This window comes from Lactuca virosa, chromosome 4 (assembly GCF_052849685.1).
Source record: "Lactuca virosa cultivar CGN04683 chromosome 4, Lactuca_virosa_CGN04683_v6, whole genome shotgun sequence".
NCBI lineage: Eukaryota > Viridiplantae > Streptophyta > Magnoliopsida > Asterales > Asteraceae > Lactuca > Lactuca virosa.
In genome coordinates this window covers 257,411,320-257,555,498 of record NC_136429.1, presented here as the reverse complement: position 1 = coordinate 257,555,498, position 144,179 = coordinate 257,411,320, and the positions used below count along the sequence as shown (strand labels likewise).

General features: G+C 37.9%; 1 long non-coding RNA gene across 1 annotated transcript; it reads left to right on the top strand.

The window, feature by feature from the left end:
• The first annotated feature begins 37,056 nt into the window (after nt 1–37,056).
• Nucleotides 37,057–38,639, top strand: LOC145168810 (uncharacterized). Its single transcript, XR_013742119.1, has 2 exons — nt 37,057–37,130; nt 38,484–38,639. It is a non-coding gene; the product is annotated as an uncharacterized LOC145168810 (long non-coding RNA).
• Nucleotides 38,640–144,179: the final 105,540 nt, after the last annotated feature.

The window sequence follows — 144,179 nt, the reverse complement described above, 5'->3', positions numbered from 1 at the left end:
CTTTACAAACTTTACAAGGTTTTTAATATAAACATTTTGAGGTTTAAATTACTAAATGACATTAAACACTTATGAACTCACCAGCATTTTATGCTGATACACTCTTTCAAAATAATTTGTATTCTCAGGGAACCAGTAGACAGGTACACCCAGGCAGCTTTTGAAGGACGTAGTGGATTCAAGACTCGTCATTATTTTGATTATACATTTTTGGTGTCATTTAAACTTTACTAAAGAACACACATGAATTTAACTATTCTATTAATGCAATGGATGTTGTTGCTTGTTTTACTATATTGCATTGTTATGATACTGTACATGACGTCCCCCACCCCCGAATGTTTCCGCCAATTCGGTTTGGGGGTGTGACAGATTGGTATCAGAGCATTGTTTACAGTGAACTGAGTATATCAACCCATAAAAGATATACAACTATAAATACAATGGGATTAAAACACTCTGACCAAGAATTATACTTTTAAAAATATATACAAGTATCTTACTAAAAGTATACATACATGCATTTATACCGGGGTCAGTATCATACTAGAACAGAACAAAAGTATTACGATTGTTGAACAACACAAGTAGGCTTGGGGATGTATGGTCAGTTCTGGGAATGACATAGCCTGATCAACTATGTTAGTCCGAGAAGTGATTAGCATATGCCCAAGAATGGTTGTGATGTTGCAACAAGTCTAAAAACTTACCAACTATCCACAAAGACTCTATGAGAACATAAAACAAACTTAAAATACTATAGGAGTATTTTGTGATACTATTAACTTCTGTGAAAACGAAAGACTCTTATTAGCAGGTCTATGAGTATAGAGTGTATACACTAAAGTTATATATAATTAAAGATTCTATAGACTTAGAATTTACGACTATCGCTTTACTTCCTGTTCCTTGTTTGGTTGTGGACTTAGAGTTGGGTCATTTTTAGAAGGTCTATCTTATCTTAGAAATTATATATAGCTGGTATGCACTATTTACTTATAGAAATAGCTAATAAGGATCACTCCCATATAAGTATCATTAGATTAGGACGCCTATTAACTATCTTTTATCCCTTTTCTCGCGTAGATTCCATGGCTGGTTTCCATCTTCCGGGAGACACGTACTTTCCCAATCAGGAGAATGCGGGATGGCTAGATGATGAACCAGAAGAAAACCATGAGATTCCCCTAGACGATGACTTCGCAGAACCATTCCCCGAAGAGGCCGACTCAGAGCCTAAAGTCGAGAACCTACCTCTAGTGGCCCCGATACCAAATCCTAACCCCCAGCTTGAATTCCAAGGCCCAACGCCTATGTGGGTCGGGAGTCTGGATAGGTGGAGCCACGAGCAAGGCCAACCCCGCCCGTACAATGGGGATCGCCACTTTAACAATATGAACGAGGGAGGCTCCACATACAGAGCTCTTCCAATTATAGTCCGCCGAGTGGCCAGCAATGTTGAGCTAGGCATGGCGGCCATTCAACGAACTGTAGATCTTGAGGCAAACTCAGATGCCAACACAAACCGCATTCGCAATCTCGAAGTTGCTTATGCGAAGGCTATGAGAGACAACGAGGCCCTGCAGCAAGAGCTAGATGCAACTCGAGCCGATGTCATCAAGAATCGAGCCCGTCTGTCTGTGTATGAATGACGCCTACTTGACATGGAGCGCCAGCTGGCTAACTTAAGGTTCCGTCCGAGGGGTACCCGCCGCCACTAAAAGATGAACTACCGTCCTTCTCTTTTGGGTTAAGGAATAGCCTTAGTAGATGCTCTATATAGAACTCTTTGATGTAAATATTCCTATATAGCAAGTACTGTTTCCACTAAAACTGTTATGTTGTAAAATTCTTTTTTTCCCTCTGTTGGTATGTTGTAAGACCTGCTCCAAGGTCGAATTTTCTGAACTCTATGTAACATCTATACCAACTAATATGACAAATATAGTTTCCGCTAAGTGATCATCTCTATTAAATTCTATTATGACACTGTATTTCTCTTGATAACCCTAATGAAGTCTTATTGCCAGTTCATCTTTTACAGCTAAAAGATGCCGCCTCGCAAGCGTCCAAACAGAAACCCACATGTAACTCAAACTCCACCACCACCACCTCCTCTGCAGTTTGATGCGGTGATGTTCCAGGAGGCTGTGACAGCGGCTATGACCGCAGCCATGATGCAATGAATTCTGGTGGCGCCAGTGGAGCTGGAACCAGTACAAACTCTAACCATGATGATAACCAAACGCATACACGGGAGTGTACCTATAAAGACTTCATCAACTGCAAACATGTATTCTTCAACGGAACCGGAGGAATCATTGCGCTGTCTCAGTGGTTCAAAAGAACGAAGTCAATCTTTGAGATCTGCTCCTGCCCTGAAGGAAGCAAAGTAAAGTCTGCTTCCTGCACCTTCACCAAAAGGGCCCTGACATGGTGGAATGGCTATGTCAAGTCACTTTCCCTGGTAGTGGCTAACGCGATGGGCTGGGAGACACTGAAGGACCTGATGACAAAGGAGTACTGCCCGAGGGGCGAAGTTCAAAAACTCGAGGAAGAACTTTGGAGCCTTAAGATGAAAGGTTCCGATATAGTGGCCTATACAACCAGATTCAACGATCTGGTGACTCTATGTCCAAATATGGTCCCCACTGAAAGCGGAAAGATCGAGAGATACATTTGGGGTTTGGTACCCCCATATTAGGGAAACGTCCTGGTATCGAACCCTGCAACCTTTGATAGTGCCAAGAAATTGGCCCAAAGGCTTATCGATCATGGGGTCCCTCCTCCAACAACAACTACAACGGTTGTCTCAGCACCAGCCAAAGCAACCGACAACAAGAGGAAGCGCTGGGAGAAAAAGAAAGGCAAATCATCTCAACCTTCTTCCAAGAACCAACAGGTTGTGGCTGTTCGTGCTGCAACGACCCCCGTTGCCCCTGTACCAGTGAAGCAATATGCAGGGAGTTTACCCAATTGCACCAAGTGCAATTACCACCACAACGGCCCCTGCCGGGAATTGCACTGCACCAACTGCGATAGGAAGGGCCATACTATCCGGTTTTGCAAAGCACCGCCAAGACCAATCACCCAGGTCCCTCGTACGGGAGTAAGCCATGCCTGCTATGGGTGCGGCAAGACGAGGCATATCAAAAGAAACTGCCCTATGGCTGGGAATGCAGGTGGAGCAGGGAGACTACTTGCTATTGGTCACAATGAAGCCGTGGCAGACCCTACGATGGTCACGGGGTACGTTTCTCCTCGATAACTCATATGCATGTGTTCTACTTGATAGTGGGGCCGAAAGGAGCTTCGTGAACAAAAATTTTAAACACTTACTTAATCAAGCACCGCAAGCACTAAAAGAAACCTTCGTCGTAGAAATGGCTAATAGAAAGACCGAGAGTTTTCGATCGACCTCGTGCCTGTGTCAATCAAAAGTTCCAACGTCATTGTGGGCATGGACTGGTTGAGTCTCCATCATGCCGATATCTTGTGTTTCGAAAAAAGCAGTCCGTCTAAATCTACCGAGTAGCGAAACCTTATTGATCTACGACGACAAACCAAGTGCGAACCTTCGTATCATCTCGAGCATGCAAGCCCAGAAGTATCTACGAAAAGAATATCGTGCATTCCTTGCCCATATAGTCGATGTGAGCCAAGAAATAAAAGACCTAAAGGACATTCCAGTAGGGCTCGACTTTCCCGACATCTTTCCAGAAGAACTACCAGGATTACCACCTCAATGCCAAATAGAGTTCAGAATCGACTTAGTTCCAGGGGCTACCCCAGTAGCCAAATCGCCCTATCGTTTAGCACCTGCTGAGATGCAGGAACTATCCGCCCAACTTATCGAACTGCTCAGCAAGGGCTTTATTAGACCAAGCTTCTCACCTTGGGGAGCACCGGTCTTGTTCGTAAAGAAGAAGGACGGATCGTTCCGAATGTGTATCAATTATAGAGAACTGAACAAGCTTACTGTGAAGAATCGCTACCCTCTACCTCGCATAGACGACCTGTTCGATCAGCTCCAAGGAGCGAGTTACTTTTCAAAAATTGATTTAAGATCCGGGTACCACCAGTTACGAGTACTGGAGCAGGATGTTCCCAAGACAGCCTTCCGAACTCGTTATGGACACTACGAGTTTGTAGTGATGCCATTCGGATTGACTAATGAGCCCCGAGTATTCATGGACTTAATGAATAGGGTATGTCGTCCTTAGTTGGATCGGTTCGTTTTTGTGTTCATTGATGACATACTTATCTACTCTCGTAGTAAGGAAGAGCATAGTAAGAATCTACGTCAGATCTTAGAAACTTTACGATCAGAGAAGCTCTACGCGAAGTTCTCAAAGTGTGAGTTTTGGATCTGAAGAGTCGAATTCTTGGATCACGTTGTTAGTGAAGAGGGAATTCATGTGGACCCTTCCAAAATAAAGGCCATTGAGAACTGGTCAGCACCGAAGACGCCTACCGAAATTCGTCAATTTCTAGACCTCGCTGGCTACTATCGTTGGTTTATTTAAAATTTCTCTAGGATCGCAAAACCGCTCATTACATTGACCCAAAAAGGCGTGGCCTTTAACTGGGAAGAAAAACAATAAAAAGCGTTCCAAACGCTAAAACAAGCCTTATGCAGCGCACCAATACTATCCCTTCCACAAGGGATAGAAGACTTCGTGGTTTATTGCGATGCATCCAACCAAGGGCTTGGTTGTGTTCTTATGCAGCGAGGTAAGGTGATCGCCTATTCCTCAAGAGAGCTAAAGACACACGAGGTCAACTACACCACGCATGATCTTGAGTTAGGAGCAGTCGTATTTGCTCTGAAGATCTGGAGGCACTACCTATACTGTACAAAAATCACTATCTTTACAGACCACAAAAGCCTACAACATATATTCAACCAGAATGAGCTCAATATGAGACAACGACGGTGGGTAGAGCTACTCAATGACTACGAATGCAAAATTCGTTACCATCCCGGTAAAGCCAACGTGGTAGCTGACGCCCTAAGTCGGAAGGAATATTCTGGTCGTAAAGTCAAATCATTGACTATGACTATCCATTCGCACCTGTCCACACAAATCAAGGAGGCTCAACTAGAAGCCTTGAAACCGGAAAATGTGGTGGGTTAATCTCTGAGAGGGATGGATAAAAACTTGGAAGTCAAGGGTGACGGAGCCTTATATCTCATGAACCGGATCTGGACACCGAAGCATGGTGGTTTCAGAGACTTGGTCATGTCCGAAGCGCACAACACTCGGTATTCCGTCCACCCAGGTTCATATAAGATGTATCTGGATCTCAAAAAGGCGTGACATGAAAGCAGAGATTGCTACCTTCGTGAGTAAATGCCTTACTTGCGCCAAGGTTAAGGTCGAATACCAGAAACCCCCAGGTTTACTACAGCACCGGAGATACCGAATGGAAGTGGGAGCGAATCACGATGGACTTCATAACCAAGTTGCCCAAGACAACGGGTGGTCTCGACACCATTTGGGTGATCGTAGACAGGTTAACAAAGTCGGCACACTTCCTGCCTATGAAGGAGACTGACAAGATGGAGAAACTAACGAGAACATAGATTAGGGAGATTGTACGACTGCATGGTGTTCCAATATCCATTATCTCCGATAGAGATAGTAGATTCACTTCAAGATTCTTGTAGTCGCTACAAAGTTCCCTAGGAACTAGGTTGGACATGAGTACAACCCACCATCCACAGACCGACGGACAAAGTGAGAGGACTATTCAAACGTTGGAATATATGTTGCAAGCCTGTGTGATAGACTTTGGAAAGGCATGGGATACCCATTTACCCCTTGTTGAGTTCTCCTACAATAACAGTTATCACACAAGAATAAAGACTGCTCCATTTGAAGCCCTCTATAGCCGGAAGTGCAAATCCCCTCTATGCTAGGCTGAAGTGGGTGACACCCAGTTAGCTAAAGGACGAGTTCCTGACAACACTCTCATAGGTCCGGAAATCATACGGGAAACGACAGAGAAGATCGTTCAAATTCACGAACGATTGAAAGCCTCTAGAGACCAACAGAAAAGTTACGCAGACAATAGAAGGAAACCTTTGGAATTCCAGGTTGGTGACCACGTCCTATTGAAGGTCTCACCCTGGAAGGGCTTGATGCGCTTCGGAAAGCATGGAAAAGTACCTATCCGATGAGACTCTTGTAACGTACATCCTACTTTCCACGTCTCGAACTTGAAAAAGTACCTATCCGATGAGACTCTTGTAATCCCACTTGACGAGATCGAGATCGACGAGAGCCTCCACTTCATGGAAGAACCAGTAGAGATCATGGACCAAGAGGTCAAGCGAACGAAGCAAAGCCGCATCCCGATAGTGAAGGTTCGCTGGAATGCCAAGCGGGGGCCTGAATTCACTTGGGAGCGCGAGGATCAAATGAAACTGAAATATCCTCATCTTTTCGCTTAATTATTTGTAATTGCTTAAACTCTAATTTCGGGACAAAATTCCCTCTAACGGGGGATGATGTGACAACCCGAAATTTCTCTTTTGTATAAGCCATTCAATTCAATCAAAGTCAGACTTGTTTCTGCTATCTGTTAGCATTGTTTAGGGTCTGTTTGAGTGCCTTAAGCTTAGTAAAATCAAGGTTGAAGTTTAGGGATGTGTTACCAAAGTTATAAAGTTGCATTTCGGGCCAAACACTCATTCAGGAGGAGTGTACGGCTGTACAAATGGGTGTACGACCGTACACCCCCTCATGGCCGTACATTCCCACCTATATAAGTGGTACTTAGCCATTTTTCAACACTTTACACACTCCCAACCCAAAATTTCGGGTTTTCTCTCAACTATCATCACATTTCTCACGAAGATCTTCAAAGATGTAAGTGTTTCCCACCTTGATTTGTTGCTACATTACTTTATCTAGTGGTGAATCCATGTTTTCATCTCATTAATTTCATCATTGGCTAGATCTTCATCTTTCACCAAGAACACCAAGAACACACACTAGTTCTTGGTGGCTGTAAACGCCCTTCAAGCTTCCAAATCGTGAGTAACTTCTTCCTATGCTTGTTACCTACTAGAAACACTTGTTTTTCACCTTAAGATCGACCATCTTAGCAAGAACATGAAGGGTGTAAGTCCTTAAACCCAGGTGTACGGCCGTACACACCTCATAGGGCCGTAAACCCTCTTTGATGCTCATTATTGGCCTTAAACTTGCATTAAAACTAAAAATGGGACCAAGAACACTCCCTTGATGCTAGTTAGGACCTTAAAAACAACTCAAATACACACTTCTTCATGAGTGTATGGCCATACACTCATGGGCCGTACACCCATGGTCGTACACACCTCATGGGTCGTACATCCATGGCCGAACACACCTTTGTGTGGCCGTAAACCTCCCTCATTCAATCACATATGATTTTAACACTTAGTTTCAAGTGTTTCCAAGTCCCTAGAGTGGTTTCCTATCATATCTAGTTGTGATATACCCTAATTTGATACATATATGTGTTGTTACATGCTAAATAGGATCCGTATGTGTTCGAGACTTCACTTGACACTCAGCATCCCATATCGATCTTTCATTCAAACCACTCACTTCAGGTGAGTTCATACCCCTGCAATCAACCTTTATCTGTCTTAAAATGCTTTTAGGGGGGAATACAAGTTGAACACAATGAAATTTGTGTTAGTATAAACATTTGTATACTTGTCAAATATCTTACTTCAAACTCATTTCCAAACTACTTTTAAAACATTGTTAGATTTTATTGTAAAACTCTTTTTAAACTACCTTTAAACCCTTTTCAAGTTCTGTTCAAACTCTTTTACTTTCAAAACAATATTCGTTTATGTATTAGTGTATAAGCATGCTTTAATGGACTTAGGACTATTGCTGATAACCTTGACTCCTGTTCCTTGTTTGGTTGTGGGCTTAGGGTAGGATACACTAGTCCGACTGTTGATTAACTCATAGTTATACATACAAAATACGTGTATGAATATAAAACTTTACCTTTAAAAAGTATACTTAACTCGATTGTTCAAACTGAACAATTGACTCTTTGCTATAAGTCGAGGACAAACTAAATCTACTAGTAAACTATAATAGGTATAGTTTAGAGAACATATACATATACATCTACATATACAAAGAACGAAAGAGCACTTATACATATACATATATATACAAGTATAAAAAGAACATGATAACTAGAATGTGAAATACTACTTCATGATACAACAATACATTGTTGTATCACATTTGTAACTAGAGTCTCCTGGAGGGAGAGAGGGCATTGTGTGTATAGATCTATACGGGACAGACACTCCTACACCCCGACTGCTAGCTACAGTCCCAGCCGGTAAGGCCAAGGGGTGACAAAATGTCACCTCACTATTTTCGACGCCAAAAGGTCGTCGTGTATTCAGCCATCAATCAGCATGGTTACAACTACATCAAATCTCAAATCTTTAATTAACCAAACCGGTTTTAAAGAGAACAAGACTTCCCAATGCGTATAGTTCATTTAATACGACTAGGAGTTCTCATTTTTCCACTTCATTGTACAACAGTGGTACTATTGGGTTAAAACATACTATTTTTCTAATGAAAGATAGCAATGAATGGGAAAAACATACTTTTATACAAATATAAAGTACTACTATAATTTTCCATACTATCCAAGTACATATGCGAACATTACATTTTATACGAGATCAAACATGTAAACAGTCGGGCCTCGGGTTGAAGGCCACTTTTCATTATAAGCAAGAAATATAGGATTTTCTGGGAAAACTTTACAAACTTTACAAGGTTTTTAATACAAACATTTTGAGGTTTAAATTACTAAATGACATTAAACACTTATGAACTCACCAGCATTTTATGCTGATACTCTCTTTCAAAATAACTTGTATTCTCAGGGAACCAGTAGACAGGTACATCCAGACAGCTTTTGAAGGACGGAGTGGATTCAAGACTCGTCATTATTTTGATTATACATTTTTGGTGTCATTTAAACTTTACTAATGAACACACATGTATTTAACTATTCTATTAATGCAATGGATGTTGTTGCTTGTTTTACTATATTGCATTGTTATAATACTATACATGACGTCCTCCACCCCCGAATTTTTCAGCCAATTCGGTTTGGGCGTGTGACAACACATTATGGACTTGACCTAGTAGTATAAATTAGGTCCAACTCTCATAGGAACTTAAGTCAAAGTTGAAACTTTGACTAGTATACTTGGTTCTTCAATTTACTTGAATCTCGGAACCACTACATAGAAATGCCAATAAACCGATAAAAAGGAATTACAAACATTATTTATAACTATAAAAGAGTTATAAGTCTTTAAAAATAATTTATGTCTCCAAAATTCAATTTATCTTGATATCCAAAGATTAGCAAAATTTGAAAAACCCTAAAAGCCCTAACAACTCACATTTATAAACTTTAAGACCTAAAACTCCATAAAATTTGTAATGAACCTTATAATATCAATTTAAAATGACTAAATTCATGAAAATATAATTAAAAAAATAAGGCATTAACATTTACCCTTAATTTATAAGTCAAAAATCAAGGTTTTATAAATAAAAACTAGGTTGAGGTGCACATTTTATAAAAAAAATGATATTTTTATAAAAGAGTTGAATTTTATAAAAATGGAAGAGAAGGAAACCCTCTCCAATGTTAGATTAGATGTCTAAGCCCATAACTATTATTGGTATGTACTCGACCTGAGAGTAGCATGGTCCATTTGGTTGCATAGCACCAGGACAATTTGTTATGATGGACTCTTGAGAAAAGGTTATATATGATTTATTAATATATTATAAGTTCTAATATATTAATATGAAATCATATGTTTTAATTAGTATTGATCAAGAATTAATTTGGAATTAATTTAGTGATCAAAAGAGACTAATTAAATCTATGGGGACTAATTATGGTAATTAGTCATATTTATATGTGTTGGGCTTATGATCCATGTTGGACCAAGTTTATGTATGGAAACATAAAGAGTTGGGCCACATGAACCATGGATCATAAAACCCATGGGTATGGATTTGGGTTATACCCATGACCCTTGGAATCCAACATAAAAATATGTTACTTCATGACCAAAAAAACGTGTGCTTCTTTTCTTAGAGAAATATGGAGGTTTTTTGTGCATGTAGATTCTCTCTCACGAGCCACCTTTGTCCTGAGTGAGTTGTGAGCCATTTGAGGCATTCATACTTTTGGTTCTAAGCTCTTAAGGCCAAATACAATTCAAGCTACATAAGAGGTATGTTATCCTAACTAGTATTTCATATTATTTATGTTAATTGCATGCTAGTTATAGGCTTAATGCTTTGGAAATACCATTACATGTATAATTAGAGAAAACATAGATCCAAGGCATTTAGGGTTGTATATGCACCATATGATGTTGTAGTATACCAAAATCCTGCAGTTGTATCATAGCCATGGGTTGTTTTCTATTATATTTGATGTTATTATTGGTTTTCGGAGCAAAAAAATCGATTTTTTGCTGTTCTGGACAGTGGACTCGCCGAGTCCAAGAACAAATTCATCCAATTCGCCGAGTTTGTTCATGTACTTGACGAGTTGGAGCCCCTGACAGCAGCTTTTCGAGTTTTTTTTGGCCTGTTTTGGATTTGGATCATTACCACAAAATGCTTTTGTTCATAAATTTTGATTTTGATGCCATGGTAATGACTATCCTCATCCAAATAAATGATAATTGTCAAAGTTTCTAGATTTGTGTTAGTTTATGTAATTAGCTAAGTTCTTGAAAATTGTTGATATGAATTATCTCTAATTATGAGTTTGATCTAGATCATAGAAATATTACTTGATTATTGTGTTAATTGGTATATTTGATCTTAATGGTTTTATGAACTCCATAACTTGTCCTCAAGTTATGGAAAATGAAGAGTTTTTCATTTAAAAGGCACATTAAGTCTCTTAGGTTATGAAAAATGGAAGAGTCTCATTTTTTAAATGTTTTTAATGTCTTCCATAACTTGTCCTCAAGTTATGGAACTTGAAAAGTCTTCCATAAAAACCATATTAAACTCATAAGTTATGGAAACCAAAAGTTTTTGAATTGTTCAAAACTTTCCCTCAAGTTTTGGAATTTGTAAAGTTACTGCCTATAAAAACCATATTAAACTCATAAGTTATGGAAACCAAACGTCAGTCTTACCGTTAGTAGGCCTCATTCACGAAGCCGGTCTATAAGGGGGGGGGGGGGTATAAGGTTACTGCCTATAAAATGGTAGTTTAATGGGTGTCCACTCTCACCCACCGCTTCCTTAACTGGTGGAGGGTCGTTAGCCGAACGGGTAGGACAGAACATTAATTCTCCCTTCATTAAAAGTATAATGATAAATATAAAGTAACTAAACTTTATTAAATTCCCAATCTTAGTTACTTTAGGAAAATGTGAATTTGGTTCTAACACATGAAATTGCACTTTGCACCATGTTAAGTCGATAGTGGATCGTGTGTGGTTAACCGACACACTAATTTGGGAATGACAATGTGTGACAAATGGTAGCTTGATGTTAATCATAGATCAATGGAGCGTGTGTGGTTAATCGGAACATTAATTAGGTGGTTGTAACAATAAGTGTAACAAGTTAATTTGCATGGTTATTCACTCCTTGTTTGTGATCCTCGGCATCCCAGTCACAAACTTGAAGGGCACAATCGAGATTTAAACACGCCATTGAATAGTTCAATGAATCTCAAAAGATCTAGGAGTTTCAATTCATTTAAAACCTAATGTTAAATTTCGTTTTTCATGGTGGAATTGGTTAATCGTCATTTACCTACCTTCAAATATTTTGTAGCTTGGATTACGACATCCCTCTTCCAAGTTATAAAATATTGTGTTGGGTCCTAGCCTTAATATTTCATATTGGGTGTTATATTAAGGACTTAAATAAACTAAAATTGAATTTCTCCCTCATAGATGTCTATTTATGGCAACTATGGTCTTCCTTATCCTTTTGGATAAAGCTATCCTAATGAAGATGATATCCCAAATGGCGATCAAGGTGAAAGATTAATCCCTTTGTTGTGCATTAATGGGACTGGAAATCATACTTCACCTCCTCCACCTCCTCCAATTGTTCTCCCTAACCCAGAAGTTCTTGAATAGTTCAAGGTCACGCAATCCCTATTGGCAAGCAGTGTCTATATGTACTCACATCTTGGAGATAAATTCTCATATTGAGAAGCTGGGAGAGTTGGGTATCGAAGTCTCAAGGAAGTTGACTGTTGACTGGGTTCTTCAGTCGCTTTCCGAGTCATATAGTGAGTTCTTTAAAGGACTACCATGTGACAGACCACGGTATGACCGTTAATGATCTTACCTATTTGCTTGTTGTTGCTGAATCAGCAATGCTTTGGAGCACTGGTAAAGCAAATTTGATTGGAAGATCTACTTCCCAAACTTACATGGACATTGACATTGGAAACATTAGAAATCCAGAAAAGTCTTCTCTTCCCAATGGAAAGGGATCGGCCGTAGTCAACCCGGTTGACCAAATGGTAAAGAGAAAGGCTAAGTCTGAGATAGTCAGATGTACCATTACTAAAGAGTCCATATGTTTCTATTGCCAAAAGAATGGGCATTGGTTGCGAAGCTGCCTTACTTACATGAAAGTTCACTAGGATGGTAAAAGTCAAAAAATTTGACTATGCTTCAGGTAAAGTCCACTATCTAACTCTATTAAGTTCCTATTTAGAGATTCTTATTACATGATGTGACTAGGTCGCATTTTGATGTTTTGTAGAATCGGAAAAACAGAGGAAGCTTAGGAAAAGAGTATGGTGAATCTGATCGCGAATATGGATTTCGGTCGCATGATTCGAAGATCAGAATTTTGAGCTGCTGCTAAGAGTTATGATAGATTGCTCAGGAATGGATAACAACATAGTTTTCGTATGTATTTGCGTTGTAAGGATATGTTTTCCGCAATTTTAAAATAGAAGGAAAATTTTAATTTTATTTATTTTAAATACCCTTACAATGGGATTTGTGAAAATTGTTGTTTATATGATTCCATTGATAGTAATATTGGAAAATGGATTTGATTCTTTCGTTTGTGGTAGTGTCATAATTTACCAAATAAGGAAAGATTTTCATCACCCAAGTTTCAGTTGGATAGAAACTTGGAATCATGCAACTTGTATTGTATGATGAATGAAAATTTTCATCTTTGGGAAAATTAAGACTAATTCCTTGTGAAGGAGTAGGAGATCGGGTACACTTGGTTGTGCGCTGATCAGGTCCACCATAAAGAACAGTAAGGCTATTCATCAGTGTGAGTCAAGTGAAGGAGTAGGAGATCGGGTATACTTGGTTGTGCGCTGATCAGGTCCACCACAAAGAACAGTAAGGCTATTCATCATGATTTACTAAAGTTTATTAAATATGGTTGTGCTTACAGGTTTAAGTATAATTCTGAAACATTGGAAAAGTTTCAATGTATGGCAGGACGAATGAGAAAAATCAAATTAGGCAGAAAGATAAAAGTTTCTCCAATCTGAAAAGATGGGTTATTACTTCAGTATCATGTTTTATGATCATCTTAATGATTAGGAAAAACCATATCACAATTGATCCTCTAAGGACATCTTAGTGCAATTGTTTGACTAAGAAGAGGAATCGTGAATTGTTGAAATGGTTAAATCAAAAGATGAATCATACTTCGTTCCAAAATTGAGTCTTAGAGTAATACTCCAAGATCGAGCCTTGAGTAACATAATGTTAAGAAGGTTTAAAACACTTATCAAATGTAGAGTAAAATGTTTTCTACTCTTGTACATTTGAAATTGGTGAGTTGTGATGTTTTGGATAAAACAAAGACCAACTAAGGCCAATTGTGTGAAGTGTTTGTCATGATAAGAATCCAAACTAACTCTTGAATATTTGCTTTGTCAAGGAATGGTTCTTGACAATAGAATCTTATATGTCAAGAGGTCAGTGGGAGTCTTAAAGATCTTGAAAAGTTTCAAGAACTAATCAAGGGTATTGTTTATCACTAGCACACGATTTGAGGTTTATAACCTATTGTGTTTACATATTCTTGTTTATATGCCCATTCCAGTTACAGTTGACTATGCATGTGAGTTCTATGAGTTCTCAGTTGTTTGAATAACCACTTGGAAGCAATGGTAGGCCCTTGTGCTGCCAGGTGGCAAGAAGTTAAGATTGAACAAGTTCAGTCCATATGAGTTTGGATTTGTCACTAACTTCCTCTTGTAGTTATGTTTTTGACAAATTCACATGGATAAGAACACATAAACCATAAAATCTAAGTGTCATAAGGTTTCTCTTCGATTCATGAAAATGATGGTGAGGAAACGCTTTCACTAAGTAGATTTTAAGAAGATAGCAGTTGTGATATTTGCATTCTCAAATTTAATTATGATTACGACATCCCTTTTTCATAATTCGAATTATGAGAATTGCCAAAGGTCTAAACATTGTGATTACGACATCCCTCTTCATAATTGTTTTGGCACACATGTGAGCTATCTAAGGAAAGGTGTATGATTTTGGGAAGCATAAAGTCTTATCTAAGCATCTCGTATAAGAAATCTAAACTTTGGTAAGAAAGTCAACAAAGTGTTGGTTTCTAGAAGTCCGTTTGATTTCTTAGTACATGTCAAAGCTATTGGGAGCATAAGTGTTATGCTAATAAGGATGTAATTATTATGCTAGTGGGAGCATAATCAATTATTATGTTAAGTGTTGCAAGTTAGCAATGTTAATTATAGAAAACAAAAGTTTCAATTTGCAATGTTGCAGGGTTTGAAAAGTTGTTTTACTATAATTAAGGGAGAGGAAATTATACTTCATTCCAATTCTAAAAGCTTAGATTGAGATTTTAATCAAATTTAGTCAAGTATATATATGAATGTTATGTTGGAATGGTTCAACATAAGGAAATTCTATATATGGAAATATTAATTGTGTTCTCAATATTCGATTATGATTACGGCATCCCTCTTCATAGTCCGAATTTTGAGAACATGGCTAATAGAAAAAATTATAGCAAAAGACTGGTCTAGGATCATGTCTTTATGTGAGACATTATGAATCGTATCCCATATGCTTCAGGTATAGGATCGATTGCATATGATATAATATTTCTATGTGTTCTGAATTTTCCAAATGCCTAGGGCATTAAGAGGGAAAAAGGACCAGAACTGTATATGACTAAAATGATTAAGCAATTGTCGAGGACAATCTGAGGTTTACCAAAAATTGGTTTCTCATGGACAGTTGGAAGTATGGTGTAAATTTTGGAAGGACCATATTGACATATTCTGAAAAAATGCAACTCTTGTTCAGAAGTGGTAGTCAAAATGGGAATATGGAAATGTTTCCATAAGTGGAAGTTATTCTTTAAATCTGTGTAAGATTAGAAAACTTAATGCAAGAAGGATGTTCAAAGGAATGTACTTTGAATGTGAGACTTCATTTCCATAGAATTGCTCTCTATTAGAATACTTTGTAATGTCTGTTGCTAAGTCTTTGTGACTTTTTTTCATAGTCATTACAAGAGGATCATTGCATATAAGTTTAGAATCTAACAGATTTCAGTAAATGGCAAAGAATCTTATATTCTTACAATTATCATATTGATTTGGAATTGTGAAATGAGCATCATTGAAATGTTTTCAATTGATCTATTCCACAAAGAAAGGACCATATGTAAACATAGTGTGCATGCTTGTAGCATGGGGTAACTATTGTTTTAGTTCAAGTATTAAGTTGATTATTTGAAACATTATACGATGAATAATGAGTACTCAATATGGCTCAAACGTTTTGTGGCCATATAGGATTAATATTATTCTTGTGTTTCACTTTGCAAGTTTTGACTTCCCGAATAATTAGGTTATTCAAATCGTCCACAGTCGATCATACTTTGGAAGTAGGTATTGAGGCAAGACTGTCATGAATGGGTCTGTTGTATGTCTAGATGCTTTAGACATAGCTGCAGTGTTCATGAGTTCTCCTGGAATAAGATTCGAGTATTGGATTAAACCACGCTCATTTGAATCACTTCATGGATTTTATCACGAGTGATCATGAGACGATAATATCTTATATTCTTCAAACGGAGACGTGTGAGTTGTAGTTGCGAGTCGGTTGCACATTGACATATGTAAACGCACCAGTAACTTGGATGTTATAAAACATATCGTTGTGTGTAATTTGATGAGTGAGTACAAGCGAGCATTTAGGTCAAAGTTTATCCGTTCCTTTTACCCCATGTGGATAAAAGCGATATCTGTGGGCCCCTCGATGATTTAGTGATGACAAACCTAAGTGCTCAGTCGGGCCTGGACTGATTTGATTTGTTCAATTAGTCGGTCTTCATAAATCAGAAATCGGGAAACAACAGATGGACAGAGAGAATGATTATAATCCATGTCTTAGTCCATATGATATCTAGAATGGAGGAATATATGATCCCTTATCTAATGGATGCGTCATTTACTAGGTTAGACTTCGACAACGGCTTTTAAGAGCTACGATTGCTAGTCGGGATTTTGGAGTCATATTTGCAATAAGAGTTTTAGACTTATCCAAGTGGGAGACTGTTGGATTAGATATCTAAGCCCATAACTATTATTGGTATGTACTCGACCCGAGAGTAGCATGGTCCATTTGGGTTTCATAACACCAGGACAATTTGTTAGGATGGAGTCTTGAGAAAAGGTTATATATGATTTATTAATATATTATAAGTTCTAATATATCAATATGAAATAATATGTTTTAATTAGTATTGATCAAGAATTAATCTAGTGATCAAAAGTGTAACATCCCCAAACCGGAACGGCGGAAACGTTCGGGGGCGGAGGACGTCATGCTTAGTATCACAACACATGCATCATAGTAATCGAATTAACAAACAACCATTGCATTAATATTAAAGTGTTTACAATGTATTAGATTCACAAAAGATTGACTCCAAAGTAAATAACAAAACAAGACATGAAGCTACTATGCTCATCTTCTGAATCCCTGAGCGCTTACCTGTCTACTAGTTTCCTGAGAATACAAGTTATTTTGAAAGAGTAGATCAGCATTTAAGATGGTGAGTTCATAAGTATTTTAGTTATAAAAAAGTATACTATAAGTTCTTTTAGAAAAGTTCGCCTGTTCCTCCAGAAAATCCTATATTTTTTGATGTGCTGAATGATAAGTAAAAATGACTCTACAATTCCTTCTATGAGTACCAAATGGATACAAGTTATATACAATCCAGAGTAAACAGACAATCGATTGTATGAATCTTCCCTAAGCCCACAACCAAACAAGGAACACGAAATGAAGCAGAAGTCACACATCCGATTCTGTATTAGATCTTCATTGTATATAACCCTGACGTATTCATTTGGTACTTACGGAGTTAACTATAATAGTTCTATTATATTTGAAAAAAACTTTCCATTAAGAAAATCATATATTTCCTTTAGTAAAATGGTAACCACAATAGTTCCTTCTATAATCACTTAGTTTATACTAGCTATATATAATATAATATCGAACGAACAGTTAAATGTATGAATCTGCCCTAAGTCCACAACCAAATAAGGAACATGAAGTAAGGCGGAAAACACACATTCAACTGCCTATCAGATATTAATTATATATAACCCTGATGTATAAACTAAGACATTATAGGATTAACCATTTAAGGTCCTTTAAGTTATACTGGTTTAATAGAGTGTATCAAACCCTTTTTAGATAAGTTTCTAGTTTCATATACTTAATGTTCTATCCGAAAAGTATGTTTTTTACTAGAAAGCGGTATACTGAATTTGTATGATGTGACCTCACCCATACCTGTTACTGATGGGTTTTGAGCATTCTAATACTCCTATGGTGTACATGCAACCCTAGAAATCTTGGATCTATGTTTTCTCTAATATACATCCAAATAAGAATTTTCCAACGTTCTCATCCTAACTAGCATGGCATGGGGTACTTGTAATATAAAAACTAGTAGAATGAAATACCTTTGTAGTTGCTTGGATTCCTTAAGACCTTGTGAGCCTAGCACCCCAAATGTGATGCCTCAAATGTTTCACACAACACCACAACACTTGGAATAACTTGAGAATAGAACACTTTCACTCTGAGGTTCTTGTTATAGTCGCCCATTTTGCTCACTATGAGGTTCGTTATATAGTGTGTCACATGTAGGGTTACACCATGTAAACCCTAATGTGCATGGCTTTTCATTTCCCCCATGATCCATGGCTTTTAACCTCCATGGAGCATCCATGGAGCACCCAATGGGTCCTAGCCCAATCTAGTGAATCATGGACCATAAGCCCACTATATAAGAATGAGTGATTTACAAATCAAACCCCATATACTTAATTAGTCAATTTTTTATCACAAAATTAATTCCAAATTAATTATTGATCAATACTAATTAAATAATATGATTTCATATTAATATATTAGAACTTATAATATATTGACCAACCATAAGTGTCCTTTTCTCATTTTGTCTATCCAATTGTTGAGATGCCGAGGAACCCAAATGGACCATGCCAAATCGGGTCAATTATATACTAAATATAGTTACGGACTTAGACACCTTATCCAACAGTCTCCCACTTGGATAAGTCTAATAACTATAGGTATGACTTCAAGAACCAACCAACAATCGTAGCTCTTTCAAAGTCTCGTGGAACTGAGATGATGATGCGCCATTTAAGATAAGTGATCAAATAATCCTATGTTCTAGATATCAGTCGGACAAATACATGGAACAATGTCGTACTTATCGTCCAGCAGTTTGTTTCCCGATTTCCGATTTGTTTGACATATAACTAAACTGAACACATCAATTTGGTTCTGACCGGTCCCGATACATAGGTCAAAACAAAATCATCGAGGGGCCCAGATATCGCTTTTAATCCTCCAAGGACTAAAAGGAACAGATAAACTTCGACTCATATGCTTGTGCTAACTAGTTGTTGAATCATACACAACAACACATTTTATAACATCGAGTTACCGATGCGTTTTCGTACAATCAATGCACAACCAACTCATAATCAACAACTCATATCTCTAGGTTTGAAGACTTATATTATATTACCATCTCAAGATCACTCGAGATAAATTCCATGAAGTGATACAAGTGAGCGTAGGTTGAATCTAATACTCAGAACTTATGAGCACTCATGAATGTTGTAGCAACTTTTGCTATGTCTAACATCTTAGACATGTACAAGCCCACTTCATGACAGTCTTGATTCATACCTACTTCCAACATATGGCTGACCGTGGAGAGTTTGAATAATCTAGTTATTCGGGAAGTCAAAACATGCAAAGTGAAACACAAGAGTAATACTAATCCTATATGGCCCCAAGCACCTTTGAGAGTAAATAAAACACCTTTTATTTAAACACCATATTGATTACACATTATTCATTGTATAATGTTTCGATTTATCAACCTAATACTTGAATTAAAACAATAGTCATGCAATGCTCCAAGCATGCACACTATGTTTGTCCAAACAATAGATATGCTATACTCCAAGTATGCACAATATGTTTGTCTATGATCCTTACTTTGTGAAATAGACCAATTGAACATGATTCCAATGATGCTCATTTCACAATCCAAATCCTTATCGTAAATGTAAGAATTCCAAATTCCTACCATTTACCGAAATCTGTTTAGATTCTAAACTTATATGCATTGATCCTCTTGTAATGACTATGCACAAAGTCACAAAGACTTGTCAACATACATTACAGAGTATTCCAATGGAGATCCATTCCATGGAAATGAAGTCTCAAATTCAAAGTACATTCCATTGAACATCCTTCCTGCTTTAAGTTTTTTTCTAATCTTACACAGATTAATGAATAACTTCCACCTATGGAAACATTTCAATATTCCATTTTGATTATCACTTCTGAACTAGAGTTGCCTCCTTTCAGAATATGTCAATATGGTCCTTTTCAAAATTAACACTATACTTCCAACTGTCCATGAGCAACCAATCTTTGGTAAACCTCAGATTGTCCTTGACAATTGCTTAATTATTTTAGTCATATCCAGTTCTAGTACTTTTCCCTCTTAATGCCCTATATATTTGGAAAATTTAGAAAGGATAAATATTATATCACATGTAATCGATCCTATACCCGAAGCATATGGGACACGATTCATGATGTCTCAGATCAAGACATGATCCTAGACCAGCCTTTTGCTACAATATTTTTTTTATTTGCTATGTTTTCATAATTCGACTATGAAGAGGGATGCCGTAATCATAATCGAATTTTGAGAACGCAATATATATAGAATTTCCTTATGTTGAACCATTCCAACATAAAATTCATATATATATATATATATATATATATATAGATATATATATATATATATATATATATATATATATATATATATATATATATCCTTGACTAAAGATGATTAAAATCTTAATCTAAGCTTTTAGAATTGAAATGAAGTATAATTTCCTCTCCCTTAATTATAGCAAAACAACTTTTCCCAATTGAAACATTTTGTTTTCTATAATTAACATTGCTAACTTGCAACACTTATCATAATTGATTATGCTCCCACTAGCATAATAATTACTTTTAGAATAACATTTATGCTCCCACTAGCTTTGACATGTATCCAGAAATCAGCTGGACTTCTAGAAATCAATACTTTATTGACTTTCTTACCAAAGTTCAGATTTCTGACACGAGATTCTTTGATAAGACTTTATCAAAATCATACACCTTTCCTTAGATAGCTCACATGTGTGTCTAAACATTTTTTTAGAACTATGAAAAAGGATGCGGTAATCATAGTCTCAATTGTTTAGACCTTTGCCATTTCTCACAAGTCCATGTTAGTGTGTCGGTTAACCACACACGCTCCACTAACGCCTTTGAATATGCAAATATCACAATTGCTATCTACTTAAAATCTACTTAGTGAAAGCGTTTCCTCACCATCATTTTCATGAATCGGAGAGATACCTAATGACACTTAGATTTTATGGTGTATGTGTTCCTATCCATGTGAATTTGTCTAAACCATAATCACAAGACAAGGTTAGTGACATATTCAAACTCATATGGACTGAACTTGTTTAATATTAATTTCTTGCCACCTGGAAGCAGAAGGGCCTACCATCGCTTCCAGGTTGTTATGCAACCATTTGAGAACTCTGCAAATTCAACTTTAACTGGAATGGGCATAGAAACAAGAATATGTCAACACGATAGGCTATAAACCTCAAGCCGTATGCTACTGATAAACTACAAGTTTTATTCTTGATTAGTTCTTGAAACTCTTTCAGGATCTTTAAGACTCCCACTGTCCTCTTGACATATAAGACTCTCTTGCCAAGAACCATTCCTTGAAAAACAAATATTCAAGAGATAGTGCGAATTCTTATCAAGACAAGCACTTCACATAATTCGCCTTAATTGGTCTCTGTTTTATACAAAACATCACAACTTACCGATTTCAAATGTACAAGAGTAGGAAACATTTTACTCTACATTTGACAAGTGTTATAAACCTTCTTTAAGATATGTCACTCAAGTTATAATCTTGGAGTATGACTCTAAGAATTGTTTGGAAGTATGTCTCATCTTCTTGATTGAACCATTTCAATAATTCATGACTCCTCTTCTTAGCTATAAGCATGCACTAAGATGTCCTTAGAGGATCAATTGTGATATAGTTTCGTAATCATTAAGATGATCATAAAACATGATACTATAGTACTCTCCCATCTTTTCAGATTTGAGAAACTTTTATCTTTCTGCCTAATTTGATTCTTCTCATTCGTTCTGCCATACATTGAAACTTTTCCAATGTTTCAGAATTATATTTAAACTTGTAATTATAATCATATTTACTAAACTTTAGTAAATTATGACGAATAGTCTTATCGATCTTTGTGGTGGATTTGACCAGTGCACAAGAATGTGTACCCGATCACTTAGTCCTTCACTTGACTCACATATATGTGTGAACAAGGAATTAGTCTTAATTTTCCAAAGATGAAAATTCTCATTCATCATACAATACAACTTGCATGATTCCAAGTTTCTGTCCAATTGAAACTTGGGTGACGAGAATCTTTCCTTATTTGGTAAAATTAGACACTACCACAAAAGAAAGAATCAAATTCATATTTCCAATATTACTAGAAACATACAAACATTATTTTTTCATAAATGCCATTGCAAGGAGATATAATAAAATAAAACAAAATTTTATTTATTTATAAAATGCGGAAAAAACTTTTTCCTTACAATGCAACTTTAAATGAAAACGATGTTATTACATATTTCCTAGCAATCTATCATAACTCCTAAGCAGCAACTCAAAAATCCGATCTCCGAACCATGCAATTGAAATCCATATTCGCGATTAGATTCAGCATACTCTTACTTTAAGTTTCCTTCCCGTTGCTTGATCCTGCCAAACATCAAAATGCAACCTAGTCACATCATGTGTTAAGAATTAACAATTAGAAACTTAACAGAGTTAGATAGTGTACTTACCTGAAGCAAAGTCAAACTTTTTGATTCTTCCTTCTCTCAGATCTTTCAGGTAGTCAGGGCAGCTTCGCAACCAATGCCCCTTCTATTTACAATAAAAACATATAGACTCTTTGGGAATGGTACACGGGACTATCACAGACTTAGCCTTTCCCTTTACCTTTTGGTCAACCGGGTTGACTAAGGCCGATCGCTTTCCATTGGGAAGAGAAAGCTTTTCCGGACTTCCAATGTTACTATTGTCAATGTCCATGGAAGTTTGAGAAGTAGATCTTCCACCCAATTTTACTTTTCCAGTGCACCAAAACATTTCTGATTCAGCAGCAACAAGCAAATAAGTAAGATTAATAAGGGTCATGTCATGGTCTGTCACATAGTAGTTCTTAATGAACTTGCTATACGACTCAGGAAGTGATTGAAGAACCCAGTCAACAGCCAACTTCCTTGAGACTTCGACACCCAACACTCTCAGCCTGTCGATATGTGACTTCATCTCTAAGACGTGAGCACACACATGCCTTCCATGTACATGTTTCATTTCAAGTAGGGCTTGAGTGAACTTGAATTTTTCAAGTCTTTGAGCTTGTGAGTCAGGGAGAATAATCGGAGGAGGTGGAGGAAGAAAAGTATGATTTCGATGATCCAATCATGGAACATCATCTTCATTAGAAAAGCTTGTTCCAAGAGATTTGGGAAGACCATAGTTGTCCAATCTAGACATTTACAATGGGAGAAATTCAAGTTAGTTGATTTAAGTCCTTAATACAACACCCGATATGAAATATTAAGGCTAGGACCCAACAAAATATTTTATAACTTGGAAGAGGGATGCCGTAATCCAAGCTATAAAATATTTGAAGGTAGGCGAATAACGATTCACCAGTTTCCACCATGAAAAACGAAATGGGAATTAGGTTTTAATTGGATTGAAACTCCTAGATCTTTTGAGATTCATTGAAATTTTCAATGGCATGTTTAAATCTCGATTGTGCCCTCTCAAGTTTGTGACTGGGATGTCGTGGATCACAAACAAGGTGTGAATAACCATGCAAATTAACTTGGTACCCTTAATTTTATCACCTAATCGATGTGTCGGTTACCCACACGCGCTCCACCGATCTATGATAAACATTAAGTCATCCTTTGTCACTCTTACTAGTCCATGTTAGTGTGCCAGTTACCCACACACGCTCCACCAACGACTTGGTAAGGTACAAAGTGCAATTTCATGGGTTAGCACTGTAAGTACCAAATCTGCTTGTGTATCAATCAGATCCGTTTGATGGTGCGGAATCCCAATCAAACGGATGATGCCAGATCAAAATAGAAGAGAAGGAGAAGAAGAATAACTTGAATCTTGAATGTATTGAAGATATGAATGATGCTCCTTACATAAGATTCTCTCACACACACTATTCTTCTCTCTAGTTTCTCTCTCTAGAATATGCTCTCCTTCTCTAGCCTTACACACTCCCACACTTAAGCTCCTTAGCCATACACTCTCATGCACCCCTCACCCTATATATAGGATCACCAGTCGTACACCCGTGTAGGACCGTACACAGGAGTATGGCTGTACACAAATACACAAAAACTACATAAAAATATATTTTCCTAGAAAAGAAAAGTATAAACCAATATTTTGACCCAACAATCTCCCCCTTGGTTTATAGCTTTCTTTTCTAACTGACCCAACAAACTCCCCTAAAAAGTAGCTGGCTTTTCTTATCAATCTTCATCGGGAGCTTGGCTTCAGCATTAATCTTCAAATTTATTCACAACTTAGAGATGAACTTGATGAATCTTCAATGAATGACTTCATCTTGAGCGGTTGGGCTTTTCTTCAGGATTTGGCTTTGAACGCACGTTAGGTGAAGAGGCTTATTGAAAAGATTCTTGAAAAATAGCGCTTTCAGCTTGAGAATCTTCAGAGAGAAACAATCTTCTGGATCACTTCAGTAGGTTCATAGATAGCAGCAGACTGATTGAGGAGGCTTCAATACAATCTGTCACATAATCTTTAAGAACAGCTTGACCTTGCTTCTGGGGTTGAAGGATTGAATGTTGAAAGAATAATCTTCATTTCTTGCTCCTTCGAATGAGAATTCTTCGATAATCACGGATGAAGCCTTAGCTCGGAAATTTTCGATTCAGTCTCCATGAGTCTCATCTACGTCTGAATTCACTTTTCAAGACAAAACAAAACTAAAAGAAAACTTAGCACACAATATTTTTGGATTTTTCATATTTTCTGAAAAAATAAATGAGAAACAAAAATATTTTTGGATTTTTCATATTTTCTGAAAAAATAAAACAGAAACAAAAATATTTTTGGATTTTTGATTTTCTGAACAAAAAATAAAACAGAAATAACACTATTTTTGGATTTTTAATTTTTCTGATTTTTGTTTGATTTTTGAATTTTTTTAATTCTCCCCCTAAATTTGTGCATAGAGGAAAACTATGAACAAATTTAACAAAAACAAAAATATTTGGGATTAAAGTTGTTAAACAATTCAATATCGTTTATCAGCACACGCCTACATGTCTAGATCTGGTCAATCACCGACATTGTGGTCCCCTTAAACACAAAGGATGTTGACAATTTGGACAGATTATAAGTGACAAGTCATTGTGATATATATATTCCTAAATGGACATTTAGCTGACGACGACCAAGGATATTGTTGTCCACTTAAATTAAGCAGCAAGATCTACAGACAACCTATTAAATGGTTCAATTTTAGATGTACTAGAACATGTTTCCCACTTCTCGATATACCCCGGTAATCAAGAACATCCAAAGAACCCCTTACTTTAGGTGAGTAGACAATTATGAAGGAGGAAGTCAGATATAGAAGTGCATATGTTGTATCCCAGGTCGGATGTCTTTCAATCACACAGAAGGAACAACATATGACTAACATAGATAAGGGTTTAGAGAGATAGTAGAGTGCATATGCTGTGTCCCAAGTCGGATCTTTCGATCACGCAGAGGGAACAACATATGGCTAACAGATAGAAAGAATTTCATAGATATGAAAATGCATAGAGATAGAGTTGCATATGTTGCATTCCAGGTCGTATATGTTCCAATCACGCAGAGGGAACAACATATGGCAACATATGACTGACAAATAGAAAGCAAGAAAATAATTTCCTACAGACCTACTTTATATGAACCCCCCAGTTGCCCTATCAATACCGAAATTAAGGACATGAGTCCATACATCAAGAAAATGTTGAGCCACAGTTCTAGATAATTAACTTTTAGTGTATCTCGCAGGTTCCCATGTTTATCTCACTGCTCAATCTACCCGAGCGTCGTATGGTCATTCCAAATGAAACTATCTAAGTTCATATTAGTCAAGTCCTTTCAAGTTCAATCAATGTCTAGTCCTTTTGAATCCTTTGTGCCTACCAGCACATTGAATACAAAGTCTAGACAATTCAGCTTTAGTGCATTACACAAATTACATATTGCGCTTTAGCACTAGACTTCATATCACTTCCCAAAACAACCTACTAAAGAAAGATATATAAGGAAATTAAAGAAAAATGTCTTTGAAATGAAACAGTGTAAGATAAACTCAGGAGAATCGAGAAGAAAACTCAAACCGTAAGTCACCGATTGAATTTGCATCCAGAAGGTCTGAGAACAGCATGCATAATCTCAGAACAGATCCGAAAATTCTTAATGTCATTAAGCATAAACCCCATGAGTGATCCCTTCCTTTCTTCCTTTCCCGCAAAGGACACATACTCTCAAACAATGTTCTGAGTGTTGTATAGTTGAGAGATGCCTCCTATCATGTGCCTGCAACAGCCACTATCAACAAACCGAAGTCTGATGATATGCCTCCATAGCTGCTCCGACACAGAGCGGGATCAGTTGGTCTTTGGAACCCAGTCCATTTTGAAACTGGGTTGACCTTTGTCATCCTTGCACGGTACTCTCTCCCATGACATATCCTGCTTATCACAAACAGAAGATGTAGAAACGTTAGAAGCATTAGGTGATTTGGGAGTTTGAACCTTTGGTACCCATCTGTAGTTGGGTTTAACCCATTTCTTTTTCGATCCGATGGGTGCCTTATCGCTTGCTTTCGAACTTGAAGCCGATCTTCGAGATGACTTTGACCTAACCGGTCTTGATTTCACTGGAGCATCTCTTGGATTGGACTTGTGGGTCGGTATTCCCTTCTTGTCCTTTGGATTTTGATTCTTGGCCTTGTGGGTTTGATTCTTGGCCTTCTGAGCATTCCAGTCGCCAATGTCTGGCCGTGACCTTGAGGGATTTCTTTTGGAAAATCTCCCTCTTGGCGGGTTCTGCCAACCTTGTGCGTAGTAGGGAATGTATGCGCGATTTGGACAATTTTTTGGCAATGTGTCCAGGTGTTCCACAGTGAAAACAAGTCTTTTTCTTCACTGGGAAGTTGTTTCTTCCTGCCCCTGGTGGCATATCCTTGCCTTGTCTCTTGTTGTTCCCACAAGCACAATTGTAGCAGGCTGGCTGTTTCACTGGAGTTGATGGCCTGTACTTCTCAACAGCAGGTTGATCAGAAGCAACTGAGTTCGAAGCAACAGATTCAGAGTTAAAGGAAACAGTGGTTTGTTCAATAGTTTTCTCCTTGTTCTCATCTTCCGTTACTTTACCTGCACAAGAAGTGGAAGCATTAGAATCGTTCAACTCAACACTTTCTGGCATATCCACGGCAGAATTATTAAAGATATCATCAAATATATCGAAGAAATTTAAGTCATCAGACTTTGAAACAATCTTATTATCAGACACACTCTCTTCAGAAGCTTGCCTGCAATGACTTAGAGGTTGATCTGCATAAGAAGTAGAAACATTAGTATTTTCAACATGAATACTACCTCCTGACACAAATCCATATTTAAGATGTGGCTCTCTGTCCATTTCCCCTTTTGTCAAAGGGATATTTGTATAAGTATGATTAAAAGGAGGAGGCACTTTGTCATATCCTAAACCCTTTTGCTGATTCTCTTTGAATTTCAAATTAGTTTCTATCATGGATGCAACTACTTCGCTTGACACATCAAATTTTCTAAAAGTAAAATCTGCATTTTTAAATTTGTTTTTTAATATGTCAAGCTCAGCAGTTGCCTCAGCAAGTTGTTCAGTTACATATCTATAATGTGTACTCTTAATACTATACTCTTCCTAAAGTTTTCTAAAGTCCTTGGTTTTTGCTTCTAATTCAGCCTTCAGGGGTTTTGTGTCCTTTTCTAAGTTGATACCCTTCATATCTCAAGTCTTCGTTCTCTCTCCGTAATAATTCTATATGCTCAAGAAGATTGTTAACTTTATCAATGCAAGTTGAGAACATGAAATTTCATTGACTTTGGTGTTTGAAGAACTCATTGTTTTAAAAATATGCCCTTTGACTAAAAACTCAAAAGTCAAGCTTAAAAGTCAAATTGAAAAAGTCAAACTTAAAAGTCAAACTTAAAAAGTCAAACTTAAAAATCAAACCGAAAAGCTAAATTTGAAATTTTGAAGGTTAAACGAGAAAGGCAAAGTTTAAAGTCAAAGGTCAAACTTTAAAAGTCAAAGTCAAAAATTTAAGTAAAAAGTCAAAATTAAAAGTCAAAAATTAAAATATAAAATTTTGGGTTGAAAATGTAATTTAAAATTAAAGGAAATTGATTTTTGGGTTAAAAGTGACAAATTTGCAAAAAAGGAACCGAGAAAGTGAATCTTTAAGAATTAAGAACGGAAGGAGGATATCATCTCGCAATGTAGTTGAGCTGGTAACGCGCTTGGTTGAGTTGGCAGGAGACCCGGGTTCGATCCCCGGCACCCCCAACTATGCTTCCTTTTTACTGATGCGAGGATGCTGAGTGCAAAGCCTGTCCGAAGTTGGAACCGATGCTTAGCCGTGAACGAGGCGAGGACCGCAGACTCCGACCGTACACGTGCGATGCTGCTCCTGGCCGTGAACTCCGAGTCGCAATCCACCAAGCCGTCCAAGCCGAGCCGCACACGTTCCGAGCCGTAAACCGCCGAGCCGCAAACGTCCGAGCCGCAACCGCCGCCGTAAACTCCGGCCGTAAACACTGCTTCAGATCGCGAAAAAAATGACGTTTTTCACCATTTTTGCTCCAACACTCGATCCAGAACTCGTTTTTATGAAAAACGCAAAGAACAAACCCCCCCTAATTTTCAGAGATCTATCCAAAAATGCAGGAATCCTTCAAGAATAAGATAAAATAAGCTCCATATCTGACAAAAATGATTGATACAACCAAGCTCTGATACCACTTGTAAGTCCCAGATCTGCTTGTGTATCAATCAGATCCGTTTGATGGTGCGAAATCTCAATTAAACAAATGATGCCAGATCAAATGAAGAAGAAGGAGAAAAAGAATAACTTGAATCTATGATGTATTGAATAAATATGATTGATGCTCCTTACAATAGATTCACACACACTTGCACCATATCTCCTTTCTCTCTCTAGAACACCTGAGAATACACACACTTAAGCTCCTTGGCCCTACACTGTCACGCACCCCTCACCCTATATATAGGATCACCAGCCGTACACCCGTGTACGGCCGTACACAGGAGTACAGCTGTACACAAATACACAAAAACTACATAAAAATATATTTTCCTAGAAAAGCAAAGTATAAACCAATATTTTGACCCAACAACCACTAAATTCACATTTTCCTAAGTAACTAAGATTGGAAATTTATGAGTGTTTAGTTACTTAGTATTTATCATTATACTTTTAATGAAGGGAGAATTATAGTCCTGTCAAACTCGTTCGGCTAACGACCCTCCACCAGTCAAGGAAGCGGTGGGTGAGAGTGGACACCCATTAAACTGCCATTTTATAGGCAGTAACCTTATACCCCCCCTTTTAGACCGACTTCGTGAATGAGGCCTACTAACGGTAAGACTGACTTTTTTCTTATACATATATATATATTATTAACCTATAATACTATAAAGTATAACGGTTGAATTTTAACTTTTAAAACTATATGGTTTGGAACTAAAGTTTTCTAAAGTGACTTTACAAATTCCAAAACTTGAGGGCAAGTTTGAAACTATTCAAGACTTTTAAACTTCATAACTTATGAGTTTAATGGTCTATTAAAATAAAGACTCTTCATTTTATGTAACCTTTGGTTCTTTAATGACAATTTAAAGAAGTGACTTTTGGTAATCCATAACTTGAGGACAAATTATGGACTCCATCAATAACATTTAGATCAAGAATTATATCATCAAACAATTTGCAAATAATTCCTATGATCTTACTAAAACTCATAAGCATGAACATTCATATCAACAATTTCAAGAATCATATAAACACATATAAAACTAAATTTTTTGATAATAAACATTGTAAATGGATTAGCATAATCATTACACCATCAAAAACAGGTTTTATAAGTCCAAAACAGTTTAGGGTAATGATCCTAGTCCATTTCCAGCATCAAAACTCGAAATTCAGCACACAGGTGCATCACCACGTCGTGGTAAATACTGCCACGTCGTTGTGAATAGTTAGAAGCAAAAATTGCAGAATTTCAACTTTGGAAAAAACAAGTAGCATCATGTATAATTGAAAACAAGCCTATGTTCTGATACCACTGATGGGTTTTGAGCATTCTAAGACTCCTATGGTGTACATGCAACCCTAGAAACCTTGGATCTATGTTTACTCTAATATACATGGAAATAAGAATTTTCCAAGGTTCTCATCCTAACTAGCATGGCACGAGGTACTTGTAACATAAAAACTAGTAGAATGACATACCTTTGTAGTTACTTGGATTCCTTAAGACCTTGTGAGCCTAGCACCCCAAATGTGATGCCTCAAATGTTTCACATAACACCACAACACTTGGAATAACTTAAGAATAGAACACTTTCACTAAAAAAAACGGCTAGCCCTCTTGTTCTTGTCTTAGTCGCCCATTTTGCTCACTATGAGGTTCTTTATATAGTGTGTCACATGTAGGGTTACACCATGTAAACCCTAATGTGCATGGGTTTTAACCTCCATGGAGCATCCACAGAGCACCTACTGGGTCCTAGCCCAATCTAGTGAATCATGGACCATAAGCCCACTATATAAGAATGAGTAATTTACAAATCAAACCCCATATGCTTAATTAGTCTCTTTTTGATCACAAAATTAATTCCAAATTAATTCTTGATCAATACTAATTAAATAATATGATTTCATATTAATATATTAGAACTTATAATATATTAACAAACCATAGGTGTCCTTTTCTCATTTTGTCTATCCAATTGTTGAGAGGCCGAAAAACCCAAATGGACCATGCCAAATCGGGTCAAGTACATACTAAATATAATTATGGACTTAGACACCTTATCCAACAATTACTCCCTATGATTACTTGGTGTATACAGGATATATATATATATATATATATATATATATATATATATATATATATATATATATATATATATATATATATATATATCAAGATCGAATAGATAGTAGACTGTGTGAATCCGCTCTAAGACAACAACCAAAGAAGGAACAGGAAATGAAGCGGAAAGCACACATCCTACTGCCTGTCGGATCCGATTAATATATATCTGTAATGTATCAACCGGGGAATCATAAAGTTAGCATTATAGGCGCCCTTCAAACTGAATGTAATGAAAAAATGAAGATATACATTAGTGTTGTATAAAATAACTTATGAAGTACTACTACCTTAAAACCATTTAGTTAAATTAAGGTAAAATGTGATGAGGTTATAACCATGCTTGATTGACTAGTATAAAACACGGCGATCTAAAGATGTCGAAAATGGTATGACATTTGTCACTCGTACACCTGCAGGTCCCACTGTAGCTAGCAGCAAGGTGTAGGATGGTCAATCCCGTATAAATCTATGCACAAACTCACGCTCTCCCTCCAGGAGAATCTGGTTACAAAACGTGACACAAAAAGTATATTGCTATGCCATGAAGTAGTGGCTCACATTATTGTTATCTTGTTCTTGTTATAGTATATATATGTTCCTTCCTGTTCTAGTTATAGTATGTATGAACTGAATCATGTAAGTTTCACTGATCTAGAAGTATTAGTAGTAATCCTCTAAACTATATCGATAATAGTTTACTAGTATGTTTGTTTGAACTGTTACTGGCCTTTAGAAAGACTCAATTATCTACTGAGTTAAGCATGTACTTTAAGAACGAAGTTTTATAAACAACAATCTAACATCTTTTAAAAGAGTTTTTGAATTGATTTACTAATTTATAAAAGCATAAGAATTCCTTTAATGTGATGGTTATCACATTTAACTATTAACACAATATCATTGTGTTCAACTTGTATTCCCCCCCCCCTTTAAAAGCATTTAAAAACATTTAAAAGATAGATTATAGGGGTACGAACTCACCTTTTGTGGGTGATTCAATTGAAGATTCGAAAAAGGATGATAAGTCCCACGAATGAAGTCCCGAGGCACAAACGAGTCCTAAATGACATATAATGATACATATTGGCATGTAATTAGTGAATCTAACTACAAAGGTGATTGGGAAACAACCTAGGATGCAAGAATAACTCACCAAAAGAGTGCTAGAAGCAAGATAGGAGGCTGAAAGGGTGTTCACGGCTGGGCTTGAGGTGTTCACGGCCCTGTGGGGTGTTTACGACCCAAGCTTGATGGTTCACGGCCCTAATTATGAAGGGTTCACGGCCCACTTGAATGGTTCACGACCCAAAGGTGAAGAACACTTGAAGATCTTGGAGATTCTAGTGTTTTGGCAAGTGTTTGAAGATCCTAGTAAGCTTCTAAGTAATAGCAAAGGAAAATGGGTGTTTAAGAGTGAAAGATGGTGTTCTTGAAATATGATACTTGAGAGAGAATGAAGTGAAGGAAAAGTGCCTAAAACTCATCTATATAGCATGAGTTCACGACCTAAGAAGGGTTCACGGTCGTGAACATGGTTCTTGGCCGTGGACCTCACTTGTTGAGGTTTTATGGCTCGAATGTTGTTCTAGGCTATTGGTTCTTACGTGGTTCACTTCCTAACACGCAACTCTTACGTATACTGGGTCTAGAAACCTATAAGTTTGACCTTAAGTGGATGTGTTTGACCTTATAAGATAGAAATTTTCGGGTTGTCAAATCATCCCCCCGTTAGATGGATATTTCATCCCGAAATTGGCTTTCTTAGCAGGACCCTTGGGGTCGTGCTCCTCTGAATGGTAGAATATCCACTCGTATACCTGGGCGACTTTTCCCTGAAGTTCATGATACGATTCATACCTGGTCCATCTATCATCACCTCGTGTATACAAGTCGTATATAATAAAAATTAGTAAGACGATCGGATGTGCGACTCTGCCCTAGGTCCACAACCAGACAAGGAACAGGAGATAGGGCGGAAACACACATACTAAATCTGCATAATCATAATTATATACCACTCTCGCGTATATACTTAAATAATGATAGGTGGACTGTATTCGTCCTTAGCCTCTGTGCTTGAACTTGATTTGCTGGACGAGTGGTAGTTCGGAAAGGTCTGCTGAGTATACGTCGGCAAGGTTTCGGAGGTCATAGTTCTCCTCTCAAGAGTACTTCGGGGTTTAGAAGACAAGAGACAATTTATGAGGTCTGGGTCGGGTTGTCATTACGAGTGACCAGGATTTCGTTAATCGGTCGATTAAGGCGATGGATTTTCGAAACACATGAACTTGGTATGGTGAGGACCACGCCAATCCCTGACAAATGATGACGACAGACTCTTTATAGAAACAAATGTTACTCCGATTTGAAAGAAACGTTTGTTATACGATGGTGTATCCCGAGTGTGCTCGACAATGTATTATGTGTAGACTTTCTAGTGCTTTTAGTTTTATCCTTGATATTACCACTGCCACATATCGTACCGCGATAAGCGAGTACTAACATTGAAAGTGCTTTGATAACTAGTGTCGATACTCTATATTATGATCTTCCTCGGTACCTCTATGATCACTTGGCATATACAAGTTTGGTATAATTAAGATGAATAAGACGGTCGACTGAGTAACTCTGCCCTAAATCCACAACCAAACAAGGAACAGGAAATGAGGCGGAATCACTCACTCTAAGCCTGCAAAATCTTAGTTATACATAACCCTGATGTATAAACTAAGCCACCATAGCTCACTTGAACAGATCTTTAGTTCTCTTACGAATGTTGTGACTTGTTCAAACGAATTAATAATTTATAATTACTTTTAAATTTTCCCCAAGTTTTAATATTAATATAATTTAAATCTTTAAAGTAATTTTTATGTAGAAGACGTATCGCTGTTCGCCAGTGGTTTCGGGGCAGTCTCTCCTGCGGTGATCATCAGTATCTGCCCTTCCCCGCCTGAGTTCTTCGCTATTGGGCAGTCCCTCTTGTAGTGCCCAGTCTCACCACAACCATAGCAGGCCTGGTTTACTTCTACTCCGGGGACTTGGGAGATCGGTTGTGTCGGCGACCTGCAGAAACGAGAAGTGTGCCCCTTCCCACGGAAATTCATGCACTGCATCTCCCGGCAAGCTCCGGTGTTGTGGTAGTTACACTTACCACACTTAGGGATAGTTCCAACATATCGAATGACAGACGCTGGAGTGGCAGGTGTTGTGGCGGCGTGTACAGTAACTACTTGTTGCTCCTGCGGGGGTTCCTGTGTTGTTTGTTCCTTCCTCTTGTTCCCCGACTTTCGTTTATAGTCCACTCCCTTAGCTGGCTCGGGAACGGGGACTACCACACCATGGCGGACTCCATGGTCAATGAGTCTCTGGGCCAGGCGTTTGGCGCTATCAAAGGTAGTTGGATTAGAAGACAGTACATCCCCCTGAATCGGGGTAGATAAGACCCAAATGTACTTTTCTATCTTCTTACTCTCTAGGGTAACCATCCCGGGGCACGGTGCTGACAGGTCGCTAAACCTGTCAGTGTAGGCCAGTATGTCTGAGCCGACCATGGTATGCTCCCATTGCTCTTGCTCCAGCTTTTGAATTTCGCCTCTTGGGCAGTATTCTTCCAACATCATCTCTTTCAGGTTCTCCCAACCCATAGAGTTAGCCACAGATAGGGTCAGTGACTTAACATGGCCATTCCACCATGTTAGGGCTTTTTCGGAGAAGGTGCAGGTAGCAAACTTCACTTTTCTCCCTTCTGGGCACAAACAGATTTCGAAAACTGAATCTGTTTTCTCGAACCATCGCATTAGAGCAATGACTCCCCTATTTCCACTAAAGGATTTGGGTTTGCAGTTCATGAAGTCCATGTACGAAAACTCTTGTGGGTGTCCATGGGTAACTCTGGGGTTAGTTAAGTGGGTACCGCTACCAGATCCACTAGTAATACTTGCGTGGAATTGATTTATTGCAGCTGCAATTGCGGCTGTTACCGTTGCTTGGAGAGAAGCAGGATCGAATTGTGGTGGTGGAGGAGGTGGTGGATTCTCTGTTGTGTTATTGACTACGCGCCTTACAGCTCTTCCGCGAGGCATCTTTTGCTAGAATGAATACAAAGGTGAAACGAAGATAAGTCTATAGCAGTGGTTATAAGCCGAATACTGAATAACTAAGTTATCCTAGTTCTGAGTGCATCCGGTTCTGACTTTCGTATGGTTCTGAAAAACAATTCATAATGGGAGTCTATATAAAATAAACTTTATGAATCAGAAGTGGCTATCCTCGAATGAATTTATGTGAATTGAAAAACTGATATCAGCTGAATGAAAAAGAAATAACCCTACCACATAGTGTGAGTAGTGTATTCACTGTCTCATCAAGTCATTTCAGGTTTTTATTTATTAGTATGACACATAGGACGTTTTGTTTCTTCGGCTGATCCCTCCTTGGAAAACTCCTCATGAACCTCTTCTTGTTCCTCCTTGACTTCTCTGTTGACTGCTATGATGGAGTGGTTACATCTATCTTGGTTTGTCATGCGAGAATGGAAGTGTCTAAAGAATCTATGAGATTAAGTGAAACATTATGGGGTGATCCTTAACGGGTCCTCCTATAATTGCACGGTGTATACAAGTTGTATATAATTTAAGATTAAATAGAACTTCGAATAAGTGATCCTACTCTAAAACCACAACCAAACAAGGAACAGGAAGTAGAGCATAGATCACAAATTCTAAGTCTATAAAATCTCAATTATATAAAACCTTGGGAGTATACCCTCCGAAATTATAGACTGTGACAACCGTCAAATTTCGGTCAATTCAAAGTCAACAAGTCAAACCGGTCAACTCCAATAACCCTTGTATGCTAGGGTTTACGTTATGTAATCACTATACAATTCGCTATTTTAATGAGAAATCATCATTTGGAAAGTTCATGTGTTTGATTTTAGCCTTAACAATGCTAAACAACAAACCAAAGCGATAAAACACTATTGCACAATCATCGGGATTGTGTAAGACACTAAATCATGGCTTAACGGGGTTTATGGACCTTTCGTTGCGAAGCCGGACACTCAAAAAGATCACAAACGAAACCTCTCACAATCTCTTTCACTCAACCTCTCTCTATTAAAATCTCTCCCAAATCTCTCCCGAATCTCTCCCAAATCTCTCTCAAAAGTTCCTTTAATTTTTTGTAATCATTCGGGCCATCCCGACCCTTAACTGGGTCAAAAACCACTTGAAACGGGGTAAAATAGGCTTAAGGACCCAAAACTGAAGCTTCAGGACCGAAGTCCCTGTCATAAAGGAAGACGACACACATTTGTCTGTCGTAAACTTACGACTCGCGTGTTTAGGACACGCAATGAGTATCAAGGAAGCCCCTGTCATAAAAGAAGACGACATGCATGTTTGCGTGTCATAATTTTTCCGGTTTTTCGACTACGACTTCGTTTTAACTCCGTTTTTCATTATTTTAACGTGGGATTTTCACCCAAAACTTTATTTTATAAACTAAGGCCCCAAAATATATAAATCTCCAGGGTTTTTATAAAAATGTATTAAAAGAATTGGTGGTTGGACTAATTATTGAGGGAATATTTGCTTTTCCTTATTTTATGACAAAAGCAAGCCACCACCACCTCACTCTATGATCATCCACTCTTTCCCACTACTCCTTGTCTCCTTAGTGGACCTTTACAACCAATCTCCAGCTCTTCCCACGTTCTAAGAGCTGGAGGATTGATCCTCTCTCCTCATTCTCCATAAAAACTCTTTCATTCTACACTTAGCAACCAAGAACACTCTCCAAAATTCTCTCATCTTTTCTCTTAACTTCAAGAACTTCAAGGCTTTCTCCAGGGATTTCTTTCTTCAATTAGTAAGTATCTTCATCATTCACATAATTATTAAACTCCATTCTACTCAAATCATTGATATCTTACACAAATTCCATCTTATTCGGTGTTAGATTCTCGAATCATCAAGACATCTTCTTAGTGTCCTTGGGTTGAACACTTCCTCTATCTCACTTTCATCTACTGAAATCACATAAGGTGAGTTCATACCCATACTTTTACATGTTTTTCTTAAGTTTTAAGGGGGGAATACAAGTAAAATCATCAAGAACACAATTAAACTTTTTCTAACAGATTGCATCAGAAAAGATGGACGTTAATCACGGACTGTTTTGGTCAACTTAAAATTTTTAGTTTTCAAAACTGTTTCAGGTGCAAGTAGTTCAAACTCTTAGCTTTAAAATGACTACTTGCACATCTCCAAATGATTTTTCTACAATTAATGGTGATTTTTACAAAACTGCCTGTCATTTCAGAGGCAAACCCGGACCAGTCTGTGATTATGAACATTTTCACCTCTGTTAGAGATCACTAAAAATCATGATAAAATTCACGAACAAACTAGACTCATATTCCAAACTCTCAAAATTTGCAGATTTGGATTTAGAGCTGTGATGATTTTTCTATAAATTTTCTAAGAACGGTAACAGAAACTGTTTTTAACGAAAAGTTGCTGTTAATTTCATTTCACCTTGTAACATGTTGAGCAAGGTGTATATCTTTATGTGACTATATGTTACTGCAATATATGATATTTTATCTTAATATTTAGACACACATCAGTTTACAAATGGATTTGGTCATATAAAATATAAAGAATAACAAGTGATTATAATCAAAGTACAATCGATACATTCAAACATTAAATAAACTATTTTGAATATAGTTTGCATACATTACCACGTACTACCCTTGGTTGATAAACCATAATAGGTATAGTTTATGATACATTACATAACACATACATTTAAAAAGGGTACATTTATACAAAGGATATTTTCATTAAGCAAGGTACGGCCATACGGTACCAAGTTTTCATAACACGTAATTCCGTTAATGACTTTGTGAGACATTTACTTCAAATTACCATTAAGTCCTGTATTGTAACCAGAGTCTCCTTGAGGGAGAGCGTGATACTTGTGTATAGATCTATATTGGGTTTGACAAACCCACACCTAAACTGCATGCAACAGTTAGACCGATAGGTCTGGGGTGACAAATGTCATAACATTTCCGACGCCTGAAGAACGTCGTTTTAGGCAACCGTGGTCATAGTATGGTTATAATAAACTCACATAAAGTATTAACAAACATTGGAATTTACGGGGACTTCATTAAAATTTAACGAGTTTATGTCGATTTAAACTTGCATTGTTTTACTATAAATATGACAAATTACTTGTACATTTCGGTCTTTGGGTTTTAAGACTACATTTACACATTAAGGAAAATATTGGATTTTTCTAACACAAATACTACTTTTACAAATGAAAAGCTTATGAACTCACCAACCTTTGTGTTGACACTTTTTCAAACAACTTGTATTCTCAGGAAATCATTAAACAGGTAATCAAGTGCTTTTGAGGATGGGACGCTAAGGCGTCTACTATTTCATATTTTATCAACATATTGTAATTGATTCGTAAACATGTAATTCATACAATGATGTAATTTTTTTTTCAATTATATATATGTTGGTTGTGTTTGCTTGAATTACTATTACAATTGCTGTTATGATACTATACATGAAGTCCTCCACCCCCGGACGTTTCCGCCATCCTTGGTTTGGGGGTGTGACAGATTGGTATCAGAGCGCAGTTTATAGTGAATTAAGTATATCAAACCACATAAGATATACAAACTATAAACACAATTGGGACTAATAGTCTCTGATTTGTGCATTTTTCAAATAAATATACTTTTAGAAAATAAATGATTCTTTTTATTAAAAAGGTATAAATACATGCATACATGCTCACATAGTGTCATAACTACAACAACATAAAATAAAAGAAGAGGAGTTGTACATTATGGGTATGCCTTGGTATATGTAAATCAAGTCTGGGAAGGATATAGCCTGATCAACTATATCTGTCCGGGAATTGACTTGCATATACCGGGGGATGGTCAGGATGGACAACAAATCTAACAAACTCGTCTTACCGCTAGTACGCCTCATTCACGAAGCCGGTCTATAAGGGGGGTATAAGGTTGTTGCCTATAAAATGGCAACTTAATGGGTGTCCACTCTCACCCACCGCTTCCTTGATCGGTGGAGGGTCGTTAGCCGAACGGGTAAGACAAGGACTTATAAATTCTCATTAAAAGTATGATGAATATTATAAAGTAACTAAATGCTTTAAGAACTCAAAACTAAACATTTACAAATACTATAGGAGTATTTTGTGTTACTATAATAAAAATATTTTATACTTTCATTTTACCTCATAACCCAATGTATTGGGTCAATAAAAAGTATAAAATCGTATGTGTCGTAAACATACCGGAAAACAACGTAATAATATACTTTATGTATAAAAGATTTCTCTCCCTATAAATACACTTTTACTAAAAGTACATTGGTTTACGACTTATGACAGAACCATGCCGCCAAGAAGAAGACCAAGACCTTCCAGCAACACAGCAACACCTCCTCCGCCGCCGCCTCCACAGTTTGATCCCGCGATGTTCCAGGCTGCAGTAACAGCAGCCGTAGCGGCCGCAATGTCACATATAGGGACCAACGGAGCTGGTGGTTCGGGATCGGGAGCTACACACTCTAACCACGGAGACAGTACGTGGCGTGCAAAAGAGTGTTCATACAAGGACTTCACAAATGGCAAACCCGACAACTTCAATGGAAGCGGGGGAGTCATCACGTTGATGCAATGGTTTGAAAAGACCGAAGTAGTCTTTCAGGTGTGCTCCTGCCCCGAAGCGAGCAAAGTTAAGTTCGCAACCTTAACCTTCACCGGCCGGGCCCTTACTTGGTGGAACTGCCGGGTTAAGTCACTTACTCTCGAAGTGGCTAGCTCCATAACCTGGGCAGAACTAAAAACGTTGATGATGAAGGAGTACTGCCCGAGAGGTGAAATTCAAAAGCTGGAACAAGAACTCTGGAACCTCAGGATGACGGGCTCTGACCTTGAAACCTACACCACCCGATTCAATGAATTGGCTCTCCTCTGCCCAACAATGGTTACTCCGGAGGAGAAAAAGGTGGAGCGATACCTTTGGGGACTGTCTCTCCACGTGCAAAGTAGTGTCCTGGCTTCAAGGCCAACTACTTTTGACAGTGCCAGGGAGCTGGCACAACAACTTGTTGACCACCGAGCCGGTCATAATACTACAACCACCACCACTGATAAATCAAAAGGGGGAAACAACAAAAGGAAGTTCTGGAACGAAAAGAAGAGCCAACCAACACAGGACCCCGCTAAGAAGCAACAAATTGTTGCTGTCCATGCTGCCACTAATGCTGCCACTACTGCTACCACTCCAGCACCACCGAAGCCATATGCGGGAAAACTACCTAAGTGCAACAAGTGCAACTTTCACCACAATGGTGCTTGTAGGGAGATGCACTGTAACAACTGCGACAGGAAGGGGCACACTGCTCGTTTCTGTAAAGCGCCGGCTCAACCAATCAACCAAGTCGCCAGTACGGGGGCAACCCGGACCTGCTACAACTGTGGAGACGCAGGTCACTTCAAAAGAGACTGCCCCAAAGCACAAGCCCCTAATGCTGGTGGAGTAGGAAGAGTCCTGGCAATAGGACACGGGGAAGCAGTCGAGGATCCCACGGTGGTTACCGGTACGTTTCTCCTCAATAACTCTTATGCATGCGTACTATTCGATAGTGGAGCGGAGAGGAGTTTCGTGAGCCACCAATATAAACATTTACTTGAACAAAATCCCCAATCACTAAAGGATACTTATGTAGTAGAAATGGCAAATGGGAAAGTAGAAAGCACTAGCGATATATACTCAGAATGTACTCTCACTCTAGACAACCATACATTTAAAATTGACCTGATGCCAGTCACCATAAAAAGCTTCGACGTAATCATCGGGATGGATTGGTTAGTTCCTCACCGTGCCGACATTCTATGTTACGAAAGGGCCGTTCGCCTCAATCTACCAAATGACGAAACCCTTCTCATCTATGGTGACAAACCTAGTGCGAATTTACAAGTCATCTCATGCATCAAAGCCCAAAAGTATCTCCGGAAGGAGTACCACGCCTTCTTAGCCCATGTAGTAGACAAGAAACAAGACGTGAAAGACATCAAGTACATCCCCGAAGTGTGTAACTTCCCGGATGTGTTCCCAGAGGATCTTCCTGGTGTACCACTCGCACGACAAGTCGATTTCAGAATTGACTTAATACCCGGAGCTACCCCCGTAGCCAGAGCTCCATACCGCCTCGCACCATCAGAAATGCAGGAGTTGTCCAGTCAGTTGACCGAGCTTTTGAACAAAGGGTTCATCAGACCAAGCTTCTCACCTTGGGGAGCACCAGTCCTTTTTGTAAAGAAGAAGGACGGATCCTTTCGCATGTGCATCGACTATCGGGAACTAAACAAGCTCACCATCAAAAACCGATATCCTCTGCCCCGAATCGACGACCTTTTCGACCAACTCCAAGGAGCAAATTTCTTCTCAAAGATCGACCTAAGGTCAGGCTACCATCAACTACGAGTTCAAGAAGAAGATATTCCCAAAACTGCATTCAGAACTCGCTATGGGCACTACGAGTTTGTGGTGATGTCCTTCGGTTTAACAAACGCACCTGCGGTATTCATGGACCTAATGAATAGAGTGTGTCGACCCTACCTAGACAAGTTTGTAATCGTATTCATCGACGATATCTTGATCTACTCGCGAAGCGAGGAGGAGCATCGCCTACATCTACGCCAAGTGCTAGAGACGCTAAGAGCAGAGAAGCTTTATGCTAAGTTCTCTAAGTGTGAATTCTGGATTAGAGAAGTGGATTTCCTTGGACATGTGGTAAGTGAGAAAGGCATACATGTGGATCCCTCCAAGATCAAGGCAATCGAGAATTGGTCAGCACCCAAGACGCCAACCGAAATTCGACAATTCCTTGGGCTTGCTGGCTACTATCGAAGATTTATACAAAACTTCTCCAAGATTGCGAAACCACTCACCACCTTGACGCAGAAAGGTGTGATATTCAAGTGGGAAAATAATCAAGAAACTGCTTTCCAAACGTTAAAACAAGCCCTATGCAGCGCACCGATCTTGTCTCTCCCAGAGGGAACCGAGGACTTCGTAGTGTACTGTGATGCTTCGAATCAAGGCCTCGGATGTGTGCTCATGCAGAGAGGGAAGGTTATCGCGTATGCATCGAGACAGCTTAAGACGCACGAGGTTAATTATACTACGCACGACCTGGAATTAGGAGCAGTGGTATTCGCTTTGAAGATCTGGAGACACTACCTCTACGGCACGAAATGCACTATCTTCACTGATCACAAAAGTCTTCAGCATATCCTCAATCAGAAAGAGCTCAACATGCGACAGAGGAGATGGGTGGAGTTGCTGAATGACTACGAGTGCGAAATTCGTTATCATCCGGGCAAGGCCAATGTAGTGGCCGATGCTCTAAGCAGGAAGGAGTACTCGGGCCGCCGAGTAAAATCCTTAACAATGACAATCCATTCCCACCTGACCATACAAATCAAGGAAGCTCAACTGGAAGCTTTGAAACCAGAAAAGGTGGCAGGAGAGACATTAAGGGGAATGGATAAAAACTTAGAAGTCAAGGAGGATGGAGCACGTTATATCATGAACCGGATTTGGACACCGAAGTTCGGTGGACTCCGAGATGTCGTCATGAATGAAGCACACAAGACTCGATACTCCATCCATCTCGGGTCGGATAAGATGTATCTGGACCTCAAGAAATTATACTGGTGGCCGAACATGAAAGCTGAGATTGCTACCTATGTGAGCAAGTGCCTGACTTGCGCTAAGGTCAAAACCGAATACCAGAAACCATCCGGGCTATTACAACAGCCGGATATACCTGAGTGGAAGTGGGAACGAATAACAATGGACTTCATAACCAAGCTGCCTAAGACATCGGGCGGTCTTGACACAATATGGGTAATTGTAGACAGATTGACCAAATCAGCACACTTTCTTCCAATAAAAGAAACCGACAAGATGGAGAAGCTGACTAGAACGTACATCAGAGAGATTGTACGACTCCATGGTGTGCCGATATCCATTATCTCCGATAGAGATAGTAGATTTACCTCACGGTTTTGGCAGTCTCTACAAAAATCATTGGGAACTAGGCTTGACATGAGTACGGCCTACCACCCACAAACCGACGGACAGAGCGAGCGAACCATTCAAACGTTGGAAGACATGTTAAGAGCTTGTGTGATAGACTTCGGTAAAGCATGGGATACCCATCTACCGCTTATCGAATTCTCCTACAATAACAGCTATCATACTAGCATCAAAGTCGCTCCATTCGAAGCTCTTTACGGTCGCAAATGCAGATCACCCCTGTGTTGGGCTGAGGTGGGGGATACACAGCTAGCTAGAGGGCAAGTCTCTAATAGCACTCTCACCGGTCCAGAAATCATCCGCGAAACCACCGAAAAGATCGTACAAATCCGAGCACGACTTAAAGCCTCAAGAGACCGACAGAAAAGCTACGCGGACAAGCGGAGGAAACCCTTGGAATTCCAGGTGGGAGACCGAGTCCTTTTGAAAGTCTCACCCTGGAAAGGCTTGATACGCTTCGGAAAGCGTGGGAAGCTGAATCCAAGATACATAGGACCTTTTGAGATTCTCGCTAGAATCGGCCCCGTAGCTTACAAACTCAATCTACCCCGCGAACTTAGTAATGTGCATCCTACCTTCCACGTCTCGAACTTGAAAAAGTGCCTATCCGATGAGACTCTCATTATTCCACTCGAGGAAATCGAGATCAATGAGAGCCTCAACTTCGTGGAAGAACCTGTGGAGATCATGGACCGGGAAATCAAACGAACGAAACAAAGTCGTATTCCCATCGTGAAGGTACGTTGGAACGCTAAACGAGGACCCGAATTCACCTGGGAACGCGAGGATCAGATGAAACAAAAGTATCCATATCTCTTCCCAAACTCTTGAAATCCCAGTCAAAATGAAAATTTCGGGACGAAATTCCTTCTAACGGGGGGATGATGTGACAACCGTCAAATTTCGGTCAATTCAAAGTCAACAAGTCAAACCGGTCAACTCCAATAACCCTTGTATGCTAGGGTTTACGTTATGTAATCACTATACAATTCGCTATTTTAATGAGAAATCATCATTTGGAAAGTTCATGTGTTTGATTTTAGCCTTAACAATGCTAAACAACAAACCAAAGCGATAAAACACTATTGCACAATCATCGGGATTGTGTAAGACACTAAATCATGGCTTAACGGGGTTTATGGACCTTTCGTTGCGAAGCCGGACACTCAAAAAGATCACAAACGAAACCTCTCACAATCTCTTTCACTCAACCTCTCTCTATTAAAATCTCTCCCAAATCTCTCCCAAATCTCTCCCAAATCTCTCTCAAAAGTTCCTTTAATTTTTTGTAATCATTCGGGCCATCCCGACCCTTAACTGGGTCAAAAACCACTTGAAACGGGGTAAAATAGGCTTAAGGACCCAAAACTGAAGCTTCAGGACCGAAGTCCCTGTCATAAAGGAAGACGACACACATTTGTCTGTCGTAAACTTACGACTCGCGTGTTTAGGACACGCAATGAGTATCAAGGAAGCCCCTGTCATAAAAGAAGACGACATGCATGTTTGCGTGTCATAATTTTTCCGGTTTTTCGACTACGACTTCGTTTTAACTCCGTTTTTCATTATTTTAACGTGGGATTTTCACCCAAAACTTTATTTTATAAACTAAGGCCCCAAAATATATAAATCTCCAGGGTTTTTATAAAAATGTATTAAAAGAATTGATGGTTGGACTAATTATTGAGGGAATATTTGCTTTTCCTTATTTTATGACAAAAGCAAGCCACCACCACCTCACTCTATGATCATCCACTCTTTCCCACTGCTCCTTGTCTCCTTAGTGGACCTTTACAACCAATCTCCAGCTCTTCCCACGTTCTAAGAGCTGGAGGATTGATCCTCTCTCCTTATTCTCCATAAAAACTCTTTCATTCTACACTTAGCAACCAAGAACACTCTCCAAAATTCTCTCATCTTTTCTCTTAACTTCAAGAACTTCAAGGCTTTCTCCAGGGATTTCTTTCTTCAATTAGTAAGTATCTTCATCATTCACATAATTATTAAACTCCATTCTACTCAAATCATTGATATCTTACACAAATTCCATCTTATTCGGTGTTAGATTCTCGAATCATCAAGACATCTTCTTAGTGTCCTTGGGTTGAACACTTCCTCTATCTCACTTTCATCTACTGAAATCACATAAGGTGAGTTCATACCCATACATTTACATGTTTTTCTTAAGTTTTAAGGGGGGAATACAAGTAAAATCATCAAGAACACAATTAAACTTTTTCTAACAGATTGCATCAGAAAAGATGGACGTTAATCACGGACTGTTTTGGTCAACTTAAAATTTTTAGTTTTCAAAACTGTTTCAGGTGCAAGTAGTTCAAACTCTTAGCTTTAAAATGACTACTTGCACATCTCCAAATGATTTTTCTACAATTAATGGTGATTTTTACAAAACTGCCTGTCATTTCAGAGGCAAACCCGGACCAGTCTGTGATTATGAACATTTTCACCTCTGTTAGAGATCACTAAAAATCATGATAAAATTCACGAACAAACTAGACTCATATTCCAAACTCTCAAAATTTGCAGATTTGGATTTAGAGCTGTGATGATTTTTCTATAAATTTTCTAAGAACGGTAACAGAAACTGTTTTTAACGGAAAGTTGCTGTTAATTTCATTTCACCTTGTAACATGTTGAGCAAGGTGTATATCTTTATGTGACTATATGTTACTGCAATATATGATATTTTATCTTAATATTTAGACACACATCAGTTTACAAATGGATTTGGTCATATAAAATATAAAGAATAACAAGTGATTATAATCAAAGTACAATCGATACATTCAAACATTAAATAAACTATTTTGAATATAGTTTGCATACATTACCACGTACTACCCTTGGTTGATAAACCATAATAGGTATAGTTTATGATACATTACATAACACATACATTTAAAAAGGGTACATTTATACAAAGGATATTTTCATTAAGCAAGGTACGGCCATACGGTACCAAGTTTTCATAACACGTAATTCCGTTAATGACTTTGTGAGACATTTACTTCAAATTACCATTAAGTCCTGTATTGTAACCAGAGTCTCCTTGAGGGAGAGCGTGATACTTGTGTATAGATCTATATTGGGTTTGACAAACCCACACCTAAACTGCATGCAACAGTTAGACCGATAGGTCTGGGGTGACAAATGTCATAACATTTCCGACGCCTGAAGAACGTCGTTTTAGGCAACCGTGGTCATAGTATGGTTATAATAAACTCACATAAAGTATTAACAAACATTGGAATTTACGGGGACTTCATTAAAATTTAACGAGTTTATGTCGATTTAAACTTGCATTGTTTTACTATAAATATGACAAATTACTTGTACATTTCGGTCTTTGGGTTTTAAGACTACATTTACACATTAAGGAAAATATTGGATTTTTCTAACACAAATACTACTTTTACAAATGAAAAGCTTATGAACTCACCAACCTTTGTGTTGACACTTTTTCAAACAACTTGTATTCTCAGGAAATCATTAAACAGGTAATCAAGTGCTTTTGAGGATGGGACGCTAAGGCGTCTACTATTTCATATTTTATCAACATATTGTAATTGATTCGTAAACATGTAATTCATACAATGATGTAATTTTTTTTTCAATTATATATATGTTGGTTGTGTTTGCTTGAATTACTATTACAATTGCTGTTATGATACTATACATGAAGTCCTCCACCCCCGGACGTTTCCGCCATCCTTGGTTTGGGGGTGTGACATAGACCTACCAGAGGGGTCTTTTAAATTTTCACATAAGTTATTTATAGTGCGTAAAATACTCCTATAGTATTTTAATGGAATGAACTTGGTAAGTTTTTAAATTTGTTGTTATCTTATAGCATCATAAAATACTCCTATAGTATTTTAACTTTATGTTCTGATCTAGAAAACCTTTGTGTATAGAGTTAGGTAAGTTTTAAGACTGTTGCAACACCACATCACTCCCAAACACATGTTGGTCATATCTCAAACAAATATAGTTGATCTGGCTATATTGATCCCAGATATGATTACATAACTGTCCAAGTTTGACCGCAGTGTCCAACCTTTAAATACTTCTTTTTTTGTTCTCCTTGTGATACTTGTTCTAGTATGTATATATGTATTATGGTATGTATACTTTTATAAGAATATTGTTATATTTTAAAAATATACTTTTAGTTAGAGCACTCCGGCCCCATTGTATTTATAGTTGTATATCTTTTATAGGTTGATATACTTAGTTCACTATAAACAATGCTCTGATACCAATCTACATCTCTTGGCCGCAATCACTTCATTCTCTCTCAAGTATCATATTTCAAGAACACCATCTTTCACTCTTAAACACCCCTTTTCCTTTTGCTATTCCTTAGAAGCTTACTAGGATCTTCAAACACTTGCCAAAACACCAAAATCACCAAAATCTTCAAGTGTTCTTCACCTTTGGGCCGTGAACCCTTCATCATTTAGGCCGTGAACCATCAAGCTTGGGCCGTGAACACCCCATAGGGCCGTGAACACCTCAAGCCCATCCGTAAACACCCTTTTAGCCTCCTATGTTGCTTCTAGCACTCTTTTGGTGAGTTATTCTTGCATCCTAGGTTGTTTCCCAATCACCTTTGTAGTTAGATTCACTAATTACATGCCAATATGTATCATTATATGTCATTTATGACTCGTTTGTGCCTCAGGACTTCATTCATGGGACTTATCATCCTTATTCGAATCTTCAATTGAATCACCCACATAAGGTGAGTTCATACCGCTATAATCTATCTTTTAAATGTTTTTAAATGCTTTTAAAGGGGGGGGGGGGGGGAGGAATACAAGTTGAACACAATGATATTGTGTTAATATTTACATGTGATAACCATAACATTAAAGGAATTCTTATTCTTTTATAAATTAGTAAATCAATTCAAAAACTCTTTTAAAAGATGTTAGATTGTTGTTTATAAAACTTCATTATTAAATTACATGCTTAACTCACAAGATAATTGAGTCTTTCTACAGGCCAGTAACAATTCAAATAAACATACTAGTAAACTATTATAGGTATATAGTTTAGAGGATTACTACTTACTACTTCTAGATCAGTGAAACTTACATGAGTCAGTTCATACATACTATAACTAGAACATGAAGGAACATATATATATTATAACAAGAACAAGATAACAATAATGTGAGCCACTACTTCATGGCATAATAATATACTTGTTGTGTCACGTTTTGTAACCAGAGTCTCCTAGAGGGAGAGCGTGAGTTTGTGCATCGATCTATATAGGATTGACCATCCTACACCTTGCTGCTAGCTAGAGTGGGACCTGCAGGTCTACGGGTGACAAATGTCATACCATTTTCGACGTCTTTAGATCGTCGTGTTTTATACTAGTCAATCAAGCTTGGTTATAACCTCATCATATTTTACCTTAATTTAACTAAATGGTTTTAAGGTAGTTAGTACTTCAGTAGTTATTTTATACAACACTATTGTATATCTTCATTTTCCATTACATTCAGTTTGAAGGGGGCATATAATGCTAACTTTATGATTCCCCGGTAGATACATTAGGGATATATATTAATGGGATCCCACAGGCAGTAGGATGTGTGCTTTCCGCTTCATTTCATATTCCTTGTTTGGTTGTGGGCTTAGAGCGGATTCACACAGTCTACTATCTATTTCAGGGAGTAACAGGTATGGGTCAGGTCACATCATACAAATTCAGTATACCGCTTTCTAGTACAAAAATATACTTTTCGGATAGAACATTAAGTAGGTGAAACTACAAACTTATCAAAAAAGGGTTTGATACGCTCTATTAAACCAGTATAACTGAAAGGACCTTAAATGGTTAATCCTATAATGCCTTAGTTTATACATCAGGGTTATATATAATTAATATCCGATAGGCAGTTGAATGTGTGTTTTCAACCTTACTTCCTGTTCCTTGTTTAGTTGTGGACTTAGGGTAGATTCATACATTTAACTGTCCGTTCGATATTAGATTATATATAGCTAGTATAAACTAAGGGATTATAGAAGGAACTATTGTGGTTACCATTTTGCTAAAGGAAATATATGATTTTCTTAAAGGAACGTTTTCTTTAAATATAATAGAACTATTACAGTTAACTCCATAACTACCAAATGAATACGCCAGGGTTATATACAATAAAGATCTAACAAACAATGGGATGTGTGACTTCCGCTTCATTCCTATTCCTTGTTTGGTTGTGGGCTTAGGGCAGATTCATACAATCGATTGTCTGTTTACTCTGGATTGTATATAACCTGTATCCATTTAGTACTCATAGAAGGAATTGTAGAGTCACTTTTACTTATCATTCATCAAATCAGAAAATATAGGATTTTCTGGAGGAACAGGCGAACTTTTCTAAAAGAACTTATAGAATATTTTTTATAACTAAAATAATTATGAACTCACTAGCTTAAATGCTGATCTACTCTTTTAAAATAACTTGTATTCTCAGGAAACTAGTAGACATGTACGCGCTCAGGGATTCAGAAGATGGAGCACAGTAGCTTCATGTCTTGTTTTGTTATTTACTTTGGAGTCAATCTTTTGTGAATCTAATACATTGTAAGCAGTTTAATATTAATGAAATGGATGTTTGTTACTTTGATTACTATGATTCATGTGTTGTGATACTAAGCATGATGTCCTCCGCCCCAGAACGTTTCAGCCGTTCCGGTTTGGGGGTGTGACAAAAAGAGACTAATTAAATCTATAGGGACTAATTATGGTAGTTAGTTATATTTATATGTGTTGGGCTTATGATGCATGTTGGACCAAGTTTATGTATGAACATATAAAGAGTTGGGCCACATGAACCATGGATCATAAAACCCATGGGTATGGATTTGGGTTATACCCATGACCCTTGGAATCCAACATATAAATATGTTACTTCATGATCAAAAAAACGTGTGCTTCTTTTCTTAGAGAAATCTGGAGGTTTTTTGTGCATGGAGATTCTCTCTCAAGAGCCACCTTTGTCCTAGGTGAGTTGTGAGCCATTTGAGGCATTCATACTTTCGGTGCTAACCTCTTAAGGCCAAACACAACAAGGTTTCAAGCTACATAAGAGGTATGTCATCCTAACTAATATTTCATATTATTTATGTCAATTGCATGCTAGTTATAGGCTTAATGCTTTGGAAATACCATTACATGTATAATTAGAGAAAACATAGATCCAAGGCATTTAGGGTTGTATGTGCACCATAGGATGTTGTAGTATACCAAAATCCTACATCTCAGCCCCTCAATTTCGTTCATTCTCTACCACTAACACTCTTTCCAAACTAGTGATCATTTAAGTCGTTCTTACACTCCACCTCTCATTTCTCCCAACACTTCTTCATCATCACCACTCAAACTCCATATAATCTTTCTCTTCCTCTCATCCACGAAATTTCACAGAAAATATAAGTCTCATGACACTCAAAACTTTTATCATCAAGTGTTGTTCTTGAGGTAATCACAAAAACCTTCATTCTCCCTTCACTTATTCCTTCATAAGTTTGTGTTTTCATACACATTTTATACTTCTACACCATTCTATGGATGGATTATGAATCATATGTTCATAACCACGATATTTATGATGGCGGTGGTAGTATTTCACCCAAAAACCAACATTCATGTGATGATCTTTAAGCTTAGATGTTAGATGATCAAAGTATGTTGTTAAAAAGCTTTCAGTTATGTCATAAAAAGATTTATTCACAAATAAATATCTAAACCCTCTTTTCTAATCAAATCCGCTTTTTCCCAGAATCCAAACAACAAAGTAAGATGATTTGGAAATTTTCTGAAATTAAATCATTTTTCTCGATTTATTGTAATATTGCAAGAAAATAATGCAATAATTCACATAAAATACATTTTATGGTCAATAAATTCTGGTAAATTTCGAATATGACCTACGCACTTATTAAAGACGTTTCATGAAGTTGCATGCATTTCTATAACGGTTTTCTGCAGATTTCAAAAAAAAAAATTGCAGAGAAATAAATAGTAAAATATAGTTATGAATATCCAAAACTATATTTGATAATTTTCGCATCTTATGGAAATCATAAAGACTCCATACAAACATTTTCAGATTTTTCCAACACAAACTCTTATTTTTCCCGATTTAATTAATTTTTAAAGGATTAAATTATTGAAAAATAGCAAAAATTGTCCAAAAATTATAAAACGTTTTCAGAATATCTTGAAATATATATTAACCATAAATAAAAAGTTTAATGAATTTTCCTTACTGCTTATTAATTTTTCATGAATTAATTCTTATTTATGAGAATAAATCAATGAAAACTTGTTAAACTGTTCCAAAATCACAATAAATTATCATAAAATCTTATATTAGATATTAAACACAAATAAAAAATTTGGAAATTTTTTTAAACTGTTTGATATATTTATTTTGGACTTTTAATATAATAAAAACACAAAAATCATAAAAACAGGCTAAATTAATTAAAAACCGATTTTGCTATTTTTCCCAGTTTTTATAAATTAAATTGTAATTGTACAAGAACTTTGAATGATTATTTAATCTGTTTGCTATTTATGCTAGTTTTCTCACATTTAATACACATAAATCATGAAAACTGGACTCTGCAATAAGAAAACCACTTTTTATAGTTTTTAAAAAATATTGGAAATTTTTATTAACTAGTTGCTATTTTTCTTGAATTTGTGAGTATTCAAGTGGTTAAATAAAGAAAAAATATCTATAGATATCTAAAAGTCAGAGAATTTTTTTTGGAAGTCATTGACTTTAGTTGGAACACAAATAAAAAGTTTGGTTAGTTTTTATTACTGTTTGTTATTTAATTAAAATTTATTGGTGCAAAAGACATTTAAATTATAAAACCTAGATTTATTGATCAAAATTGATATTTAATAATTTTCCCAGTTTAGGGACAATGTGGAGCAGTAACACAACAATTATAATAATGTTCCATGATCATTTACTATTTTCCCCAAAATTATGATATTTTCAAGGAATTAAATCGGTAAAAAATAGTTACACAAATAAAAAATGCAAGAAAATTTATTTTAATGTCTCTGACTTCAGTTAAAACTGAAGTACAAAGTTTAGGAAATTTTATAGCTTGTTTGATTAAGTTTTGAATATTTAACCATTGCAAATGTTTTCCAAAATGTTATAGTTACACTTCAATTGACATTGCCAAAAATGAGGTTTTTTCACTTAAATTTGTTATTTAACAAATTGATCCATGTCTGAATTTATAGAAAAATGTTTGTAACTTATATAAAACCTAATTTTGACACAATATTGGCATAATTCTATTGTAGAAATTAGGTATATACTAGTGTTAGATTTTTTACTAGAGACTTAATAGTGTGTAACCTTATCGTAGGGAATTAGTAGTAGGACGTAAGGGAAGTTAGCTCAAGATATCATAAATACCTTCACGCATCATTGTGAGTATTCACAACCCTTATTTTTGGTTTTTATGTTTTGGGATGGAAAAGCATATCCTAAACTATTTATATTCGTTGTATTTATTTTGACTCGTATAAACTTGGTTGCTATATTTTGTATGTATGTATATGTTACTTTAATTCATGAGGACTGTATCGCGGTTAAGTCCCTGGAATCATTTGACACAACTTATTAACTCTTTTGAGCCCATGGTCATTATGGATAACGCTATTAGGAGGTACACAACTCCTCACTCGCACGATTTCCTTGAGTGCATTTTACCATATTATATACACTATGTTTGCGATACAGATAGTAGTCAATAGGGCACGATTCGGTCATTAGTCTTGGGTTGTGAACTCATGAATGGAAACTTGATGCACATACGAATCTTACATCGCATTTTAGCAAAGAAACTCGTATACTCATTTTAGCAATGAAACTTGTATACTCATTTTAGAAATGAAACTTGTATACTCATTTTAGCTACGCAACTTTTATACTCTTTCTAGCAACGCAACTTGTATACTCATTTTAGCAACGAAACTTGTATACTCATTTTAGCAACGAAACTTGTATACTCATTTTAGCAATGAAACTTGTATACTCATTTTAGCAACGAAACTTGTATACTCATTTTAGCTATGAAACTTGCTTACTCGTTTTAGAAACAAACTTTATTTCCCTTGAGAATATGAACTTTGCATCTCATTTGGGCGATGTACTTTATTTCTCATGATGACAATGAACTTTGTTTATGCAAACTTATTTACTTATTTTAGCAATGTACTTTTATTTATGGAAACTTCTATCAAAAATTTGATTACAATTCATGAAACCAATATTTTTGTAAACCTGTGAACTCACCAACTATTTTTATAGTTGACGCTCGTTTTACATGCCTTTTCAGTAACCATCGAGTAACTGGCACATAGTTGTAATTACTTTTTAAAGTTGTCCAAACTTATTGTAAATTGTAAAGATTTTAGTACTATGGTTCGTGTTGTCTTTTAACTTTTGCTATGACACCCGTTGTACTGTCGCGTCCTGTGTTTCCGCTTTAACGAGGTGTGACACATTAGTTGTAACATCCCAAAAATTCAAGCCAATTTAAAACTTTTTAAAACATTTAAAACCATTAAGTTATTACAGTTTACGTTCAAAATAATTTAAACATCAGAGTATCCCCAGAATGAATCATGAAAATGTAAGGAGGTGCATGATCACACCTTCACTTTCCCGTGATCATCAGAATACCTGAAACAATAATCGATAAATGTAAGCTCGAAGGATTAGTAAGTTACCCCCAAAATACCAACGCCATACAATCATAATCATATCATATAAATGTATAAGCAAAAAGCATGCATAATGAGCCATCAGTCTGACTGGACCGAATCCCGGTCCTCAGTCTATCTGGACCGCTCTCCGAGCCCTCGGTACGTCTGGACCGCCCTCCCCAGGGCCTTCAGCCTATCTGGACCGCTCGCTGGGCCTTCGACCTGGCTAGATTTGCCCGACCCGGGCCTGCAGTCTACCCGGTCCGCCCAGGGTGTCTTGGCCTACTGCACACAGCAGGACCTGCCTCAACCCTTTCCCCAAACCAACAAACATGTGCACATACATATAAACAAGTAAACATGCAGATCTAACAGATCCCTAATATGGCAACCATCGTATAACCAGGATACCGATCTAACTGATCAATAACATAGCAACCATCCTAAACCAAGATAAAACCCAACATATCAACCATCCTAAACCAGGATGAAATCTATCATAGCAATAACATAGCACCATCCTAAACCAAGATAAAACCCAACATAGCAACCATCCTAAACCAGGATGAAATCTATCATAGCAATAACATAGCAACCATCCTAAACCAAGATAAAACCCAACATAGCAACCATCCTAAACCAGGATGAAATATATCATATCAATAACATAGCAACCATCCTAAACCAGGATGTAGATCATAAAGGGCCGACCTTGGTGCCTTAGACCCTGTTGATATAGTGAGGATAACTTACCTGACACTGCTGAAGTGCCGCAGATAAAACTCCAGCTGCTGGTTGACAGATTCCCGAACTGTCAACATCAAACAATACCCAATTAATAATTGGGTTCCAAGCCCAAGTTCCAACTCACACCACAAAAGCCCAAAAGTAAAATAATGGGCCAAAGCCCAACATATGGCCCAATTTTCAAAATTGGGTCTATACCTCTACACGGTCTTCCTTAAGGCCCATTCGATTATTCCAATCCAATTCCCATGGCCCATTATCACATAGTCATAAAGGCTCAATTATGGCCGAATTTTCCTAGTTGGCCCCAAGTCCTCACATGGGCCTTATCCTAAAGCCCATCTACTTATTTTGGTCCATTAACTTGTTATTAGACAACCCATCAATAGTCCAATCACCAAAGCCCACTAGGAAGGCCCAACCCAAAGCCCAAGTGAAATTAGGGTTTTCACATGAAATGACGGCTAGGGTTAAGTGTTCCTACTTAACCCATTAAGGACTTAATCCCCTAAGGAATTAATTCATTAAGTCCAATATTGCCTTAGGTTAATTTGCGAATAATTATTATTTAATATTTCAAGTTATTAAATAATCTCGTGTGTGTGCCGATTAATTCTCAAGAATTAGGGTTTTATGCAATTAGGGTTTTCCAAACCCTAATTAGGGTTTCCTACCCAATACTAGCCCATTAGTCAATTGGTTGGGTTTTTAGGTCACTTTGGGCCTCATTGGGCCCATTAGGGTTTTATTAGCTCAATTAGGGTTTCCTTGGGCCCATTAGGGCTTCATTGGGCCCACTAGGGTTTCATGCATCCCAGACGAATCAAACACACCAAGGCGAAGCACACCGCCACCCGACACGGCGGCCGGTGGCGGCAGGAGGCGGCGACCACCACCTCATGGTGGTGGTTATGGATTTTTCTATTATTATTCTTATACTGATTACAATTTACAACCCAACCCGAAACACACTCACACACTAATCTAATAAAACACACACACACAACCGCGCTGTGGCGGCAGGTGGTGGTAGATTGTGGCAGCCACCACCTCACGGTGGTGGTGGTGGCCTTTCCTTAGCTTTCCGACCAAACAGAACACACACCAACACTTAAGGCTTGAGAAACGGTCCCTGCCACCCACCTGGTGGCTCACAGCGACGACATCGACAACACCAACGACGGCAAAGACGGCACACCAGTGGATTGCAGTGACAGCCACCATGGTCGGCTGCCATGGTGGTTCTTCACGGCTCCTACTCGACAGAGGCCCACACCTACGAACACAACAACCCCTCGGGGTGGCAAACGACGACCATAACGACAAACTTGAGCCATACGGAAGCAGCGGTCGCGGCTGAGAAATAACACCGGGAGAACGATGAGGAAGACGAGCGGAGGCCGTCACGGATCGAAGCAGCGTTGACAGTCGGCTAGAGGCGCCCTCGTCTTCAAATGATGGAGCGTAACGGCGGCAGCGAGGACACCTGGAACCCGTCGTCGACTTGTTCTCGCCGGAACTAGGGGCTGTGACACGTTGGCGGATCGGAAACGGTCTAGGCGGTGGCTTTCGGTGGTTGACGACCTCAACAGAGGTGGTGACGCGGCGCCGGAGGATGAAGAGGCGAGAGCGGCGGCTGGAGGAGGAAGGAAGGTGGTGGCTGCTAAACATTTAGGGTTAGGGTTGGGACGCGGGGTGACGGGTTTAAATACCCTGATCCCCTTAACTAGTTTCCATAATAACAAGTCTAGTCCCTCCCTTCCCTCCTTTCTTTCAAAGTAAATCCCTATTTTTCCTTTTTAACCCCAACCATCTAAAATCCTTACAAATTGAATCCAAAATTTACCATTTAACCCTTGCCTCCCAAAATCTATCTAAATTAAGTCCCAATAATTACCATGCATCCCCTCCCTCCACAAAAACTTTTCAACTTAGGTCCAGATGATACTAAACACCCCCGAAACTCTAAATTATGCCATTTGACTTCCCGAAACCAACACTCCATTAATTATTATTGGATTTTGGGCTATAATAATATAAAATAATAATAATAATCGCTTCTCGGGGTTCCGGGTTTATTGTTAAATTATTATAATTTAAATGGGATGCTACAACTCTCCCCCACTTAAATTTGATTTCGTCCTCGAAATCGTTTCTTCTCATTCCCTACACGCCGAACAACTTGAACTACAATCCCGAGCTTAACCCTAGCCTTTCCAAGGCAACCGTAACCAACCCTCGCAGGGTTCTAAAACCTAAAAATAAACGAATTCCTTGCAGTTATTTCCCAACATACTACTAAATTTTTGATAACCTGAGGTTCATACTAGAAGACCGAGCCACGGCCCAAAATTTCCCTGCAGTATACTTATACTTAACAGGAAACTCATTCGGAATGTCGGATTCCTGCCCGGTTGCTGAACCAACGAGCGATATTACAGTCGCTCCACGCGATTCCCAAAAGAAACTTCGACTAGCAAGAACTGCCCTAGCTATATCACCACTCATGGCTCCATCAATCCTTCTGGTCCATTCGGCCATAATAGTCTAACAATCTGTCGCCATCGAACCAAATACGAAAAGTGAACGCTACCAGAATATTGTAGTCTTACATCATGTCCGGTTTCCAACGACCTACCGTTTCCTAAATCCAATCATGTTGTGGTCTACCTACAATTCTACGAACTGGCTCACCTTGGCCTAATCATCTGAAAGAATTTGGGAATGCTACGGCTACCCCGCAATCTTACAACACTTCCTATAATGTATGATCGCTAAATCTAACAGATTACATACAGAATATTCAGCCTGACTGGACCGCCTCTCCGGGCCTTCAGCCTATCTGGACCACTCTCAGAACCTTCAGCATGTCTGGACCGCCTCTCCGGGCCTTCAGCCTGTCTAGACCGTTCTGCGAGCCTTCGGCCTGACTGGTATGCCCCGCTGGCCTTCAGTCTATCTGGACCGCTCTAAGTCTGTTGTGCATAAACCTAGGCCTATCCTGGCGCCCTTTCCCATATAGCCAGTTCTCCCCCACTTGGGGTTTCGAACTCCTGATCCAATCTGTGGACTATAATCTCGGCCTAACTCTAGACGTCATGTTAATCGCCCACCGTTTCAGGAAACCGCGATCTGATCTCTGACCCACGTATCTACAACATACGCGAAATAACCCGCACACCAATGCTGGATGTACTGCCGAGCCCTGGCAGCTAACAAAACCTTCAGTATCAAGCACACACTCGACCGAGCATCCGAACTGAACTCAATTCATGACTAGAACCCCAAAATGATTCCCCAAATTCTGCTATCAAGCACCGAGAGGACCCGATACACATGTTGGGGAGTTTTACCGAATTCCCAACTCACACAGCCCTCAAACCAAACAGCCACTTGGGTTGCTTTTCTTCCTGACAATGATGCGAAACTTATCCCAGTTTCGAAACCACTCCCGTTGCCGAATCCCGGGACGATTCTCCCCCACTTAGATTCGACTAAGTCTTCACAATACATGAAAATTTGGAGAATTCCCAATCTTTCTCCCTTTCCAATGATCAATTCGATAACAACCAACTCTTACCAACTAGTGCTCCATTACTAGCCAATCCCAAATGATCACATACTTCTAAGAACCAGACGAACACTTCCTGAATCCCAGTGAAATCGATAATCCCTAATGCTTGAATGACTCCGCATCCAAATCTTGAAGACCAAAAGATAGATACTCCAACTAATACCTCAGCAACGAGCTACTTCCTTTGGCGCTTTCATCCGCCAATCAATAACGGTTACTAAAACCACTGAATCCTGACAATGTTGAATAACCATCCTGCGGGACTCTATCCGCAGACCTCCCATATAATACCCTTCTTCTCAAGATGCTCTAAACAAGTCTCCCGCTCTCGGGTTCTAGAGATCATTTCATTCAGGATTCGCACCCTGACTCACTCACCAGCTCAATCATCCACAGTTGAACTATAGTAGCTGAAGCAACCTCTGCCCTAAACCGGGCTACAACTACTCCCAAGACATAGTCTCCAATCCCAAAATAGCAATAGATCACACAATCAATCCTTACCGCCCAATACAAGAGATCCACGACGAATAGGGTCTTAGCTCCTATGGGTAGGGACGGTAATCGCGTACACCTCACAAGATACTCATTCCATATCGACCCACCTGCGCTCACCAGCGCTGAAATAATGTCGTCAACCCCGGAGACTAACTGACCCCGGGCTGGAATACAACCTGATCCTGGGGTCACAAGCTTGCTCACTCCATCGAGCTCGAAAGAACTGAAAGGGCACAATCCTTGCCCTAGAAAACTACATTTCACTCCATCAATTAACCATTCTACTTCCAGCTGCAAACCCCAGCTGAATATAATCATCACTCCTTTCCGGAGTCCTCGCGACTCACATTTCGGCCTCGAGCAAAAACCCCCGAACCCTGAAATATAGAACCTCATGTGCTAGACTCTTCCGCTCGACCCGTGGAATGCAACAAGTACAGAATAACCCCCTGATCTCAAGTAACGACAGTCCTCTGCCCATCAGACTATGTCCCAGTAACAAGACCCGATACTAGAAAGCTCGACCAGCTCGTCCCCCTGCCGTCGTTACAGCTGTTGTAGCTGCCGCGGCAACCGTCTCGGCAATGGCTGCATAGCGCTCGTCGAAATACTCAACCATGGCGGTCTTGATAGACCCAAACATCTCCGGAATCTGACCCTGGACAATCTCCCTGATACGATCCTCTGACAATACTGGCCTATCCTGGCTGCCGGCTCCCGATCCTGACCCGGATACAGTCTCAAGACGTCTCGTAACCACTATTCTGATAATACACCAGAGAGATCTCGGATAATCCATATAATAACAGGGAACCAACTCCCAACTAAACCCTAGGGGTTGTGAATTCCTTGTTACGCGTATGGGTCCTGTGCTTTCAGTAGTAAGGGCCCATACTACCTTCCACACCTACCCATATTTGTCTCAAGTATCACCACAACACCCTAACAATATACATAAACACAGCGACCGCTCAATCCTCACTCCTAGAGGAATGCTAAATATCTCGTAACTGGCTTCCCGGCCTCACACAACTCACCCATCAATGAAACTTCCACCAACCCTTCAGCACTAGTGTATGCTAGCCATACATAACGCTGGACCTTATAGACTTTTGAATATCCAATTGTTGAGAGAAAAACTTAGAGACACACTTGAACAAAAGTTAGAACAAGTATAATGCGGAATAGTTAATCTCAAAGGATCTAAAAGCTCAACAATAATATAGTTAGATAGTTAAAGAGTTAGTTGCGGAAATGTAAAGGAGTGGAAATGACAGCAATTGTTATATCAAGAAGACACTTAAGCTGATTCATAACAAGGAATGCATTCACTCCAAGTTAATAAGGAAGATCAAGCTTAGTGATTAAGTCTTAAAGACTTGCTCTGAAGAGAGATTATGATCAACAGAATTATGATAAGATTTAAGTAAGAAGAGATGAGTGAAGAAAGATAGAGAGATAACTTCAGAATGTGTATTCAGGTAGAATTCATAAGTTATTGGTTCTTCTTATCTTTTTGAATACAAAGAGAGTAAGTCTATTTATAGAGACTTAGGAACTACACTAGATTACAACTCTATAAGCAGCCGTGCAAGGCATACTGGATAATAGAGTGTATTACATAAAAGACAAATAAAGTAATCTAGCTAAGTTGACTGCGGTAGCTGACTCCGCTTGATGATGCGGTTGCTGATGAACAAGATTGACTCCGGGTGCTGAACCGTTGCGGTAGAAAGATGGTTGCGGTAGCTGAGTTCAAGAGGGTCACTTTTATGATTCAACAATTTCCCTCTAAGTGACCTCTTTAACTCCGGTTCAGCTATCAAGTTTGAGGAACTTGATCAAAATCCACCAGAACTTCCTGACGTTTTCCAACCATGTGATTCTTCTTGTGATCTCGAACTTGACTTCTGCGGTAGTGTGCTTAGATCTTTCAATTGCAGTCCAGCAGATGTCAAGTTGTTTCTTGGTCAGGCGGTGCATGGCAGTCATAGGAATGAAATATTTGACGTTGTCAGTCTTCCTTTTGAATATGACTCCAAGTTCAGGGTAGTTTGTTGCGCCTAGAGATCTTTCTTGGAAGCCTTCGGTAGGCATTGGCACAGGTTCAAAAGGTGGGAGATCAAACTTCTTGAGGATGGTGGGGTAGATATCCGCATCTATCTTGGCAAAGTCACAGACCGTATCCCTGAGAAAAGAGTTGGCTTTTTCAAGCGCTATCTGCATTTTAGGGTGCTTTTCTGACTTGTTTTGGAACACCCTGGCAATAAGGAAGATTTCTTCCGGATTCATACAAGGAAAGTTTGCCTGGGTGCGGATGTAGTCATGCTCCCTTCTGGTGAGGGTATACTGGATGTAGTCAGCCTTCATAAATTTCCTGACTTTGTAGTTCTTGACTGCGGATGGTCTGTCGTTAGACCATATTTTTTCAATGGAGGAGGCATGTTTAGCATGAAAAAGAATAAGTCTCTCAAACTCCATTGGCAGTCTCTTGTGATCTGGAAGGCTTTGGTCAAACTGCTCAAATACAATGAAGTACTTGGCATTTGGAGAAATTGGTATATCCCAGTATCCATCAGCAGGGGGTTCAGCATAAGTGAGGTGCGGTCTGTAATCTTCGTCTAGGAGCCTGCGGTGCGGATTGATCCAAGAATTGATCAAGGACTCATCCATCATAGTGTCAAACCCGCATTCTCTCCAAATTAACTTTGTCAGCTTGGCTGCTTTCCAATCATGCTTCCTTTGAGCGGTGGCAAGGGAGTCTGTGGTGCTTGGAGAAGACATGTTTTCAGCCAAGTTCTTGAAGTGCGGAGGAGTCTCTGGCTTTTTGGGAGTATCTTTTGGAGGTGAAGTGTGAGGAGATGGAGTATGTTGAGATGGTTGCGGTGGTGTGGGAATTTTTTCAGTGATGATGGGGGGACTCTGATGAATAGAAGTATCAGAGTGATGGACTTCTTGTTCTTCATCACTTCCCCCTCTTGAGGGATGCAACCCCGGTGCTTCCTTAAGCCATTGCTTAAGTCCATTCACCTTGTTGAAGACTTCTTGGAACTGAGCTTTGAGAGCTTCTGCCAAATGTTGGTTGTTTGGAGTGGAGGAGCTGAAGAGCAACTTGTGGATTTCTTTGGTGAGCTGGAGGATCTCAGGGCCATGGAAGTTGGAGGAAAGGGATTTCTGCAGTCTGTTGATGGTTGCTTGAAGAACATCGATAGTGGACTCATAAGCAGTATGAGTCTCATCTATCAATTTCTGAGACTGAGAAGCTTGATCCGCGATGGCCGCTTGAAGATCTGTTTTGATTGCGGTCACCTCAGTAATGAGGCATTCCGCTGCAGCCATGAAGTCCTTTTGGTCAGCCTTGCGGTTATTGTCAAGGGACCGGATCCCCATCTCTACTTTGAGAGAGATTCGTTCAACAGCCATGCGTTCCCTTGTTTCCAGACGCTCTATTCTTTCAATTAGTGACTGCGGTCCTAGAGTGTCTTCAGGTTGCGGTTGAGTAGGCTGGACTGCAGCCAGGATCTGATCGATTTTGGCTTGAAGGCTCATGAACTCCTTCCGGGTGACAACATTCTTCCTCTTTTTCTTCTTCTCTTTAGGCTTGGAAGACGAATGTTGAGAACCGCTGGACTCCTCTTCTTCAAACATCATGAGGTCATCATCAGAAGGGCTTGGCTTATTTACTTCTTGGATGTCTTCATCATCAAGACCGAAGGTGGGAGCTGAACTGAGTTCGATTGCAGGTTCTTCGTCTTGTGATGGATTGACTGTAGGAGTGGGAGATGGAATGGGAGTTGGAGTAGGAGGAACTTTGGAGGTACCTGCGGCTACACCTGAAGCTTGAGCTTTTGAAATTGTTTCAGCCATCTGATCCATCCAGTTCTGAATTTTTTGAATGGTGGCTACGGTACTGGCATTGCTGATGGCATTTGCCCAATATCTAGCCACGGACTGGATCTCCTGTTCTTTCTGTTGTTGCTGCTTGATTTGTTGTTCCTTGTGGGCTTGGAAAGCCCTTTGGAACACAACATACTTCTTCTTGTCTGACTCAGTTACCGGATTGTACTGTAACCAAGAGTCATTGGATGCATCATGGTCAAATCCTTCAAAGCGCACCGAAGTGTCCTTCGGGTCCACGGATCCTTGCACATTTGTGCTCACCGTGCCTAAACCACCTGTAAAAGATGAAAGCAGAGTAGGATTTCCTGAGCTTCCTCGGTCTCCTTTACCCGTGGTCAAGTGTGGCCTCTGCTCAGTTCTGGCATGGGCGAAAGAAGTGCGCTGCGGGTGGGAAGGTGTTCGTAGTGTTTGGGTGACAGAAAGAAGAATGGAGCGCAACTCCTCTGGTGAAAAGAAATGCAGTCGGGAAGCCCTGGAGACCTTAGGGCGTGAACCAGTGTCGTCCTCTTGGGAGTGCACTGGGGGGGAGTCTCCACGTAGTTGAGAATCAGACTCACTTTCTGAGTCTAACTGGAAAATGATGGTGGTGTCGAATGGGTGTGCGGGCACCCCAAGGACTACTGGAGCCTGTTGAGAGGCTTCAGCATCTGTCCGGTCACGCATATGGATAGTGGTATCGGTTGTTTTCCTTTTCTTGAAGATAGATATTGGATGCCTATCCTCATCTGAATCACTTCTAGATATGATTGGGGCAGGTTTTGTTTTGCGTTTCTTGGTGGGTGTGGTTCGTTTAGGAGCATCCTTCTTGGGTGTTCTTTGTTTCTTGGTTGCCAACTGCTTTCTTCTTTGAGAAAGATTGGATAGTGTAGTGGAAGAGGGGACCGCGGTACCCTCAGGGATAATGGCTGCGGATGGAAGAGGCGGGGTAGGAGGGTATGGGGCAATACCTTCCGTAGCCTCAATGTGGTCTGAGACATCAGCAGTCTCAAGACCAAGAGAAGAAAGGATATGAGTAGGGAGTCTGCGGATCGGTCCAAATATCGTTTGATCAGAAGAAGGGTTGTACCTTTTAAGATCCTTAGTGACGAAAAAGTTGATGTCACTACGCATGTCTATTCCAACATCCGCATGTAAGTCTGAGATGCAAAGTGACCCGAACCGTGCAAATGTGAGCTCGGTTGGGTTCTCCCTTGGGTGCTCTTTGGGAATGTATTGGAGGAAGTTGTCCCAAAGGATTTGTCCATAGTTTACGTCGTGGCCTGTGTAGATGCTCCATACCAATTCCAGTAGCTTCAGTCCCATGTTGTCGATGCCTCCGGTTCTGTCGGATAGGCAGCGGATGACAAAATGACACACAAACTGCTATACCGCAGGCAGCTGATTCTTTTTGAACTCACCACTCCCTCGAATTGGTTTCTGATACCCCATCTGGTAGAGTGCGGATGTAACGTCTGCCATTGAAGGTGAGAAAATCTTGATGGAGGGGTGAACCAGAAGATTAATGGCATTTAAGAACTTTTCTTTGGACAAGATGACCAAAGAATCGTTCATGAGATTGAGGTGAACTTCTTGGGGGTTCTCCATTGGGCGATATGCAGAGAATGCACATTTAAATAGAGTAGAAACTGGAACAACGTCTGTAAATGCATCGAATGGACCAAACAGAGGGTGGTTCCTGAGAAACTTGATCATAAGCTTGATGGGAGCATTATATGAACGATGATCTTCAAATATTGCTCTGAAATTACTTGAAGCGATTGTTGGAGAGTCGGAACCTGTTGGATTTACAGAACCTGAAGCCTTGGATTACTTCTTTGATGCACTTGATTTCACCATTGTTGAAGATTTGAGAGAAGAAAATAGAGTTCTTGAAAGTTTTGAAGGTTTTGAGGAATTTGGGAGAAAGAATCGATATTCAGAAAACGTAAAGTATTGTTTGGGAAGAAGATGGGTTTATAAAGGGGGTAAAAAAATGTTTAACCCTAGGTAAATGGTAAGGATAGGGTAAAACGTCGATTGGGGTTTTGGGGGGAATCGATGAATTTTGGATTAAATCTCAGCCACACATAATTAAAACGGGTTTGAAGAGATTTTGGGAGATTTCCAAAAGGGGTTTTGCATTTAATGTAAAGTCAGACGCATGTCAATACGTCAGGTGATCGAGGGGGTGATGGGAGAGGAAGTTGTAATGGATGGGACGTATTGGGGAGAGGAAAGGACAAATTAAGGATGAGTTTATTGAAAAACGTTCTTTTTGTCATCATCCCTAAAATAGGTCTGATACAAGGATTATTCAGAAAGATAATGTGACAGTTTCTAAAGAGAATGTTTTTTGTCTTTAATGTTTAATTTAATGAAGGATCATTAAATAGCACACAAAGATTCAAGAGTTGATAAAACAGTTGAGAAATTATCATGATGATCGCGGATGGAAAATTCATTGCAGTTGGAAACGTCATCGCGGATGGAACTTTCATTGCGGTTGAGAAACGTCATTGCGGATGGAACTTTCATTGCGGTTGAGAAGCGTCATTGCGGATGAAACTTTCATTGCGGTTGAGAAACGTCATTGCGGATGAACAAGGAAAGACTAGTGAGAAACTGAGGAAAACACTTCTACAAAGATTAGTAATAACAGACCATAAAGACCCACGAGAGATACGTATGATATATGGTTGCGGTACCTAGATAGCGGTACCAAAACCATCTATCACACGTAATTCTCAGTTAGAACCGCAACGGAGACCAAGAATGGTCTGTGGTAGCTAACAATTCAAAAGGAATTGCGGGTCTGGATTCATCATTCATAACATTTGTAAGAAGATGTTAAGCTTTGTTGAATCGAGCGCTTTTGTGAACACATCAGCAATCTCTTCATGAGAAGGGACAAAGATGAGTTCAATATTACCTTTTAAGATGTGGTCTTTGATGAAATGATACCGTAGTTCAATGTGCTTAGTCTTGGAGTGCTGAATTGGATTGTGAGAAATAGAAATAGCACTTTCAGAGTCACAATAGATCGGTATCCGCAACATTCTATACCCGTAGTCCATTAGTTGAGTTTTCATCCAAAGGACTTGAGAGCAACAGCTGGCTGCGGCCACATACTCGGCTTCTGCAGTTGATAGAGAGACACAACTTTGTTTTCTTGAGGACCAGCTGACTAGTCTTTCACCCAAGAATTGACATCCTCCTGAAGTGCTTTTTCGATCGAGCTTGCATCCGGCATGATCCGCATCTGTGAAAGCTTGCAGGCTGAAGTCATTGCCTGCGAGGTACCATAGACCAAGAGATTTGCTTCCTTTCAGGTACCGTAGTATCTGTTTGGCTGCGGTCATATGTGAGACTTTTGGGTCAGCCTGATACCTTGCACATACACCAGTTGCAAAGACAATGTCTGGCCTGCTTGCAGTGAGGTACATCAAAGAGCCGATGATGCCTCTATAAGTCTTGTGATCCACAGATTCGCCTGAGGGATCAGCAGAGATCTTATAACCGAAGGCCATGGGGACCTTAGCAGATGAACAGTTGTCCATAGAGTATTTCTTCAATAGTTCAGTGGTGTATTTTTCTTGATGAATGAATATGCCTTGCGGTACTTGTTTCACTTGAAGACCTAGAAAGAAATTAATCTCTCTATTCATGCTCATTTTGAACTTGTTGGTCATGAGCTTAACAAATTCATCCACCATGCCTTGATCAGTCGAACCGAAGATGATATCATCCACATATATCTGTACCATCATGAGGTGGTCGCCATTTGCTTTTCTGAATAGTGTGGGATCAATCACTCCTCTCTTGTACCCGGATGAGACAAGGAATTCAGAAAGAGTCTCATACCATGCTCTTGGGGCTTGCTTCAGACCGTAGACTGCCTTTTCAAGCTTGTAGCAGTGGTCTGGGAATTCAACATTTTCAAAGCCTGGAGGTTGCTGAAGATAAACCTCTTCTTTTAGTTCCCCATTGAGAAAGGCACTCTTAGCGTCCATTTGGTGTAGCTTGACGGTTTTGTGGGCTGTGTATGCTAAAAAGATCCGGATAACTTCCATGCGTGCTACCGGAGCATACGTTTCATCGTAGTCAATGCCTTCAAGTTGACTATACCCCTTTGCAACTAGCCTTGCCTTGTTTCTGACTACCGCACCAGATTCATCCAACTTATTTTTGAACACCCATCTAGTGCCAACAATGGAGTGACCACGTGGCTTCGGAACGAGCTGCCAAACTTTATTTCTTTGAAATTATTCAAGCTCTTCTTGCATTGCGGCTATCCAGTCAGGTTCAAGCAATTCTTCTTTGATCGTTCTGGGTTCTACCGAGGACATAAATTCTGCATAGTGGCAGTGATCAGATAGGTCCTTGGAAGATCTAGTCTGGATGCCTGCGGATGGGTTCCCAATGATTTGACCTGGTGGGTGGTCTTTCGTCCATACATGAAGACGTGGCAGCAGATGATCAACAGCTGTGGTAGAGGGAATATCTTGAATGTCAGAGGAATCTGCGGTTGGAGATGACAGTTCCCCCTGGACTTGAGAACATCCTGCTGAGTCATCTTGATCTATTGGAACGAAATTCTCTTGAGCAGTTGGGAGAGGTTCCCCCTGGGTTGCAGATAGGAGTTCCTCTGGAACCTGAGAAGGTTCCCCCTGGACTGCGGATGGGAGAGTGACAATCCTTGGATCAGTTCTAGTGTCGATATTTTCTATGAGTTTATCATCCGAATCCGAAGATACGTTTGATGGTAATGCTTCTCTGCGGACAGGAATTTGAACAACATCAAGTACTGGAACCTCGACGGTTGCGGCTAGATCCGGAGTAGATCTTTCCCCCTCAACCGAAGAGGTGGAAGTATTGAGAGAGGCTACTTCAGATAGAGATGGTCCAGAAACATCAGCATGTTGTTGTTGAGCTGCGGGTGACACAAGAACTTCGGATAGTTTCGCCGTTTCAATAGGATCGAAAAGATCCTCATAGTTGACTTCAACTAGATTCAAGGGACCGGAAGAGGCAGGAAAGTCACTTTCGATGATTACGGTGGTTTCAGTAGATGGAGGGGCGTCGCGGATGTGAGAATCATCAAATTTCACATCGAAGCTTTCAATGATCAGCCTTGTACGCCTGATGAGCACTCGATAAGCAACCTTGTTAGTGGAGTAACCAAGGAATATGCCTTCGTCAGACTTTGGTGTAAAGTTGTTGAGTTGATCTCTGTTGTTGATCACGAAGCATCTACACCCAAAAATATGAAAGAAGCGAACATTGGGCTTGCGGTTGTTAAGGCCCTCATATGGTGTTTTATTGAGGCGTTTGCACACGATACTTCGGTTTTGGACAAAGCATGCGGTTGCTACTGCTTCAGCCCAGAAGTAGAGAGGAAGTTGGGCGAAGTTAAGCATGGATATGGCTGCTTCTACCAGTGTGTGGTTCCTTCTTTCTACTACACCATTTTGTTGCGGTGTGTAGGGTGCTGAGAAGTTGTGAGAAATGCCTTTGGACACCAAGAAACTGTTAAGAAGATGATTAGTGAACTCGGTTCCATTATCACTACGGATGTGTCTAACTGGAAGCTTGATCTGAAGTTCGATTTCTTTGATGAAGTTGATGAAGATCTGCGGTGTCTCTGATTTGAGTCTGAGAAAGAAGACCCATGTGAAGCGTGTATAGTCATCAACAATAACCAGTATATACTTCTTATGGTGGAGGCTGGCTACGGTTGATGGACCGCAGAGATCAATGTGCAATAGCTCCAGTGGTTCAGAAATAGAAGAGTCCATTATCAGAGGGTGACTTGCTTTAGACTGCTTACCACATTCACAAGCCGAACAGAGAGTATCGTTGCTAAATTTGAGAATAGGGAGACTGCGGACTAGTTCTCCAGTGACTAAGTTGTTGATGTACCGGAAGTTGAGATGAGCTAGCTTACGGTGCCATAGCCAGCTGACTTCGGATACAGCTTTGGACAAGAAACACAATTGCGGTTTACCAATGATTAGAGAAACATCCAAAGGGTACATGGTACCTTCGGATTAAGATTTGATCACGCAATTGTTTCTATCACTCGTCATTACGTAGCAAAACTGATCATCAAATTCAACACGATGTCCTGCTTTACATAGTTGGCCAACACTGATGAGATTGTGTTTAAGGCTTTCTATATAAGCAACCTTCTGAATGGAAAAGTTACCCGTAGTGAGAACACCGTAACCTCGGATGACACCGTTTGCATTGTTACCAAACGTGACATTTCCACCATTGCATATAGGCCTGAAATCCCGAAGGTACTCTAACCTTCCGGTCATGTGCAAGGAGCAGGCACTGTCAATTAACCACTCTCATTCTTGTTCCTCCTTGCACAAACCCTGAGAATTACACGGTTAGTTTAGGCATCCAAACAAGTTTGGAGCCTGGGACAATTGATGTGTTTCTGAGTGATGCATGGTCCGAGGTTGCAGGGACAGGTCTCTTGTCAACTTTTGAGCCTAGTCCTGGGTGTTTGAGTAGATTTGGAGTGTTGTGATTTTTTGAAAAAATACGAGCTTTCTGACTCTGACTCGATTTGACATAAGATAAAACCTTTTGACAACTACACTGACATTTACAAAAGGAGATTTTGTCTTTTGATCTAACACTGTGATTGGTCAGCCGTTTTAAGGATGTTTTGGATCTGTTACCGGTCCGAGATGGGAAATTCCTGACACGAGTGTTTTTGGGTTTTGAAAACGTCTGTTTATGAAAGGTTTTAGCACGTGTAGATTTCTGAATTCTTTTTGATGGATTTGGTAAGATACCCTTCCATTTGAAATTTTGACGTGACTTTAAAAGTGTTGGAGTGCGTAAAATACCTTTCCATTTAGGATCATTTGAAGAATAGACCTAAAAAACATAGTTTTGAAAAGATTGAACACCCTTTTGGGTTGTGTCAGAAGGAGTAGGAATGACTTTTGAAACTGAACTTTCCTTTTTGTTTGTTTTCTTGAAAGAAGAGTTTTTTGAAATGTAAGAAAACAAATTTTTTAGGACTTTTGGATTTAGGAAATCTGACTTGCTTCTTGTTTTTTGAAAAAATTTGTCTATTTGTACCGCGAGATCTTATTTCTTCTTTAAAAGCCTTTTTGCCAAAGATTTTGGTGAACCGCAGTCATTGTTGTTCAACTGCGGTTTCCTGGAATTCTTAGAATGATTTTGAAAACGCGGAGTTGAGTCATCAGAACTTGAGGATTCAGAAATTTGGGAACATTGACCTACTTCAAAATTTTCTATAGGTAGTTCATGAAATATTGGCTGAAGAGTTACAGTTCCTTGAACTGATGACTGCGTTAGGGATGACTTGACTACCGCTGAGTAAGTCTTAGATGGGACTTCGGTGGGACATTTGTGGGACATTTGACTACAGTGAGAGACACTGCGGTCTGAGGACAGAGATGGAAAGTCTTTTGAGACTTCGGGGCCCTCAACAACAATCTCTTCATCAACTACGGATGAAGTTTGAGAATTTGGATAGATGGTGCCACAGATAGGAATTTGATCACATGTGTGACCCTAAACCTCCGACACAATTTCCTCAATGACACAATTATTGCTTAAGTTGTGTAGTCTACCGAAGTGAGTTTTAATATCTTCGGGAAAAGTCTTGTCATTGACATGGAAATGAAATTCTCGGTCTGGAGGGACATACAGTCTGTCTTTGTTGAACCGGGGTGAGGAATCCATTGAGGTAGGATATCCATTTGACCAACCCCAATTGTATGTATTGTCCACGGTTCCATTTTTTTACCAAATTTTCAATAGCTTCACTTTCATTAAACAATTTTTCAATTAAGAGATTTAAGCGTACAATTTCTCTCTGAGCTAAATCTCTCTGGTTCAAAGCTATCTCTAATTGGGTTTCACTTAACATTCTTGCAACCTTTTCTAACTCTAGGTCCTTCTCTAACATAGCCATCTTAAGTCTTTTGTTATCCAGTCGTCCTCTCACGTGGAACATCTCTTGGGACGCAATGTTCTTCTCATCTAAGGCTTTATTATAGTCTGTAAGGACGGCATCACAGGTGTCATTAAGATCATCTATGTAAGGCTGACAGTCATGCATGCTATAGTTTAGAGTTTGGATCATGAGTTTTACCTGTTCGACGATGTTTAGTGTTCCATCCTTTGCCATGTAGTAGTAGTTCTTGTTCAACATTGTAGACCCATCATCATCCGCAGTGGCCAGCATGCAGATTTTCCCTTTTCTTTTGACACTGCTGATGGCCTCATCTTCGTCTCCGGATGACCAGACTTGATGGTCTCTTTTGACATGGGCCACGTATGCCCTTTCCTTTTCAGCTTTTTCTTTGTCTTCCAACTCTTCAGCCATTCTAAGGAAGAATGCTCTGTCTTTTACTACATTGGCCTTACAATCTCGTGCAAAGTGATTCTCTTTGTTGCATTTGTGACAAATTACAACATCAGTCTTGTCTTCTGAAGGATTACCAGAGTCAGTGATTTGAGGAGACTGCGATACCTCCTTTGGTTGAATATTCTGAGATTGCGGTGGTGGATGAGAACTTTTGGGAAATCGAGAGTAGTTATTCTGAGAACCGAAGTTACGGTTGAATGGAGGTTTGTTGAACTGCTGATTCTTGCGGAAGGAAGGAGGTGGTAGACGGTTGAACTGTTGGCTAACCAGATCAATAGCCTTCTGAAAATCTTCTTCATCATCATATTCAGAATCCGCTTCGTATGACTGCGGTAGAGTGTCATACGAGGAAGGGTAAGAAGACTGCGGTGGAGCTTGTGCTATGAGAGCAAGTGGTCCTCCGAAGTCAGCACAGTCTTGTTGGGTTATGAGCATTCTAACACTCCTAAATGTACATGCAACCCTAAATACCTTGGATCTATGTTTTCTCTATTACACATACAATTATGAACATCCAAGGTATTATCCTAATCTAGCATACAAAATAATAAATATAACAAGATAGAATACATACCTCTTTGATGTAGAATGTCTTCATGAAGCTTGAGTGCCTAGTGCCACAAGTGTGACACCTCAAATGGTTCACACAACACCAAATACACTTGGAATAACTTGAGAGAAACTTGAACACTCCTTGAAATCGTCTAGCCCTCACACTCACACATTAGTGCACGATTTCTTGAGCCATGGGATTCTTTTATATGGTGGCTATTAGGGTTACACCATGTAACTCATAACTTTACCCATTCCTTATGCTCCATGGATTTTAACCTCCATGGAGTATCCATGGGTCACCCCATGGACTTAGTCCAACATAAGGAATCGTGGATCACAAGCCCACATATATAAGAATGAATGATTTACACAATCAACCCATATATTTAATTAGTCTCCTTTTGATCACTTAATTAATTCCAAATTAATTCTTGATCAATACTAATTAAATAACCTTATTAATATATTAGAACTTATAATATATTAACCAACCTTAATTGTTATTTCTCTCATTATAGTCTATCCAAATGCATGATGCCATGCAACCCAAATGGACCATGTCGGGTCGGGTCAAGTCTTACCAATTATAGTTATGGACTTAGACATTAATCCAACAGTCTCCCACTTGGATAAGTCTAAAACTATTATTGCGTATGACGTCAGGAACCGATCAGCAATCGTAGCTCTCAAAAGCTTCTGTCGAACTCTGACCTTGTCGATGAACTCTGACCTTTGTCAATGACTTGTCCATTAGATAAGGGATCATATATTCCTCCATTCTAGATATCATATGGACTGAGACATGGATTATCAATCATTCTCTCTGTCCATTTGTTGTTTCCCGATTTCCGATTCATGATGACTGACTGATTGAACAAATCATATCAGTCCTGGCTTGGCCAAGCACTCACATGTATCATCTTTAAATCATCGAGGGGCCCACAGATATCGCTTTTATTCCGAAGGTAAAAGGAATGGATAAACTTCGACTCATATGACTTGTTCTACTACTTGTTGAATCATACACAAAGGCATGTTTTATAACATCGAGTTACCAATGCGTTTTCGTGCAATCAATGTATAACCAACTCATAGTAACAACTCATATCTCTAGGTTTAAAGAATATAAGATATTATCGTCTCATGATCACTCGTGATAAAATCCATGAAGTGATTCAAATGAGCGCGGGTTGAATCCAATACTCAGAACTTATGAGCACTCATGAGTGTTGTAGCACCACTTTGTCCACCAACTTGGACCTCTACAAACCAACCCATGACAGTCTTGATTCATATCTACTTCCAACATATGACCGACTGTGGATGGTTTGAATAACTTAATCATTCAGGAAGAGCGACTTAGTTATTCTGGAAGTCAAAACATGCAAAGTGAAACACAAGAATAAATGAATCAAATATGGTATCAAACCCTATGAATATAAATAAATACTTTTATTTATCACCATACTGATTACTCATTATTCATTGTTTCGGTTTTATCAACTTTATACTTGAATTTAAAACAATAGTTGTCCCATGCTCCAAGCATGTACACTATGTTTTCTAAACACTAGTCATGTCATACACCAAGTATGCATACTATGTTTGTCTATGATCTTTACTTTGTAAAATAGATCAATTGAACATCACTCCAATGATCCTCTTTTCACAGTCCCAAATCCTTACTGCAAATGCAAAAATTCCAAATTCATGCCATTTACTGAAATCTGTTAGATTCTAAACTTATATGCATTGATCCTCTTAATGATTATGCACGAAGTCAGAAAGACTTGACAACAATCATTACAGAGCATTCCAAAGGATATCAGCTCCTTGGAAACATCCTTCTGTCATTAAGTTTCCTAATCTTACACAGATTGAATAATTTCTAACTTTGAAACATTTCCATATTCCATTTTGACTATCACTTATGAACAAGAGTTGCCTCCTTACAGATTATGTCAATATGGTCCTTCCAGAATTAACATTATACTTCCAACTGTCCTTGAGCAACCAATCTTTGGTAAACCTTAGATTGTCCTCGACAATTGCTTAATCATTTTAGTCATATCCAATTCTAGACCTTTTCCCTTCATAATGCCCCAGGCATTTGGAAAATTTTAGAAAGGATGAATATAGCACATGTAATCGATCCTATATCTGAAGCATATGGGACACGATTCATGATGTCTCACATAAAGACTAAACCAGTCTTTTGCTATAATATTTCCATTTCAATTTGCCAAGTTCTCAAAATTCAGATTATGAAAAGGGATGCCGTAATCCTAATCGAATTTTAGAACGCAAATAATGGACCCATATATAGAATTTCCTTATGTTGAGCCATTCCAACATGAAATTCATATATATATCCTTGATTAAATACGATTAAAATCTCAATCTAAGCTTTTAGAATTAAAATGAAGTATAATTTCCTCTCCCTTAATTATAGCAAAACAACTTTTTCAACCCCTGCAACCTCACGAATTGAAACTTTTGTTTTCTATAATTAACATTGCTAACTTGCAACCTTTGTCATAATTATCATGCTCCCACTAACATGATGATTATTAGCATAACACTTATGCTCCCACTAGCCTTGACATGTACTCAGAAATCAGCTGACTCTCTTAGATAGCTCACATGTGTGTCTAAACAATTTTAGAACTATGAAAAGGGATGCCGTAATCATAGTCTCAATTGTTTAGACCTTTGCCACTTCTCACAAGTCCATGTTAGTGTGCCGGTAAACCACACACGCTCCACTAACGACTTTGAGAATGCAAATATCACAATTGCTATCTAGCTAAAATCTACTTAGTGAAAGTGTTTCCTCACCATCATTTTCATGAATCGGAGAGAAACCTTATGACACTTAGATTTAATAGTGTATGTGTTCTTATCCATGTGAATTTGTCAAAACCATAATCACAAGACAAGGTTAGTGACAAATCCAAACTCATATTGATTAAACTTGTGCAATCTTAAATTCTTGCCACCTGGCAGTACAGGGCCTGCCATTGCTTCCAAGTTGTTATGCAACCAATTGAGAACTTTTAGAACTCCTATGCAAAGCCAACTTTAACTGGAATGGGCACAGAATATGTCAACATGATAGGTTATAAACCTCAAGTCGTGTGCTAGTGAAGAACCTCAAGTTTTATTCTTGATTAGTTCTTGAAATTCTTTCAGGATCTTTTAGACTCCCACTGTCTCCTTGACCTATAAGACTTTCTTGCCAAATATTCAAGAGATAGTGTGGATTCTAATCAAGACAGACACTTAACACAATTGGCCTTAGTTGATCTTTGTTTTATCCAAAACATCACAAATTACCAATTTCAAATGTACAAGAGTAGAATACTTTTACTCTTACATTTGACAAGTGTTTTTAAACATCTTTTAAGACATGTCACTCAAGTTACAATCTTAGAGTATAACTCTAAGAATTGTTTTTGGAACGATGTATGAATCATCTTCTTGATTTAACCACTTCAACAATTCATAACTCCTCTTCTTAACTATCAAAATGCACTTAGAGGATGAATTGTGATAAGGTCTCAAAATCATTAAGATGATCTTAAAACATGATACTAAAGTACTCTCCCATCTTTTCAGATTTGAGAAACTTTTATCCTTCTGCCTAATTTGATTCTTCTCATTCGTTCTGTCATACATTGAAACTTTTCCAATGTCTCAGAATTATACTTAAGCTTGTAAGTATAATCATATTTACTAAGCCTTAGTAAATCATGACGAATAGTCTTATCGATCTTTTATGGTGGACTTGATCAGTGCACAAGAATGTGTACTTGATCCCTTAGTCCTTCACTTGACTCACATATACATGTGAACAAGGAACTAGTCTTAATTTTCCAAAGTTGAAAATTCTCATTCATCATACTATACAACTTGCATGATTCCAAGTTTCTATCCAACTGAAACTTGGGTGATGAGAATCTTTCCTTATTTGGTAAATTTGGACACTACCACAAATGAAAGAATCAAATTCATATTTTCACTCTTGCTCTTAATGGAATCTTATAAGCAACAAAGATTTTCACAAATGTCATTGTAAGGATATTTTAAAATAAATAAAATAAAAAATTTCCCTTTTATTTTAAAAACTTTGCGGAAAAAACTATCCTTACAGTGCAAAAGCACATGAAAACTTTGTTGTTATCTATTCCTAAGCAATATATCATAACTCCTAAGAAGTAGCTCAAGAATCCGATCTTCAAACTATGCGATAGAAATCCATCTACGCAATCAGATTCAACATATTCTTTCTTTAAGTTTCTTCACTTTTCTTTGATTCTTCAAACATCAACATGTGACCCAGTCACATCATGTAATAAGAATCTCCAAGTAGGAACTTAATAGAGTTAGACAATGGACTTTACCTGAAGTAGAGTCAAACTTATTGACTTTAACATCCTTAGGTAAATTTGGCAGCTTCGCAACCAATGCCCCTTCCTTTGGCAATGGACCCTTGATAATGGGACTATCTAAGACTTAGCCTCTCTCTTTACCATTTGGTCAACCGAGTTGACTATGGCCGATCCATTTCCATTGGGAAGAGAGAGCTTTACTGGATATCCAATGTCATCATTGTCAATGTCCATAAAGTTTTAGGAAGTTGATCTTAGCAAATAGATAAGATCATTAAGGGTCTTGTCATAGTCTGTTTCATAGGAGTCCCAAAGGAACTCACTATGTGACTTAGAAAGTAGTTGAGCCACCAACTTTCTCAAGACTTTGACACCCAACTCTCCCGGCTTGTCAATATGTGACTACATCTCCAAGATGTGATCACACATAGACCTTTGCTTGCCAATAGGGCTTGAGTGACCTTAAACTTTTCAAGAACTTGTGGGTTAGGGAGAATAATTGGAGGAGGTGGAGGAAGTATGATATCCATGGGACATCATTTTCATTTAGGAAAGCTTGTTTCAAGAGATTTGGGAAGATCATAAATGTCTAGACCAGACATCTTTTTGGGAGATATTCAAGATAGTTGATTTAAAGTCCTTAATATGACACCCAATATGAAATATTAAGGCTAGGACCCAACAAACTATTTTATAACTTAGAAGAGGGATGTCGTAATCCAAGCTATAAAATATTTGAAGGTAGGTGAATGACGATTCACCAATTTCCACCATGAAAAACGAAATAATTTATTAGGTTTTAATTGGATTTGAAAGTCCTGGATCTTTGAGATTCATTGAACTGTTCAAAGGCATGTTTCAATCTCGAGTGTGCCCTTCAGGTTTTGTGACTGGGATGCCGAGGATCACAAAACAAAGTGTGAATAACCATGCAAATATACTTGGTACCCTTAATATTTACCCCTTAATCAGTGTGCCGGTTAACCACGCACGCTCCACCGATACTATGATAAATATTAAGTTACCCTTTGCCTACCTTGTTAAGTCCAGGTTAGTGTGCCGGTTAACCACACACGCTCCACTAACGACTTAAGCAAAGTGCAAAGTGTAATTTCATGGGTTAGCACCAAATTCACATTTTCCTAAGTAACTAAGATTGGGTATTAATAAGAGTTTAGTTACTTAGTATTTATCATTAATACTTTTAATGAAAGGAGAATTATAGTCCTTGTCCTACCCGTTCGGCTAACGACCCTCCACCAGTCAAGGAAGCGGTGGGTGAGAGTGGACACCCATTAAACTGCCATTTTATAGGCAGTAACCTTATACCCCCCTTATAGACCGGCTTCATGAATGAGGCCTACTAACGGTAAGACTGACTTTACTCTTATACATATATATATATATATATATATATATATATATATATATATATATATATATATATATATATATATATATATATATATATAAATATTATTAACTTATAATATTATAAAGTATAAGGGTTGAATTTTAACTTTTAAAATTCTAAGGGCTAACTTGGAATTAAAGTATTCATAAGTGAAAACTTTTTCAAATTCCAAAACTTGAGGGCAAGTTTTGAAACTATTCAAAACTAATTAATTCCATAACTTATGAGTTTAAAGTAGTTTTAATTAAAAAAAAACTCTTCAAGTTCCATAACTTGAGGACAAGTTATGGAAGAGTTTAAACTAATTAATAATAAAAAAATAACTTTTTTTTATTGTAACTTATGGAACTAATTAAGGTTACACTTTTTTTTTTTAATTTAATGAAGAGACTCTTGAACCTCCATAACTTGAGGACAAGTTATGGAGTCATAAAACCATTTAATTAGAACTAGACTCTTCATTTTGTAACCTTTGCCAACTTTTATGAGTTTTATGATTCTTAAATGTGACTTTTCATATAACTTGAGGACAAGTTACAAAAACACACTTTGGAATCAACTCTTAGATTAAAATGGATTGAAAATAACTATTTCACACAACTTTTCTATTAATCTAAGAACCTCATAAGAACAAGATAATTCAAATCATCAATCTTCAAGAAATTAGCATGAACATACAAACTAATACAAATCTTGAAATTATGACAATTATCTTAGAAATTGGATTAGCATGAACATTACCACATCAAAAACAAGTTTATAAGTGCAAAAACATCTTAGGGTAATGTTCCTAGTCCAATTCCAGCCAAAACAATCGAATATATGCATCCAACTCGATTTTTCAGCTACTTTTGCAAGTATAACAAGAAAACAAGCCTAGGCTCTGATACCACTGTTGGGTTATGAGCATTCTAACACTCCTAAGTGTACATGCAACCCTAAATACCTTGGATCTATGTTTTCTCTATTATACATACAATTATGAACATCCAAGGTATTATCCTAATCTAGCATACAAAATAATAAATATAACAAGATATAATACATACCTCTTTGATGTAGAATGTCTTCATGAAGCTTGAGTGCCTAGTGCCCCAAGTGTGACACCTCAAATGGTTCACACAACACCAAATACACTTGGAATAACTTGAGAGAAACTTGACCACTCCTTGAAATCGTCTAGCCCTCACACTCACACATTAGTGCACGATTTCTTGAGCCATGGGATTCTTTTATATGGTGGCTATTAGGGTTACACCATGTAACTCATAACTTTACCCATTCCTTATGCTCCATGGATTTTAACCTCCATGGAGTATCCATGGGTCACCCCATGCACTTAGTCCAACATAAGGAATCTTGGATCACAAGCCCACATATATAAGAATGAATGATTTACACAATCAACCCATATATTTAATTAGTCTCCTTTTGATCACTTAATTAATTCCAAATTAATTCTTGATCAATACTAATTAAATAACCTTATTAATATATTAGAACTTATAATATATTAACAAACCTTAAGTGTTATTTCTCTCATTATAGTCTATCCAAATGCATGATGCCATGCAACCCAAATGGACCATGCTGGGTCGGGTCAAGTCTTACCAATTATAGTTATGGACTTAGACATTAATCCAACAAGTCTTTGAGTACGGTTGATTCTTGAGCTTGCAGCTCTCCATAGAGCTTGTAAAGTGACAGGGAGTGAATCTTTCTATCGCCTTGGACTATCATCTTGGCCGTAGTCCAATGTCTGCCCAAACCATTAAGAAACTGAAGATTGATTTCATGGTTACTGCGGATGGTGCCCGTATTGGATAACTTGGTGACTATCAGGTTGAACCTTTTGAAGGAGTCTTCCAAACTTTCTCCAGTATGAGTTTTGAAGTTGTTGAACTCGTTGAGTGCGGTAGTAAGCTTCTTATCTTGTGCTTGTTCTGAACCTTCGTACAGGTTTTTGAGAACATCCCGGATCTCTTTCGCTGATTTGCAATTTATGATAATATCGAAGTTGTCAGGAGCAACTCCGCAGGAGATTTCATAAAAAGCAACAACATCATTTTCCATTTTATCGAGATCATCCTTGGTGGGACGGCTCATGGCTGGTTGACCTCCTCCTAGCCTGGTTGCAGCGCCGTCAGTTTGGACTGTGTAAGGACTGGAACATGTGGTCCTTCTTCTACGGATCGCCATACATCTCTACCCAGTCTTCTCAAGTACCTTTCCATTCTTTGTGACCAGTGATGATATTCATTTGCGACTAGTATTGGGGCTCGGTTAGAACCACCGACACTGTTGGAAACATTTAGAGATAATGATTGTGCCATTTGAAATTGTTTTTTTTTTGAAGAAATGAGCTTTAGTGGTATGGAAGGCTCTTTGAAAAATCAGAGTTCCGTTTTCAAAAAGTAACCACTTTGGCTCTGATACCAATTGTTGAGAGAAAAACTTGGAGACACACTTGAACAAAAGTTAGAACAAGTATAATGCTGAATAGTTAATCTCAAAGGATCTAAAAGCTCAACAATAATATAGTTAGATAGTTAAAGAGTTAGTTGCGGAAATGTAAAGGAGTGGAAATGACAACAATTGTTATATCATGAAGACACTTAAGCTGATTCATAACAAGGAATACATTCACTCCAAGTTAATAAGGAAGATCAAGCTTAGTGATTAAGTCTTAAAGACTTGCTCCGAAGAGAGATTATGATCAGCAGAATTATGATAAGATTTAAGTAAGAAGAGATGAGTGAAGAAAGATAGAGAGATAACTTCAGAATGTGTATTCAGGTAGAATTCATAAGTAATCGGTTCTTCTTATCTTTTTGAATACAAAGAGAGTAAGTCTATTTATAGAGACTTAGGAACTACACTAGATTACAACTTTATAAGCAGCCGTGCAAGGCATACTGGATAATAGAGTGTATTACATAAAAGACAAATAAAGTAATCTAGCTAAGTTGACTGCGGTAGCTGACTCCGGTTGCTGATGAACAAGATTGACTCCGGGTGCTTAACCATTGCGGTAGAAAGATGGTTGCGGTAGCTGAGTTCAAGAGGGTCACTTTTATGATTCAACACCAATCCTACCCTAAGCTTCCAATCAAACAATAACATAACATAAGGCCAAATCAAACATTCTCAGGCTATAAGATCTTAATTATGTATCACCGTGATGCATACACTAACCAACTACAGTAATGATATCAAACTCATATAAAGGAAATCCTAGGCTAACAGGCATCATGTAATAAGACAATTCTATCATGCAATTCCTAAAGATCCCTAGCCTTGTACTAGCATGCTTTTCTAATCATATCTCATAACTTAAATAATCTGTAAGGTATTTTGGGGTCTATCCGCGAGCTCCGGCTGATCGTACACTTGCATCCTCCTTTTATTATTTTGAAAACATTTTAAGAAAATCGTTTTATAACCTTGTCCTTAGTTTGAGACTGGAGACATATGAGTGTTTCCTCCAATTCACTCAAACCAAGGCTCTGATACCAACTTGTAACATCCCAAAAATTCAAGCCAATTTAAAACTTTTTAAAACATTTAAAAGCATTAAGTTATTACAGTTTACTTTCAAAATAATTAAACATCAGAGTATCCCTATAATCAATCATGAAAATGTAAGGAGTTTCACGATCACGCCTTCGCTTTCCTGCGATCATCAGAATACCTGAAACAATAATCGATAAATGTAAGCTCGAAGGCTTAGTAAGTTACACCCAAAATACCAACGCCATACAATCATAATCATATCATATAAATGTATAAGCAAAAAGCATGCATAATGAGCCATCAGTCTGACTGGACCGAATCCCGGTCCTCAGTCTATTTTGACCGCCCTCCGAGCCCTCGGCACATCCAGACCGCCCTCCTCAGGGCCTTCAGCCTATCCGGACCGCTCGCCGGGCCTTCGGCCTGACTAGATTTGCCCGGCACAGGGTGTCTTGGCCTACTGCACACAATAGGACCTGCCTCAACCCTTTCCCCAAACCAACAAACATGTGCACATACATATAAACAAGTAAACATGCAGATCTAACAGATCCCTAATATGGAAACCATCCTATAACCAGGGTACCGATCTAACTGATCAATAACATAGCAACCATCCTAAACCAAGATAAAACCCAACATAGCAACCATCCTAAACCAGGATGAAATCTACCATAGCAATAACATAGTAACCATCCTAAACCAAGATAAAACCCAACATAGCAACCATCCTAAACCAGGATGAAGTCTATCATAACAATAACATAGCAACCATCCTAAACCAAGATAAAACCCAACAAAGCAACCATCCTAAACCAGGATGAAATCTATCATAGCAATAACAGAGCAACCATCCTAAACCAGGATGTAAATCATAAAGGGCCGGCCTTGGTGCCTTAGACCCTGTTGATATAGTGAGGATAACTCACCTGGCACTGCTGAAGTGCCGCAGATAAAACTCCAGCTGCTGGTTGACAGATTCCCGAACTGTCAACTGTTGGGTTTTGAGCATTCTAACACTCCTATGGTGTACATGCAACCCTATAAACCTTGGATCTATGTTTTCTCTATTATACATGCAAATATTATCTATTCCAAGGTTTCATCCTAACTAGCATATTATGAAGCACCTATACTACAAAGTTCTAGTTAGATGACATACCTTTTGATGTAGCTTGATGTCTTCAAGCTTTAAGAGCTTAGCCCCAATAGTGTGGAAGCCTCAAATGGAATCACAAATCACCAAAACACCTTGGAAAACCTTTAGAGAATATGGATACTTGGCTCACACTATGAAATCGGTTATTGCCCTCTTTAGTGTATCCACACTAGCCACTAGCATAATTTCATGAACCATAAGACCCTTTATATAGTGTGGAGGATTAGGGTTAAACCCTAATACGCATGACCTTTCATTTCCTAGGATCCATGGGTTAAAGCTCCATGGACTATCTATGAAGACTTAGCCCAACCTAAATGAACTTGGCCCACTACACATATATATATCTAAGAGTCCATATTTAATTAGTTCCTTTTGATCACTTAATTAATTATAAATTAATTCTTGATCAATACTAATTAAATAATATGATTATATATTAATATATTAGAACTTATAAGATATTAATATAAATCATAAATATACTATTCTCAAAAGACTATCCATATAAATTGTGTCAGTGAAGTACAACCCAAATGGACCATGTCGGGTCGGGTCAAGTACATACCAAATATAGTTATGGACTTAGACATTAATTCAACAGTCTCCCACTTGGATAAGTCTAAAACTATTATTGAGTATGACTTCAAAAACCAACTGCTAATCGTAGTTCTTACAGCCGCTGTCGAACTCTGATCTTGTCAATGAACTCTGACCTTTGTCAATGGCTTGTCCATTAGATAAGGGATCATATATTCCTCCATTCTAGATATCATATGGACTGAGACATGGATTATAATCATTCTCTCTGTCCATTTGTTGTTTCCCAATTTTCGATTTATGATGACTGACTGATTGAACAAATCAAATCAGTCCTGGCTTGGCCAAGCACCCACATGTGTCATCGCTAAATCATCGAGGGGTCCACATATATCGCTTTTATCCTGAAGGTAAAAGGAATGGATAAACTTCGACTTATATGGCTTGTTCTACTACTTGTTGAATCATACACAAAGGCATGTTTTATAACATCGAGTTACCAATGCGTTTTCGTGCAATCAATGTATAACCAACTCATAGTAACAACTCATATCTCTAGGTTTGAAGAATATAATATATTATCGTCTCATGATCACTCGTGATAAAATCCATGAAGTGATTCAAATGAGCGCGGGTTGAATCCAATACTCAGAACTTTTGAGCACTCATGAGTGTTGTAGCACCACTTTGTCCACCAACTTGGACCTCTACAAACCAACCCATGACAGTCTTGATTCATATCTACTTCCAACATATGACCGACTGTGGATGGTTTGAATAACTTAATCATTCAGGAAGAGCGACTTAGTTATTCTCGAAGTCAAAACTTGCAAAGTGAAACACAAGAATAAATTAATCAAATATGGAATCAAACCCTATGAATATAAATAAACACTTTTATTTATCACCATACTGATTACTTATTATTCATTGTTTCGGTTTTATCAACTTTATACTTGAATTAAAAACACTAGTTGTCCCATGCTCCAAGCATGTACACTATGTTTTTCTTAAACAATAGCTTTGCCATAGACCAAGTATGCACTCTATGTTTGTCTATGATCCTTACTTTGTGAAATAAACCAATTGAACATAATTTCAATGATTCTAATTTCACACTCCCAAATCCTTATCGAAAAATGTGAGAATTTCAAATTCCTATCATTTATCGAAATCTGTTTAGATTTTAAACTTATATGCACTGACCCTCCTGTAATGAATATGTACAAAGTCACAAAGACTTGTCAACAGTCATTATAAGGTACTCTAATGGAGATCAACTCCATGGAAACTAAGTCTCATATTCAAAGTACATTGCTTTGGACAAGCTTCTTGCATTAACTTTTCTAATCTTACACAGATAATTTCCACCTATGGAGACAACTCCATATTCTCATTTTGACTATCACTTCTGAATAAGAGATGCCTCTTTTCAGAATATGTCAATATGGTCCTTCCAAAATTAGCATTATACTTCCAACTGTCCCTGAGCAACCAATCTTTGGTAAACCTCAGATTGTCCTCGACAATTGCTTAATCATTTTAATCATATCCAATTCTAGACCTTTTCCCTTCTTAATGCCTCTGGGCATTTGGAAAAATTTAGAAATGACAAATATTATAGCACATGCAATTGATCCTGTACCCAAAGCAAATGGTACACGATTCATGATGTCTCACATAAAGACATGATTCTAGACCAGTCTTTTGCTACAATATTTTTATTTGCCATGTTTTCAAAATTTGACTATGAAGAGGGATGCCGTAATCATAATCGAATTTTGAGAACGCAATATATAGAATTTCCTTAAGTTGAACCAATCCAACATGAAATTCATATATATATTCTTGACTAAAGATGATTAAGGTCTCAATCTAAGCCTTTAGAACTGAAATGAAGTATATCCTCTCCCTTAATTATAGCAAAACAACTTTTTCAATCCCTGCAGCCTCACGAATTGAAACTTTTGTTTTCTATAATTAACATTGCTAACTTGCAACACTAACAATAATTATCATGCTCCCACTAACATGATGATTATTAGCATAACACTTATGCTCCCACTAGCTTTGACATGTACTCAGAAATCAGCTGGACTTCTAGAAATCAATACTTTATTGACTTTCTTACCAAAGTTCAGATTTCTGATACGAGATGCTTTGATAAAACTTTAACAAAATCATACACCTTTCCTTAGATAGCATGCATGTGTGTCTAAACAATTTCAGAACTATGAAAAGGGATGCCGTAATCATAGTCTCAATTGCTTAGACCTTTTACCATCTGCTTCAAATCTACTTGGTGGAAGTGTTTCCTCACCATCATTTTCATGAATCGGAGAGAAACCTTATGACCCTTAGATTTTATGGTGTATGTGTTCTTATCCATGTGAATCGTCAAAACCATAGTCACAAGACAAGGATAATGACAAATCCAAACTCATATGGACTGAACTTATGCAATCTTAACTTCTTGCCACCTGGCAGTACAGGGCCTGCCATTGCTTCCAAGTTGTTATGCAACCAATTGAGAACTTTCAGAACTCCTATGCAAAGCCAACTTTAACTGGAATGGGCACATAATATGTCAACACGATAGGTTATAAACCTCAAGTCGTGTGCTAGTGAAGAACCTCAGGTTTTATTCTTGATTAGTTCTTGAAATTCTTTTTAGGATCTTTAAGACTCCCACTATCCTCTTGACATATAAGACTATCTTGCCAAATATTCAAGAGATAGTGCGGATTCTTTATCAAGACAAACACTTCACACAATTGGCCTTAGTTGGTCTTTGTTTTATCCAAAACATCACAACTTACCAATTTCAAATGTACAAGAGTAGGACACTTTTACTCTTACATTTGACAAGTGTTTTAAACCTTTCTTTAAGATATGTCACTCAAGTTACAATCTTGGAGTATGATTCTAAGAATTGTTTTGGAACGAAGTATGACTCATCTTCCTGATCTAACCATTTCAACAATTCATGACTCCTCTTCTTAGTCATAAGAATGCACTAATATGACCTTTAGAGGACTAATTGTGATATGATTTCTAAATCATTAAGATGATCACAAACATGATACTAAAGTACTATCCCATCTTTTCAGATTTGAGAAACTTTTATCTTTCTGCCTAATTTGATTCATCCCATTCGTTCTGCCATACATTGAGATTTTCCAATGTTTCAGAATTATACTTAAACTTGTAAGTATAACCATATTTACTAACTTTAGTAAATCAAATAGTCTTAACGAGCTTTGTGGTGGACATGACCAGTGCACAAGAATGTGTACTCGATCCCTTTAGTCCTTCACTTGACTCACACATCCATGTGAACAAGTAATTAGTCTTGATTTTCCAATGCTTGAAAGTTCTCATTCATCATACTATTCAACTTGCATGATTCCAAGTTTCGGTCGAATTGAAACTTGGGCGATGAGGAACTTTCCTGATTTAGTAAATTTAGACACTACCACAAATGAAAGAATCAAATCCATTTTCCAATATTGCTGTCAGTGGAATCATATAAGCAACAATTTTCCACAAATGCCATTGTAAGGATTCTTCAAATAAATAAAACTGAACAATTTTATTTTATTTTAAAACTTTGCAGAAAAACTTATCCTTACAATCCACATGGAAAATTGTTGTTATCTATTCCTTAGCAATATATCATAACTTCTTAAGCAACTGCTCAAAATTCTGATGCGATCGAAATCCACCTTCGCGATCAGAATCAGCATATACTTCCTTTAAGATTTCTCTTTGTTCTTTGATTCTTAAAACATCAACATGTGACCCAGTCACATCATGTAATGAGGATCTCAGAATAGAACTTAACAGAGTTAGATAATGGGCTCTACCTGATGTAGAGTCAAACTTATTGACTTTAACATCCTTAGGTAAATTTGGCAGCTTTGTAATCAACGCCCCTTCCTTTGGCAAAATAAACATATAGACCCTTTGGTAATGGGACTATCTCAGACTTAGCCTTTCTCTTTACCATTTGGTCAAACGGGTTGACTATGGCCAATCCCTTTCCATTGGGAAGAGAATGCTTTTTCTGGATTTCCAGTGTCACCATTGTCACTGTCCATAAAGTTTTTGGGAAGTTGATCTTCTAATCAAATTTGCTTTACTATCGTTCCAAATCATTGCTGATTCAGCAGCACCATGCAAATAGATATGATCATTAAGGTTCATGTCATAGTCTGTTTCATAGTAGTCCCAAAGGAACTCACTATGTGACTTAGAAAGTGATTGAACATCCAACTTTCTCAAGACTTTGACACCCAACTCTCCCGGCTTGTCAATATGTGACTTCATCTCTAAGATGTGATCACACATAGACCTTGCTTGCCATTAGGGCTTGAGTGACCTTGAACTTGTGGGTTAGGGAGAATAATTGGAGGAGGTGGAGGAAGAGAAGTATGACTTCCATGAGCCAAACTCGGTAAGTCATATTCATTAGGAAAGCTTGGTTTGGGAAGATCATTGTTGTCTAAACCAGACATCAACAATGGGAGAAATTCACGTAAAGTTGATTTAAGTCCTTAATATAACACCCAATATGATATATTAAGGCTAGGACCCAACAAACTATTTTATAACTTGGAAGAGGGATGCCGTAATCCAAGCTATAAAATATTTGAAGGTAGGTGAATGACGATTCACCAATTTCCACCAAGATAAACGAAATGTATTATTAGGTTTTAATTGGTTTTGAAACTCCTAGATTCTTTTGAGATTCATTGAACTTTTCAATGGCATGTTTCAATCTCGAGTGTGCCCTTCAGGTTTTGTGACTGGGATGCCGAGGATCACAAAACAAGGTGTGAAGTAACCATGCAAATATACTTGGTACCCTTAATATTTACCCCTCAATCGATGTGCCGGTTAACCACACACCCTCCAACGATACTATGATAAACATTAAGTTACCCTTTGCCTACCTTGTTAAGTCAAGGTTAGTGTGTCGGTTAACCACACACGCTCCACTAACAGCTTAAACAAAGTGCAAAGTGTAATTTCATGGATTAGCACCTTATTCACATTTTCCTAAGTAACTAAGATTGGGAATTTATAAGTGTTTAGTTACTTAGTATTTATCATTATACTTATAATGAAGGCAGAATTATAGTCCTTCTCCTACCTGTTCGGCTAACGACCCTCCACCGGTCAAGGAAGCGGTGAGTGAGAGTGGACACCCATTAAACTGCCATTTTATAGGCAGTAACCTTATACCCCCCTTATAGACCGGCTTCGTGAATGAGGCCTACTAGTGGTAAGACGACTTGCTCTTATACATATAATATATTAAACTTTTAATATTATAATAGTATAAGGGTGTATTTTAGACATTTAAAATACTTGGTGGTTTAATCTATTAATTAAACTAGACTTTTAATTTAATTAAACTCAAACCATATATTTATGGATTAATAATACTCTTTTAATTAAACGCTTTAATTAACTATTAATAAAGTCCATAAGAGTTAATTTGAACTATTCAACAAAACATCGTAATTCCAATTATTAAACTCAAAATTAAAATCATTTAATTAATTGTTTAAGTTATGAACCCAAGAGTTTTAGAATTCAATTCTTTTTTTCATAAAAAACTTTTCTCAAATTCCAAAACTTGAGGGCAATTTTTGTAATTCTTGAAAACCTTTGGATTCCATAACTTATGGAGTTAAATACTTGTTTTATGATGAAACTTTTCATGTTCCATAACTTAAGAACAAGTTATGGAATTCTTTAAAACATTAACTCCAAATTTTTTAACTCCATAAAAACTTTAAATCAATTTTTTTTAAAAAAACTTTCATATCCATAACTTATGGAAGTTTCAAAACTCTTAAGATCACAACTTTTAAAAAAAAAACTTTTTAGCTCCAAAATTTTATGACAAAATTTGTAACTCCTTAAAACATTTTGATCAAACTTTTAAAACTAATAAAATAATCATATCATTTTATCTTTTACTAAATTTGACCTAATTCAACTCATATAGCAAATGATTCAAATTTTACAAATAATTAGTTTTTCACAAAAACAAGTAATTATCTTAAAATTTGACAAACATCATTTTTTTTTCCTTTTTTTTCAACTTTGAAAATAAAACATTTGCATCAATATAACAGAAAACAACCCATGGCTCTGATACCACTGTTGGGTTTTGAGCATTCTAACACTCCTATGGTGTACATGCAACCCTATAAACCTTGGATCTATGTTTTCTCTAATATACATGCGAATATTATCTATTCCAAGGTTTCATCCTAACTAGCATATTGTGAAGCACCTATACTACAAAGTTCTAGTTAGATGATATACCTTTTGATGTAGCTTGATGTCTTCAAGCTTTAAGAGCTTAGCCCCAATAGTGTGGAAGCCTCAAATGGAATCATAAATCACCAAAACACCTTGGAAAACCTTTAGAGAATATGGATACTTGGCTCACACTATGAAATCGGTTATTGCCCTCTTTAGTGTATCCACACTAGCCACTAGCATAATTTCATGAACCATAAGACCCTTTATATAGTGTGGAGGATTAGGGTTAAACCCTAATACCCATGACCTTTCATTTCCTAGGATCCATGGGTTAAAGCTCCATGGACTATCTATGAAGACTTAGCCCAACCTAAATGAACTTGGCCCACTACACATATATATATCTAAGAGTCCATATTTAATTAGTTTCTTTTGATCACTTAATTAATTATAAATTAATTCTTGATCAATACTAATTAAATAATATGATTATATATTAATATATTAGAACTTATAATATATTAATATAAATCATAAATATACTATTCACAAAAGACTATCCATATAAATTGTGTCGGTGAAGTGCAACCCAAGTGGACCATGCTGGGTCGGGTCAAGTACATACCAAATATAGTTATGGACTTAGACATTAATCCAACATCAACATCAAACAATACCCAATTAATAATTGGGTTCCAAGCCCAAGGTCCAACTCACACCACAAAAGCCCAAAAGTGAAATAATGGGCCAAAGCCCAACATATGGCCCAATTTTCCAAATTAGGCCCAGACCTCTACACGGCCTTCCTTAAGGCCCATTCGATTATTCCAATCCAATTCCCATGGCCCATTATCACATAGTCATAAAGGCTCAATTATGGCCCAATTTTCCAAATTGGGTCGAAGTCCTCAAATGGGCCTTATCCTAAAGCCCATCTACTTATTTTGGTCCATTAACTTGTTATTGGACAACCCATCAATAGTCCAATCACCAAAGCACACTAGGGAGGCCCAACCCAAAGCCCAAGTGAAATTAGGGTTTTCACATGAAATGACGGCTAGGGTTAAGTGTTCCTACTTTACCCATTAAGGACTTAATTCATTAAGTCCAATATTGCCTTAGGTTAATTTGCCAATAATTATTATTTAATATTTCAAGTTATTAAATAATCTCGTGTGTGTGCTGATTAATTCTCAAGAATTAGGGTTTTATGCAATTAGGGTTTTTCAAACCCTAATTAGGGTTTCCTACCCAATACTAGCCCATTAGTCAATTGGTTGGGTTTTTAGGTCACTTTGGGCCTCATTGGGCCCATTAGGGTTTCATTAGCTCAATTAGGGCTTCATTGGGCCCACTAGGGTTTCATGCATCCCAGACGAATCAAACACACCAAGGCGAAGCACACCGCCACCCGGCACGGCGGCCGGTGGCGGCGTCCACCACCTCATGGTGGTGGTTATGGATTTTTCTATTATTATTCTTATACTGATTACAATTTACAACCCAACCCGAAACACACTCACACACTAATCTAATAAAACACACACACACAACCGCGTTGTGGCGGTAGGTGGTGGTAGATGGTGGTAGCCACCACCTCACGGTGGTGGTGGTGGCCTTTCCTTAGCTTTCCGAACAAACAGAACACACACCCACACTTAAGGCTTGAGAAACGGTCCCTGCCACCCACCTGGTGGCTCACAGCGACGGCATCGACAACACCAATGACGGCAAAGGCGGCACACTAGTGGATTGCGGTGACAGCCACCATGGCCGGCTGCCATGGTGGTTCTTCACGACTCCTACTCGACAGAGGCCCACACCTACGAACACAACAACCCCTCGGGGTGGCAAACGATGACCAGAAGGACAAACTTGAGCCGTACAGAAGCAGCGGTCGCGGCTGAGAAATAACACCGGGAGAACGGTGAGAAATACGAGCGGAGGCCGTCACGGATCGAAGCAGCGTGGACAGTCGGCTAGAGGCGCCCTTGTCTTCAAATGATGGAGCGTAACGGCGGCAGCGAGGACACCCGGAACCCGTCGTCGACTTGTTCTCGCTGGAACTAGGGGCTGTGACACGTTGGCGGATCGGAAACGGGCTAGGCGGTGGCTTCCGGTGGTTGACGACCTCAAGAGAGGTGGTGACGTGGCGTCGGAGGACGAAGAGGCGAGAGCTGCGGCTAGAGGAGGAAGGAAGGTGGCGGCTGTTAAACATTTAGGGTTAGGGTTGGGACGCGGGGTGACGGGTTTAGATACCCCGATCCCCTTAACTAGTTTCCATAATAACAAGTCTAGTCCCTCCCTTCCCTCCTTTCTTTCAAAGTAAATCCCTATTTTTCCTTTTTAACCCCAGCCATCTAAAATCCTTACAAATTGAATCCAATATTTACCATTTAACCCTTGCCTCCCAAAATCTATCTAAATTAAGTCCCAAATTTTACCATGCAGCCCCTCCCTCCACACAACCTTTTCAACTTAGGTCCAGATGATACTAAACACCCCCGAAACTCTAAATCATGCCATTTGGCTTCCCGAAACCAACACTCCATTAATTATTATTGGATTTTGGGCTATAATAATATAAAATAATAATAATAATCGCTTCTCGGGGTTCCGGGTTTATTATTAAATTAATATATTTTAAATGGGATGTTACATTAGTAGGGGTTTCTTTTGTTGGGTTTTAGTTCAAAAATAGTTTCATAAACTAGAAAAAACATTTTATACCCACCAAGGATCTTCTTACAATTTATAGAAAGATTAAAACACCAACCATAGAAGGATGAAGAAATAACAACCTTTGTAGTTCTTTTGGGTCCTTTTCGGAGGCTTGGAAGTTGATGAAGAATGTGGAACCTTTGAGACACCAACAATGACTCAACTTGATGTAGATGCTAGTCCAAAACTCTTAAACCCTTAAGCTTTAAGTTCATAACCAATATGAACTTAAAGAGGGCATGTAAAGGCAAGTAATCTCCAAGTCTTCAAAGCAAAACTAGAGAGAATGAGAGAAGAAGAACAAGTTTTGGCCACTTGCCTTAAGGGAAGAATGAGCCACTTTTCAAGAATGCAAACCTCTTATTTATACGCATAAAGTGAAAGTATTAGCCATTAGGTCTTAACACTTTAAGCACTTTTGTCCCTATGTCATAAACATGTCTCCCATACTTCATTACTTTTGAATAAACTAATGGAAAACCCATTCTTTTCTTTCATCCATCAATTTCCGAAAATGATATAGAAAAGAGAAGTAATAGGTTTAAATTTTATAAAACCAAGTTTTATAAAATATAAACTTTGTCTTTTGAGTAAAAGACAAGAGGGTTTCAACTAATCCAAAAAAGTTGTACACAACTTATTAATTCATACCATATGAATTATGTAATATTACTTGCTAATGAAAATTATTATTTCCATGAAATAAATAATTTCCAATTTAATTATAAGAGTTTTATTGAATATTTATTAAAATCAATTTCTAATAAATAATCAATTGTATCAAGTTGTTGTTAGTGTGACCCATTAGTATCATATGTTATTTAGAAATATCACTTTAATATGAATCTTGAGCATACTAGACCTTTCAATCTCCCACTTGCGCAAGACTCATATTAGACTGATATAGACGATGGTGAACGTCTAGCAACATTTCACTGCCCCCAAGACCATACGGCTTTTTGTGCCATTCTATCAACGTCCAATTCCCAAAAAGCTCAAAGATATAATTGGTGTATAAGGTAAGTTTACCAGTTATCCCTTTGCTACAGACATCATGTTGAACATGAGATTCAGATCGCGATCAATCTCATTAGTTGTTCAACTTTTGGTAAGGCGTCTTAGATGTCTAACTCTCAATACATAAGACGAACAAATCCCATCTTGACTACATAAGCCTCTTGAATAGTTCACACCATACCTGAAAATGGGTTTTATAACTGCCCGGTTAAGGAACATCATTTGACCATTATCAAAGCATAATACTCCCTACACTTAAGTCCCACTATGTATCTCAGGTATTAAGGATACAAAGATAGTACCTTTTAATCAAGTATCATTCATGATAGGGATCCATGAGATGATCTTTATGCGGGTCAGTTCAGTACTAGTTCTCTGACAAGTACTTATGAAACTTTGTTACAACCACTTGCCTACTTTCATCTAGTGAGTGTCAACCAATCCAATTCATATTAGTCCTACTTCATAATTTCTCCCACAATTATAACCGACTATGAACCTTTAGAATAATAACATTATTCATGGATTAAACATGTTAACATAGAACAAAACAAGTATTAATGTGATGACTATATCGCAATATATCATAACATTATCTAATAGTTGTTGTTATAATGTTCCAATATCCAAATACCAAATCCAAATCAAAAATCCATTTCTAGAATAAGAAAGTATTATAGCTAAAGTGTGACCACTCATACTTAGCTTAAAAGAATGACTTTATCAATGGATCTGTCAAAATTTAATTTGTGTGAATTCTGTGAATACTATCATCTCCACACTTAACTTTACTCTAAGTATAGTTAAATATCTTGGACAATATGATTGTTGTTCTTTTTCATGACATAGAGTCTCTTAGCTTGATTAAGTATACTCTCCAAGTCACAAAGAATTCTATGTGATCCTTGAATGGCAGAAATGAACATAGTTTTTCAATGATCTCATTCATCCAATCATATTTGAATTCAACTTCTAAAGTTGTGTATTCTTATTTTGTAGTAAATTGTGTCATTATGTTTTTCTTGGACCTCATTCCAACAAAACTTACCATTCATTCCATAATGATGTCAAAATCCAATTATAATTCATAATTATTTATATCTGTTTAGAAATTACAACTTGTGTAGATCTTGTTGGATTAGGTGTCTAAGCCTACAACTATAATTGGTATGTACTTGAACCGAGAGTATCATGGTCCTTTTGGGTTGCCTACACTAGTGCAATTTGATAGGATGGACTTTTGAGAAGAGGTTATTTATGATTTATTAATATATTATAAGTATAATGTATTAATATGAAATCATATTATTTAATTAGTATTGATCAATAATTAATTTGGAATTAATTTAGTGATCAAAAGAGACTAATTAAATATACGGGGACTGATTAAGTAAATCAATGATTCTTATAGTGTGGGCCAATGATCCATGGTTATTTAGTATGGGCTAAACCAACACGGATAGTCCATGGAGGTTTAACCCATGGAGCCTAAGTAATATGAATGGTCATGGGCATTAGGGTTTGCATGGATGTAACCCTAGTCTTTGCCACACTATAAAAGGAGTCCCTTAGCCTCTAAAATCAGCCTATGTGTTCTTTGGAAGAGTCATAACCAATTTTGTGATAGCAAGTCACTTCTCATTAGCCTCCTCTTGTATTTGGTGTTTGTGACACATTAGAGGCATCACATTTGAGGTACTAAAGCTTTTGAAGGCCAAGAACTACAAGTCCTACTAAGAGGTAAGTTATCTAACTAGTTATATTGTTCAATTGTCAAATTGTATGATAGTTAGGATGTATGCTTTGTAAAATCAAATTGCATGTACAATTAGAGAAAACTTAGATCCAAAGCAGCTAGGGTTGCATGTGCACCATAAGGTTGTTAGAGTGCTCAAAACCCTTCAGTGGTATCAGAGACTAGGATAGTTTTCTATTATATTGATGTTGTATTATTTTTCAAAGCTGAAAAACTGTTCTGACAGCACCTACTCGACGAGTTCATGATTGGACTCGACGAGTAGGTTGAATTTTTCCTTGAACTCGACGAGTCCATCGTTGGGCTCGATGAGTTGGATAATCAGATGACAGTTTTTCGAGTTTTTTTTGCGACAATTGGATTAGGATCATTACCATAAACTGTTGTGAATCATATTTTTTTTTGATATGGTAGTGATCATCCTCAACCAATTAAAAGATAATTGGCAAAATTTCAAGATTTGTATTAGTTTATATGTTAGGCTAATTTCTTGTAAAATTGTTGATGTGAATTATCTTGACTTATGAGTTTAACTAGATCATAGAAAAAATTATAATTAGTTAATGTATTGATCTAAATGCCTTTAATGAATCCCATAACTTGTCCCAAGTTATGGAAAATGAAAAGTCTCATTTTAAAAGTCATTAAACTCATAAGTTATGGAAATGAAAAGTTTTGAAGAGTTTCAAAACATGCCCTCAAGTCTTGGACTTTGTAAAGTCACACTTATGAATACTTTAATTCCAAACCCTAGAATTTTCAAAGTTTAAAATTCAACCCTTATACTATTATAATATTAAAAGTTTAATTATTATATATATATATGTATAAGATAAGTCAGTCTTACCGTTAGTAGGCCTCTTTCACGAAACCGGACTATAAGGGGGTATAAGGTTACTGCCTATAAAATGGTGGTTTATGGGTGTTCACTCTCACCCACCGCTTCCTTGACTGGTGGAGGGTCATTAGCCGAACGGGTAGGATAGGACATTAATTCTTACTAAAAGTATAATGATAATTATAAAGTAACTAAATGTTTTATTAAATTCCCAATCTTAGTTACTTTAGGAAAATGTGAAAATGATGCTATTCCATGAAATTGCACTTTGCACCCTGCCAAGTCGTTAATGGAGCGTGTGTGGTTAACCGGCACATTAACTTGGACTAGTAAGGGTGGAAAAAGGTAGCTTGATGTTTGTCATAGATCAATGGAGCGTGTGTGGTTAACCGACACATTGATTAGGTGATAAATGACACCGAGTGTACCAAGCACATTTGCATGGTTGTTCACACCTTGTTTGTGATCCTCGGTATCCCAGTCACAAACTTGAAGGGCATAATCGAGATTTACACATGCCATTGAAAATTTCAATGAATCTCAAAGGAATCTAGGAATTTCAATTTATTTAAAACCTAATAATCAATTTTGTTTTTCATGGTGAAAATTGTTAAATCGTCATTTACCTACCTTCAACTATTTTGCAATTGGATTACCACATCCCTCTTCCAAATTGTAAAATATTATGTTGGGTCCTAGCCTTAATATTTCATTTGGGTGTTATATTAAGGACTATTATCTAATCTAAACGTTGTCTTTCTTTTTCAGATGTCTTCCAACAATGCTTCTGGCTCAAACCCTTCTGGCTCTTTCTCTCTCATGAACTTGTGTGAGAGAGTCGTCTTCGATGGTACCAACTTCAATTACTGGATTTGGAACATCAGGATGGTCACTCGTTATGAGGACAATGAATATATCCTCGACAAGGAGCTTAAGGAAATTGATGAGTCTTCTGCTACTCATGAGGAGGTTGTTAAGTATAGGACTCATGAGAAGGATGCCACTAAGGTGTCTTGTATCATGCTGGCCACTATGACAACTGAAATCCAAAAGTCATATGAGGACTTCTACCCTTTTGAGATGCACCAAGACTTGATGGAAAGATACCATCATAGTGCTCGTCAAGAGAGGTATGAAATCATCGCCTCCATGATAACAACAAAGATGAAGGATGGAGAGTCTATCACGGCCCACTTGCAGAAAATGCAAAGGTTTGTGGACCGCTTGCTGAAGTTGAATGTGAACTTCGATGAAGAGTTGGCCATAAATATCATTCTACACTATTTAACTCCATGTTATGATCAGTTCCGTATGACCTATCATGTGAACAAGGAGGAGGTCACTCTTAGCAAGCTTCGAGGCCTTTTGAGGACTGCTGAAAGTAGTCTCAAAGGTAAATCTGTTGTTACTACTCCTACTGCTACTGCCCTCGTCTTGACAATTGGACATAAGAAAGGGAAGAAGAGGAAGGCTCCCTTTAAGAGCCGCAAGGAAAAGTCTCTTGATGGATCCTCTTCCAGTGGGACCAAAGCTGGTTTTGCTAATCCCTCTACCAACCCGAAAAAAGCAGAGTGCTTCGATTTTCATGATAAAGGGCACTGGAAGCAAAGCTGCCCCAAATACTTGCAGGATGTCAAGGATGGGAAGGTTAAGCCCACCCATGCATGTATTTATACTATTCTATATAATAACTCATCACATGCTTGTTCCTGGGTCCTTGATACAGGTTGAGCATTTCACATTTGTTCTGATTTGCAGGGACAAAAAAGAAGTAGAGATGTGGAGCACACGAAGATGAACTTGATCATCGGGAATAGGAAAATGTCGCATATCACCAAGATTGGAGTTTATTCTTTATTTCTTAGTAGTGGGTTGGAATTAGATTTGAATAATTGTTGCTACTCGTCTGATATGGCGAGAAATATTATTTCCTTTCATGTTTTGTACAAACAAGGTTTTAGTTTTTCATTTGATAATGAAATTGGGGCTATTAATGCTTTTTATAATGGTGTTTTTTCCTTTAAAGCATTGCCTTGTAATGGTGTATATGAAACTGTGATGGTTGTAGACAACTTAGGAAATAATGTATTGCACATTGATTCTTCCAATAGTTTTGATAAGGCATGCTTGTGGCATTGTCGTCTTGGACATGTCAACAAGAAGCGCATATGCCAACTCCAAAAGGCTGTAGTCTTTGATGATGTATTGAATCAAGTATTGAATGTATAATCAGAGTTACGAGAATTAAGAACACTGAGAGTAAATAATATCTTGTTTCAGATCAATTATGCTTCATGATTACAAAGAGAGAATTAGACAAGACAGACTCCCAAAACTCTTATCTAACTCTAAGTAACATTTCCTATTTATAGGAAAATAGTAAAGCATACAAAAAATCCTAAGGCAAGCATTCGGCTTCGACTAAAAGGTGCCTTAGTAAATACATAAAGAAACTAACGAAAGCATCTATTACACAGACCTCTAAATATTACAACATATTTTCGACCTTACAATCTCCCCCTTTGTAATAATGTCGAACTTCTCAATTGGTGAGAATCTGTGCAGCAAAATGCATCATTTTACGAATCTCCGTATACCAGCTCATAACCTTCTTTAGCTCTGCTTTATCACCATGATTGTTCTTTTTGCAATTATTCATACGAACCATGAAGTTCGTATATTGAGCTGTAGTATATCTTTCCACTTCATTTACTTGAAACATAAATCTTTTAGCTTTCCCATTCTTATTTTTTCCAGCAAAGACCAATCCCAAAGGCTTTAAACATATCTCCCCATCAGTATATTTCTTCAGTTCAGCTTGTGATTTCGACACTTCCATAGCCACTTTTACTTCCTTCCCAAGTGCAGTTGACAATTCAACATCAGTCAAGGATAGACAATCATAGTAATTGTCTATGAAAATTTTGATATGACCAAGACCTAGTCTCAAATTTTCCTTATCAGTTCCTTGAAGTTGCGAAGCATCCATGTCTTTCAAAATTAGAGAAACTTGAATAAGATCATTCAAGTTCATGAGAGGGAAATCTGCAATTGAGAAATCACATGCAACCTTGTTTTCTCTAACAGCATGATAACGGAATTTCTATAACATGTTCTCAAACAATACGTCTTTTGTAATACTCAACACCCTTGTGATCTTGACGAGTGACCAAACTTCATCTTGTTCCTTTCCAACAACAGCATGAAACCTAAGTTTCATATGAAGAAAGTCATCTTCGTTCTTGAACTTCTCTATCACCTTATACTGAGCTGTTAAGAACATCATTTCGTTAACATGAAAATCAAGTTGATTCATATTAGAATTTTCGATAGAATAACTCTTTCATGGTTTCTTCTCGAATGCATACATTTGATTGTATGACACTCTGGCTTCGATGTTTTCGTAACTATGCAACTTTATAGGATCTCCCTTATCCATGTGTGGTGGATCATTCTCACGAAGCCTCATTATGCTTTGAATTTGTCTCTGTTTCTCCATTTCAGCTTCTACCTCATCCTTCTTCTCTTCTTTTGATTTTTTCAATCACAATTACTTTCCCTTTATCTTTTTCAGCTTCAGAAATCTTTGGCTTTGAAGAACTTGAACTCCCTCCTTCAGTTGTTGAACCAATCACAATTTCTTTCACTATAGGTCTTGTTGTGGTTTTGATGGCTTATGTTGTATTGACTTTCGAAACTATTTGGAGTGATAATTTGAGTTAACACTACTTTTGTTGAAACTTGAGTAGGTATCACTTTTTCGACAGTTGTGGACTTATCTTTTCCTTCATTCAAAACCTTCAAAGCTTTACCTACTTGAGATTTCTTCTCCTTTTCTCCCCCTTGCACCCCTGTGACAGCAGGTGGGGCACCAGTAGGTAACATATTGGCAAACTTCGAAATTGGAGCAACAGCCTTCTGAATAGCTTGATCCAAACTATGTAACTTCTGAGTTAAAAACTCAGGAGTTAAAAACGAAGTTGGACCAAGTAAAGCTCCCATCTTGTCGAAATGTTGACCATCTTCATTAGCCTTTGCTTCAAACTTAGGATTTAATGATTGATGTCATTCGACAATCTTTGTTACGACAGCCGCTATGGTGTCAACATTCGACTTGATTATCGAATAGTTGGAATTCATCTCATTTATCTTTTTTGAGATTTCAACCTTCAGCTCCTCAAGTTTTCGATTGACATCTTCTCGTACGGTCTTGACATCTTTAACAAAAAGAACATGTCGTTCTTTTGCTATCATACGAAGATCTTTGATTTCAGAGTTAAACGAATCAGCCTGAGCCTTGCCCTTCAACTCGTTACTTTTATCCACAATGTCCGATTGTTTCTGCATTCAAAGCTCCATTGCTTTCAACATAACATCAATTTCTATTCCCGAAACTGAATTCTTTGCTCCAGAATCAGCTTGTGATTGTAGAATAGAGTTAAGTTTCCTGTTCAGAAATTTAAATTGCTTACCAGACATCAACATGTGATCTGGTATATCCTCTTCTTCCGAATAAAAGTGGAGATCATCAAACGTTCCTCCGAAACCTCCTCCATCTGTTTCATCATCGGAATTGGGTTTTGTTGTATTGGTGGATTGAGATTGAAAAAGAGTGGTAATTGGCTGTTGTAGAATTTGTTCGAATGTAGGTGAGGTGGTGATTGTTTGAACTTGAGTGACAAAAGGTGGAAGTGAAACATTGACAGTTGAAATAGGTGCGAAAAGAGATTGATTAGGAATACCTTGAGTAATCAGTGATTGTGACCCTTCAACACTCTTATTAACAAGTGCACCTGTATCAGATACGTTTGCAACAATGTTATAAATTGGAACCTCCTCAGTAACTGATTTGGTAAGAACAATTTCGAGTGGATTTGTTGTTGTTGTTGATGAAATTAAGGTAGTGGTTTGTGGTAAGGATAATTTTGGAGAATTCGATCCTAATGGTGTTTCTGGGACAATTTCACTATCAGAGGATTCGTCATGGACAACCAACTTTCTTTTCTTTCTCTTTTCGGCAATATGTTTTGCCACATCCTCAACTCGTCTTTTCTTCGAGGATGGGGATACTGGGACTGGTATAGCACGAATAATTACCCCTCTACTATTTATCTGTGTCTTTCAAACAGTTGGTAAGAGATCATCAGACAAGGTTTGAAATTTATGAGACATCTTCCTTAGGCGCTTAAAACCCCCTGATTGTGAAGGAATTAATTCCTTCGAAGACTCAGTAACCACCTTTTCTTAGGCTTCTCAATTTTCTTCGAAACTTTCTCCTTTTCAACAATAACCTTCTTAGGAGACTTAGACTTGACTTTCTTGGGACTTTCTGGAACAAGAACCTCATCAGTAACCTTCTTGGAATTCTTTGACTTCTTGGATGAACCTTGATTACTGCTTTCTAACAATACACCAGTTTGAATGGAAGGATTTACATTCTTCAAATAAGCCACCAAGACAGAATTTGATGGATCAATCTTCTTAAGCATACCATCGGGAATTCTAGCAACATTTGGGAAAACCTTCGAATCATCTTCCACTGACTTCGGAAAGTGATACTTCATAAATTCTGCTTTAGTTTCATCAACAGGAACTGGAATACCCTCCTTCTCATAAGCATACTGAAGTATCAAACTCATATATCGAGCAAACGAAATTCCCTGTACCACATTTGTATTCTCCACACTCTTCAGAAACTCTTTCCACATTTGAGTTGAAAAATCAACAGCAAGATCATAGTAAATCCCAGCAACCGTGACATATACTTCCATTCTTCCTTTGCCTAATCCAACACTTCTACCAGTCAAACAACGAAGAAAAATACCAAAAAGAAAGTTCCAAATGCTTGGAAGGCTTGACTTCTTGAACTCACTGATCTTGGTGAGTGGGGGTTGATGACCCATCTCGTTGAACATGTGAATGACTTGAGCATTTGTTAGATTATAGTACGGTGGAGAATTGGGGATTTCAAGAATTTGACAAAACAGTTTCTTTGATAGACGAATCTTCTTATCATTCACCAAGTTAAATGTAATCACATCTACAGCTTTGCTGTAGGTAGCAGTTGAACTAGCCATTGACAACCAGGACATCGAAACATCAAAGGCGTTGAACATAGCAGTGGCAAGACCTGAATGTTGAAGAACAACAATCAATATCTTGAGTTCTTCTGGATACAATGAAACATCAGCCTCAACTTGATAGTTGGTGCTTTGAATATTCATGATTGGTTGAGATGCAATTTCGTCAGTTGTGTTGGTTTGATCAGCAACCATTGATTAGGGTTTTGAGAAATTCTTGAAGAACAGAGGAATTTTAGGGCTTTGTGATCGTCTAAGAATTTGAACGCATAATTATAAAAGGAGATAATAATTTCCTTTTATATGTAACCATAATGGAATTCCAAACGGTTTCTTTAAGAGTAACCACGTCTGTCCTTGAAACTCGCAACACTAGCCGTTATGAGCACCACGTCAGATAAAGTACCTTGAAAATCGGACCAAGTTGCCAAACAATCACATCAAACTGTTCGTGAGTACCAAGTGGATAAGATCGAAAACCTTCAGCATGGATGTTAGGCTCTTTCGTTTTTGGGTTTAGAAACGAATTCATATGCCAGACTTGTTGAAATCATCAGCCTGAGTTGGTAATACTCAGAACCTCAAGGATTTCGTGAGTGCAATGTGCCAATAAAATGAGATAAGAAGCAAAATAACGAAAATTTGGTATCTGTGATGTCGAAAAGTAAAATTTCGACACAAAAGCTGTTAAACCCCAGGCAAAGGTTGCTTCGTTAATTATCAAGAAAGATAATCAACAGCTTGTGTATTTTCCCGTGAATTACAATCAAATACTTGTAGAGAAGTATCGAAGGGCTTCTTTTATATGGCTTCGTGGGTGGCTTAAAAAATTTCGTTACATATCAACCTAAACATAAGGTGAGTAATTGTAACAGAAATTACCTGTATGACCGGTGTAGTCAGGGACAAGTATGCTTTGGAAAAATATATGAAGTGACATAGAATTCAAATGAAACTCACCTGAAAATCATATTCAAGAAAAAAAATGTGTGCTGGATCCTGTTGGGTAACAAACATCATGGGATTCGAACATTTGATCAAGATCACTCAAAAGAATTGAACATGATTTGGAGTTTCGAAAGTTGGTACAGAAACGATTGTTTCGTTAGATCTGGAACATAGTTCCCCGTCAATTCCTTAAATGAGTTCGATATTGTGGGTTTCACTTTCATCACGGTCTCATGATGTTAGATCATTAACAAAGTATTTTGATATGTCGAAATCCTGATTGGTTTGACCAGAGATCTCTTGGACATATGTCATTGTGTGTGAAAGTGTAAGAATGTTGAGCTGAAAAAGATTGGTTCACGAATCTAGTTGTACCTTTGCTCTTTTTGGACCAAGCAGAAAACTCTTAACTCATTTGAGAAGAGTTAGGTAGATCAGTAAACTAATGTGAATACAAGCCTGATTAGGAAGAAAATTTCGTGATGAAAAATTGCATTAAGGCTTTCGAAATCATACATTGAGTCAATGGAGGCTTGGGTTAACATGTTGGAGCATGCTTCTAGGGACATCCTAACTAGTACAAAGTTTCGAAAGAATACCTGACCCTAGAATTGCAAGCATGAACCTTGTAAAACATCCTCAGAATTTGCACAATTGAAGAAAATACAAAGTACAAAATAATAAAAATCTTTTTGGATTTTATATTTTTGAAAAGAAAATGAAAAAAATATTTTTGGTATTTTTGATTTTTCGAGAACGAACACAAATTAACGAAAATATTTTTGGCTTTTCATATTTTTCGAATTTAAAAACAATAAACGAAAATTTAAGTATGTACCAAACTAATGAAAATTTTCTTTCCCAGAAGTCGAAAACGAAGCGTATCGAAGCATTGAATACGAACAATAACCTCTGAATGGTTAATACGAGATTTCTCTGAATCGTTCATCATTGCCTCTCATTCGACACATTTGCTTATCACCACTTTGTCATTCTTTCGAAATTAATCGTGGAACAGAACTTGCTTCAATCATTCCCAAACCTTGCAAAATTCTAACAAATGATTTTTCGTCCAATGGTTTTGTAAAAATATCAGCAAGCTGATCAGTTGTTTTTACAAAATGAACTTCAATGTTTCCATCTTCCACATGATCTTTTATAAAATGATATCGAAGAGCAATGTGCTTGGTTTTCGAATGTTGCACAGGGTTGTGACAAATGCGTATGGCACTTTGTGAATCACAATAAAACGGAATTTTCTTCATGTTGATTGCATAATCACGCAGTTGACTTTGAACCCAGATGATTTGTGAAGTGCAATCTGCAGCAGCAACATATTCAGCTTCTGTTGTGGAAATTGAAACACATGTTTGCTTTTTCGACTGCCAGCTTACTAACTTCCCATCCAAAAATTGACATCCGCCACTTGTGATTTTTCTATCAATATTAAAACCTCCTCAATCTGCATCTGAAAAAGCTTGTATGAAGAATCCAGTTTTCGAAGGATACCACAATCCTAACGAAATTGAGCCTTTGAGATAACGAAAAATATTCTTGACTGCAGTGAGATGTGGTTCTCGAGGATTTGACTGATACCTAGCACAATTACAAACAGAAAACACAATATTAGGTCAACTTGCAGTGAGGTAAAGTAACGAACCTATCATGCTTCTATATAGAGTTAAGTCAACAACAGGTTTATCTAACGAAGGTGTTAGCCTTGTTCCAGTTGCCATCGGTACTCGTAATTTTGTGCTATTCGTCAATCCAAATTTTTCAAGCAGATTCTTGGTATATTTTTCTTGATTGATAAAAATTCCTTCTCTATTTTGACGAATATTTAAACCAAGAAAATTGTTGATTTTTCCCATCATACTCATCTCAAATTTGCTTTTCATCAGATTTTCGAATTCATTAGACAAAGCAGGGTCAGTAGAGCCAAAATTAATATCATCAACATAAATTTGAACAAGCATTAGATGATCCCCAACTTTCTTTCGAAAGAGAGTGGGATCAACTGACCCTTGTTTAAATTTCGATTGTTTCAAGAAAGAAGTTAAAGTTCCATACCATGCTCTTGGTGCTTGTTTTAACCTATAAACAGCTTTATCTAAAAAATAGCGATGATTAGGATATTCTTCATTAACAAAACCTAGAGGTTGTTCCACATACACTGTCTCTTCGAGTTCTCCATTCAAAAACGCACACTTCACATCCATTTGATAAACATCAAAATCTTTATGAGTTGCATAGGCCAAAAATATTCGAATTGCCTCGAGTCTTGAGACAAGGGCGAAGGTTTCTTCATAGTCTATTCCTTTTACTACAAGCCTAGCTTTATTTCGAACAATATTACCATCTTTGTCTGTTTTATTTTTGAAAATCCATTTTAACCCAACCATCGAAACGTGTTTTGGCTTAGGAATTAATCACCAAACCTTGTTTCTTTCGAATTCAGTGAATTCAGATTGCATTGCAACAACCCAATCTGAGTGTTCCATTGCAACCTTAATTATTTTTGGTTCAATTTTCGAAATGAAAACGTTAAACATGAAAAATTCCTGATGAACGTTAAGTACCTCATTCTTTGCACGAAGTTGAGCTCTCGTTAACACACCGTCTTGTGGATTTCCAAGAACTTGTTCCTTTGGATGATTTCTTGTCCATTTATCTAAAGGTGGATATGCTGGATCAAAATCCAATGGTGCGTCTTCAAACATTTCGTCATTTTCAGATCCTGCAACAGAAACATTGTCATTTGAATCATGAAAATTTTCATTATTATCACTATTCGACGTAATTGAATCATTTCGCTCCCCCTCATCAGGATGTTCCCCCTCAGTAGGATGCTCCCCCTCAACATCATTATCCAATCTCCTATATTCCCCCTCGAAAGGATGCTCCCCCTCAACCTGAGTTGTCGAATGCAAGTGCTCCACCTCCACTTGATCATTTAGCATGCTTTCACCATTTCTTGGAGAATTCGATGTTGAATTCAAGTCTAAAGCATCTTGGGTCAATGACAAATTGTCAGAATGCTTTGAAACTTCAGGTATGCGATTATCAGTTGCATTAACTTCAGCATCAGCAGCCATATCTGGAGTACCAAAGATTAAATCATAATCAAAATCTGTCGAATTTGAAATTTCAGACTCAACATTTGATATATTAAGAATTGGTTTGTGATCAAAACATTTTTCGACTTTTTAAAATAATATTCATCAAAGGTTAGATTTAATGTTTCTTCCACTTTGCATGTTCGTTTATTCAAAACTCGATATGCAACCGAATTATGAGAATATCCCAAGAAAATTCCTTCGTCAGCTTTGGACTGGAATTTCGAAAGATTATCCTTGAGATTCATGATAAAACACGTGCAACCCAAAATATGAAAGAATTTGACATTAGGTTTTCGGTTATTGAGAATTTCATAAGGGGTAATGTTGAAACGACGATGAATAAACGATCTGTTTTAAGTAAAACATGCAATGGAAACAGCTTCAACCCAAAGATATTGAGGAAGATTCGCATATGTAAGCACTGTTCGTGCTGCTTCACAAAGAGAACGATTTCTTCTCTCAACCACACCATTCTGCTGAGGTGTATATGGTGAAGTGAAATTCTGTGAAATCCCTTGATCAACTAAAAACGAATCAAGAAAGTTATTTTTAAATTCAGAACCATTATCACTTTTAATTTTTCGAACTTTCTTCCTTAAGCTAATCTGTATCTTCTTGATAAAGTCGATCATTACTTGACCAACCTCAGATTTTAACCTGAGAAAATAAACCTAGGTAAACCGTGAAAAATCATCAACAATAACTAAAATGTACCGTTTCTTGTTGAGTGTCTCAACAGTCGATGGTCCACATAAGTCAATGTGAAGTAATTCCAACGGTTCAACGATCTTTGAATCAATAACCACAGGATGACCTTTGCGATGTTGTTTCCCTTGTTCGCAAGCTGCACATAAAGTATCATTATCAAATTTTAACACAGGCAAACCTCAGACAAGATCATCAGCTACCAATTTGTTGATATTTCGAAAATTCAAGTGAGAAAGTCGTTTATGCCAAAGCCACCTAACATCAGCTGAGGCTTTCGAGAGTAAACACACTGAGGGTTTTCCGATGATTGGTTTGATATCGAGAGTAAACATGTCTCCATGTCGTTTTCTTTAGTGTCTACATTTGAAATGATGCTTCCTGCTTCGTTAAACACCACTTGATTGCCAGTGCCCACAACAAGTTGTGAAACACTTATCAAGTTATGTTGAAGACCTTCGACATATGCGACTCTCTTAACATTAAACTTCCCATTCGTGACTTTGCCATATCCTTTCACCTGACACTTGTGGTTGTTTCTAAATTTAACTACTCCTGCATTCTCCAAACTTTGATAATCACACAAATTCACCTTCTTTCCAGTCATGTGACGAGAGCAACCACTATCAATGTACCATTTATCATCATATTGCTCGTCACACAAAACCTGCAATTAATGAAAGAATTTAGGTACCCAAGGCTGTTTGGGTCCTTGGTTATTAGTTTTGAAAACTTTGTGAAATGAAGAACCTAAAACCCAATCACGAACTTTTGATTTGAAAGTATCAATTAAGTCGACATCATTAGGTAAAGGAGCAGAAATATAAGTTTTCGAAGGTTTAGGATTGTCACTAACATTCGCCTTTTTGTTCTCAGTTTGTTTCTCAACATGTCTATCTTTTGAAATTGATTTCCATGTTTTCACAGGAATATTTGATTCTTTAGAAGATGAAATTCCATTTGAAGAATCATTCAAGTATTTCTCATAAGCTTCTCGAGATTTGTTGTTGGGAAAACTTGTGAGATTGAAACATCTTTCCTTGTCCTTCAAGCCAATGGTCAATATTCTTCACATTTGATGAACCCTTTGTGTATGAAACTTTCGAATTCTGCTTCCCAGAAGGATTTGGAAAATTTGGTTTTTGTGGAGTGAAATCAACATTAGATTTAGGACGAAATTTTTCAAATTGTCGATTTTTAACACTATTTTCGACATTTATGTTACGTGAAAATCGATTTTGAAAATTCTTTGATTGAGTTGGTGAAGGATTTTGTTTTAAATTTTGATTTTGAGAAAATCTTTGTTGTGAATGAGGAGAAAACCTATTTGTGAAATTTTGGTTTTGAAATTTATGTGATGAATGATTGAAATTTTTCGAAAATGATGTAGTGGTTTGAGTTTTATCTTTCGAAAATTTAGTTTGTGAACTTGATTCAGACAATGATTGATTCATTTGAGCGGGATTTTTCTGATTTTCTGAATTTAATGAAGACTTTGTTGTAACAGATTTGAACTCTGACTTTTCAGATGTTTTCTTTGTCAATCCATTTTGTTTCTTTCGAGACTCAACAATTTGCCAAAAAAAAATTCTTTCGTGCTTGTCTTTTTGAAATTGCATTATCTTTCGAAAATTTATCAATTTGATCTTCAAATTCTTTTGAGTTGATTTTGACAACTTGTTTAGTTTGCTCCTCAATTTGTTTTGGAATTTCATTTGAAACTTTTTGTTTTTCAATCCATTTTCTTTGAGGTTTTTGTCTTTGAAAAACACACGAATTCTTTGTTGGATTATTTTCGACAGTGCTTTGGTTTGAAAAGAATCCTTCGTCTGATGTGTTCTTGTTATCTTCTTCAACCATTTTGTTGAACTCCGGTTTAATGTTTTTGACATTTCCTTTTGTCACAAACACTTGATTTGGAAAAACAACATCATCTGAGCGTTTGAAGTTCGGATACACCACTTGATTAGGTTCGAGATAATGAACAACCTTTTCAGTCATTACCTTGTCGAATTTTTCAGTGTCACCATACACCTGATCAACAACAATTTGTGGAATTGCTGCTTCTTTCGAATCTTTACTTGTTGATGGTGGTTTTTTCGAAACTTCATCATCATTTTCATCATCACTGCTATCAGTTTGACTATCTCTGACACTCACATGATCGAAATCAAAAACTTTCGAAGTTGAGGGTTTGTCAGTGACAATCTTAACCAACGAATCATTACACTTTTCTTTTCCTTTAGACTTAGATGCAACATTAACGATAGACAACTGAGAACAATCAACATCCTCAAAATCACTAATTTCGCTAATATTATCAGAATTATCTTCATTATCAGCAAAATTAACTTGAGACTCAGATGTCGAATTCTCAGTTCTTTTCAAAATTTTAAGTTGTTCAGTTTTGGTCAAGGTATCATTTACAATATCAACTAATTCATTTGCATCAAGATATTCGTCAATTTTCACAATTCCATAAGCATATCTTTCATCAGGAATTTAATCAAATTATACAATTGTTTTCTCACAATCATAAGAAATCTTATCAACCTTCTATCTCTCGTAAGCTAGAAAAGGTAATAACTTCCTATGTTGTTTCTTGCTTACATCAGATGAATGATGCAAAGCAATTAATTTCACGTAAAGTATTTTAGCAGAATTACAATATATGTTTCTTTGTGCTAACAACATTTTGACTTCACTACTCAATGAATCCCTATCACACATGATATTTGTAATTTGTAACTCTAGACTTTTTACTTTTATTTTCTTGAAATCTATCTGCTTCTGAACCTCTAGCAACTGAGAAGTTGATTTCTTAGCTTCGTTACTAGCAGAGATAACCAAAATATCGAAATAAGCAACAGTATTATGAAAAGCAATTAGTTCATAATCATATGCACTTAAAGGAATATTAAAAGATTGAAGAATAGAACGTACCTTTGTTGTCATGGGTGATTTATCTCCTCCTTTGGTCATAAAACAACGACCAGTCACCGCTTCGTTACTTTCTTCCTCATACTTTGCATACATGGCACCATGCGTAGGCTTACGCATTTCCTCATCATCCGAACCGGACGACCAAATCTGGTAAGTTCCTTCATCATCATCCTCACCCTCGCCACCAGAGAAATTCCTTTCACTTTTGCACGAACCTCTTCTAAACGCTCCACATAGTATGCTTCGTCCTTGACTTTATTCTTCTTTTCATCTTTCTTACGAAGCATACAATCACTCGCCATATGATTAGCTCCGTGGCAGTAGTGGCAATCAATTCCCGAATCTCCTTTAAGTTTCTTCTCAACTTAGGATTCATCAGTCTTTGCTTCATTTTTCTCAAACTTTTTCTTTTCCTCACCAGCTGACTTTTTAACGAAACTTCCTTTGGCATCACCTTGTTTCATCTTTGGATTAAACGGTTTCTTGAAAAACTTCTTTACTCGGTTTTTCGGGTAAAATGCAACAGCTTCATCGTCCGAATTCACCAAAAACCCTTCACTATCAGAATCTTCCTTTTCGACTAACTCTTTCTCATTAACTTTCGACATCAAAGCTAATGGTCCTTCAAGACTCATTTTCGATTCCTCGGCAATTTCATTTACTTATCCTTCATGAGTTTTTAGCAGATTGTACAAGTCATTAAGCGTCGAAGTATCGAAACTCTGCTGAGTTTTCACCATTAACGTAAAATTCCTCCATTTTTTGTGTAAGCCCATGATAAATGTCAAATTGAACTCCATGGTTGTTCGAGTAATTCCATGGCGATTACATTTGTAGATTAACTCGTTCAAACGATCATAGTCATCTTCAATCGATTCACCATCCTTCTGTTTGAAATCTTTCAATTCAATCAAACAATGTTTTACAGAATTGATCTTAGTTTTTTCGCTTCCTTGAAACTTTTCTTTGAGATTGTTCCAGATATCTTTTGCAGTTGTACAGCTTCTGACATAGTTGTACACAACAGCAGACAAAGAACCACGCAATTCTCTTATGCATCTTTTCTCAAGCTTCTTCAGTCTATCAGATTGATCATTAACACTTGAAATTCCAGATGAAGATCCAATTGCTTGAACATTAGGTGGAGGAGTACCATTTCCAGTAATACATCACCAGAGCTCCTCATCCAGCCCGTTTAAGTAGTCTTGCATGCGATCACCCCACTGATCATAGTATTCATGAATGAGCATAGGAATCTTGGTTGAAGATCCTAGCAGATGAGAGTATGATGTCATTGAGTTCAGGTTGAAATTAGCCATGAACGTACGAATGAATTTTTCAGAAAAACTTAAGAATTTTTGGAAACAAATAGCTGAAACAATCAGAGATTTCAAACACAACACTCGATTCAACAAATCAGTTGCAGAATCGAATCACAACTATATATCAATAACGATTTTCAAAACAAAAGGGCCGGAAATTTTTGAATCCAGAAATTGATTCAAAAACCTTTTGATTCAGAATGAAAATCAGATCGCAGAGATATGATTCCTGCTCTGATAACAATTGATGATGTATTGAATCAAGTACTAAATGTATAATCAGAGTTACGAGAATTAAGAACACCGATAGTAAATAAGATCTTTTTACAGCTCAATTATGCTTCACGATTACAAAGAGAGAATTAGACAAGACAGACTCCCAAAACTTTTATCTAACTCTAAGTAACATTTCCTATTTATAGGAAAATAGTAAAGCATACAAAAAATACTAAGGCAAGCATTCGGCTTCGACTAAAAGGGGCCTTAGTAAATACATAAAGAAACTAACGAAAGCATCTATTACACAGACTTCGACATATTACAACATATTTTCGACCTTACAGTCTTGGAGTCATTCGACTTAAGGTCGGATGACACTTGCGAATCTTGTTTGCTTGGAAAGATGACCAAGTCACCCTTCACTGGTACTTGTGAAAGGGGTGAAGGTTTGTTGGATCTCATACACACCGATGTGTGTGGACCTTTCAGAACCACCACAAGGGATGCTAACCGCTTCTATGTGACTTTTATTGATGACTACAACAAATATGGCTATATCTACTTAATCAAACATAAGTCAGAAACCTTTGAAAAGTTCAAAGAGTTTAAACAAGACGTGTAGAATCAGCTGGGCAGGAATATAAACATACTCCGATCCGATCGGGGTGGTGAGTATCTTAGTATCGAGTTCCAAGACTATCTTAAGGAATGTGGGATTGTTTTACAATTGACGCCACCTAGGACACCACAGCTTAATGGTGTGGCTGAGAGACACAATCGAACCTTGTTGGACATGGTTCATTCCATGATGAGTCGAGCTGCGTTACCTATCTCATTCTGGGCATATGCCTTAGAGACTGCCGCTTATATCCTTAATCTAGTCCCAACTAAGAAGGTTGCCAAAACACCCCACGAGATGTGGACATGGAAGGTTCCCTCGTTAGCACACATCAAGGTTTAGGGTTGCAAGGATTTCGTGAGACGCGAGACTCACGAAAAGCTCAAACCTCGTAGTGAGCGGTGTATTTTAATCGGCTACCCACAGAAATCCTTTGGATATCTCTTCTATAGACCGAGTGACAATGTTGTCTTCGTTGCGAGGAGAGGAGTCTTTCGCGAGAGAGAACTCATATTCCAAGGGGACAATGGAAGGCAAATTGACCTTGAAGAGCTTCAAGAGTCAAGCGGTGAAGGAACCTCAAACACTAGCGATCAACCTGAGGAGGAAACTCATGTTGAACCAGTTGACGAGTCCGTACCTCTGAGGCGCTCTAGTAGAGGTAGTGTTTCACCTGTGTTATATGGTTTTGATATAACATCTGAGGGTGATACATTTATCAGTGATAACACACTGGTAAATTTGGATGAACCTAACAATTACAAGGAAGCTATGCCAGGTCCCGATTCTGCAAAGTGGAAAGAGGCTATGGACAGCGAGATTCAGTCCATGTATGACAATCAAGTTTAGAACTTGGTTGACAATGTACCGGGTCGTAAGACAGTCGGGTGCAAATGGATCTTCAAGAAGAAGACCGACATGGATGGGAAAGTACACACATATAAGGCGCGACTGGTTTACTCAAACTCATGGAGTTGACTATGATGATACCTTCTCACTAGTAGCGAAGATTAAATCTATTAGGTTTACGTTAGCCATAGCTGCATTTCATGACTATGAAATATGGAAAATGGATGTCAAAACAACTTTCCTTAATGGGAAGTTGGCTGAAGATGTTTATATGAGTCAGCCAGAGGGTTTTGTCAATGTAAAGTACCCTAATAGAGTGTGTAAGCTTGAGAAATACATTTATGGATTGAAACAAGCATCTCGCAGATGGAATCTTTGTTTTGATGAGAAAGTCAAAGAGTTTGTATTTTCGAGAAGCGTGGATGAGTCCTGTGTGTATGTCAAGGCTAGTGGGAGTAAACTTAGCTTTCTGGTGTTGTATGTGTTGGATATAGTGTCTAAGTCCATAACTTTATTTGGTATGTACTTGACCCGACCCGGCATGGTCCATTTGGGTTGCATGGCATTGCAATACTTGGATAGACTAAATGAGAGAATAAGGCACTTATGATTATTAACATATTATAAGTTCTAATATATTAATAATAGTATTATTTAATTAGTATTGATCAAGTATTAATCTAGTATTAATTTGGTGATCAAAGTGAGACTAATTAAATATATAGGGTTGATTATGACAATCATCAATTCTTTTATGGTGGATTAATGATCCATGGTTTATGGGTTTGGTTATAACCATATGGAGCTCCATGGATAGTCCATGGGAGTTACAAACCCATGGGTCATGAGAAATCAAGAGTTATGACAATTAAGGGCGTTCATGTGTAAACCCTAATTGTGACAACACTATAAAAGAAACCCTATGGCTAGCAAAATCGTGACCTAGTGTTACTAGAGAGGGCATAACCGATTTTGAGTGCTAGAAGTATTCTCTCAATTTATTCCAAGTTTTGTGGTGTTGTGTGAAGCATTTGAGGCACAACATTTGGGGTGCTAGGCTCACAAAGTCTTGAAGGAATCCAAGCAACAACAAGGTATGTATTTCTACTAGTTTTATGTTCTATGTAATCCCCATGCCATGCTAGTTAGGAAATAACCTTGAAAAAGAAATTTGCATGTATATATAGAAAACATAGATTCAAGGTTATTAGGGTTGCATGTACACTTAGGAAGTGTTAGAATGCTAAAAAACCCATCAGTGGTATCAAAGCCTAGGATTGTTTTCTGTATACTTGATGCAAAACTGCTTAAAAATCGAAAATTCTGCACTCTGACGACTGGACTCGCCGAGTCCATGGGGAGGACTCGCCGAGTCCTTGAACAAATTCATCCTACTCAAAGAGTATAATAATGCACTCGGCGAGTAGGAGCGTGCTGGGCAGTTTTTTCGAGTTTTGTTGCTGGAAATGGATTAAGATCATTATCCCAATCTGTTTTGGACTTGTAAAATCTGTTTTTCAAAATGATAATGATTATGTTAACCCATTTTACATGACTTTTATCAATTTTCAAGTATTGTATATGTTTATATGATTTTCTTGAAATTGCTTGACATGAATTTGTGTTCATATGAGTTTAGAAGATCATAGGAATTATGTGTAACCTCCATGTGTGTTTAATTCATGATCTTAATGGCTATGATGGTGTCCATAACTTGTCCTCAAGTTATGGATAACCAAAAGTCAGTTCTTTTAATTATGATTAAAGAACTAAAGAGGTTTCATAAAATGAAGAGTCTTCATTTTTATGAACCATTAAAACTCATAAGTTACAAATTGAAGAGACTTGGAATAGTTTCAAATCTTGCCCTCAAGTTTTGGAATTTGAAAAGTCTTACACTTTAATACTTTAATTCCAAATTAAACCTTAGATTTTTAAAAAGTTTAAAAATCAACACTTATACTATTATTATAATTTTATTATATAGATATGTATAAGAATATGTCATTCTTACCGTTAGTAAGCCTCATTCACGAAGCCGGTCTATAAGGGGGGTATAAGGTTGTTGCCTATAAAATGGTGACTTAATGGGTGTCCACTCTCACCCACCGCTTCCTTGATCGGTGGAGGGTCGTTAGCCGACCGGGTAGGATACGACTTTAAATACTCGTTAAAAGTATAATGAATTATAAAGTAACTATACATTATAAATTCCCAATCTTAGTTACTTTAGGAAAATGTGAAATTGGTGCTAGCCCATAAAATTACACTTTGTACCTTACCAAGTCGTTAGTGGAGCGTGTGTGGTTAACCGGCACACTAACATGGACTAGTAAGAGTGGCAAAGGGTAACTTGACTTTATTATAGATCGGTGGAGCGTGTGTGGTTAACCGGCACATCGATTAGGTAATATTGTTGAGGGTACCAAGTCAATTTGTATGGTTATTCACACCTTGTTTGTGATCCTCGGCATCCCAGTCACAAACTTGAGAGGGCACAATCGAGATTCAAACATGCCATTGAAAAGTTCAATGTATCTCAAAAGATCTAGGAGTTTCAAAACCAATAAAACCTAATAATAAAATATTTCGTTCTTATGGTGGAAATTGGTAAATCGTCATTTACGTACCTTCAAATATTTTATAGTATGGATTACGGCATCCCTCTTCCAACTATAAATAGTTTGTTGGATCCTAGCCTTAATATTTCATTTGGGTGAATTATTAAGGATTCCTAATCTAATGAAACTTGTCTTTCTTTCCTTTCAGATGTCTTCCAACAATGCTTCTGGCTCAAACCCAACAGGCCCCTTTTCCCTTATGAACTTGTGTGGTAAGGTCATCTTTGATGGATCCAATTTCAATGAGTGGATCAGAAACATCAGAATGATTACCCGCTATAAGGACAAAGAATATATCCTCGATAGAGAGCTTAAGGTTGTGAGTGAAGCCACTGCTACTCCTGAAGAGTTTGCGGAGTTTGTTGCACATGAAAAGGACGCTACTAAAGTAGCATGCATCATGATGGCCACCATGACTCCTGAACTTCAAAAATCCTATGAAGATTTCTACCCCTATGAGATGCACCTGGATCTGATGGAAAGGTACCATCAGATCGCGCGTCAGGAGAGGTATGAAATCATCTCCTCCATGATAACCGCAAGGATGAAGGATGGTGAACCCATCACCGGTCACTTGCAGAAGATGCAAAGGTTCGTTGACCAGTTGCTAAAGCTAAATGTTGACTTTCCTGAGGAAATGGCGATTGACATCATTCTCCATTCCTTACCTCCAAGTTATGATCAGTTTCGTATGACTTATCATATGAACAAGGAGGAAGTCACACTTAGCAAACTTCAAGGACTCTTAAGGACAGCTGAAAATGGCCTTAAGGGTAAAGCGGTTGCTACTTCTACTCCTTCAATAGCCCATGTTCTAGCTATTGGGCAGGGAAAGGGTAAGAAGAGGAAAAGCCCTTCGAAGGGTACCAAGGGTAAGACTCTTGATGGTTCCTCTTCAAGTGGGACAAAGAAAGGTCCCATTACTCCTTCTTCAAACCCAAAGGAAGCACAGTGCTTCTATTGCCAAGATAAGGGACACTTCAAGCGAAGCTGCCCTAAATATCTGCAAGATGTAAAGGATGGGAAGGTTAAACCCACCCATGCAGGTATTTACACAATATTGTCTAATAACTCATCTAATGCTAATTCTTGGGTGTTTGATACAGGTTGTGGTATTCACATTTGTACTGATTTGCAGGCACTAAGAAGAAGTGAGCAAGTAGAGCACGGGAGGATAAACTTAGTCATGGGAAACAGGAAAGCATCACCTGTTACCAAGATAGGAGTTTATTCTTTATTGCTTAATAATGGGTTAATGTTAGATTTGAATAAGTGTTGTTACTCGCCCAAAATGGCGAGAAATATTATTTCTTTTCATGGCTTGTACAAACAAGGTTTTACATTTTCATTTGATAATAAAAATGGTGCTATTAATGTTTATTGCAATGATGTATTTTACTTTAAAGCATTACCTTGTGATGGTGTATATGAAGCCGTGAATGTTGTAGACAATCTAGGAAATAATGCGTTGTATATTGATTCTTCAGATAGCTTGGATAAAGCATCCTTGTGGCATTGTCGTCTTGGACATGTTAACAAGAAGCGCATAGGCCAACTCCAAAAGGCTGGAGTCTTGGAATCATTTGACCTCAAGTCAGATGATAGTTGCGAGTCTTGTTTACTTGGAAAAATGACAAAGTCACCCTTCACAGGTACTTGTGATAGGGGTGAAGGTTTGTTGGACCTTGTACACACGGATGTGTGTGGGCCCTTCAGAGTTGCTACAAGGGATGCTAATCGCTATTATGTGACTTTTACTAATGATTACAGTAGATATGGATATATTTACTTAATCAAGCATAAGTCAGAAACCTTTGAAAAGTTCAAAGAGTTTAAGCAGGAAGTGGAGAATCAATTGGGCAGGAACATCAAGATGCTCTGATCCGATCGGGGAGGAGAGTATCTTAGCATTGAGTTCCTTGACTATCTTAAGGAATGTGGGATTGTCTCACAATTGACACCTCCCAGAACACCACAGTTGAATGGTGTAGCTGAGAGGCGCAATCGAACCTTGTTGGATATGGTTCGTTCCATGATGAGTCGAGCTTCGTTACCAATCTCTTTCTGGGGGTATGCCTTAGAGACTGCCGCCCATATCCTTAATCTAGTCCCTACTAAAAAGGTTGCCAAAACACCTCACGAGATGTGGACTGGGAAAGTTCCCAATTTGGACCACATCAAGATTTGGGATTGTGAAGCTTTCGTGAGGCGTGAGACTCATGATAAGCTTGAACCTCGAAGTGAGAGGTGTATTTTCATCGGCTACCCACAGAGATCCTTTGGTTACCTCTTCTACAGACCCAGTGATAATGTGGTCTTTGTAGCAAGAAGAGGAGTCTTTCGTGAGAGAGAATTCATAAGCCAAGGGGACAGTGGGAGGCAAATTGACCTTGAAGAGCTTCAAGAGTCAAGTGGTGAAGGAACCTCAAATGCTATTGACCAACCTGAGGAGGAAACTCCTGTTGATCCGATAGATGAGTCTGTACCTCCAAGACGTTCCACTAGGGTGAGGAACACACCTGATTTTTATTATGGTTATCACATCACCACTGAAGGTGATACATTTATTAGTGATAGTACACTAATAGACTTGGATGAACCTAATAATTACAGGGAAGCCATGGCAGGCCCTGAGTCTGCTAAATGGAAGGAGGCTATGGACAGCGAGATTCAGTCCATGTATGACAATCAAGTTTGGAACTTGGTTGACAATGTACCAGGTCGTAAGACAGTTGCGTGCAAATGGATCTTCAAGAAGAAGACCGACATGGATGGAAAGGTACATACTTACAAAGCGCGACTGGTTGCGAAGGGCTTTACTCAATCTCCGGGAGTTGACTATGATGAGACCTTCTCACCAGTAGCTAAGATTAAGTCTATTAGAGTATTGTTAGCCATAGTTGCATTTCATGATTATGAAATATGGCAAATGGATGTCAAAACCGCTTTCCTTAATGGAAGGTTGGCTGAGGATGTTTACATGGCTCAACCAGAGGGTTTTGTCGATACAAGATACCCTAATAGAGTGTGTAAGCTTGATAAATCCATTTATGGATTGAAACAAGCATCTCGCAGATGGAATCTTTGCTTTGATGAGAAAGTCAAAGAGTTTGGCTTTTCTAGGAGTGAGGATGAGTCTTGTGTGTATGTCAGGGCTAGTGGGAGCATAGTTAGCTTCTTGGTGTTGTATGTGGATGACATACTTCTCATAGGAAATGACGTCCCAACCTTGCAGGAGGTTAAGTCCTGGCTTGGGAAGTGTTTCACTATGAAGGACCTTGGGGAAGCTGCCTATATCCTAGGGATAAGGATATTGAGAGATAGGAGTAAGAGACTAATTGGACTTAGTCAAAGTACTTACTTGGATAAGGTGCTGAAGAGGTTCAGCATGCAAGAATCCAAGAAAGGAGAATTACCAATCCAGAGTAATGCCAAGCTGAGTAAGACTTAGAGTCCGAGTACAGAGGCTGAGATAGCTGAAATGAGTCATATACCATATGCTTCCGCTGTGGGCTCGATCATGTATGCTATGACTTGTACTCGCCCTGATGTGGCCTTTGCTTTGAGCATGGTCAGTAGATATCAAGGGAACCCTGGCAAGGCACACTGGACAGCGGTAAAGAACATTCTCAAGTATCTGCGGAGGACTAAGGATTGGGTCCTTACCCTCGGAGGCAGTGATGACTTGAGAGTGGAAGGATATAGCGATGCTAGCTTCCAGACTGATAGGGATAATTTCCGCTCTCAGTCAGGCTGGGTCTTTATCCTAAATGGAGGGGCAATTACTTGGAAAAAGTTCCAAGCAGGAGACAGTAGCTGATTCTACTTGTGAATCAGAGTACATAGCAGCAAGTGAAGCAGCTAAGGAGGCGATATGGCTAGAGAACTTCATCGGAGACCTTAGAGTTGTACCAGCTATAAAGGAGCCAACGGAAATTTTCTGTGACAGCGAAAGTGCGGTTGCTTTGGCTAAGGAACCGAGAGATCACGGGAGATCTAGGCACATTGACAGAAAATATCATTTTATCAGACATCGAATAGAAGAAGGACTCCTCGTGGCTAAGAGGGTATCATCATATGAGAACCCGGCAGATCCCCTCACGAAGGGACTGAGCAGGGTTAAGCATTTACAGCATGCGAGGCGCATTGGGCTGAAGGATGATATTAGTTTCAATAATTAGATTCCTGAAACTTGTAAAATGTAATTGACATTTGATGATAAATAAAAGTTGTTATTTATTTATGAGTAAGGTGTTACTATCTTGTGTTGATTGTTTACTATGTTTCAATTTTGCATGTTTTTACTTCCAGAATAATTATGTTATTATTCAAACCATCCACAGTCAGTCAAACTTTGGAAGTAAGTATTGATTTAAGACTGTCATGAATTTGGCTTGTATGATTTGTCTAAAAGTGCTTTGGACAATGCAATGGTTGCTACAACATTCATGAGTACTCATAAGGGCTGAGTATTGGATCCAACCCACGCTCACTTGTATCACTTCATGGAATTTATCTCGAGTGATCGTGAGACGGTAATATCATATAAATCTTCAAACCTAGAGATATGAGTTGTTGACTATGAGTTGGTTATTCATTGATTGCACGAAAACACATTGGTCACTCGATGTCATAAAACGTGCCTTTGTGAATAATTCAACAAGTAGTTAGTACAAGCATATCAGTCGAAGTTTATCTGTTCCTTCTAGAAATAGAAGCGATATCTGGGCCCCTCGATGATTTGGTTTTGACCTATGTATCGGGCCCGGTCAGAACCTAATTGATGTGTTCAATTTAGTTCTATGTCGAAACAAATCAGAGATCGAGAAACAAATGCTGGACAATAAGTAAGACCATGTTCCATGTATTTGTCCGGCTGATATCATGAGAACAGAGGATTATATGATCACTTATCTTAAATGGCGTATCATCATCATCTCAGTTCCGAGAGACTTTGAAAGAGCTACGATTGCTAGTCGGATTTTGAAGTCATATTTGCAAATATAGTTATTAGACTTATCCAAGTGGGAGACTGTTGGATATAGTGTCTAAGTCCATAACTTTATTTGGTATGTACTTGACCCGACCCGGCATGGTCCATTTGGGTTGCATGGCATTGCAATACTTGGATAGACTAAATGAGAGAATAAGGCACTTATGATTATTAATATATTATAAGTTCTAATATATTAATAATAGTATTATTTAATTAGTATTGATCAAGTATTAATCTAGTATTAATTTGGTGATCAAAGTGAGACTAATTAAATATATAGGGTTGATTATGACAATCATCAATTCTTTTATGGTGGATTAATGATCCATGGTTTATGGGTTTGGTTATAACCATATGGAGCTCCATGGATAGTCTATGGGAGTTACAAACCCACGGGTCATGAGAAATCAAGAGTCATGACAATTAAGGGCATTCATGTGTAAACCCTAATTGTGACAACACTATAAAAGAAACCCTATGGCTAGCAAAATCGTGACCTAGTGTTACTAGAGAGGGCATAACTAATTTTGAGTGCTAGAAGTATTCTCTCAAGTTATTCCAAGTTTTGTGGTGTTGTGTAAAGCATTTGAGGCACAACATTTGGGGTGCTAGGCTCACAAAGTCTTGAAGGAATCCAAGCAACAACAAGGTATGTATTTCTACTAGTTTTATGTTCTATGTAATCCCCATGCCATGCTAGTTAGGAAATAACCTTGAAAAAGAAATTTGCATGCATATAGAGAAAACATAGATTCAAGGTTATTAGGGTTGCATGTACACTTAGGAAGTGTTAGAATGCTCAAAAACCCATCAGTATGTGGATGAGATACTACTCATAGGAAATGACATTCCAACCTTGCAGGAGGTTAAGTCTTGGCTTGGGAAGTGTTTCGCTATGAAGAACCTAGGAGAAGCTGCTTACATCCTAGGGATAAGGATATTGAGAAACAGTAGTAAAAGACTAATTGGACTTAGTCAAAGTACCTACTTAGACAAGCTGTTGAAACGGTTCAACATGGAGAATTCCAAGAATGGTGACGTACCCATCCAAGGAAATAACAAACTGGGTAAGACTCAGAGTCCGAGTACATAGGCTGAAATAGTTGAGATGATTCGAGTACCATATGCTTCCGCAGTTGGCTCAATCATGTATGTTATGACTTGTACTCGCCCTGATGTGGCCTTGGCTTTGAGCATGGTCAGCATATATCAAGGGAATCCTAGTAAAGCTCACTGGACTGCGGTAAAGAATATTCTTAAGTACCTACACAGGACTAAGGACTGGGTCCTTACTCTTGGTGGGAGTGATGACTTAAGAATCACAGGGTATAGTGACGCCAGCTTTCAGACCGACATAGATAATTTCCGCTCTCATTCGGGCTGGGTTTTTACCCTAAATGGAGGAGCAATAACTTGGAAAAGTTCCAAATAGGAGAATGCGTCTGATTCAACATGCGAATCAGAGTACATAGCAGCAAGCGAAGTGTCGAAGGAGGCGATATGGCTGAAGAACTTCATCGGAGACCTTGGAGTTGTACCAACTATAAAGGAGCCAATGGAGATTTTCTGTAACAATGAGGGTGCGTTTGCCTTAACCAAGGAACCAACGGATCACGGCAGATCCAGGTACATCGACAAGAAATATCACTTCATAATACATCGGGTGGAAGAAGGACTCCTCATGGTAAAGAGGGTATCATCAGATGAGAACCCAGCTGTGACAACCCGAAATTTCTAATCTGTACAACCATTCACTTCAATAGAAGTCAGAACTGTTTCTGCTAACTTTCAAGCTTTTAGGAATCAGTTTGAGTATTTTAAAGTTAGTACCTCAAGAGATAACTGGAGAGGATGCCCTAGGATTTATTGTGCAACAATAAAGTCCCAAAACTTCAAGAGTTTGGAGTTTACGGCCCAAATGGTATTAGGGTCATAAACCCTAATGACTATATAAGTGGCACTTAGTTAATTTTAAGTTCTTTTCACACTTTCAAGTCTAGAACCATTTCTCTCTCAAGTATCATCCAAAGTTTCTTCCAAATCTTCAAGAAAGTAAGTGTTTTCTTCCTTGTTTAGTTGATCTCTTGCTTAATCTAGTGATCTTACATGATTTCATCCATGAAATCATTCCATTTGTGTAGATCTTCAAGTGTTCTTAGTTTCACCAAGAACACACACTAGTGTTCTTGGACTTTTAACACCCTTTTCAAGCTTCTATATAGTAAGTACTCTTACCTTGGCTTGTTAAAAGGCTTGTTACACTTCTTAATCATCTAGAAAACACAAAGAACACAAGATCAAAGGGAGTTTACGGCCGTAAAATCCCAAGACCGTAAACCCCATTTTGGTGGCCATTAGGGCCATAAACCCTATAGGATGCAAGGAAAGTGACCCAGAACCCATCCTTGAAGTGCTTAGGACCTTAAACATCAAAAAGACCATGAACCATTAGAGTTTACGGCTGTAAACACATGGAGAAATGGTCCATGGGCCGTAAACTCCCTAAAGGGGTGAAATAATGCCACAATTACTTCCTAAGGCTTAGACTTGAAGAAGGAATGCTTCATTATGACTTTTAGGACTTCAAAACACAAAATGGTGGAGTTACCATGAGTTTACGGCCGTAAACTCATGGGTTTATGACCGTAAACTCCAAGGGTGATGGTCACAAAACCGTAAACTCCAAAAGAGTGTCCCCTTGAACCCTAAACTGAAATACAAGGTCCTACAACCCTTAGATGCAATCCTTAGTACTTATAACACTCGAATGAAGGTGTTTCCTAGTCTCGGAAGGTGTTTCCTTTAATATAGTTGTTTATAAACACTATATTCATGTCAATATGTGTCCTCATATGTCATTTAGGACCTATTGTGTCTCGGGACTTCATTCGTGGAACTTCTAATCCTTACACGCATACCCGTTTGAATCACCCACATCAGGTGAGTTCATACCCCGTAATGAATCTTTTAACTGTTTTAACTGTTTTAAAGGGGGGGGGGATACAAGTTGAACACAATGATAATTGTGTAAATGTTTGTTATAAACATCTTTCAAAATGTTACTTATGTCATTTATAAGTTGTCAAAATATTTCAAAACTCTTTTAAAGTTATGTTATTTGATAGTTAGACAAAACTTTGTATTTAAAGTACAAGCATAGCTTAGTATATAAATGAGTTTTTTCAATGACAGTCCAAATAGAACATTAGTAAGCTATAATAGGTATAGTTTAGGAGAATACTTTTCATTACTTCCAGTACAATGAAGTACAGAAACAAACAATACCATACAGAGAGAACACACAATTATGAGAAACAAACAGAACGTACAATATACAATACAAAACAAACAAGTTAGGTTGCTATAGCATGAGAACACATACAGGATCTAATTATATCAATGAATCACTAACTCATTGTTTTAAACAAAATGTGATAGTTATATTGGGTATACATGATCATATACTTTTAATGTGAATTACATGGCTTGCAAGAATTTGTAGAGGTCGTGTTTAGTTCCCCTAATCTCCTGACAGGGAGAGCGTATAGTAAGGGTTCTATCCTTCACATTGTAACCGTAATAAAACAAATACGTTTTTAGGTTATTAGTACATCCGTATGTCATTATAAACTACAACTGTGTACTTACATTTCCCATTACTTTCATAAAGTGACAGTACCACTTGAAAGTCAAACTCAAACTATTTTCGAGTCAAGATAGTTATAAACTAGGGAAAATATACATGTTTACAATCGACTAACGGAACAGTCGAGTCTAGCACGTAACAAAAGATGCCTTGGTAGAAGGCTACGTTTAAAAGATAGGACCATAATGCTAGCCTTATGATTCCTTAATGTATACACCACAGGATATATATATATATACTAATAGGGTCCGACAGGTAATAGGATGTGTGCTCTCCGCTTCATTTCATGTTCCTTGTTTGGTTGTGGGCTTGGAACGAATTCACCCAATCTATTATCTACCTGATTCTATATATATGTATGCTTAGTATACATCAAGTCATCATAAGGGTACCAGGTATGGGTCAGGTTATAGGACACAGAGTCAAAGCACAGTTTTTCTAGTACAAAACATACTTTCCAAAATCAGTACTTTTGGTATACAAAACTAGAAACCTCATAGTAAAGGGTTTAATTCATTTTATTAAACCAGTACAATTTAAAGGACCTTAGGTGAGTAACTCTATAATACCTTAGTTTATACATCATGTTTATATATAAAACTAATACCTAATAGGTAGTTGGATGTGTGCTTTCCGCCTTACTTCCTGTTCCTTGTTTGGTTATGGGCTTAGGGCAGATTCACTCAATTAACTTTCTATCCGATATTAGATTATATATATCAATATAAACTAAGCTATTATAAAAGTAGTCATTGTGGTCACCATTTTATTTATAAGAAATAAGGGTTTTCTTAAAGAACTTTTCATTAGATACAAAGGAACCATCACGACTAACTCCGTGAGTAACAAGTGAATACACCAGGGTTATATATGACAACGATCTAACAAACAATGGGATGTGTGCTATCCGCCTTAATTTCTGTTCCTCGTTTGGTTGTGAGCTTGAGGCAGATGCGGACAATCGATTGTTTGTTTACTCTGAGTCTTATATAACTTGTACCCACTTAGTCCACATAGAATGGGTTGTAGTGTCATTTTACTTAAACTTCCATCAAAGTAGGAATATATGATTTTCTAGAGGAACAGGCGAACTTTTCAAAACAGAACTTACAACTTACACCATTTTTACATATACATTTTCAACAACACCTTACAACTTACTCACATCACTAAAATCTTATGAACTTGCCAGCTTAATTGCTGATCAACTCTTTCAAATAACTTGTATTCTCAGGAGACTATTAGACAGGTGCTCGTGCTGGGGATTCAGAAGATGGAGCATTGTAGCTTCAAGTCTTGTTTTGTTATTTGTGTATGAATTCCATGTTTTGTGAACACACACATTGTAAACAATTTCTTTCGAAATGAAATGGTTGTTCATTACTTGCTTACCATATACATATCTCGTGATACTAAACATGACGTCCTCCACCCCCGAACGATTCCGCCGTTCCGGTTTTGGGGTGTGACAGATTGGTATCAGAGCATTGTTTATAGTGCACTAAGTATATCAACCGATAAAACATATACAACTATAAATACAATGGGTCTTAAGTGCTCTGGATAATGATATATTTTTAGAGTATAACTACAAGTTATAAAAATATACCTACTTGCTTATACATGTGCATAATAGAACTAGTGTCACGAGGAGAACAGAACTAAAAGTATTTAAAGGTTGGGCACTGTCGTCAACCTGAACACTTATGTAATCATAGCTAGGATCAATATAGCCTGATCAACTATATTCATTCGAGATGTGACCGACATGTGTTTGGGAATGATGTGGTGTTGCAACAGTGTTAAACTTACCTGAGCACCAGAACAAGTACATTACGTTAGAATACTATAGGAGTATTTTAGTCCATATAAATAACCATGTGATAACTTAAAAGACCCTTACGGATAGGTCTATAATCTTGCAAGGTATATTCCTAAAGTTATATATATATATAATCAAGATCTTATAAACTTAGAATCTGTGGTCTACGCTTCGCTATCCATTCCTCTTAAGGGTGTAGTTTTGGAGTAGTATCACTTATTCGAAGGTCTATTTAATCTTCAATTATATACAAACTTGTGTACCTTGTACAATTATAGGAAGACTCTGTAAGGATCACCCCATAAAAGTTACCTTAAAGCTCATAAATTCTTTAGTCACTTTCATTCTCGCACGACAAGCCCAGATAGATGTAACCACTTCCTCATAGTAGACAACAGAAGAGTCCAGGAGGAACAAGAACAAGTACATGAGAAGTTTTCAAAGAGGGATCAACCGAAGTAACCAAAAACGTCTTACACGTCACACTAATAAATAATAATCTTGTTAAATTAGCGAGTGAAAACACTGCTCACATTATATGTTAAGGATTATTTTCTTACATGCAGCTGGTAACAGTTATTCATGAAAACAGATATTCATTCGAGGATAGTTATTTCAAATTCATAGAGTTTATTAGGTATAGACTCTTTTATGAATTGTATCTAGAACCCTGTGGAAGTCAGAACCCGATACATCCAGAACTAGGATAACCTTGTCTTTTCAGCTTTTGGCTTGTGTCCCTTGATTTAGACTTATTCTGTCTCATCTTTGTGTTCTTTTAGCAAAGATGCCTCCTCGCAGATCTATCAGACGCACTACTCCGATAACTCCAATACCGCCTCCCTCGTAAATCGATATGGCAGCTATAAACGCTGCAGTGGCTGCGGCTGTGGCAACAGCCTTGGCTCAATATCACCCATCAGTACCAACAGAGGTGAAACGCCTACTGATTCTACTCGAGGTGAGGTCCTCGTGCGCTCGAGAGAGTTCTCCTACAAGGACTTCACCAAATGCCAGCCATTGTCCTTTGATGGGACTGAAGGAGTCATTGCCCTCATGCAATGGTTCGAGAAAACAGAGTCGATATTCGAAATTTGTTTATGCCCAGAAGGAAGCCAGGTGAAGTTTGCTGCCTGCACCTTCTCTGGCAAGGCGCTAACATGGTGGAACAGCCATGTTAAGTCACTGACCCTATCAGTGGCTAATTCAATAGGCTGGGAAAACCTAAAAGAGTTAATGCGGGAGGAATACTGACCGTTAGGCGAAATTCAAAAACTGGAACAAGAACTGTGGGATCTCACTATGGTCGGCTCAGACATAGTGACCTACACTGACTGGTTCAGTGAACTAGCAGCTCTATGCCCCGGGATGATTACCTCGGAGAGCAAGAAGATAGAAAGATACATTTGGGGTCTGACTGCTCCGACCCAAGGAAATGTGTTGTCTTCTAGCCCAGCCACGTTCGATAGTGCTAAACGCCTGGCTCAGCGACTCATCGACCACGGAGTCCGCCATGGTGTAAAAGTCCCTATTCCCGAGCCGCCAAGGGAAGAGGACTATAATCCAAAGTCAGGGAACAAGAGAAAGAAGAAGCAAACAACACAGGACACCCCGCAAGATCAACGAGTGAGTACTATGTACGCCGCTACGACGCCTACTGCTTCAGCCCCTGCCAGTCGATATGCTGGAAACCTTCCGAAGTGTGGAAAGTGCAACTTTCACCACACCGGAGTATGCCGAGAAATGCAGTGTCTGAACTGCCACGGAAAGGGACACACAGTCCGTTTCTGCAGGGCACCGGCTCAACCGATCTCCCAAGTCCTCGGAGCTGAAGAAAACCAAGCATGCCATGGCTGTGGTGAGACTGGACACCGTCAGAGGGACTGCCCAATAATAAGGAACTGAGGAGCGGATGGACGCATTCTGATGATCACCGCAGGAGAATCTACCCCGGAGTCGTCGACGAGTAGCGGTACGTTTTTCGAAGTAGTAATTACTTTTAAAAATTTTATTTATATTCTTATAAGATTAAAATTTAGGGGGATAACACTTAAAAGTAACTATAACAACTCACAGGTCGAAATAGGTCACAGTATTCAAGAGAACTAAAAGATCCGTTTAGAGAAGCTATTATGGCTTACCATATACACCAAGGTTGTGCACAACTAAGATGCTGCAAACTAAGAGTGAGTGACTCCGCTTAGGTCCCCATCCTTTAATTGGTTGGGGGATTTGAGGCAGAGTTACTCAGTCGACTGCCTGGTTCATCTTAAATATTCATAAATTGTATATGGCAGGCGATGGTAATGGTACCAACGAGGATTATGTAATAAAGTATCCCCACCAGTAGAAAGGCACTTTTATTCATATGTATGCGCACAGAGCGGTATGATACGTAGGAGTGTTAAATTCAAAGAGAAAACAGGAAACACGGGAACATTACAAAGAGTACATTGTCGAACATACAAGGAGTACAGTAGCGAACATACAAGGGATACATCGTCGTATATCAGACGTTTCTTCCGTTTCACTAAAACTTTGTTCGGTAAAGAGTCCGTTGCTTTCAGTCGTCATGAGTTGGCGTGGTCCTCACCATACTAAGTTCATATGTTTCTATCCCCTCGATCGGCAAGTTCTCGAAAATTTCGTCTTTCGTATCGAAAGTCCGACCTAAACCTAAATTTTATCTTTCGTATTCTAAAACCCGAAGTACTCGTGCGAAGAGTACTTTGCCCTCCGAAGCCTTATAGTCAGATATCCGCAGACCGTCACGAAATACCGCTCGTCCAGCAGACCAAGTTCGAGCACAGAGGCTAAGGAAGAATACAGCCCACCTATTACTATTCAGTGTATACGCGAGGGTGGTATATGATTATGATTACGCAGATTTAGTATGTGTGTTTCGGCCCTATCTCCTGTTCCTTGTTTGGTTGTGGACCTGGGGCAGAGTCGCACATCCGACCGTCTTACTAACCCTAATTATATACGACTTGTATACACGAGGTAATGATAGATGGACCAAGTATGAATCCTATCATGAACAGAAGGGCAAAGATGCCAAGTCTACGAGTGGGTATTCTGCCAATCAGAAGAGAGCAACCCCAGTAGTAATGCTAAGAAAGCTAATTTCGGGACGAAATTCCTTCTAACGAGGGGATGATGTGACAACCCGAAATTTCTATTCTGTACAACCATTCACTTCAATAGAAGTCAGAACTCTTTCTGCTAACTTTCAAGCTTTTAGGAATCAGTTTGAGTGTTTTAAAGTTAGTACCTCAAGAGATAACTGGAGAGAGGATGCCCTAGGATTTATTGTGCAACAATAAAGTCCCAAAACTTCAAGAGTTTGGAGTTTACGGCCCAAATGGTATTAGGGCCGTAAACCCTAATGACTATATAAGTGGCACTTAGTTAATTTTAAGTTCTTTTCACACTTTCAAGTCTAGAACCATTTCTCTCTCAAGTATCATCCAAAGTTTCTTCCAAATCTTCAAGAAAGTAAGTGTTTTCTTCCTTGTTTAGTTGATCTCTTGCTTAATCTAGTGATCTTACATGATTTCATCCGTGAAATCATTCCATTTGTGTAGATCTTCAAGTGTTCTTAATTTCACCAAGAACACCAAGAACACACACTAGTGTTCTTGGACTTTTAACACCCTTTTCAAGCTTCTATATAGTAAGTACTCTTATCTTGGCTTGTTAAAAGGCTTGTTACACTTCTTAATCATCTAGAAAACACAAAGAACACAAGATCAAAGGGAGTTTACGGCCGTAAAATCCCAAGACCGTAAACCCCATTTTGGTGGCCATTAGGGCCATAAACCCTATAGGATGCAAGGAAAGTGACCCAGAACCCATCCTTGAAGTGCTTAGGACCTTAAACATCAAAAAGACCATGAACCATTAGAGTTTACGGCCGTAAACACATGGAGAAATGGTCCATGGGCCGTAAACTCCCTCAAGGCGTGAAATGATGCCACAATCACTTCCTAAGGCTTAGACTTGAAGAAGGAATGCTTCATTATGACTTTTAGGACTTCAAAACACAAAATGGTGGAGTTACCATGAGTTTACGGCCGTAAACTCATGGGTTTATGACCATAAACTCCAAGGGTGATGGTCACAAAACCGTAAACTCCAAAAGAGTGTCCCCTTGAACCCTAAACTCAAATACAAGGTCCTACAACCCTTAGATGCAATCCTTAGTACTTATAACACTAGAATGAAGGTGTTTCCTAGTCCCGGAAGGTGTTTCCTTTCATATAGTTGTTTATAAACACTATATTCATGTCAATATGTGTCCTCATATGTCATTTAGGACCTATTGTGTCTCAGGACTTCATTCGTGGAACTTCTAATCCTTACACGCATACCCGTTTGAATCACCCACATCAGGTGATTTCATACCCCGTAATGAATCTTTTAACTGTTTTAACTGTTTTAAAGGGGGGGGGGGATACAAGTTGAACACAATGATAATTGTGTAAATGTTTGTTATAAGCATCTTTCAAAATGTTACTTATGTCATTTATAAGTTGTCAAAATATTTCAAAACTCTTTTAAAGTTATGTTATTTGATAGTTAGACAAAACTTTGTATTTAAAGTACAAGCATAGCTTAGTATATAAATGAGTCTTTTCAATAAGATTCCAAATAGAACATTAGTAAGCTATAATAGGTATAGTTTAGGAGAATACTTTTCATTACTTCCAGTACAATGAAGTACAGAAACAAACAATACCATACAGAGAGAACACACAATTATGAGAAACAAACAGAACGTACAATATACAATACAAAACAAACAAGTTAGGTTGTTATAGCATGAGAACACATACAGGATCTAATTATACCAATGAATCACTAACTCATTGTTTTAAACAAAAGGTGATAGTTATATTGGGTATACATGATCATAAACTTTTAATCTGAATTACATGGCTTGCAAGAATTTGCAGAGGTCGTGTTTAGTTCCCCTAATCTCCTGACAGGGAGAGCGTATAGTAAGGGTTCTAGCCTTCACATTATAACCGTAATAAAACAAATACGTTTTTAGGTTATTAGTACATCCGCATGTCATTATAAACGACAACTGTGTACTTACATTTCCCATTACTTTCATAAAGTGACAGTACCACTTGAAAGTCAAACTCAAACTATTTTCGAGTCAAGATAGTTATAATATACATGCTTATAATTGACTAACGGAACAGTCGAGTCTAGCACGTAACAAAAGATGCCTTGGTAGAAGGCTACGTTTAAAAGATAGGACCATAATGCTAGCCTTATGATTCCTTAATGTATACACCACAAGATATATATATACTAATAGGGTCCGACAGGTAATAGGATGTGTGCTCTCCGCTTCATTTCCTGTTCCTTGTTTGGTTGTGGGCTTGGAACGAATTCACCCAATCTATTATCTACCTGATTCTATATATATGTATGCTTAGTATACATCAAGTCATCATAAGGGTACCAGGTATGGGTCAGGTTATAGGAAACAGAGTCAAAGCACAGTTTTTCTAGTACAAAACATACTTTCCAAAATCAGTACTTTTGGTATATAAAACTAGAAACCTCACAGTAAAGGGTTTAATTCATTTTATTAAACCAGTACAATTTAAAGGACCTTAGGTGAGTAACTCTATAATACCTTAGTTTATACATCATGTTTATATATAAAACTAATACCCAATAGGTAGTTGGATGTGTGCTTTCCGCCTTACTTCCTGTTCCTTGTTTGGTTGTGGGCTTAGGGAAGATTCACTCAATTAACTTTCTATCCGACATTAGATTATATATATCAGTATAAACTAAGCTATTATAAAAGTAGTCATTGTGGTCACCATTTTATTTATAAGAAATAAGGGTTTTCTTAAAGAACTTTTCATTAGATACAAAGGAACCATCACGACTAACTCCATGAGTAACAAGTGAATACACCAGGGTTATATATGACGACGATCTAACAAACAACGGGATGTGTGCTATCTGCCTTAATTTCTGTTCCTCGTTTGGTTGTGAGCTTGAGGCAGATGCGCACAATCGATTGTTTGTTTACTCTGAGTCTTATATAACTTGTACCCACTTAGTACCCATAGAATGGGTTGTAGTGTCATTTTACTTAAACTTCCATCAAAGTAGGAATATATGATTTGTTGGATTAATGTCTAAGTCCATAACTATAATTGGTAAGACTTGACCCGACCCGGCATGGTCCATTTGGGTTGCATGGCATCATGCATTTGGATAGACTATAATGAGAGAAATAACACTTAAGGTTGGTTAATATATTATAAGTTCTAATATATTAATAAGGTTATTTAATTAGTATTGATCAAGAATTAATTTGGAATTAATTAAGTGATCAAAAGGAGACTAATTAAATCTATGGGTTGATTATGTAAATCATTCATTCTTATATATGTGGGCTTGTGATCCAAGATTCCTTATGTTGGACTAAGTCCATGGGGTGACCCATGGATACTCCATGGAGGTTAAAATCCATGGAGCATAAGGAATGGGTAAAGTTATGAGTTACATGGTGTAACCCTAATAGCCACCATATAAAAGAATCCCATGGCTCAAGAAATCGTGCACTAATGTGTGAGTGTGAGGGATAGACGATTTCAAAGAGTGTTCAAGTTTCTCTCAAGCTATTCCAAGTGTATTTGATGTTGTGTGAACCATTTGAGGTGTCACACTTGGGCACTAGGCACTCAAGCTTCATGAAGACATTCTACATCAAAGAGGTATGTATTCTATCTTGTTATATTTATTATTTTGTATGCTAGATTAGGATAATACCTTGGATGTTCATAATTGTATGTATAATAGAGAAAACATAGATCCAAGGTATTTAGGGTTGCATGTACACTTAGGAGTGTTAGAATGCTCATAACCCAACAGTGGTATCAGAGCCTAGGCTTGTTTTCTTGTTATACTTGCAAAACTAGCTGAAAAATCGAGTTGGATGCATATATTCGATTGTTTTGGCTGGAATTGGACTAGGAACATTACCCTAAGATGTTTTTGGACTTATAAACTTGTTTTTGGTGTGGTAATTTTCATGCTAATCCAATTTCTAAGATAATTGTCATAATTTCAAGATTTGTATTAGTTTGTATGTTCATGCTAATTTCTTGAAGATTGATGATTTGAATTATCTTGTTCTTATGAGGTTCTTAGATTAATAAAAAAGTTGTGTGAAATAGTTGTTTTCAATCCATTTTAATCTAAGAGTCGATTCCAAAGTGTGTTTTTGTAACTTGTCCTCAAGTTATATGAAAAGTCACATTTAAGAATCATAAAACTCATAAAAGTTGGCAAATGTTACAAAATGAAGAGTCTAGTTCTAATTAAATGGTTTTATGACTCCATAACTTGTCCTCAAGTTATGGAGGTTCAAGAGTCTCTTCATTAACTTAAAAAAAAAGGTGTAACCTTAATTAGTTCCATAAGTTACAATAAAAAAAAGTTATTTTTTTATTAATTAGTTTAAAGTTTTCCATAACTTGTCCTCAAGTTATGGAACTTGAAGAGGTTTTTTTTTAAAATTAAAACTACTTTAAACTCATATGTTATGGAATTAATTAGTTTTGAATAGTTTCAAAACTTGCCCTCAAGTTTTGGAATTTGAAAAAGTTTTCACTTATGAATACTTTAATTCCAAGTTAGCCCTTAGAATTTTAAAAGTTAAAATTCAACCCTTATACTTTATAATATTATAAGTTAATAATATTTATATATATGTATAAGAGTAAAGTCAGTCTTACCGTTAGTAGGCCTCATTCACGAAGCCGATCTATAAGGGGGGTATAAGGTTACTGCCTATAAAATGGCAATTTAAGGTTACTGCCTATAAAATGGCAGTTTAATGGGTGTCCATTCTCCTTTCATTAAAAGTATTAATGATAAATACTAAGTAACTAAATTCTTATTAATACCCAATCTTAGTTACTTAGGAAAATGTGAATTTGGTGCTAACCTATGAAATTACACTTTGCACTTTGCTTAAGTCGTTAGTGGAGCGTGTGTGGTTAACCGGCACACTAACATGGACTTAACAAGGTAGGCAAAGGGTAACTTAATATTTATCATAGTATCGGTGGAGCGTGTGTGGTTAACCGGCACACTAAGGGGTAAATATTAAGGGTACCAAGTATATTTGCATGGTTATTCACACCTTGTTTTGTGATCCTCGGCATCCCAGTCACAAAACCTGAAGGGCACACTCGAGATTGAAACATGCCTTTGAACAGTTCAATGAATCTCAAAGATCTAGGACTTTCAAATCCAATTAAAACCTAATAAATTATTTCGTTTTTCATGGTGGAAATTGGTGAATCGTCATTCACCTACCTTTAAATATTTTATAGCTTGGATTACGGCATCCCTCTTCTAAGTTATAAAATAGTTTGTTGGGTCCTAGCCTTAATATTTCATATTGGGTGTTATATTAAGGACTTTAAATCAACTATCTTGAATATCTCCCAAAAAGATGTCTAGTCTAGACATTTATGATCTTCCCAAATCTCTTGAAACAAGCTTTCCTAAATGAAGATGATGTCCCATGGATATCATACTTCTTTCACCTCCTCCAATTATTCTCCCTAACCCACAAGTTCCTTAAAAGTTTAAGGTCACTCAAGCCCTATTGGCAAGGCAAGGTCTAGGTATGATCACATTTTGGAGATGTAGTCACATATTGACAAGCCGGGAGAGTTGGGTGTCAAAGTCTTGAGAAAGTTGGTGGCTCAACTACTTTCTAAGTCACATAGTGAGTTCTTTTGGGAATCCTATGAAACAGACTAAGACAAGACCCTTAATGATCTTATCTATTTGCTAAGATCAACTTCCTAAAACGCTATGGACATTGACAATGATGACATTGGATATCCAGTAAAGCTCTCTCTTCCCAATGGAAAGGGATGGGTCATAGTCAACTCGGTTGACCCAATGGTAAAGAGAGAAGCGAAGTCTGAGATAGTCCCATTATCAAGGGTCCATAGGTAACTATTGCCAAAGGAATGGGCATTGGTTACGAAGCTGCCAAATTTACCTAAGGATGTTAAAGTCAATAAGTTTGGCTCTACTTCAGGTAAAATCCATTGTCTAACTCTATTAAGTACATGCTGATTCTGATCGCGAAGATTGATTTCAATCGCATGGTTCGGTGATCAGAATTTTGGGCTATTACTTAAGAGTTATGATATTTATATTGCTTAGTAATAGATAACAACAAGGTTTTCATATGGATTGTAAGGATAAGTTTTTCCGCAAAGTTTTAAAATAAAAGAAAAAGGTTTTGATTTTATTTATTTTAAGTATCCTTACAATGGCATTTGTGAAAAGTTGTTGCTTATAAGATTCCATTGATAGCAATATTGGAAAAATGGATTTGATTCTTTCGGTTGTGGTAGTGTCTAATATTACCAAATAAGGAAAGATTCTCATCACCCAAGGTTCAATTGGACCGAAACTTGGAATCATGCAAGTTGTATAGTATGATGAATGAGAACTTTCAGCTTGGAAAATTAAGACTAATTCCTTATGTGAATAAGGAAAGGACTAAGGGATCGAGTACACATTCTTGTGCACTGGTCAAGTCCACCACAAAAGATCAAGAAGACTATTCGTCATGATTTACTTAAGTTCAGTAAATATGGTTATACTTATAAGTTTAAGTATAAGTCTGTAGCATTCGAGAAGTTTCAATGTGAGACAGAACGAATAAGAAGAATCAAAGTATGGCAGAAAGATAAAAGTTTCTCAAATATGAAAAGATGGGAGAGTACTTTAGTATCATGTTTATGATCATCTTAGTGATTAAGATACCATATCACAATTGGTCCTCTAAAGTCAAGAAGAGGAGTCATGAATTGTTGAAATGGTTAAATCAAAAAGATGAGTCATACTTCGTTCCATAACAATTCTTAGAGTCATACTCCAAGATTGTAACTTGAGTGACATATCTTAAAGAGGGTTTGTTAACACTAGTCTAATGTAAGAGTAAAAGGTTATCTACTCTTGTACATTTGAAATTGGTAAGTTGTGATGTTTTGGATAAAACAGAGACCAACTTAGGCCAATTGTGTAAAGTGTTAGTCTTGATAAAGAATCCGCACTATCTCTTGAATATTTGACAAGGGAGTCTTATATGTCAAGAGGACAGTGGGAGTCTTAAAGCTCTTGAAAGTTTCAAGACTTAATCAAGAATAAAACCTAAAGTCCTTCACTAGCACACGACTTGAGGTTTATAACCTATCGTGTTGAATTTTTGTGCCTATTCAAGTTGGCTTTGCATAGGAATTCTGAGAGTTCTCAATTGGTTGCACAACTACTTGGAAGCAATGGCAGGCACCTGAGCTGCCAAATGGCAAGAATTTAAGATTGCACAAGTTTAATCAATATGAGTTTGGATTTGTCACTAACCTTGTCTTGTGATTATGGTTTTGACAAATTCACATGGATAAGAACACATACACTATTAAATCTAAGTGTCTTAAGGTTTCTCTCCGATTCATGAAAATGATGGTGAGGAAACACTTTCTCTAAGTAGATTTTAGCTAGATAGCAATTATGATATTTGCATTCTCAAAGTCGTTAGTGGAGCGTGTGTGGTTTACCGGCACACTAACATGGACTTGTGAGAAGTGGCAAAGGTCTAAACAATTGAGACTATGATTACGACATCCCTTTTCATAGTTCTAAAATTGTTTAGACACACATGTGAGCTATCTAAGAGAGGTGTATGATTTTGATAAAGTTTTATCAAAACAATCTAGTATCAGAAATCTGAACTTTGGTAAGAAAGTCAGCTGATTTCTGAGTACATGTCAAAGCTAGTGGCAGCATAAGTGTTATGCTAATAATCATCATGTTAGTGGGAGCATGATGATTATGACAAAGGTTGCAAGTTAGCAATGTTAATTATAGAAAACAAAAGTTTCAATTCGTGAGGTTGCAGGGGTTGAAAAAGTTGTTTTGCTATAATTAAGGGAGAGGAAATTATACTTCATTTTAATTCTAAAAGCTTAGATTGAGATTTTAATCGTATTTAATCAAGGATATATATATGAATTTCATGTTGGAATGGCTCAACATAAGGAAATTCTATATATGGGTCCATTATTTGCGTTCTAAAATTCGATTATGATTACGACACCCCTTTTCATAATCTGAATTTTGAGAACTTGGAAAATTGAAATGGAAATATTATAGCAAAAGACTGGTTTAGTCTTTATGTGAGACATCATGAATCGTGTCCCATATGCTTCGGATATAGGATCGATTACATGTGTTATATTCATCCTTTCTAAAATTTTCCAAATGCCTGGGGCATTATGAAGGGAAAAGGTCTAGAATTGGATATGACTAAAATGATTAAGCAATTGTCGAGGACAATCTAAGGTTTACCAAAGATTGGTTGCTCAAGGACAGTTGGAAGTATAATGTTAATTCTGGAAGGACCATATTGACATAATCTGTAAGGAGGCAACTCTTGTTCAGAAGTGATAGTCAAAATGGAATATGGAAATGTTTCAAAGTTAGAAATTATTCAATCTGTGTAAGATTAGGAAACTTAATGAAAGAAGGATGTTTCCAAGGAGCTGGTCTCCTTTGGAATGCTCTGTAATGATTGTTGTCAAGTCTTTCTGACTTCGTGCATAATCATTAAGAGGATCAATGCATATAAGTTTAGAATCTAACAGATTTCAGTAAATGGCATGAATTTGGAATTCTTGCATTTGCAGTAAGGATTTGGGACTGTGAAAAGAGGATCATTGGAGTGATGTTCAATTGATCTATTTTACAAAGTAAAGATCATAGACAAACATAGTATGCATACTTGGTGTATGGCATGACTAGTGTTTAGAAAACATAGTGTACATGCTTGGAGCATGGGACAACTATTGTTTTAAATTCAAGTATAAAGTTGATAAAACCGAAACAATGAATAATGAGTAATCAGTATGGTGATAAATAAAAGTGTTTATTTATATTCATAGGGTTTGATACCATATTTGATTCATTTATTCTTGTGTTTCACTTTGCATGTTTTGACTTCCAGAATAACTAAGTCGCTCTTCCTGAATGATTAAGTTATTCAAACCATCCACATTCGGTCATATGTTGGAAGTAGATATGAATCAAGACTGTCATGGGTTGGTTTGTAGAGGTCCAAGTTGGTGGACAAAGTGGTGCTACAACACTCATGAGTGCTCATAAGTTCTGAGTATTGGATTCAACCCGCGCTCATTTGAATCACTTCATGGATTTTATCACGAGTGATCATGAGACGATAATATCTTATATTCTTCAAACCTAGAGATATGAGTTGTTACTATGAGTTGGTTATACATTGATTGCACGAAAGCGCATTGGTAACTCGATGTTATAAAACGTGCCTTTGTGTATGATTCAACAAGTAGTAGAACAAGCCATATGAGTCGAAGTTTATCCATTCCTTTTACCTTCGGGATAAAAGCGATATCTGTGGGCCCCTCGATGATTTAAAGATGATACATGTGAGTGGTTGGCCAAGCCAGGACTGATTTGATTTGTTCAATCAGTCAGTCATCATGAATCGGAAATCGGGAAACAACAAATGGACAGAGAGAATGATTGATAATCCATGTCTCAGTCCATATGATATCTAGAATGGAGGAATATATGATCCCTTATCTAATGGACAAGTCATTGACAAAGGTCAGAGTTCATCGACAAGGTCTGAGTTCGACAGAAGCTTTTGAGAGCTACGATTGCTGATCGGTTCCTGAAGTCATACGCAATAATAGTTTTAGACTTATCCAAGTGGGAGACTGTTGGATTAATGTCTAAGTCCATAACTATAATTGGTAAGACTTGACTCGACCCGTTTGTGTTGCATGGCATCATGTATTTGGATAGACTATAATGAGAGAAATAACACTTAAGGTTGGTTAATATATTATAAGTTCTAATATATTAATAAGGCTATTTAATTAGTATTGATCAAGAATTAATTTGGAATTAATTAAGTGATCAAAAGCAGACTAATTAAATATATGGGTTGATTGTGTAAATCATTCATTCTTATATATGTGGGCTTGTGATCCAAGATTCCTTATGTTGGACTAAGTCCATGGGGTGACCCATGGATACTCCATGGAGGTTAAAATCCATGGAGCATAAGGAATGGGTAAAGTTATGAGTTACATGGTGTAACCCTAATAGCCACCATATAAAAGAATCCCATGGCTCAAGAAATCATGCACTAATGTGTGAGTGTGAGGGCTAGACGATTTCAAGGAGTGTTCAAGTTTCTCTCAAGTTATTCCAAGTGTATTTGATGTTGTGTGAACCATTTGAGGTGTCACACTTGGGGCACTAGGCACTCAAGCTTCATGAAGACATTCTACATCAAAGAGGTATGTATTCTATCTTGTTATATTTATTATTTTGTATGCTAGATTAGGATAATACCTTGGATGTTCATAATTGTATGTATAATAGAGAAAACATAGATCCAAGGTATTTAGGGTTGCATGTACACTTACGAGTGTTCGAATGCTCATAACCCAACATGATTTTCTAGAGGAACAGGCGAACTTTTCAAAACAGAACTTACAACTTACACCATTTTTACATATACATTTTCAACAACACCTTACAACTTACTCACATCACTAAAATCTTATGAACTCACCAGCTTAATTGCTGATCAACTCTTTCAAATAACTTGTATTCTCAGGAGACTATTAGACAGGTGCTCGTGCTGGGGATTCAGAAGATGGAGCATTGTAGCTTCAAGTCTTGTTTACCATATACATATCTCGTGATACTTGTAAACAATTTCTTTCGAAATGAAATGGTTGTTCATTACTTGCTTACCATATACTTATCTCGTGATACTAAACATGACGTCCTCCACCCCCGAACGATTCTGCCGTTCCGGTTTTGGGGTGTGACACCAGCAGATCCCCTCACGAAGGGATTTATCACGAGTGATCGTGAGACGATAATATCATATAAGTCTTCAAACCAAGATATATGAGTTGTTCGCTATGAGTTGGTTGTACATTGATAGTGTGAAAACGCATTAGTAACTTGATGTTATAAAACACACTGTTGTGTATGATTTAACGAATAGTTAGTACAAGCATATAATGTTGAAGTTTATCTGTTCCTTTTAATTCTTGGAGGATTAAGAGTGATATCTTGGGCCCCTCGATGATTTTGTTTTGACTTATGTGTCGGGCCCGGTTGGGACGAAATTGATGTGTTCAATTAAGTTCTCTGTCAAACAAATCGGAAATCGGGAAACAAACTGCTGGACAATAAGTATGACATTGTTCCATGTATTTGTCCGACTGATATCTTGAAGAACAAAGGATTATATGATCCCTTATCTAAATGACGCGTCACTGACTGGGTCAGAGTTCGACAGTGGCTTTTAAAAGTTACGATTGCTAGTCGGTCTTTAAGTCGAACTTGCAGTTATAGTTATTAGACTTATCCAAATGGGAGAGTGTTGGATTAGGTGTCTAAGCCCATAACTATAATTGGTATGTACTTGACTCGAGAGTAGCCTGGTCCTTTTGGGCTGCCTTCACCAGTGCAATTTGATAGGATGGACTTTTGAGAAGAGGTTATTTATGATTTATTAATACATTATAAGTATAATATATTAATACGAAATCATATTATTTAATTAGTATTGATCAAAAATTAATGTGGAATTAATTTAGTGATCAAAAGAGACTAATTAAATATACGGGGACTGATTAAGTAAATCAATGATTCTTATAGTGTGGGCCAATGATCCATGGTTATTTAGGATGGGCTAAACCAACATGGATAGTTCATGGAGGTTTAACCCATGGAGCCTAAGTAATATGAAAGGTCATGGGAATTAGGGTTTGCATGGATGTAACCCTAGTCTTTGCCACACTATAAAAGGAGTCCCTTAGCCTCTAAAATCGGCCTATCTGTTCTTTGGAAGAGTCATAACCGATTTTGTGATAGCAAGTCACTTTTCATTAGCCTCCTCTTGTATTTGGTGTTTGTGACACATTAGAGGCATCACATTTGAGGTGCTAAAGCTTTTGAAGGCCAATAACTAAAAGTCCTACTAAGAGGTAAGTTATCTAACTAGTTATATTGTTCAATTGTCAAATTGTATGCTAGTTAGGATGTATTCTTTGGAAAATCAAATTTCATGTATAATTAGAGAAAACTTAGATCCAAAGCATCTAGGGTTGCATGTGCACCATATGGTTGTTAGAGTGCTCAAAACCCTTCAGATCTTTCCACAAAGATCCTTTCTAAACTGATTTTCTCATATACATTCTCTTAGAATGCTCTCTTAGTCATCCAGTGACTTAACCATGTATTTGATGGGTTTTGAGCATTCTAACACTTCCTAAGTGTACATGCAACCCTAATAACCTTGGATCTATGTTTGTCTAATTATCATGCAAAGTTGAATTCCAAGGTTATATTCCTATCTAGCATACATGGGGAACAAATTTTAACTTGCATGAAAGATAGAATAACTTACCTTGTTGTTGCTTATGATCCTTGAAACCTTGTGAGCCTAGCACCCCAAGTGTGATGCCTCAAATGCTTCACACAACACCAAATGCTTTTAGAATGACTTTAGATAGAATACACACTTCTAAAATCGGCCTAGCCCTCTTGTTTCTTATGTGTTGCCGATTTTGGTGGAGAATGGGTTTCTTATATAGTGTTGACACATCTAGGGTTACACCATGTAAACCCTAATGTGTCATGACTCTTCATTTCCATGACCCATGGGTTTGTAACTCCCATGGAGCATCCATGGAGCATCCTATGGGTGGAACCCAACTTGATAATCCATGGAGCCTCTTAGCCCACTATATAAGATATGGAAGATTTACATAATCTACCTATATATTTAATTAGTTATCTTTTGATCACTTAATTAATTCTAAATTAATTCTTGATCAAACTAATTAAATAATATTATTAATATATTAGAACTTATAATATATTAATAAACCATAAGTGTTATTACTCTCATTTTAGTTTATCCAATTGCATGGTGCCATGCAACCTAAATGGACCATGTCGGGTCGGGTCAAGTACATACCAGAAATAGTTATGGACTTAGACACCTTATCCAACAGTCTCCCACTTGGATAAGTCTAATAACTATAACTGCAATACTTCAGGAACCGATCGGCAATCGTAGCTCTTTCAAGGTCTTTCGGAACTGAGAAGATGATGATACACTATTTAAGATAAGTGATCATATAATCCTCTATTCTAGATATCAGCCGGACAAATACATGGAACAATGTCTTACTTATTATCCAGCAGTTTGTTTCCCGATTTCCGATTTGTTTGACAAAGAACTTAATTGAACACATCAACTTAGTTCTGACCGGGCCCGGTACATAGGTCAAAACAAAATCATCGAGGGGCCCAGATATCAGCTTCTAATCCAAGAACGAACAGATAAACTTCGACTCATATGTTTGTTCTACTACTCATTGAATTATACACAAGAGCACGTTTTATAACATCGAGTTACCAATGTGTTTTCGTACAATCAATGCATAACCAACTCATAAGTAACAAATCATATATCTAGGTTTGAAGACTTATATGATATTACCGTCTCACGATCACTCGAGATAAATTCCATGAAGTGATTCCAGTGAGCGTGGGTTGAGTTCAATGCTCAGAACTTATGAGCACTCATGAGTGTTGTAGCCATGTCCAACAACTTAGACCTCTGCAACCAATCATGACAGTCTTGATTCATACCTACTTCCGACATATGACCGATTGTGGAGGTTCGAATACTATGATATACCAAACATAATTATTCTGGAAGTCAAAACATGCAAAAGAAATATAGTAAACGATCGACAAGAGATAGCAACACTTTACTCATAAATGAAACACCTTTTATTCATCATCTAATGCCAATTACACTTTACAAATTTCAAGGTTATCTAACTACTAAATCTAATATCATCCTTCAGCCCTATGCTCCGAGCATGCTGGAGATGCTTAACCCGAGTCAGTCCCTTCGTAAGGGGATCTGCTGGATTCTCATCCGATGATACCCTCTTTGCCACGAGAAGTCCTTCTTCTATTCGATGTCTGATGAAATGGTATTTTCTGTCGATGTGTCTGTATCTCCCGTGATCCCTTGGTTCCTTGGCTAAGGCAACTGCACTTTCACTATCACAGAAAATTTCCATTTGCTCTTTAATAGTTGGTACAACTCCAAGGTCTCCAATGAAGTTCTTCAGCCATATCGCCTCCTTTGCTGCCTCGCTAGCTACTATATACTCTGATTCGCAAGTTGAATCAGCCACTGTCTCTTGCTTGGAACTCTTCCAAGAAATTGCTCCTCCATTTAAGGTAAAGACCCAGCCTGACTGAGAGCGGAAATTATCCCTATCAGTCTGAAAGCTAGCATCACTATACCCTACAACTCTCAAGTCTTCACTCCCACCGAGGGTAAGGACCCAGTCCTTAGTCCTCCGTAGGTACTTGAGGATATTCTTTATCGCAGTCCAGTGTGCCTTGCCATGGTTCCCCTGATACCTGCTAACCATGCTCAAAGCAAAGGCTACATCAGGTCGAGTACACGTCATAACATACATGATCGATCCTACAGCCGAAGCATAAGGTATTCGACTCATTTCTGCTATCTCAGCCTCAGTACTAGGGCTTTGTGTCTTACTTAATCTGTCATTACTCTGGATGGATAACTCTCCTTTCTTGGAGTCCTGCATGCCGAATCTCTTCAACACCTTATCCAAGTAAGTACTCTGACTAAGTCCAATTAGTCTTTTACTCCAGTCTCTCAAGATCCTTATCCCTAGAATATAAGCAGCTTCTCCTAGGTCCTTCATAGAGAAACACTTCCCAAGCCAGGACTTAACTTCCTGCAGAGTTGGGATGTCATTTCCTATGAGTAGTATGTCATCCACATACAATACCAAAAAGTTAACTATACTCCCACTAGCCTTGATACATACACAAGATTCATCTTCACTCCTAGAAAAGCCAAATTCCTTGACTTTCTCATCAAAGCAAAGATTCCATCTGCGAGGTGCTTGCTTTAACCCATAAATGGATTTCTCAAGCTTACACACTCTATTAGGGTACTCTGTGTTCACAAAACCCTCTGGTTGACTCATGTAAACATCCTCAGCCAACTTTCCATTACGGTTTTGACATCCATTTGCCATATTTCATAGTCATGAAATGCGGCTATGGCTAACAGAACCCTAATAGACTTAATCTTGGCCACTGGAGAAAAGGTCTCATCATAATCAACTCCCGGAGTTTGTGAGAAACCCTTTGCAACCAGTCGTGCCTTATAAGTGTGTACATTACCATCCATGTCGGTCTTCTTCTTGAAGATCCATTTGCACCCTACAGTCTTACGACCTGGTACATTCTCAACCAAGTTCCAAACTTGATTGTCATACATGGACTGTATCTCGCTGTCCATTGCCTCTTTCCACTTGGCTGACTCAGGGCCTGCCATGGCTTCCGCGTAACTGTTAGGTTCATCCAGACCTATCAGTGTCTCATCACTGATAAGTGTATCACCTTCCGCAGTAATATGGAATCCATAGTAATGCTCAGGTGCATTCCTAACCCTTGTGGAACGCCTCAGAGGTACAGACTTGTCAATTGGCTCAACAGAAGTTTCCTCCTCAAGTTGAGTGCTAGGGTTTGAAGTTCCTTCACCACTTGACTCTTGAATTTCTTCAAGGTCAACTTGCCTCCCACTGTCTCCTTAGCTTATGAACTCTCTCTCTTGAAAGAAAGCCCTCCTAGCTACAAAGACCACATTCTCACTAGGTCTGTAGAAGAGGTAACCAAAGGATTTTTGTGGGTAGCCGATGAAAATACACCTCTCACTTCGAGGTTCGAGCTTATCATGAGTCT